The sequence below is a fragment of the Panthera leo genome, chromosome A3, assembly GCF_018350215.1.
Source record: "Panthera leo isolate Ple1 chromosome A3, P.leo_Ple1_pat1.1, whole genome shotgun sequence".
Lineage (NCBI taxonomy): Eukaryota > Metazoa > Chordata > Mammalia > Carnivora > Felidae > Panthera > Panthera leo.
In genome coordinates this window covers 110,057,556-110,201,734 of record NC_056681.1, presented here as the reverse complement: position 1 = coordinate 110,201,734, position 144,179 = coordinate 110,057,556, and the positions used below count along the sequence as shown (strand labels likewise).

General features: G+C 44.4%; 1 protein-coding gene across 3 annotated transcripts; it reads left to right on the top strand.

Annotated features, from left to right (window-relative positions):
* The first annotated feature begins 29,791 nt into the window (after nt 1-29,791).
* On the top strand, nt 29,792-139,255 carry VIT (vitrin). 3 transcript variants are annotated; one of them, XM_042933261.1, is made up of 16 exons: nt 29,792-29,821; nt 52,422-52,491; nt 59,673-59,738; nt 73,010-73,166; nt 79,354-79,487; nt 84,553-84,630; nt 91,300-91,491; nt 96,287-96,343; nt 103,112-103,156; nt 104,618-104,680; nt 109,142-109,289; nt 122,377-122,480; nt 125,879-126,105; nt 128,593-129,106; nt 133,039-133,228; nt 138,899-139,255. In XM_042933261.1, the coding sequence occupies exons 2-15, from the start codon at nt 52,440-52,442 to the stop codon at nt 133,215-133,217; spliced, it is 2,016 nt and encodes a 671-aa protein (XP_042789195.1). In that variant the 5' UTR covers nt 29,792-29,821; nt 52,422-52,439; the 3' UTR covers nt 133,218-133,228; nt 138,899-139,255. The 3 variants fall into 3 exon arrangements, with proteins under 3 accessions (XP_042789195.1, XP_042789194.1, XP_042789196.1); XM_042933260.1 differs by lacking the exon at nt 138,899-139,255 and having other exon boundaries at nt 133,039-134,363; XM_042933262.1 differs by lacking the exons at nt 103,112-103,156; nt 138,899-139,255 and having other exon boundaries at nt 133,039-134,361.
* The last annotated feature ends 4,924 nt before the right edge of the window (nt 139,256-144,179 follow it).

The window sequence follows — 144,179 nt, the reverse complement described above, 5'->3', positions numbered from 1 at the left end:
CTAAAATGCATCACTCAGTTGTCATTCACAACAATTAACTGGGGATCCACTGTGAGCTTAGCTTTGTTTATATGCAGTTGGTGCCTTGCATTGTTAGGCATAGAGTTACATTTGTTTGTGTTCATTCCTTATTGCAGCAATGATGTAAATAGAGGTCTGAAAATCAAGCCATCGCTGAAAGATTAGTGTTCTACATAACTTAGCTCTAAATAGCGTTCCATCATCTCTTCCGATATTAAAGGAAGCACTGCCTCATGAACTCATCCTAATTTATAGCCAGGACTCTTTATTAGTGATCATAATATAGCACTGTCTAGATTTTGAGATATAAGTAAACCATAATAAATCCTCGTTTAATTAGCCTGTTTTCCATTGAAAGAGACCTTGACTACCAATGCCCATCCTGGGATAGACCATTAGGTGGTACTGGATTCCTCCAGGATTAGAAATACAATTAAAGCAAACCTACTTCATGTGTGCTGAGCCACATGAAAACAGTTACATTTCCTACCTTCAGCCTGTCCAACCACTGTCCTCTCTCACCTGCACAGTCACAATAACCTCGCACCTGGTGTCCCTGCTCCCACTCTTGCCCTCTGTCTGTTCTCTACACAGCAGCTGGAGTGGTCCTTTTAAAACCTAAGTCTGATCAAAACCCTTCTTTGCTCAAAACCCTCCCAAGGCTTCCCATATCTCACTCAAAATAAAACCCACAGGACAATATCCTGTGCTATCTGACTTCATTAGCCCTCTGACCTTCTGTATAACACCCTGCCTTCCACTCTCCCCAGACAGCTGGCCCCTTCCTGGTCCTGAGCACTCATGAGCACTTTTGCACTTGGTCCCTTGGAATCTGTATAACTTGCTCCTGACTGCATTCTTGACTTAGTTCAACTCTCATCTCATTTTGGCGATTCCTGACCACTCTAAGATAGCTCCTTCAAACATTATCTATATCCTTACCTCCATACTTTATATTTCTTCATAGCACTTGTCAGCATCCTGCATGTTTAATGAATGTGCTTATTTGTTTGTTGCCTGTCTCTAGAATGTGAGCTCCCCCTGCTGGAGAGTAGGGACTTTATCTGTTCACTGTTGCATTCCCAGAGTCTAGTACAGCGCCTACTATATGATAGCGGTTCGAGAAATACTTGTTGATTAATCGTATTATGAATGGCTTCATGTACATTCAGAGAGAATGCAATCTGTAAGCATTTTAAGTTAGGAATTAGAAAATCGTTTCTAAGCTATATATTGCCAGCTATTAGGGTCTCATCGGCATCTTTCTATGAAAGATATGTATAGATGGGTTGACATTTATAACATTTAAAAAGGCACTGAGATATATATGACAAACTGTGACTTTCATCCTTGTGATGACATAAATAGAGCATAAAGCTTTATGATACTGACTATATCATAATTTTTGGCCAGTGTTTATTTAGCAGAAGACATACCTATGTCAGAGTTATAGTCATTGCCGACATAGCAAGATATTCCTTGTAGTTCCTTGATATATATCATCTAGTGCAGGAACACTAACTGCCACTCCCTCACTGTTTAAGGGAGACATACAGACACCCATTGTCATTCACTGTTGTACAAGAGGGGTCAGCAAACTATGGCATGTGTACCAAAAGCAGCCCAACCGTCTGTTTTTGTACAGTCTGAAAGCTAAGAATAATTGTACATTTCAAACAGTTATAAAACAAACAAAAATTTATGCACAGAGACTGTATGTGTCACCCACACAGCCTAAAACATTTGTTATCTGGTCCTTTACAGGAAATGTTTGCTGACCCTTGATCCTCAAAATCAGGTTAATGGACATGATTTGGGGAGAGGGAAAAGGATCTTGAAAACAAATAGCTGAACATAGATGTGCTGAAATATCTGGTTTGGCTTGCTGAATCAGTCCATATTTCAAGGACAATGGGTTCTTAACACAAGATGGAGTGGAAAACTTTTGCAGTGACTGGGGGAAATGACAATGGCCAGAAGAGCATAACCCTGTCTGTAACTTTGAAGCTGGAGTTTAAGAAAGGGGAAAATCCAGATAAAACTAATTGTAAAAACAAATATAAGGCAAAACACGAGAAGGAAAAAGTCAGTTTCGTGGTATTGTAGGTCAAGTGCCTCCTTGTGGCCAGAACTCCTAGGTATTCTCCCTGTCTTTCAGTAATGAAACTTCTGAATCGGAGCTTGGAAGAAGGCTGTCCACCTAAAGACTGCATATTCCAGTCTCCATGGTAGCTATGCATGACCAGGTTCCAGTAAGTGGAATGTGAACCCAAAGATGCATCCCATGTCCATGTAACTAACTCCTAGGTTGACCATAGAATAAAATAACCTGTATTTCCCTTTACCCTTCCTTCTTCCCATTGGCTGGGAGATGGGGGTGCAGGTCGAGACTATCGAGTCACCCCACCAACCTTGAACTGCTTATCTCGGTAACTTCTTTAAGGGCAAAATAAGCTGCTATCTTGATTAAGCCATTGCCTTTGGGGTGGGTCTCTGTTACAACAACTTACACTGAAAGACAAGGGACAATGATGTTGCTTCTAGGTTTAGATACATGAATGCAAAATATATTTTAACATAAGATAGAATAATGTTAAAATTTTAATGTAAGATAAAAGCATTTCTTTTTTCTTTTTTTTAATGTTTATTTATTTTTGAAAGAGAAAGAGAGACAGAATGCGAGTAAGGGAGGGGAACAGAGAGAGGGAGACACAGAATCTGAGGCAGGCTCCAGGCTCTGAGCTGTCAGCACAGAGCCCGATGCACAGCTTGAACTCACGGACCGAGATCATGACCTGAGCCGAAGTCTGGCACTTAACCAACTGAGCCACCCAGGCACCCCAAAAGCAATTTCTTAAACATCACCAGGATATCTCACATTCATGTATTCACCAAGAATCATACTTACGTATTAGCTCAAAATACATAAAAACATTCAGTTATGTTTTATTTATAAAATGTTATGGTTTTACAATTTAAATTTAAAACTTTGATCAACCTTAAATTTATGTTTATGTAAGAAAATAAAGAGTTCACGCTATTTCTGTTGTTGTTGTTCTAAAAGGCTATCCTGTTGCCCAAACTTCCTTTCTTCAATAGCCCACCGATTTTATTCATTTATGCATGTATTCCTTTTCTCACTCAGCAAATATCAATTGAAAGCCTACCATGCTAGATGCTGGAAGCAGGGTGACCAGCAAAGCACAGTCCCTGCCATGTACCGCCATATTGTGCAACATACAGTATGGGGGAGGAGACCATAACAAGCAGGCCAACGAGTAAGTACAACTTGCAAAGTGCTGAGAAGGAAGCGAACACAGTACAGAGAGAGAATGATGGGGTGGAGCTGAGGGCACCTTCCTCTTAAAGACTGCTTGAAGGAAGTTCCGTTGAATTTAAGCCAGAGCTCAAAGCATGAGATCAAGTCAGCCCCGAAAAGAGCCAGGGGACACGCACCCCTGACTCCCATGGAAGGAGCAGCGGGTGCATGGGCTCCAGGGAAAAAGATCTTGGCTCTTTAAAGAAAGCAGCCATTGTGGCTGAGACATGCTGAGCATGGAGAGGTGTGCTGCGAGATGAGGTTAGCAGGTCTGTTGGATCGAGAGATTCAGGGTAGGAATACGGATTCGATTCCAACCGCATGGAAACCCACTGAAAGCTGTTAAGTCAAGGCTTACATAACTTGATTATGCTCTTAGGTAATGACTCTGGATGTTCTGAGGAGAAAGGATAGAAAGAGGCTAATAAAAGAAGTAGGAAGACCGCAATAAGGAAAATTGGGAAATTACTGTAATACACTCGGGGAAACAAAACTCCCATACACTTTGGACTCTATTTCAGATCTCCATTCTGCTCCACTGATCTGACGTTTTATTCCCCCATCAGGAGCACAATTAAGACATTTCTAACGGCTCCATGATACGTTATAATTTGTGGTGGAGAACGTTTTCTCATCCCTCTCGACTCAGAATTGCCCAAATATTCCTGCATGTTTGTTCTTCCATCTGATCTTTGGGATCATATTGTCAAAATCCACAAATAATCCTGGCAGGATTTTGACTGGGAATGTATGAACTCTACAAAGCAATTTTGGGAGAATTAACATTTTTGTAATATTAAGTGTGTCTATCAAAAACAAAACATGTCTCTACATTTACTCCTATTTTCTTTCCTGACCTTCAGAAGGGTTATCTTTTTATTTGAGAGAGAGAGAGAGAGAGAGAGAGAGCGCGCGCATGCGCATGAGTGGAGGAGGGGCAGAAAGAGAGGGAGAGAGAGAATCCCAAGCAGGCTCCACACTCAGCACAGAGCCTGATATGGGGCATGATCCCATGACCCTAGGAACATGAACTGAGCTGAAACCAAGAGTTGGGCACTCAACCGACTGAGCCACCAAGGTACCCCTCAGTAGAGCTATTTTTATATTAATTTTCTGTATGTTAGTCCTGTACATTTCTTTTGAAGCTAATTTTTTTTACAATATTTTTTATGTTTACAGCTGGATTAACATCTTTCCTTTCTTATACTTCCTAACATAACTTTTGTCTTAGTTCCTCATATTTGTAGAGGGGGGGGGAAACGTATCGAGGAGAGTTCAGTTGATCACATATTTTTTTCCTGATCCATTGGTCTCAGAGCTGGATTATGGTTTTCAAAACTAAAAATAAAGAAATTATAGCCTTTGTTATCTGGTTCCACCATCGCAGCTTCCCTTGAAAGGAGGCTTCCTGTCACCTGACCCATCTGAGGAAAGGTAACAAGGGAAGCAGGAAGTACGGGGAGAAAAAATAAATCAATTATTGCTTCAAATTATCATTCCATTATATTAAGTATAGATCATAACATATTTACATGAAAACAGAACATTAAGTGGGACTTTTTTATGTTGCCTCACATTCTATGTCCCCCAAAGAAAGACAAAGGTCCACATATCCAAGAAGAGGTGCAAGGCATATTCTCAGGATTTACACACACACACGCACACACACACACTTTACAGACACTTCCACACAGGCATACATACAAGCAAAATGGAATCCTTTGAGGGATGCAAATACAGATCGTTTCTTTTGTTCTCTGTACTCTTCTGTATTTTACAAACATTTGTCAATGAACCAACTTTACTTTTGTGATCAGAAAAAAAAAATGAAGTAGCAAACATAAGATTTCTGGCTCTCTTTCTACCCACTAAATTAGCTCTAGTTGTTACATGCACGTGATAGGTGTTAAGGACCAGTTCCATTATGCTCAGGTGAGAAGAGTAATAACGCAATGGTGGAGAGGCTGGAGTCATAAGCCATCCAGTCCCCAGAAATACTAATGCAGCAATCAACATTTCTTCAATGGCTATAATTCTGCAGGCATTGTGATAAGGACAGGACAATGACTACAGTGCTGTCCTCTCTTACAGGAGGTCACATAACAGAAAAGAGACAGATGGTATGCGCTATTGCAACTATGAGGGCACTCAGAGGCCAGCGAATCTGAAATAACTTAACAATGACACAACCTTTCAAAGCCACAGGAACAAGACCTTTACAAATTCACCATTTGAAGAGATTGCCCTGGCAGGCAGAGTGCTGTCTTTCCCAGGATGTAGGTAAGTAAGCAAAAGCCAAATGTCTTTCTTTCTGGGATACTTAAGACCCCATTGGATGCAAGTGTGGATTGAGTATCTTCTGAAACTTCTCCCGTCTTTAAATACCATCCCCCTGACCACCCCTCTATAAGAGCAGCAAGGACTGGGAGGGTCAGAAGAGACATCTGAGAGGAAGTGAGACATACTGTCTCTCAGAACAGATTTCCATTCATTTTCTACTCCTACCTCAATGTGCCATGTATTTCTCCAAAGAGTTCAGCACTGAGCCAAGGATTTTAGCAACAGGCTTAGGTAAGGAGAGCAAGATGCCACCAGAGTACATGCCTCTCCTCTCTAAGTAACACATAGATATGAAACTTGGTTTATATACAGATTCATTTTCCCCCTTTCTTTTCATTTTTTTTTTACGTTTATTTATTTTTGACAGAGAGAGAGAGACAGAGCATGAGCAGGGGAGGGGCAGAGTGAGAGGGAGACACAGAATCTGCAACAGGCTCCAGGCTCTGAGCTGTCAGCACAGAGCCCGACGTGGGGCTCGAACTCACAGACCACGAGATCATGACCTGAGCCGAAGTCAGACGCTCAACCGACTGAGCCACCCAGGCGCCCCCCTCCCTTTCTTTTTAAAATTGTTCTTTTATACAAGAGCCATTTTATCCAAAATGAAACAAAAACATTAGTAAGAAAAATACATACCTACTTACATTCATTCATGATGACAAAAGAAAAATTTTAAACGAAAATAGAACCAATACATTAATTATTTGGTCTATGTATACAATGCCAAATAACCAGACTGTTATTTCAGTGATTCACCTACTGAGGAATTAAACTCACAGGTTATTTATATATCACACCACCTCAACCTAATATTAAGGTTTATTTTTGAAAAGACCAAAAGTTAATGGGGATTTAGGGACTTTGGAATACCTAAAAATAGTCTAATGACTGAAATAACTTTTTCCCTACTCACAAATGCAAAGTCTAGAAGAAAAAGTTCAATCTAGCACATCACTTGCAAATTTAAAAATCTCTCTACGCTTGTTCACATCTTCAAAGAATTCAGACCCAAACGATACCACTCAACAGGAGATGGTGGCACTTTTCAAGGAAAATTATACAAATATATACTCAGTTCTTTGGTGAGGACTTGTAATCCTCACTTAAGAAAAATACACATTACACAACTCATCATAGGAAACCAAAGCATTACCTTGTAAGTGATCATTTGTATCACGGTTCCCTTTCTGCCCATTAAAAGGGCAACTTGCAAAACTCAAGAGTGCCCCATTGTGGAACAATGGGACAATTGACTTCTCAGGGTTTTGCCATTTTTCTTTCTGCTTTATTTTGTTTTCTTACAAGTATTTCTCTTTAAAAGAGGAACTTTCTCTAGTTTAGAACCTATAACTAAATTTCCTTAGGAGTTGAAAAAAGCAAAGAGCCGATCATATCCATGAGTACATTAATATATGTAGTTTAGGTGACTTTGTATTTCTTTTTAATTTGTTTAAATGTTTATTTATTTTTGACAGAGAGAGAGAGACAGAGCATGAGTGGGCGAGGCGCAGAGAGAGAGGGAGACACAGAATCTGAAGCAGGCTCCGGGCTCTGAGGCATCAGCACAGAGCCTGATGCAGGGCTCAAACTCATGAACCGTGAGTACATGACCTGAGCTGAAGTCTGACGCTCAACCGACTGAGCCACCCAGGTGCCCCTATTTTATTTTTGAGAGAGAGAGAGAGAGAGAGAGAGAGAGAGCGAGCGAGCGAGCGCATGTGCGGGGAGGGTCAGAGAGAGAGGGAGACACAGAATCCGAAGCAGGCTCCAGGCTCTGAGCTGTCAGCACAGAGCCCGACGCGGGGCTCGAACTCATAGACTGCGAGATCATGACCTGAGCCGAAGTCGGATGCTCAACTGACGGAGCCACCCAGGTGCCCCTAGGTGACTTTATATTTCTTAGGCACAAAATACCCTTCATATTTCTTAACTTGTATACTTTAGTGACTATTCCAAAGAGTAAAGAGAAAATAAAAGCTACTTGTCCAAAGTGCTGTCTTATTTTTCTACACGATGCCCCAAGGGGAAGGACATTTAAATCATAAAAAGAATATTAGAGACATCACAAAATTCTCTTCCCCTGAAGGTAAGAGACAAAAAAAGGGTATAAAATATAATGACACCCTATTTCCAAGCTTCATCTCATAATTAAATCAATTAAATTTTAAGAGAACTGTGTATATAATTCACACAATTATTTTTTTCTTCCTACTATGGAATGTGTATTGTGTAAGCCTAAAAGGGAGTGAAGCCCTGGGTCCGGGCTTGAAGCTTATGCCTGATCCTTCAAACCCCACTAACAAAAACCACTCATCTGCAATGTCATCTATCTAGTTGTTGCCCAGTTCTGGTTAACATTTTCCTCTGCATAGTGAAACTACAGCTCCCTCCTGAATTATTCCTCCCTCGACCCATTATCCCAATATCTGGGGACCGTTTTATGACTTTCCTGGGTGTTCTGTGTTTAGGTGAATTATCTCTGTAAGCTTAAGCAGCTCCTCACAAGACATTTCGCTGCTTCTCCCAGTCCTCATTATAATCTACAGGGCCACTTGCATGGAGGACGCTTAAACTAAAACTTAAAATCATCTGAAAGAACAAAAACAAGAATATCCAGCCAGATGTGTTTCTAAAGCAATGAACACGTCTTCAAAAAAAAAAAAAAAAAGTTTCTGTTCAAATATGTTACATTGTCACTGAGGAAGTACGAGTCAGCAGAAACCTAGAGTGGAATATTCCAGAGTAGTGGTGGGATTGTTGTAACAATAATAATAATACCTTTTACAAGTCAGAAAGTAAATAGCACTAACTCCTTTAAAAGAATACTGATGGTAGGGTTGCCTGGGTGGCTCAGTCGGTTAAGCGTCCAGCTTCGACTCAGGTCATGATCTCACAGTTCGTAAGTTTGAGCCCCACATCAGGCTCTGTGCTGACAGCTCAGATTCTGTGTCTGCTTCAGCTCTGCTTCAGATTGTGTCTCCCTCTCTCTCTGCACCCCCCTCCCACGCTCTGTCTCTTTCTGTCTCAAAAATAAACATTAAAAATAAATAAATAAAAATAAAAGAATACTGATAGTTGAAGCAGGATGTTCACTGATACCTGAAGAACGTGCACCAGTTATAAATACTAAGGAGAAACTGAAAGCAGAGAGGGAGCTGGGATAAAGTTGAGTGAATGTTGCAAAGTATTGCAGATACACTGGTGAGCATTTACAATACAAAACCAAACTGCGGTGCAATGAATCAAGTAGATGACAACAGTTCAAAGAAGCTGATACAAAATATGCATACCTACAATTGCAAACAATGGCATAATCACAAAATGCCAACCACGAAGAAAGCATAAGCGAGGACATTTAAAAAGCAAAACAGAAAACTGTTTTCTGATCTGATGGACAATTTTGGCAGGCAATTATTCAGCAAATTAAAAGATCCCATTCAGTTCCACTCAGAAATCATCCTCACTGACATTAGCTTGTCACGATTTTACATTTTAACCAAGGCAGAATTTCCAGGCTGCCGGAAAGAAACGAGAAGGAACATTTAAAGATGAGAGTGATAAGAATTAGTGTGGATCTTCTTTTCAGACTTTTGAAAAATGAGGAATCTTGTAGGGGAAAAAAAAATCTGTGAAGTAGAAGAAACTGACCTTGAATTGTGGATTATGTGCTTTTTCTTCCTTGAACTTGATCTGCTGGTGACCTGTGCAATCTGCATTGCTGACATGTGTATTTCTCTTGTCTTCTGACAGGTACCCTAGGGCCCCTGCATAGAAGACATTTTTTTTTTTTTTAATTTCCTACCTTGGGATCCTCTTGAACTTAGGCAGTAAAATTTGGGTCCCAATCCTACATGAGTTACGGGTTCATGATTACAAAATTTCAAAATATATTTATTTTTTCTACCCAGAGACTAGCCAAGACAGACAAAATCCCATGTGACTTCTACGGCAGAGGAGAGTTTCCCCAAATCTCCCCCCTTCTCTGGTTGTAATCCTTCAAGGAGTCTGGCCTTATGCTGCACAGTCAGGTACCCTAGCTCTTGCCTCCTGTCCCCATGTGAATATCAAAACCCAAATCCCTAGGAACCTAAATCTAATAGCCCCTCCCCAGCCCCTTCTCCCCAAGTCTGCTGCAGGATCAGCTTTCCTGTTTACTGCTCTGGTTTTCCTTTCTGCCTTTTTTTTTCTGGTCCCTGGAGATTTCCCATACATTCTGCATGGTATATAACAAACATATTTGTAAATCATTTTAAATAAATGCATAATTACTGGGTGGATATGTCATAATCTATTTACCTACCTATCAAACTACTGGATTTTGTACAATTAGAAATAACACTCAGGCAAACATCACTATACCCAAACATTCGTGGAACTATACAATCATTTCCCTGGGATAGATTTCTAGTAGTGGATGGTTGAGTCAAGGGTAAGTATATTGGAAGGTTTTCATTTCAGTCATAGATAGCACACTTTGGTAGTTTTCTTATGAATTTACTTAATTCTTCCTTATTTTATACTTATTGATGGACTTACAGTTCTAGTAACTTTCAAGAGTTATAGTCACTAAGTGCATAATATTCAGTAGTTCGAACATAAATACCACCAAAGCACTTAATAAAAGTCTACTGGCTTCAATTAAACCAAATTTAGTAATTTCAATTGTCCAGAATCAATAGTAATGAACTTGTCTTGGAGTTTCCTTGAAAGATAGCTTCAGCAGAGAAAATACACGTCCTGCATATCCAGGTTTTTTGCCATATCTCCAGAGAAAGGACAGGACGGGAGATTGAGGGATAATAAATGAACATGTAGTAGCAAGGGAGACAGGAAGAATGGCTTATGACTGCACTAAAAAGTGCTCAGTTTCATTAGTCATAGAAATGCCAATCATAACCACAATAAGGTACCACTTCATACGCACTGAGATGACTAACATCAAAAGACAGACAATAACAAGTGATGACAAAGATGTGGAGGAATTGAAACTTTCACGCGATGCTGGTGGAAATGCAAAATAGAGCACTCACTTTGGAAAATGGTGTGGCAGTTCGCCAAAATGTTAAACCTAGAGATACCAATGACCTGGCAGTTTCATTCCTGGGTATCTACCCTGAAGAACCGAAGAAATATGTATACACAAAAACTTGTACATGATTGTTCGTAGCAGCATTATTCCTACTAGGCAAAAAGTGGAAACCCAAATGTGCATCAACTAATAACATTATAAACAAGATGTGGTATGTCCGTCCATACAATGGAATGTTATTTCTCCATGAAAGAAATGAAGAATTTACATATGTTACAGCATGAATAAACTTTGTAAATGTGAAGCCTAGTGAAAGAAGCCAGTCACAAAAGACCATATATTGTATGATTCCATTCATATGAAATTCTAGAATAGGGAAATCCATGGAGACAGAGGCTGGGGGGAAGAGAGAACAGAAGTGACTGCTAATGGATACTGGGGTTTCTTTGGAGGATGATAAAAATGTTCTAAAATTAGATTATGGTGATGATTGCACATTAACCATCAAATTATACACGTTAAGCAAGTGAACTTTCTGGCATGTAAATTATATCTCAATAAAGCTGTTCAAAAAAAAAAAGGAGAGGGGCGCTTGGGTGGCTCAGTCGGTTAAGCGTCCGACCAGCTCAGGTCACAATCTCGCGGTCCATGGGTTCGAGCCCCGCGTCGGGCTCTGGGCTGATGGCTCGGAGCCTGGAGCCTGCTTCGGATTCTGTGTCTCCCTCTCTCTCTCTGCCCCTCCCCTGTTCATGCTCTGTCTCTCTCTGTCTCCAAAATAAATAAAAAACGTTAAAAAAAAATTTTTTTTAAAAAAAGAGAAAAGAATCTGAACTTCAACTTACATGCCTCATCCTTCTTATCAGTTCCACCTTCCAGTCATTACCATTCTTAGGCATAGCCAAATTTCTCTCTGGCTCAATAATAGTTTGACACTTTCCCCCAAATTCCCACAGCTTATAAAGAATTCGATGCCTGCTAACTTTCCGCCAACCTCTTTTTTCCTTCCTGCTCTTGATGTCAGCATTGGTTTGCCCAGTTTCAATCTTATTCATTACCCTATTTTCTGATCGTGCGCTATTTGCTCTGCGGAAAAATTTACTATGTGCCCCTTAGACTTTCATTGTTTAACAACGTCTTTCTTTGTGCTGCCTGCCTCTTTGCAGACGTCTTTGAAAGCAGGAAGAAGGAGGTTTGTATCTTTCCATAATGTGTTCTTATGCCTTTGCCTATAGCTCAAAGGTTGTAACATCACAGATTACGGCTGTAAAATACAAAACATGAACAATAAACTTATAGGACCAGTTGTTTGAGAGACAATGAAATGCATATTGTATAATCTTACTTAAGAAAGACGCTTTCTTTCACTTCTTCACCCCCAAACTCCCCTCTGCAATTGAGAATAAGGCATAATGGAGACATTTTCTAGAAGACAGCATAAAAACAGCTCTTTGTCCCCATTAATAACTTCCACAGAAATATTCTTCCTTACTGCTCCTTCCTAAGCCTACTAGTAACCCCACACTGATTCGTAAATATAGCTTTTCTAAAGTTCATAGTTTCTATGTATGGACACTTCTGCAGGAATTTCCAGAGTATTGACTAGGCAATGGGATAGATGGGGTTGGGGGTGGGGACAGAAGATCTCCTTTGCTTCCGGGGCGGGGGGAGGGGTGGGCGCTGAGTGGGGATCATACAGTGGTGAGTAAAGGGAATTTTTGCCGAAGGAGTAAGTTCTCTAGATAGGAGGACCGGATTAGGGATTGAACCAATTGTCCAAAAAAGATGGAGAGTAAATAGCAACCTGAATTCAGCAGAGACTGGGAAGCTTGATGGAGAAAGCCCATCTTTTATTCTTACCAACCTATTCATAGAGATGCTAAAAATTCAGCTGGCATGAGCATTAAATAATCAGTTTACTGTTTTTTAAAGTAAGCTCTCACACAGCCGTCTCTTCTATTTTTATGATGTTATGCATGTGCTTTGATATTTTTTCTATTTCTTTCCCCCATTTTCTCTCAAGAGCCTACTCCTGACCACGAAATGTAATGATGGGAAACATACATTTCTTCAAGATAGCATAAGATGCGGTTTACATTTTTGTTCCACTTTGCCCAAAGGGGGGGTTATTTTCCCTTTTAAGGTGTTTCCAACTACAAAATTAGGGGAAGAGGGAAGGCAGGCCACACACGGAAAATTTGCACCCTGGTTGACTTGAGTTCACTTTTATATTTAGAGCCAGGAAGAAGCTTGAATAAAAACAAATTGCAATGTGTTTGGCTATTGTGGTAAGAAATAAGCTTTCCTCTGCTGAAATAATAAAATAATTTACCATTAAAGAAGTTTTCTTTAATGATAATAGTCTTTCCAAATCATACATTTTACTTTTTTTTTTTTTTTTTTTTTTTTTTTTGTCTCAAGACGTATCTTAATTTGCTAACCAGGCAGGATAGCCATTGCTGTGGAAAAAAAAGAGACACACTCCATGCCTACCATGTGTCTGATGCGCTATCAGAAGTCTAGAGCTTGGGGTCAGAGACCCTCATGTGCAGAAAAGAGGTTATTGGCATATGGGAGAAGAGAAAACCATGGGAACCAATGGTTCACCTAGGAGGGGTGTAAAATAGAGAAAAGGGCCCAGGACTGAGCCCTGGGGACACCAACAAATACAGGGAAAGCAAAGAAGGAAATGCCAGCGAAGGAGATGGAGAAGGAGTAGTCAGGGGGGACTGTGGTGAGGTGTAATAGTGAAGTGGGACAAAACCAGAAAGGATGCCACCATGCTATCAGGGTAGCTGCAAGAATAGGAATATTTCCCGAAGGAAGTCATGTCGAATACGCTGAAAGGTCAAGGTAGAGGTGGACCAGAAAGTGGTCATTGCAGTTGACCTTGTGGAGGTAACAGGTGGCCTTGGGAGGAGCAGTTTCAGAAGACTAGCAGGGACCACAGGGTGGGGAAGAGAATAAGAAAGTGGGCACGATAAGGGCACCTGGGTGGCTCAGTCGGTTAAGCGTCTGACTCTTGGTTTCAGCTCAGGTCATGATCTCACAGTTTTGTGAATTCAAGCCCCGCGCTGAAGTCAGGCCCTGCGCTGGCAACACGAAGCCTGCTTGGGATTCTCTCTCTCTTCCTCCCTCTCTACCCCTCCCTCACTCACGCTGTCTCTGTCTCTCTCAAAAGAATAATCTTTAAAAAAAAGAAAGTGGGCACTGTAAAGACGGACAACTTTCGAGAAGTTTGCATGTGAAGGGGAGCAAAGCTTTGAGGCAGTAGCTAGGTGGGAATATTGAGTCATGAAAGAAAGATATCTTTTTTGGCTATTTTTCCAGATAGAAGTTTTAGAGCATGTTAGTATGCTAATGAGAATGTCTCAGAAAAAAGAGAAATTGATATAGTAAGACAGAGAGTACCATACAGAATAGTTTCACTGCCCTAAAAGTCTTCTGTGCTTCCCCTGTTCATCTTTCCTCCCTAACTCCTGACAACACTGATCTTTTTACTGTCTCCATAACTTCACCTTCTCCAGAATGTCAGATTGTTGGAATTATACAGCATGTTGACTTTCTCATTTCTTTTTAGCGCTGAATAACATTCCATTGTCTGGATGTACCAAAGTTTATTTATCCATTTACCTACTACTATAGGCCATCTTGGTTGCTTTCAAGTTTTGGCACTTATAAATAAATCTTCCATAAGTCTCTGTGTGCAGGCTTTTGTGTGGAGATTACTTTTCAACTCAGCCGAGTGAATGCCAAGGAATACCACTGCTGAGTCATTTGTGAGAGTATTTTTGATTTTGTAAGAAACTATCAACCTGTTTACTAAGTGACCATACCAATTTTCATTCCCACCGCGATGTATAAGAGTTCCTGTTGCTCTACATTTTTACCAGCATTCGTTGTTGTCAGTGTTTTGGATTTTAGCCACGCTAACAGGTATGCAATAGTATCTCATTGTTGCTATAATGTGCAACGCTCTTATGACATATGACGGGGAGCATCTTTTCATATGCTTGTACGATATTCATATATCTTGTTTGGTGAAATGTCTGAAATGTCTTCTGCCCATTTGTTTTTTTAATCAGGTTGTCCACTTTCTTGTTGTTAAGTTTTAAGTGTTCTTTCTATAGTTAGCATAGTAGTCCTTTATCAGGTATGTCTTCTGCAAACATACTCTCTCAGTCTGTGGCTAATCTCATTTTCCTGACACTGTCTCTCCAGAGTAGGTGTTTTTAGTTTTAATGAAGTTCGACTTATCAAGTCTTTCTTCCATGAGTCATGCCTTGGGTTGTATTTCAAGGTCACTGCCTTACCCAAGGACATCCAGATTTTTTTCCCTGTGTTACCTCCTAGTTTTACAGTTTTGCATTTTACCTTTAGATCTAGGATTCCTTTTGAGTTGATTTTTGTGAAAGGTGTAAAGTCTGTGTTCAGATTTTTTTTTTTTTTTTTGCATGTGGATGTCCAATTGTAGCACCATTGTGCCTTTTCTCCATTGTATTGTCCTTACTCTTTTGCCTAAGATCAAAGTTGGATCTTTATGTGGGTCTATTTCTGTTCCATTGATCTATTTGTCTATTCTTTTGCCAACAGCACACTGATTTGATTATTGCAGTTTTATCTTAAATCTTGAAGTCAGGTAGTTGGTCCTCCAACCTTGTTCTTGAGAACACTGCTTCACTTAGACTTCTTATGCTCTGGCACACAAAGGCCATAATCTGCCTTTGAATGTTACATACCTGTGACTCTGTTTGCCAAGTCAATTAACTTTTTACAATTTCATCATCAACTGAGAATTCCGCAAGTACATTCTCATACTGTTGCTATGAATTAAAGACAGCGAGAACTCTACAAAACTGAAGTCTTTTTTAAATCCTCAAAAATACCAGACACAAACCAAGGAATTAACTTCCGTAGCAGAACAACATGTAGTAGACTGCTGGTCGATTCAGTGAGTCCGTCGCTCACTTCACGAAATAGAAGAAATTCTAGTTTGGCTTCTTAGGTTTCGCATGTAGAAACAAATACCTACATTTAGTGATCATGCCTTCAGTTACTACAAGAATTTCACAATCAAAATCCATGGCTTATGGGTGAAAGGCCCTTTGCAGATTCAAATTCAAAAACCGATTCTTTATACAAACTGGTTATTTACTGAGATCCTCGAGCTAATCGAGCTAATCATTTCAGAGTAAAAGGAAGCGGTCAGCAATTGTCTAGTGAATCTCTGATAAGTAAATTAAGCCATTCCCAGGCAATAAAATTTCTATTCTGTTTAATGGTAGCTTTGCTGTTGCTGCTGCTTCTTTTTCTTCTTCTTTTTGCACAACAGTCTGGTGTTTAGTAAACCCCACTTATTACACATGTGCTCAGACAAAAATATTAACGTTGTTTATTATTTGGTAAGCTACAAACAGGAACATTAAAATATGATATCTCTATCTCCAAGAATTTATTTATTTAACAAACATTTATCAATTTCTGCCTGTATTTCAGGTTCTGTACCAGGCCCCAAGATTAGAGAGAGGAGCAAAACCTAGCTCCTGGATTCAAGTTCATGATATTCACAAATAATTATAGCAAGCGACACATACCCTAATGTCTTCTAGAACCTATGGAAACACGAGCAGGAAATGATACAGAAATAGAGTAGGATGAGCAGGCATGCGCTGGGCAGAGTCTGGGAGGAAGGACATTCCTGGCAGAAAGGCTACACCTACAAACACAGGAAGGGGTCATCTCACACAAAACAAATGGAGCAGATAGTCCTGTCCAGGCTGCACCCAGGGAACAGGAGGAGAGGGCGGGAAACAAGCTGAGTAGGTCAATGGAAGCATCCTAGAACTCACATGCCATGCCCAGGGGTTCAGGCCTCCTCAAGGAGTGGGGAGCCACCCAAAGATTTTAAACAGGACGTCATCAAATTTATGCTTGCAGATTCCTCTGGAAACAACGCAGAGAATGGATAGGGGAGATGAATAAGCCTGGAAGCAAAAGAACAAGTTAGGAATTTATGTAATTGTCCAGAGAAAAAATAATGGGCACAATGGAATATTCTCTAGCCCATAAAAAGAAACAGAGTACCAGGATTTGCTACAACATGGGTGAGCCTCAAAAACATTATGGTAAATGGCAGGAGCCGATCACAACAGGCCACATACTCCATAATTCCATTCATGAGAAATGTCCAGAGCTGGCAAATACATAGAAGTAGAGAGTAGGTTCGGTGTCAGGAGGCAGAGGGATGGGGAGAAGGGTGAAGGGGTGCTCTTTGTGAGGTGGGATGATGAAAATGTTCTAGAATTGATTGTGGTAATAGATGCACAAGTCTGTAAATCTACTAAAAGCCATTGGATTTGTACACTTTGAAGGGTGAATTTATGACATGTGAATTGCACCTCAATAAAAAAAAATGTGTATCTCTTTAGGAAAAAGAATGAGGCTGGAATGAGAGTGGTAACGATTCCCTGATTCTGTCCTATGGAGCTGGGTGGATGGGGCCACCACAAATAAGGACAGGAGATTCAGAAGGATGACAAGCCCCTGTCTGGACATTTTGGCTTGAGGTTCCGGTGAAGTATCAAGATGGTGATGAACCATAGCTAGGGGAAGTCATGAGAGAGAGTCCGGAGATAAGGATTTGAAAGAATTCAGCCTATATTTTGTACTTAGATCTGTGGAAGTGAACACCACAAACTAAGATGGGCACATGGGCCAAGAGAGCAGAGGCTGGGGGTAGGCCTCTGAAGGGAAGTCGTGTTGAAGGAATGGACAGAAGAGGTGCCCTCCAAGGAGGGTGAGAAGAAGGTGTCAGAAAGAAAAAGGTAAATAGGTACCCTAACACCCACGGAGTCCAGTCATATCAGTAACTCAAGTGTTTCAAAATACTGGGAGCATCTCTAAACACCTGACTTTGTTAAATCAGGGAATGTGGTGGTCAGGTGTGTCCACCCCGGACTTGGGAAGACTGTGGTGGCCCTGGGGCTCAGAGCCTGAGCTGGACATGCCCCTCCCCCACTTCTGCCCGGTGCTCCCCCTCCACCTGGTTGGGAACGTCATAACCTCTTCACCTTGCCATCTGCATTTTCCCTGTTCTGCTAATGAAGTGGTAATGTTCGACTTTCATCATAATGAGAATCCATTTAGTTCAAGTGCTTTGTAATTAATCTTTTATGCTAATTAATCTTTTCCTACACTGGTATCTCACAAAACATGGGAAAACAAAACATTTCTCTTACAAGTCCATCGAATTAAGCTTCTTCTATCTAAAAGGAGGGGGGGGAATACAGCCAGACAAATCAGGCCACAGAAAACCTCCCTTTGCTGAAAAACAGACTCTCCAGTCTGCATTAAATTTTGCATTCAGAAAACTGGAAAAGAAAGTTCCTCCGAACCCTACCTCCCCCCTCAGTTAGCAAGGGAACCCATGTCAACTAGCTTACGGTCTAAGAAAATAAAAAGGGTTTTCAATACTCATTTTTATATCTAGTCGGGATTTCTTTATTTGAATTTTTTTTTAATTTTTTTTTAAACGTTTTTATTTATTTTTGAGACAGAGAGAGACAGAGCATGAACGGGGGAGGGTCACAGAGAGAGGGAGACACAGAATCTGAAACAGGCTCCAGGCTCTGAGCTGTCAGCACAGAGCCCGACGCGGGGCTTGAACTCACGGACTGTGAGATCATGACCTGAGCCGAAGTCGGACACTCAACCGACCGAGCCACCCAAGCACCCCTCTTTATTTGAATTTTAAATGTGGAATTATCAGCAAATGCTGCCAAGGAAAGTGCTCCACAGTATCTCCTTTATTATTATCTTTCAGGCAGTAAATAGGCCTTACATGTAAGCCCTGCTTTATGATTTTAAACAATCTCTTTTACATATTTTTCTGTTCTGATCCTCACAGCAATGTAGGTAGAAACAGCACAGTCAGGGGAGAGGCTGCTGACCCTGTTTCTTCATCTATTTGGCCCTGGGTATGTCACTCTCTCTACCTGGGTTTTCTCATTTCAAAAATGATTGCTACTCACTGGGGTGGCTTGAAGATTAACCAAATTCGTATCTGCAAAGTGCTTAGAACTCTACCTGGTATTGGGGCACCTGGGTGGCTCCATTGGTTAAGCGTCCAACTTTAGCTCAGGTCATGATCTCACAGTCCGTGAGTTCGAGCCCCGCATCGGGCTCTGTGCTGACAGCTCAGAGCCTGGAGCCTGCTTCAGATTCTGTGTCTCCCTCTCTCTCTGACCCTCCCCCGTTCATGCTCTGTCTCTGTCTCAAAAATAAACAAACATTAAAAAAAAAAAAAAAAAAGAACTCTACCTGGTATACAGTAAATGCTCACTAAATATTTTTTTTTCCAATATATGAAATCTATTGTCAAATTGGTTTCCATACAACACCCAGTGCTCATCCCAAAAGGTGCCCTCCTCAATACCCATCACCCACCCTGCCCTCCCTCCCACCCCCCATCAACCCTCAGTTTGTTCTCAGTTTTTAACAGTCTCTTATGCTTTGGCTCTCTCCCACTCTAACCTCTTTTTTTTTTTTCCTTCCCCTCCCCCATGGGTTTCTGTTAAGTTTCTCAGGATCCACATAAGAGTGAAACCATATGGTATCTGTCTTTCTCTGTATGGCTTATTTCACTTAGCATAACACTCTCCAGTTCCATCCATGTTGCTACAAAGGGCCATATTTCATTCTTTCTCATTGCCATGTAGTACTCCATTGTGTATATAAACCACAATTTCTTTATCCATTCATCATTTGATGGACAAATATTATTAATATTGTAGTTACCATCATTATCAGTGTTTCCCAAGACCAGAGGCACAGAAGGGCAAAGCTTCTCAAATAATACATAATAACTAGGATTAGAAGTTCTGATGCTTTGGGGCACCTGGGTGGCTCAGTCGGTTGAGCGTCTGACTTCAGCTCAGGTCATGATCTCGTTGTCCGTAAGTTCAAGCCCCTTGTTGGGCTCTGTGCTAACAGCTTGGAGCCTGGGGCCTGTTTAAGATTCTGTGTCTCCCTCTCTCTCTGCCCTCCCCCTTTCATTCTCTCTCTCTCTCTCTCTCTCTCTGTGTGCGTCAAAAATAAACATTTTAAAAAAATTAAAAAAAGAAGTTCTGAAACTTTCCACTGGGCCACTGAGCCAATGCCAAACAAGGTTTGGGGCACAACCCAGGACCTTAGTGAACACTGGGGAGGATGCTGGGTGGTACCAAATCAAGAATGTGCTTTTTGCCAGGAGTGCTGGCAAAGCCCTGCCCATCTCCCTACCCTAGTGAGAGCCAAGTTCTTTGCAGGGAAAGCAGCTTCAGCAGCTCAGGGAAGCAGCATAAATTATGCTGTTTATTTGCCTTGCTCCTAGATGTGACCAACACATCTCTAGTTTTCCCTTTAGGATACACTCATAGATGGGGAGTTCTTGAGTCAAAGATTACACACGTTTTTCCGCTTCATGGAATAGCTTGCCAAATCGCTTTCTGAAATTAGTACAACAAATTTGGTTGTACCTATTCTGCTGTTTGCTCTGAGTAGCAATACCCATATGAATGTCGAATATTTAACACATCTGTGCCAAGTCGACAGGCTGAAAATGGTGTTTCGGTATCACTTTAATTTGTATTTATTGAATGTCCAGATAAGGTTAAATGGGTGTTTATTGTCCATTTACAGTGTGTGTGTGTGTGTGTGTGTGTGTGTGTGTGTGTGTGTGTGTCTTTATGTCATTGGCCTCTCTTTCCATTTGGTGGTTCTTTTGAGGTTTACTTAGTGATTTCAGCTATTTTAAAATTTTTAACATTTATTTATTATTGAGAGACAGATAGAGACAGAGCATGAGCAGGGGAAGGGTAGAGAGAGGGGGAGACCCAGAATGAGAAGCAGGCTCCAGGCTCTGAGCTGTCAGCACAGAGCCTGACGTGGGGCTCGAGCTCACGAACTGTGAGACCATGACCTGAGCCAAAGTCGTACGCGTAACCTACTGAGCCACCCAGGTGCCCCCGATTTTAAGTATTTTTATGTTTTATGAATATTAGCCATTTGTTGTATTTCTTACCAATATGTTCTCCCACCCATTTGGTCATTGGTCTTTTAATTCCTTTACAGTGTGCATGTGGATTTTTTAAAACCATATCATAGTTTTATTGGTAATGCTGTTAAACCTACCAATCTTTTCTTTTGTGATATCTTCCATGGCTTTCATGCCATTTCAGTCCCGTCCTGTCACATCTCAGACTTGGCTCTTTCAAACAGAAGCTCTATTCATTATACTGCTGATGGAAATGTCCGGGGCCACCTTCCCATAGCATAACTACCACCACTTAGGCCACCTCCATCCAGATGCAGATCACCTGTATACGCTTTTCCAAGTGGTAATCTGCCATCTTTTTCTACATTAAGACCCAAACATTACGACAAATACATTTTTAAAATATATTTATTTATTTGAGAGAGAGAGAGAGAGCACAAGCAGGGAAGAAGCTGTCAGCACAGAGCCTGATGCAGGGATCAAACGCACAAACCATGAGATCATGACCTGAGCTGAAGTTAGAGGCTTAACCAACTGAGCCACCCAAGCGCCCCATGACAAGCATATTGATTTGTGTGACCTGGGCTTTGTGCAGGCATTCTTGGAGTCCCTTCCATAAAGAGACCCAGGTCCTTTTTCTCTACTGTTTTAAGGCACTCTGAGCCTGTCCTTTCTGCTTGTGGCAGGAGTTTGGTTCATCTCCAGGTGCTGCCCCTTGCATTGCGCCCCACCAAGGCCTGGCTTCCTCCTGCTTCACATCCACATCGATTCACAAGCTGGCACAATTGGGGGTCATTGGAAAACCTTAATGTTTGCGATGCACTTTTTCTCCAGAGCAGTTATAAATATTACTGAAAGGATCTGATTCCTGAATACTGTCTCTGATCTTGTCCAGAACAAGGCCATATCATTGTTATTATTAATAACAATTTGTGCAGCAATTCAGAGATTATGGGGTATTTTCTCAATCAACTTTACCCCCTTGATATAGTGATCATGCAAATTATCTTCCTCATTTTACAGAATGAAGAATCTGCCCAAGTAACTCATTTGAGGATAAGGAGCCAAAAGATACAAATACGGATCTCCTGGCACAAATCTGATGTTATTTCTACTAAAACTTGTTATCCAATTTTAATCCAATTTTCCATTCATACGGTACCTTTTTTCCTTTTAAAATATTTATCTCTTCATATTAAAATAATTTCAGATTTACAAAAATGTTGTAAAAATAGTACAAAGAATTTCTGTATACTCTCTACCCAGCTTCCCCAAATACTAATATTTCACATACTTACAATTATCCAAATCAAAAAATTAACATTAGTACAACATCATTAGCTAATCTTTGGACTTCGTTTAAATTCCACCAATTTTCCCATTAATATCCTTTTTCTGGTCCAAGAGCAAATCTGCACTCACATGTTGCTTTCACTGTCCCATCTTTTTCTCTTTTAATGACATTTCATGACTGTGACACTTTTGAGAAGTACTAGCCAGTTCGTTTGTAGACCGTTCCTCTATTTGGGTTTGTCTGATGCGTCCTCATGATTAATGTCAGTTACACATTTTTGGCAAGGATCCCACAGAAGTAATGTTGTGTTCTCAGGACATCCTGTTAGGAGCACGTAGTATCATTTGTCTAAACCCTGATGATGTCAATTGGGATCACTGGGTTAAGTGGCATCTTCCAGGTTTCTCCACTGTAAAGATATTATTTCCCCCTACTTAATTAATAAATATCTTCTGGGGAGATACTTTGAGGCTCTGCAAATATCCTGTTTCTCATCATCTTTTCACCGACTTCTGTGCTATTTGCTGAATGGTTTTCTATTTCCATCGTTCTTCCGTCATTAGTTAGAATTCTTTTGTACAAAGAAGCTGTTCCTCTCCTGCATTTATTTTTTTAATTATTTATATTAGTACAAATCCCCAAATTGTGATTTTATTTAATGTGTTAGTTCATTAATACCATTATTTGGTCTGTTGTCCAAACTGTCCCGGATCTGGCTATTGAGGGTTCCTCCAGTCACCTCCTGCATCCTTTGACATGTCGCCATCATTTTTCTCACTTACCGGCTCCCAAATGTTCCAGGCACATCTTGTACTTTCCCATCCTGAGCCCGAGAATCAAGTATTTTCTAAGGATATTTGATTCTGTTTATTGAAGAATGATATTTAGAAACCAAGCTTTTGTTCTACATATGCTCATGGGTAATGAGGTTTTATTGCTTCTACGCATTCTCGGGAGGCAAAGATATATGTGCATACACACACACACACTCTCTCTCTCTCACGTAAATTTCTATATTGGTAAATAGAGACAGTGCTACTCTTTCGTTGCTAGTTTTTCTTTCTTTTAATAGACTTCTCTGGTTGAATTGCATTAGCTAACATCTCTAGTACAGTGGAATAGTAGTAGAGATAGTAGGCATCCTTGCTGATCTTAGTGGGAATGCCTCTACAGTTTCCCCGTTAAAGGAGAGAATGGATTCTAGGACTAAGGCAGGTATATTTTATCACGTTAAAGTATCTACCAATTCTTCTTTTCTTCAAAACTTTTATCAGCGAGAAGAAACCTGAATCCAGAAAGAAGGCATGGGAAGAAAGACACAGAGGCAAACATGGACACTGATAAAGAGTGCCAGTGTATCAACTATGAAAATCTCCACGCCTCTCTTCATTCACACCCTTGCCACAGCCTCTTTATGGGTAGAGTCTTGTATCCTGACCCCAGACTTTGGGCTGGCTCGTGAAACTTGTTCTGGCCAGTGGGATGGGCCAGACATGACAGTGTGCCAGTTCTGAGACCAGGCCTTAAGACTCCTCACACATTTCCTGTTGCCCTCTTATGACTCTGCCATTGCCGTGAGAAGCTCCTCCCCTGTATAGCTGCTGCCCTGCAGCATAGGCACCAAAATGCATACCCGTAGAACGGAGGCCCGCCAGCCCACCCCCAGACCTGCAGTGAGAAGAGAGCTACATAGCACACCGCGACCAGCTTAGATCAGCAGAGCCCCAGCTGGCCAGTGTTCAATGAACCAGTCCTTTATTTCAGACCCCATTTGCTTACGTGGCATAAAAGGGAGATATAGGGCCTATGATCTCCTGCCAAACATTTCGAGCCCTTGTTTTGAATAAGGTACTTTTGTATTTTGCGAATCTGCCAGACCAGCAGCCTTTTTTAATGCTAGGATCTACATTACAGCCTCCTGTTCCAAATATCATCATGTAGGTCTTTGAATCTCTTGTCTGCTATTGCACACACAGTGATTTATCTGCATTTATTTTTTTGTCAATTTGGCCTAGAATATTGTGGGGGTTGTCCAATATTTGATACAGTGACTTCAGCTCATTTCTTTCAGGGAAGCATTTGGGAGTAGTAATCTTTCTAACATCCTTAAACAAACAAACAAAAAAAGGCTGAGGAAGATGAGTCCTATTGGTTCACTATCGCCTTTGCACCACTAAGTTTATCTTTTGTATCATAATCAATAACTCCTGTCCAATCTCTAATCAATTTTTCCCTCTGATATACTCCAAACAAACCTTCCTTCCAGTTTCAGAGGCTCTTTTATGTTCTGTGGCAAAAATCTCTTTTGGCTACCCATAGTCTATAAGTTATTCACGCTCTCAGTTTGGTTCCTTCCATTTTTTAAAAGATATGTTTCTCTTGTAATAACCCCTTTGCTTCTGAAAGACGGCGGTAGCATAAATTTAACACAAGTTAATTATGGTAGCAAATTGCCCATGTCGCACTGACAGTACACAGAACAGGTGCACTTAAGCAGCAATGTTCAAAAGTGCCCAGGAAACAGAAATAACACCTGATCATGGCAGTAAGCTTCTACCAAAGGGGAAAAAAGTCCCAAAACTATTGTAGAGGAGTTCAAGGCAAATCATATTCCTATGAAAAATTGATGGAGCATCAAACACGACACGGCCTTAGACACTTCAGAGAGCTTGTGTTATGAAAGGTGTAACTCTTGCGTTTTATACCTGTTCACAGTAAAAGTATCAGGAGTATCTGAAAAGGCTACCTCATTACTTCCTCTTAAATTGCCACCCTGCATTTTTAAAAGACACATAAAATAATGGACTTGTGATATGAAGAGGGCATTGATTTCCCTGAGTTCTATCTCTGGAGTGGAAAAAAAAATGAGGTAGTATTTTAAAGAGCCATCAAATTCAATGTTTACAACAATAATAAAAAACTTTTAATAGAAAATGTTCTAAAAGAGGTTTGAGTTTTTGTGCTGGGTACAGTAAAGACTGGGACACTAAGTTTACGTAGTGACAAACAGTTATTTAGGAAACAGCCGATGCTTTCAAGCAACCACAGGTGATTTATAAGCCAAACAGAATTTCAAGAAGTAATGCAGGAAAAAACTGAACGCCACAAATTTTGTTCTCAACTAGAAACAATCGAAAAGTTCCGTTTATGTCAAGTAGCAAGCTCAAGGCCACTTACCAGGAAGCTGTGACCTTGTTTTTGTTGAAGTCAAAAGATTTCCCTGAGGCTCCCAGCTTGAGGGTTGAGCTGGTACTATTGCGGCCAGCCTTTAGGTGTGGAAGGTCCAGGCAATTCCCGGCACCCTCCTCACTGGTCCACACAAGACTCTGGGACCTTCTGCTATCATGTGTTTTATTCCACTTATCCCAATTCTCCAGTCGCATTCCCTTTCCCTACAGGCAAGCATTCTAATGTGTTTGTAATCATGTAGTTAGGACTTACTGTATATCTGGGTGCCTGGGTGGCTCCCACGGTCAAGCGTCCAACTTTAGCTCAGGTCATGATCTCACAGTTCGTGAGTTCGAGCCCCGCGTTGGCTTGCTGCTGTCAGCACAGAGCCTGCTTGGGATCCTCTGCCTCCCTCCCTCTCTCTCTCTCTGTCTCTGCCCCTCCCCCAGAGAGTGCGCTCACTCTCTCTCTCTTTCTGACCCCAAAATAAATAAACATTAAAAAAAAAAAAACTTTAAAAGGAAAGACTTACTGTATATCTATCATATGTCAATTCAAAGAACTAAGAATATGTCAGAGACCAGAACAGAGAAAGACCTCTGCCTTCCCAAAGCCTACATGCTAGTGGAGGATGCACAATGAAAAGACAAATAGTAAATATTGTTAAAATGCAATAAGCACTATGAGAAAAACAGAGGGAGTGCTGGGGGGAGAGGCGAGTGCCATTTTAAATCAGGGTGTCCAAGCAGGGCCTCACTCACATCTTGATATTTGAGCAAAGATGAGCATGTGACCACACAGGGATCCGAGAGAAGCCGTCAGCAACAGCAAGCACGAGGCTCAGAAGCACCAGGCGTCTGCTGAGTATATATTCATTGACTGATAAGTGTTCTTGCAAAATGAATATTGCAGTTTTATGTGCATCGTTTTAATCTTCATAATTGCATTTGTAGTCGTGGGTGCTCCCCAAAGCAGCAGAACCAAAGGGAGAGAGAGAGAGATTTGCTGAGAAATTGGATCACATGGTGACTGAGAAATCTGGGGTCTGCAGTCAGCAAGCTAGACACATAGATTGACACAAACAATGAACCATTCCAATGTTGTATTGTTTCTCATTCTGCTTCTTTCTTTCCCTCAAAGTAATGTTGTTGAGATGAATAGCAGCCGGTAGGCAGGCTTCTAAGATGATCTTTGCCCCTGGGGCATGATTATGTCACAGTTAAGCGGCAAAGCAACATTGCAGATGTAATTATAGTCACTAATCAGTCAACATTAAGATATTATCCCAGTGGGCCTAAACTAATCACAACAACCCTTTATAGGCAGTTTTCTCTGGTTTGTTGTAGAAGAGAAAGTCAGAATCCATGCATGAAAAGGATGCAACATGTCATGGCTGGCTTAAAGATGGGGGGGCATGTGGGGAGAAGTGGGGTGACCTCTAGAGTTCAGAGCAGCCCGTGGTTGACAGCCAACAAGAAAATGGGCACCTGAGTGGCTCAGTCAGTTAAGTGTCTGACTCTTGATTTCCGCTCAGGTCATGAACTCACAATTCGTGAGCTCAAGCCCTGCATCAGGCTCCACACAGATAGGGATTCTCTCTCTCCCTGTCTCTCTGCCCCTCCCCTGCTCACACACACTCTCTTTCTCTCTCTCAAAATAAATAAACTTAAAGAAAGAAAGAAAGAAAGAAAGAAAGAAAGAAAGAAAGAAAGAAAGAAAGAAAGAAAATAAATGAGGACTTCAATCCTACTACTACAAAGGACTGAATTCAGCCAACAACCTGAACAAACTTAAGGTAGATTCTTTCTAGAGCGTCCAGATAAGAGCTCGGTCCAGCTGATACTTTGATTTCAGCCTTGTGAGACCCTGAGCAGAAAACCCAGTCATGCCCCACCTGGACTTCCAACCCACACAACTGGGAGACAGGAAACGGGCATTGTTTTAAGACACTGACTGTATGGTCATTTGTGACCCAGCAATAGAAAATGATCGCAGTAGTGCTGATGTACATTTTACTCATTTTAAAAACACTAATATCATATTTTCCTCACATAGGTAAGATTCCAAGAACTTTACAAATATTAATTTCTTTGTCATAATGTTATTATATAGGTTTTATTATTTTTCCCAAAAGGGAATTTGTTTTATTATGAAACGTATATAACAAGACACTTGCTAGTCTAACCATTTTAAGTTCATTAATGCATTAGCATTAATTACATTCATAATGTACAACCATCAGTATCTACAGTAGTCTCCCTTACCTGTGGTTTCTCTTACCCATGGTCAACCTGGTCTAGAAACAGATGGTTCTTCCGACAAATTGCCAGAGGGTCAATAGTAGCCTAATGCTGCGTCACAATGTGCCTGTCTGTCACCTTACTCTGTTACATTATCTTGTGCCATCACAAGAATACAATACAATGAGATATTTTGAGAGAGTGATCACATTATATAACTTTTATTATAGTATATTGTTATAATTGTTCTATTTTATTATTAGTTATTGTTGCTAATCTCTTACTGTGCCTAATTTCTAAGTTGCACTTTATCGTAGGTAGGTATGCACGCAGAGGAAGAAACATACTATAGATAAGGTTCAGAGGAAGAAACATAGTATAGATAAGGTTCGGTACTATAGTCAGTGTTGGGCATCCACTACAGGTCTTGGAATATGTCCTCCAAGGATATGGGGTGACCACAGTATTTTTCATCACCACAAATATAGTTGCTTTGAATTTGCATTTCTCTTTGAGCATCTCTTCACATGTTTCTCAGTACCTTTACATCTGATTCTGCCTTATTCACCAAAAGAAAACAAATTAGGGAAAGAGAAGAAGCTCCAGACTAACATTAGAAGCTAACACAGCACACTTGCCTCTGAATGAGATGGCCTTGAATTTGAATCCCCGTTCTTGCCTCTCTGTCTGGGTTACTTAATCTCTTTGAGCCTTAGTTCTCTTATCTGAGGAATGGGAATAATGGTACCAGCCTCTCTAGATTCTTTTAAGTTTTAATGAGATGATCTATGATCTATGATCTATCTAATGGCTATCACCATTCCTAGCGAAAGTATTTGATAAACAGCAGTTATTCAGGTTGGAATGTCATTTATTTCTTTTTTTAAGTTTATTTATTTTGAGGGGGTGGAGAGGGGTGGAGAGAAGGAGAGACAGAATCCCAAGCAGGCTCTGTGCTATCAGCATATAGCCTGATGCAGGGATTGAACTCACAAACCATGTGCTCATGACCTGAGCCGAGATCAAGACTCAGAAGCTTAACTGACTGAGCCACCCAGGTGCCCTGGGCAGCCATTTCATCTGAACCTCGCCTAACCCTGATGGTGGGACAAGCCATCCTTATGATGATGGCAGCCGCATTCTTACTACCAATGGTTTTGGCTCAGGGGTTGGTGGAAGAAGAAACAGGACTAAGAAATAATTTACACGCAGAACCAAAGGGAGGGGGGAGAAAGTTCAATAGCATTCCAACCGTAATCTTAAATAAGGGGCAACCTCAGAGCAACAGATAGGGTGGAAAGGCTGCTGGGGAAAGGCTGCGTGAGTGCACATTCCCCAGCAGGAGGAGAAATGGTTCTATGCTACCTCCTGCCCTGCTGGAGAGAAGATGCTCGTCATATTGACACACACTTGAATCTCAAGGAGTGCCAGATGGACTCACGGTGTGCTGTTTAAAATGCTGTGATATGCTAATGCCTGTGCATGTTTTGGGTCTGAATTCCTTTCATGTAACTGATGACACCAATAATAACTAAAATCGGCAGATTTCACTGATGATGTGAGCTCGCCACCATCAGTTTTTCGAAACATGAGTCAGGTTTGGCTTCCCACTATTATTATCTTGTGTCCTGTTACTAGCAGCATAGACTACAGTCATTTCATTAAGCCTGCCAAAATGCAGAAAGGACCACAGTGAGCTAAAAAATAAAAATTAAAAAAAAAATAAATACATAGCATTACCATGTAGGAAAAGTGCTTTTGACTCCAGGAGTGAGAGTCCGGTAGAATCAGGTTGGTCGTGTTGGCACAGTAGTCTTTCCTTATGCAGTTTAACCAGCTGTTTCGTAGCATTTGAAAAAGAAAGAGAAAATCTAATCGCCCCGTGTACAACCTTTTTAAAGGATACTTTTTGTTTCCCATTTTATCTAGCCTCCTCTCTTCTACTTTTTAGAATTTCTAATTATAGAATTTGCTTACTGAAAATGTGTGCTTTAGGCTAGAGAAGAATATTTAGAAATCCTTACCCCAAAGAAAAGCAAGTGGGAGTGGAAATTTGAAAGAGGACCGCCTAATTCAGCACTAAAACCAGTGTGAGAAGCAGTGTGTGAGGGTGTGTGTGTGTGTGTGTGTGTGTGCGTGAGCATGTACGTGTGTGGATGTGTGTGTGTGTGGCTAAAATGTGCTTTTCAAAGTGCTGAGAGGTTGATGGGAATGTTTGATTAGCTCCTCTGAGAAAAGAGGAAAGTTGCTTGGACCTCTCCTTGTTTCTTCTTTAGAATAATTTGGATGGGATTTGTGATGCAGAAAAGCTTAAAGAAAAAAGGATATCCATTCTGTGTGGTGGAAAATTTTTGAAAAAAAATTGCTTTCTTCAAACAAGGTATGTCTGATGAATTACTAAGCTATGTAGATAGTTTGCTTTCCATACCTTATTATAAAAATGTTAAAATGTATTTCTCATTAAGAAACTATAATACACACCCTGACCAAGTAATCAGTCTGGACAAATTTCAGTCTCAGGAGAATTGGGAGGGAGTGGGGGTAGTTGACATCCTTGTAAACGACTAATATTATGTATATCAACTATAAATAAATTGTGCTGAGATAAGATTAGAACAAGATTTTCACTGTATTTTTAAACCAATTTAATTATGGTAAAAAAAAAAAAGTTGAAAAGTAGGACATTTGTGTAGAACTTTGAAGTAGCTTTAAGTCTCTTTATTACCCTGCCCTTTTTAAACCTTGCTTCCTATACTGAATGTAACAGAATTGTAACAAGTTGCTTCCAACCATGTATGAAAAGCAGTATGAGAAACGGACACATTGATGCTAAATGAAGAGAAGTTTTTTAGTGCAGATCTACACTTCTTTCTGCTCACACAAATCTCGGCGGAATGTGGCTAGATGTTCAATTGTGTATCCTGTTTCCACTGGAAGCGTTTTCTTAGGCTGAATGCTTCTTTAACTGATAAGCCCAAGAAAGGGCTGGCATTGTTAAGTCTACTATTGTAGCCCAACTTTGCAGAGGGAGACAGGGTATGAAATCTCTTTTAAGCATGATTTGTGTCAAACTAGTATAAACATGAAATAAATGCCTCAAGCACAGGTTAAACAGAGAGGATAAGATCGAATAACTAGACTCAATGGTTTGCTCTGAAAAACCCAGGCATCTCTGCCATCCCCAAATCGAGAGTAGAATTCCAGATTTTCTTTGGGTGTATTGTAAAAATAAAACCAGGCATTCTTGGCCATGGTGGTTATTCAAAAAATCTGAGCGCTAAGAAAATAGCATTTTGCCATTACGTTGTGTTGCAATAAATTTGGAAGCTTTGGTGGTTAAAGTTCTGAGGTTGTTTTTCCCTCCTCTTTTGAAAGATGAAAACGCCCTGCAGCAAAGCAAGATCAAATGCTATTTGTTTGTGTGTTTCCTCTGTTATGTGTGTTAGTTGCAAGTGGTAGCTAAGCTTCCTCCTCCCCCTCCTCCTCCTCCTCCTCCTCCTTCTCCAGTAGGAAAGCTGGAAGTGCCTTTTATTTATTGAATTAAAATACCCTCTTTTGTAAAAGGGCTTTAGACAAAGAATTGCAAGACTAAAGGGCTGCATTTTTAATTGCAATGTGCTGGTTTCCCAGACTAAGCTTCATTTAAATATATCTTATACCTCACCACTGAAAGGAAACACCTAAGGAACACTGGAAACGCTTACTGTCTATCTTCATAGCATTTACTGTATGAATATCGTTTAGAAGATCTAGTTATCTTTTTTGCCAGGTTACTGATTACATGAGGAATAGTTTCTTTCAGACAAAAAAAAAACTGGATTTAAAATGGTTTATGAATAGCATCAGGAAAACAAAAATGCTTGTGCTCTCTCTGTAATTCCTGTAGGACGTATCGCACGCAGAAAAGCAGCGGCGTTCAGCACAACGGTCTAAGCCAGGAGTCCTAAATTACAGTAACAGTTCTGCCACTACCTGGCTGTGTTACCTTGGGAGAGGTGTGCAACATTTCTTGACTTCTGTTTACCCATCTGAAAAACAGAAGTAGCAATGCCTGCGCACACACCCTCCCAGGGTGGTCACAAGGTCCACTGCTGATTCTCAGCTCCAAATGGGTTTTGAAATGTGCAAAGTCCCATGGAAATGTAATCTTTTTTCCCACCATATTCAAAAACAGATTACACTGGAGGGAGTCACTGGCCTCGAAATAAATGTTACACGGCTTCCAGAATGTTACTTGTGCCCATACGCATAACCTCTCCTTGCTTATTTGGAAGCATGAACCAGGTAGCAACAGCTACAGCAGCAGCAGTCGGTGCAGGACAGAGCACATCGGTCTGTCAGTAGAAGGGCCTTCTAGCTGTGTAACCTTGGGGAGGTTACTCGACATCTCTGTGTCTCCATGTCCTCACGTATGAAATGAAAAGTTGGACAAGATAGTTAGTCTCTAAGTTTCCCTCCTAATGCTACGGTTCTGTGCACTGGGACCTCTCCCGTGTCAAGACATGGCCAGGCCTCTGTATATTACAAAGTGAAAGAAGTATGGAACCTATGATATATTTAAAATATTTATGTTTACCTAAGACTTTAACACACACAAAAATGAAATGTACCGTAATTGCATATTACAGAAATGTAACACAACTGTGTATACATGTGTATGTGTATATACTATTATATATTACATAATTATATGTATGTAAACGTGTGTGTGTATATATATAATATATAACAGTTTTATTATGAGGACAGTGTGGTCCAAATTGTATGCCAGACCGACTTCAGTTTTCTAGTGCATTTCTATGACTGTGTGACCTCATATGGAGATAATGTCAAATACCTAAATTTAAGGCCTTGCATGCAAGGCCAAGTTCAAGTGGACCTCTTGTGCTGCATGGATCCTGTGGGAGTTTGTCTGGCAGGAGGATCTGCCTCTTTTTAAACGTGTTAACCTTGGCAAGTTACTTCAACTTTTTGGGCCTCGGTTTTCTCATCTGTAAAAGGCATCTATCATTCGTGTCTATTAGGATTGTGACAAAAAGCTTCCATTGGTGCTTGATATATCATCAGCACCCAAATGTCAGCAAAAATTTTTTTTTTAATTTCTTCTAACGTTCATTTATCTTTGAGAGACAGAGAGAGACACAGTGCAAGCCGGGGAGGGGCAGAGAGAGAGAGGGAGACACAGAATGCAAAGCAGGCTCCAGGCTCTGAGCTGTCAGCACAGAGCCCGACGTGGGGCTCGAACCCACGAACTGTGAGATCATGACTTGAGCTGCAGCCAGACACTTACCTGAGCCACCCAGATGCCCCCAAATTCTCTTTATTGTATGTGACTAGAACGAAGAAATCAGATCAGCTGTGAGACACATTGATGGTGATACTCTTCAAACTTTTAGCCATTAACACTTGTGGATGTCCTAAGTAATTAGACTTAGGAAATTATGTGATATGAGTATAATTATGAGAAATGTGTTGCCATTTCTTCATCCAGAGGATATGAGCTAATTAATCAGTCAGCAAATGATAAGCAAGAGAGGCAACTTCTGTGATGTCTGTAATTTGAGAAACCCCAAAGGCCCTCTCTCGTTGCCTAAGAATGTGTCTCTCTGGTTTGCAGAAGGGCATGGAATTCCTGGCCCTCTGAACATACATGGTGTGAGCTAGAGAGCTGCAAAGGGGGCCTGCGACATGTGACACATACGAAAGGTCCTTGTACACATGGCAGTGAGCAGCTTACGTAGTTAGTGCAGAGAAGAGGGAAAGGAAGGAGCGACAGACCGGGGCGAATTTAGGTGAGGCATCAGAAATGACCGTTTGATATAGTGCTGGCTGTTAATTTTAAAACGTTCATTTATTTTGAGAGAGAGAGAGAGAGAGAGAGAGAATGGAGACAGGGGAGAGAATTCGAAGCAGGCTCCACACCATAAGCACAGAGCCCGTCAACAGGGGTTCGATCCCACACACCATGAGATCATGACCTGATCTGAAATCAAGGGTCGGATGCTTAACCAACTGAGCCACCCGGGTGCTCCCGGTTGTTAATTTTAATTAAGTGGCAGGAGAGCATGCCAACGGCCAGGGCCCGCACAGCAGCTTGTCAGCTCAGATCCAGCCCTAACTCCTATTACTTGCCTGCACCCCTGGGCTCACCTGCAGCTAAGCCACTCCAGTTGTGCACCTGTACCCTGCTGGCCCAACTCCCATCACTGGCTCCACTGCTGTGCACAGCCCATGGTGAGGCCCCGAGGCCACAAGAGAGCATAATGACAATCAGGGGCCAGGCACCTACTAGTGCACCAGCAGTTGGGCCTGCCCCCACCCCCGCCCCGGCCACCAAAGGCGCGCCCGCAACCGGCCCCTGCCTCCACACAGGCACCTGCAGCTGACCACGGCAGCCCCTGCATGCACGACGCCAGCTCCAGCCATCACCACTGCCTGCCCTCCCTGGTCTCTAGCCTCTGGACCCTGAGGCATCACCAAGGACCCAAAGAGCCCTTGCAGATACACCAAAGTTCTCACCAAGGACTACACGGTTGTCAATGTTATGGACCCCAGCAGCCTGAGCTGTCGAGACATCATATATCCTTGGACCCAGAGCCACCACAAGCTGCTACACTTGGTTCCCTGTACCACTAGACCCAGGGTTGCAGTCTGCCCCATCATGCCTCGACCCACAGGTGAAGTCATCTTACCAAAGTCACCTTTCCTTACTGAAGTCAGGCCATGAAGTCCAAAAGAGGTAACTGGACACTGGACAAGGGTATAAGGATCATGAAGCAACAGGGAAACAACATCACCAAAGAAGCACAGTGAATCTCCAAAAACTGACCCTCAAGAAATGGAGATACATGAACTACCTGACAAAGAATTCAAAATAATTGTTCTAAAGCTACAATGCAGCTACATAATAACACCAGGAAAACAACACAAAAACAAAATAGGTTCAACAAAGTCCTAGACGACATAAAACAGAACCAAAAAGAAATTCCACAATGAAGAAGAAAATTTTAATTCTCTCTCTCTCTCTCACACACACACACACACACACACACACACTTAAGTCAGTCTGTGATCCTCTAGGTGAGTTCCTGTTTGCAGAACAGGAGAGGAAGGACCAAAATCCAGCAAGATTCCCAGAGCCCCACGTTCACAATGGAGCAAAGACTATTTCAGTTTTGTTTATTGCATTTTTCTACGGTTACCTCATCCGTTAAACAAACAGTCGTGGATACTAGATTTAGAATTTGTTTTTAATCAGCTAGAAAACTTTCCGCTTCACCAGACTGCAAAGCTTGAAGAGATCCTTAGAGACTGCCCATGTGAAATGCTCGGGGCTGCCTGGGAAGCGTACAAAGCAGGTACCAGGTGATGCTCTGAGTTGAGACCTATAAACGCGGCACATCATGTGGCAACCTGCAAAAGGCAAATCCCCCATGCAGATGTTGTGACTCGGCTGAAATCCGCTGCCACATTCCAGTGCTAATATCCTGAGGGAGAAAGGTGAACTAAGATAGTGGATGCCAAAATCCTTTCCTCAAATCTACAAGCCATGGTCTTGGAACAAAAGAAACACTAGTTTGGTTTAGATCCAGTTTGGAGAATATTTTGGTATTTGTGTTTTATTTTGGTGATACAGTTAAAAAAAATGTTTAGGCTCACTTCTACTTCCCATTTCTTGACTAGAGGCTTTCTTCAATTCTTTTTAAAAAGCTAGGTATCATTCCTCAGCCATCTGATTGGTTCGATTGCCCTACAGTCATGTAGAAAATTTTCATGAGAATGGGGTGATGATCCTTATAAATCTGAGAGAGTAGGAAAGAACACAAGTGTAGAATCACTCCCTTTCTGGAGCCCTAGAAGAACAGAACTCAATGGGGGTCACAAACCCGTGTGGTTCCTTCACCAACAAGTCGAAAAAAATGAAGCCATGATTAATCTGAGCAGCATCTTGTTGAGAGAGATTCAGCTGGCTGCTTTTCCTCTCGTAAGTCCTCAACTAGAGTCTAAATGGACCCCATTTGAATGCAAACTGGTGCAGCCACTTTGGAAAACAGTATGGAGATTCCTCAAAAAAACTAAAAATAGAACTACCCTATGACCCAGCAATTGAACTACTAGGCATTTATCCATGGGATACAGGTGTGCTGTTTCGAAGGGACACATGCACCCCCATGTTTATAGCAGCACTATCAACAATGGCCAAAGTACAGAAAGAGCCCAAATGTCCATCAACGGATGAATGGATAAAGAAGATGTGGTATATATATATACAATGGAGTATTACTCGGCAATCAAAAAGAATGAAATCTTGCCATTTGCAACTACATGGATGGAACTGGAGGGTATTATGCTAAGTGAAATTAGTCAGAGAAAGACAAAAATCACATGACTTCACTCATATGAGGACTTTAAGAGACAAAACAGACGAACATAAGGGAAGGGAAGCAAAAATAATATAAAAGCAGGGAGGGGGACAAAACCTAAGAGACTCTTAAATATGGAGAACAGACAGAGGGTTGCTGGAGCGGTTGTAGGAGGGGGGATGGGCTAAATGGGTAAGGGGAATTAAGGAATCTACTCCTGAATCATTGTTGCACTATACGCTAACTTAGATGTAAAATAAATAAATAAATGGGCCCCATTTGCAGGAGGATGGAGATAAAACAATGGGGATAATGATGATAAGCACGATTGACCACCACTGAACAAAAATAATATTTGCCGACACCTACACAGCTATTCTTATGTGCCCAGACACTGTTTTAAGCCCTCCTCCTATATCCACTCATTTAATCCTAACAACAACCATATGTGGTAGGTTGTTACTATTCCTATTCTGCAGATGAGAAAACTGAGGCACTGAGAAGTTAAGTACATTGTCCGAGGTCACACGGCTAGTAAGTGATAGAGCTCAACCTCAAACCCACGCGGTCTATTTCCAAAGCTCACATTCTTAATCCGCCAGGCAGCAAGTACACAGGGTCCTGGTTTCCCTGTCACTGCACCAAATTAATCTTTGCCATCCCTGAAAACATCATTTTCAAGCCAACTAAATTTCAGAGAGATTGCAGAGAAAATTCCTTCCTGCAAGTGTAGACACAGGGGTAATAATGATGGAGGGGAGCAGACGTAAGGATCTCACCGGAGAAGCTCTGTCAGGAAGGGAGGTTTTTATTTCTGTCATTCTTAGATGAGCTCCTGATTTAAGAACACTTGTCAGGTGTGCTGGGAAGACCTGATTCTCAGGGGGAAGGCCAAGGAGCAGACCTCATTATCAAGCCCTGTGAGTAGCCAGTCCCCAAAAGGAGTCCTTTGTCTTCGCTCGAGGGCTAAGTTAGCTGTGAGTCAGAGAAAGAAACCTATTTCCTAATGACTCAGGCCACTTCAGAAAATCACTTTCCCTGATAAGGGTCTCTACACGGACAAGACTCTAGTAAAAATTTCTCACATTCTTTCCTTCAGTGAGAGAAAGGCTAAAGTTTTGTGTGGACATGTGGTAAAAATTCATAAAAAACACCCTTCGGGCTATAGTGAGAAGGGACTCATTCTGCATTCTTTCTTCTCAGATTTAAAAAGAAAAAGAGAGAGAGAGAGAGAGAGAGAGAGAGAAACTATTCCTTCAGGGGAACCCAATGTATCGTTTCCAAGAGATCAGGTCACTGGCATCTCAATGCTAAATGAATTCCCTCCTCCGGGTTCCTTTGTGTCCCAGACAGAGAAAACAGGCTTTGGAAGTAAAGGTGTGAGTCAGCTTGCCCAGACTGGCTTTGCTTGTATAATAGAGTGAATGAATCTACAGTCCGAAAGGTAAAAGGAATTTGGGGAAGCAGAGATAACACTGAACAACAGAAACAACAAATATTTATTGGGCCACAATCATGTGCTATCCATAATTCTATGCATTTGGGAAGAAGAGTGAAGAAAATAGTCTCTGTTCTCCTAGAGCTTGCTCTGGGGAGCACACAATAAACAGATCCACATGAGAGGTCTGGTGGTATTATGGGCTGTGGAAAACCTAAGAATGTATAATAAGGGGACTGGACAGAGCAGTGAGATGTGGATGACGATTTGCACTGCATGGTTAGATAAAATGTCTGATAAAGGGACATTTAAACAGAGAGAGAGGTGAAGAAAACCAGGGAGCAATCTATGTGGACACTTGGAGGAAGAACATTCCAGGCAGAGAAAAGAGCAAATGCAAAGGCCCTGAGGTAGCACCATGCCTGCAAGGACCACACGGTCTGGAGCCAAAGAGTGAGGGGGAAAAGTAATGTCGTGGCATTTGGACAAGCAGAATGGAGGGCACTATCCTAATGCTTCTCAAGCTCCCCTAGGTGCACCACCCCCCACCCCACCCCTCCGCCGATTCACATACTCTGCCGCAGTTCTTGCCTCTGCCCTGGATGAAATCAAAGTAGGTCCCTTAATATCTCAGGCCACATGCAGGATTTTTAAAAAGATCTTACCCACGCTACACCTCCAGACAATCAGTTTAGTCATTAATATGAATGTAATACTAAGTAATGCTTAAGTTTAAAGTTTCACCCCCCACCCCAGGCCTAACTGCTGCAACGGAGAAGGAGGCATGACTAGATTCTCTCTTTCTCTGCCTTGTGTCTCTACCCACCTTCCACTTAGCTGCCAATGACAGTACCTTCAGATCCAGAGTTGAAGTGGGTACAGAGAGGAAAGGTAAGAGGACAGAAGGGCCTTACAGCGGATTCTGTTGTAAGTTGGCATCCAGGTTCCTTGGGTTTGGCAGGCATGTGCAGGTGTTTCTTGTTTGCAGGGGGCACTTCTGTGGGTTCTTGGGAGATGCTACCAGTTTGTTGGGAACGCCTCAGCCGCGGTGCCCCAGATGCCACTGCATACGGATCTGCTCTGGCCAGGGGCGGGCGGGGGAGGGGGTTGTGTTACAGCTCCTTGCTCAGCCTCTGAAAAAACGGCAGTCTATCTCCTATGATTTCCCCTGTGGCCTCCTCAGCCCTCCGTGTACCTGGCTTGGGCAGGACCTGAAGTGACCCCAGGCTGACTCTGGTACAGGGTCTGCTTTGCCACAAGCTATTCTCTCTCCGGTAGATGTAGATGTCTCAATCATGAGCCAGACACCCGTCCACTGCACCCCCAAGACCAGTCGGTCATTTTAAATGGGGCTACAGGACATCCAAGATGGACTTCCAAAGGAGGTGACCAAGAGCCGGGATGTGTGGCCGACTGCCTCCCTCCAGACTACTACCAGAGTTATAGGAGCCGAGTGGGAAGCTGGAGACCAGAGAGCAGGAACGGCTGTAGGAGAAGTTATTGGCATTTCCTCCCCTCCTCCCCGTCTCCAGATGCAGGAGGGGAGCAGGGCGTGTCCCCACCCCCATCACTTCAGACAGCAGGAAGAGGACCGTCAGGGAGACCACTTTGGAACATGCAATGAGTTCTCATGTAGTCTCCAGTCTCCGCTGAAGCTAAGACAAAGGGTCATCCGATTTTAACATCTCATTACACAGTCAATTACAATACACTCAAATGTTTATTTAGATGGGTGTGTTATGCCTGGTTAAACTTAAAAATATGCCTGGTGCATCACTTTACCCTAAATAGCGTTTGTGAGAGAGAGAAAGCTCTGTGTGAGTTCAGGCCCAGATAGGACTCAGAAAAAAAAAAAAATCCCTTGACCTCACAACCAAGACAATTTTATTACACAATGTATGCGTTTTACAGTGTGCATCTTAACTACTGTCAACAGAATATTTCAAAAAACCTGGGACATTACGTGTCAAGGTGAAGAGGAACGTGAAACCCTCCTGCAGGGGTAGAATGAGGCAGTAAGCGGGGATAAAGTGAGGCCTGGGGCGGAATTCTGGTGCTGCCACCTATTCATTCCAACCTTGGACAGCTCCCTAAATTCTCTAAACCTCAATTTCCTACTCTAAAGAGTGGGCATAGTAGGACTTACCTCGTAGGACCGCCACGATAATTAAAGAAGACGGTATGTGTGCGGTGTGGAGCATTCGGTAGGGATTCAACAAATGAAGTTGTTATGATCCCAGTGGGCTCTCAGGTTCGAAAACGTCCCATGAAGAACAACAAAGAAATGAATCCCATCTCATGTAACAGGGCACTAGACAGCTGGGCCAAAATTGTCGGGATGGACACGAAGGACGGTTGGAAGGCTCCATCAGAGCTGAGAATGGTCTGGAGAGGGCCCCTGGAGGGGGACGCCACATGGCTTTGGAGACCTGGGTCTCCTGCTTCAGAATGCCTCCTTCTGCTGGTTCCGCCGATGTCTGGGACTTAAGCCTCCATCACCTCAAATGCCCAGCCGCAGCGACTGCCCTCCTCCACGACCTGCCCTCCCCCCACCTCGAGGAGCCTCTGGTTGCTGGGATTCAAGAATGCGCTTTAACCCACAGCCCCGTGCTTGCCTCTCTGCAGCATGGGAAGACCCAGGACCCTGTTCATCTGAGAGGAACCCACGCGTTACCAGGAGGCCAACGGGAAGATGCTATGGATCTTACAGAATCACCCTCATCTTCCTTCCTACCCCAGCTGGGAGGCGAGGCAAGACCTGAAAATGTTTTTCTGTGCCTCAGAATTGAAGGCAGACCAGAAAGCACAGAGCGTTCAGGCCAGTCGAGGCTCCGGGGATCACAGCTGGACGGATCCAAGCACACAGCTCCACATTCAGAGTGGACAGCCCTTGGCAACCACAAACCTCAGAGCCCAAAGGAGAAAACCCACTGGGAGGAGGCAGCGCTAATCCACAGTGTCAAACACATTAAGTAAAGAAGCTTCTGATGAGAGAAGCTCATCTTCCAAAGCTCCATGAGAATCTTTTAACCGCACACAGTTGCCAGAGTAACTGAAAGGAGCGGTCATGGTCCACCTCGCCTTTCACTGAGGTCCTCAGCCCTTCCCCCAGATTTACTGCCCTTCCATTACGGAAGATAAATAACTCTTGGAAGGAGTTCTTTAGAGCTCATTTGGGGGCATGCCTGCAAACTAGTATTTTTTTCCTACTGGCAATAGAAGATCTAAACTACCACTTTAGAAACGTAATTACTGTTTGCAACCTTACTAGAAATCACTATTGGTCGAAGCCTTTGTGGATGTGGTAAGCATTACCATATGTCAGGTTCTTAACGAGGTACAAAATGATGGTCCGAAACACGCACACCAAAAAAGGCTTTCCCTTTTTGCTTTCCTGACACGCAGAAACACGCCACATGGATCAATGAGCCTAATGGCAGAGGCCTATCTCCGTCATCGAACACAGGGATGACCTCTCTAGTCCCCCACTGCCCACCAGTAAATCTCTCTGCTTCGGGATTTGACCTGACTGTACGTGGTGATCAGAAGCGGTCCTGGGGAAAGTGAGCCTGAGTTGTACACACCTTGGTTATAAAAAATATTTACCTATAATATTTATGGAAAATTCCTAGACTGGAACATCAGTAAACATAACCCTCTTATAAAAAAATCTCAGAAATCACAGTTGCTCAACCCTGGCACTACTGGTATGTCAGGCTAGATAATTCACGGTTGTGAGGCTGTCCCACGTGCTAGAGGGCGTTCAGCAGCATCCCTCGCCCCCACCCTTCTACCCACTAGAAGCAGAGGCCCCACCCCAAGCTGTGACAACCAAAAATGTCTTCAAACACTACCATACCTTTTTGGGGAGGGGGCAAAATCCTCTTGGTTGTGAACCATGGTCTTTTTTTTTTTTTTTAATAGTTATTTATTTTTGAAGGAGAGAGACAGAACATGACCAGGGGAGGGATAGAGAGAGAGACAGAGAGGGAGACATAGATCCGAAGCAGGCTCCAGGCTCCAAGCTCTGTCCAGCACAGAGCCCGACGTGGGGCTCGAGCTCATGAGCCTTGAGATCATGACCTGAGCCAACGCTTAACTGACTGAGCCACCCAGTTGCCCCGTGAACCATGGTCTTAAACATATCGGAAACTCCACAGTGACATTCTCACAGCATCAGCTCAAGGTCACCCACTCCCAGAGCACCCCAGGTGTGCAGGCTGTGTTCTTCCTCCTCAGGTGCTGCCACAGCTTGTGAGATTCTTTGTCACACTTGTTCCCAGAGCCTCCCTCCAGACTGGGATATAGCCTCTCAAACCCCTGCTTGAGGCTACCACAAGACTGGCACCAGAGCCCTTTTCATCTTAAGTGTTTTCATTTTTTACTACTAATCATGTCAGGGAAAGAGATAACTAAAACGAGATGAAAAGGGTTTGGGGGCGCCTAGGTGGCTCAGCTGGCTAAGCATCCAACTCCAGATTTCGGCTCAGGTCATGATTTCACAGTTTGGGAGATGGAGCCCGGCATCGGGCTCTGTGCTAACAGCATAGAGCCTGCCTAGGGTCTCTCTCTCTCTCTGTGCCCCTCCCCACCTCTCTCTCTCCCTCTCTCAAAGTAAATAAACAAACTAAAGAAGGGGAAGTTCGAATCAAAGCTTCAAGAAATAGAAACCAACTCCAACTGACTGGAGTAAAAGGGCCCAGAAACATCTATGTCATGAGCAGGAGACCCAGTCCAGCTGGACCTCCATCACACTGGAAATGGGACCTAGAAAGTGGCCAGAAACCAAGGTGTCTTCTCCCCCTGCTTCTCTCGGGGCCATAGGCTTTCTCTTCTCCTCTCTTTGGCCTTCATCTCTGCATCTTATTCAGGGTCCCAACTCCAAATTCCAAGGGGGATCTTGATTGGCATAGGTTATCTTTTCCTGCCAGACCAGCCGCGTCACTTAATTTTAGCATGTATTATTTCTGTGTCTGACTGTAACATCTGAGACATTCATTTCAGGCGTCTTTTGAGATTAAAGCCCTAGATGTAACCAGGCATTTAAATGTGCAAAGAACTATAGAAATGAGTGGAGTTTTTATTTTATAATAATATATAATAAATCATGGGATTTATTTACAGTAACAGTTACGTGAGAGGTTTGATATAGTCAAAAGAGCATGGGACTAAAATAGAGACCTGGCCTTAGACAAGTCACTACACTGCTCTGAATTATAGGGATAATAATGGTCATTCTACATCAAGAGGTTCTTAGGTGATTCAGATGACAGAATTGTTGAGAAAGCTTCTTACAGACTCTGTCATTGTTATAGTCTTCTGTAGTTACAAAGACAGGTACTTTGAGTTAGGAAAGAATCGGGAATCATTTCTCAGCTACAAGCCCAACTGAAAAGGAAACACATTATCTCAATTGTCAGGTGGTCCAGAGGTGGGCCCCACCTCCAGGCATAAGACAGAGTTCCAGCTCCATTTCTCTGTGATTCACTTGGCTGTCCTCCTCCTTTTTTTTGTGTTGACTTTTTCCTCACACTGACTTGTCTCGTGGTCACAAGATGGCTGCCAGCAGACCAACAAGGGAGGCAACCTCTCTCCCTGAAAAACACAGACTTAAGTCTTTCCATTCTGTGTGTCTGACACAACTCAGGACACAGCCCGCCCTTGAACTAGGCGCTATCGCTTGGAGTGGGCCCCGTGTTGATAGGCTCAAGGCTGGGGTTCTGAAGCAATCGCCAGCAAGGGGGAGAAAGTATATATAACAATCCTTGGCTTAGACTTGGAATCAGGATCCACCCCAGGAGCAGGGATAGAGCAGCTTCCTCTAAGTCACCTGTATGCATTTATTCTTTTTATCAAATTGGGGTTGTGTTAGGAAAGAGGAAGTGGAGAAGAGGTCGCTCTGCTTAGGCAACCATCAGCGTCCTGTCCGCAAAGCCTGCCTCAGAGCACATCTTCAAGTAGCCTGGTATATTCTTAGCAGCCAACATGGAGAAAAGGGAAACTCTCCCCTGCCTCCCATGCCTATTTGGCTTGTACTTTTCTGTTGGTATTTCTTTAAGATAGAAGAAGGGATTGGAAAGAGAAGGAAAATAAGGAAAGGGAGGAAAACTACCATGCTTTCTGGCTCGCTCCTGTGTTCTCTCCCTCCCTCCCTCCCTCTCCCTCTCCTTCACAGAATCCTGGGGGATTGTAATAGTGACTGCTGGTGTCATGGCAACAGGAAATGCAGTGTTTCAGGCCCAGCCCAGAGGAATAGGATCTATGTAAAGGTTTATATGCAGATCGAGGCCACCTCCACATTGAAAAGACCCCTCCTAGGACCAGTCTTCCTTCTTCCAACCTCACTAGATCAACCCACATCCACTGACAAACAGCTGAGGCTTTACATCAGGCAGAGATGGGGAAAGCAAAAGCCTGCACATGTAGCCTCTCCCCATTCAGAGATGTCTGCCCTCGGGGGATTTTTGGCATTTTGGAAATACAGCACAAGCCTCTCATAATTATTAAGCGTTTCCAGATGGACACTGGCTCTTTCTGCCTTGTGGACAAAGAGTACTGTTAGGTGCTCCCCCTTGTAGCATCATAGATCAGACAAACACCAGCACTGCATAAATCTTACACGCCCACTAGGGCAGATTTTCTGCAAGTGAGGGGCTCCAGTAAGCCTCTAGGGGGCTTATTAAAAATGATGAATGCAAAAATAATTTTTAAGTCTTCCATGTCTCCCTGTTGCCTAAAGGATCAATTGCACATTCTTTAGGCATGACATTCAAGGCCAACATGGCCCCTTCTTTCCTCTCTAACAGTCTGATCTCTCGCCCAGCCTCTCAGAGCAGCTCCCAGTTCCTGAAGCTACTCAGTCCCCTGTGTCCTGTCCTCCCCTCGTCACTCATTGTGTTCCGACCTGCCAGTTAAACGAGTTCAAGCCCCTTCCAATCCCCATGCCCCAGGCCTATGTGACCATCCACACTTTTTGCCATCACCGTATCCTTGACAGCAGAGATTCTCACTTCTGGCTGCACAGGGGAGTCACCGGGGGAGCTTTAAAACAATATTGATACCAACTCAGAGCAATTACATCAGAACAGATGAAGGAAGCATACTTATTACAAAACAGTGATTTGCAAATGCAGGGCTCTGGGCTCAGAATGCCTGCTGTGAATTCCAGCTCTTCTTCCGCAGCCTTGTGACCTTGGGCAGAGGACCTCTACAATTAAGGCGGGAAGGAGCCCCCACCTCATGGGGTTGTTGCAAAGATTAAGTGAGCCATTATGGACACTTAGTATGTGCTCAGTCTGTGTTAGTTATGGTGAGGGCACATCAGTCTCCTTCTAGAAGACCCTAGGCAACTTGATGATGGGACCTGCATCTCGCTCCTCTCCGCCTAGCATGGAGCACACAATTTTTTTGGATGATTAAATGGATGCACGAATGAAGATGAATTTTGACTTGAGGAGGTCACAAAGATTTACAAGAAAAGGTGGCCCATGAGCTGAACCTTGAGAGATGGAGAGGCTTGTGTAAGGCAGATGAGGAGCTATTCCAGACAGAGGAATAGCAAGCTCACGGGACGAGACGCTGAGGTGTCGCGTGTAGAGAAAAACCCTCCTCTGACTCCCAGGTGTGCTGGGGTCCGAGGAGAGGGCTACAGACAAGAACTGCAGTGTGATGGCTTGAAATCCCTCACTGAGGAAGCCAGGCTTTTATTCCACAGAGGATGAGGGGACTGTGAAGGAGGATTCTGAGAGGGTGAATGTACACTCGGGGCCCATGCTTCAGGAAGCTGATCCTCCCCAGCTGGGGGGAAGGATGACCCAGAGCAGAAAGCAGAGAGCAAGGAATGGGTTGGGAGATGACGGCAGCTTCTCGTTAAATATCAATGTTATCTATGTTCAATCTTCCAAACAGCCTGTTTCACTAATTTCTGCCTTATTTACATAGGGGCATAGGGTAAGGATTTCAACAGAACAAAACTGTCACACTCACTTCTGTCTCTCATCACCACTTACCGGGTTTTCTTTCAACGTTATTGAAATAAAAAAATATATAGGAAAGTTCTATGGACAATTGTATGCCAACAAATTGGATCACTTAGCTGACGTGGACAAATTCTAGACGCGCAAGGCCTACCAAGACTATGAAGAAATAGTAAATCTGAATAGACCTGTAACTAGTATAGAGATTTAATCAGTAATCAAAAATCGCCTGACAACAAAAAGCCCTGGGTCTGATGGCTTCTCTGGTGAATTCCACCAAACATTTAAAGAAGAACCAATATCAAACCTTCTCAAACTTTTCCCAAAAACTAAAGATAAGGGAATGCTTCTTAAATCATCCTGTAAGGCCAGCGTTACCCAGAGCCCAAATTAGACAAAGGCACCACAGGAGAAGAAAACTACAGTGTCGCCTAACAATACAATATCCCGTATAAATGTGGATGCAAAACTCTTCCACAGAATATTAGGAAATTGAATTCAGAAGCAGATTAAAAGTAATTATACAACATGACCAAGTGGGATTTACTCCTGGAATGGAAAAATGGTTGAACATGCAAAAATCGACTAATGTAATATACCATGTTAATTAAAGGGAGGAAAAAACAAACATCATCTCAAGTGATGCAGAAAAATCATTTGGCAAAATTTAGCACCCTTTCATGATAAAAAATACTCAGCAAACTAGGAATAGAAGGAAACTACCTGAACATAATAAAAACCATATATGAAATCTTATAGCAAACCTCCTGCTCAATGGTGAAAGACTGAAAGTTTCTCCTTAGGGTCAGAAACAAGACAAGGATGCCCATCTGTTTTTACCACTTCTATTCAGCATAGTACTGGAAGTTCTAGCCAGAGGAATTAGGCAAGGAAGGTAAATAAAATTCATCTAAAATGGAAGGAAGAAGTAAAATTATCTGTTTGCAGATTGTATGCTCTTATACGTAGAAAATCCTAAAGATTACACAACCAAATTGTTAGAATGAAAAAATGAATTCAGCCAAATAGGATACAAAGTCAACAGGCAAAAATCACTTGCATCTTTATACATGAACAACGTACAGTCTAAAGAGGAAATTAAGAAAAAAAAAATAAAGAGGAAATTAAGAAAACAATTCCATTTATAATAGCATCAAAAAGAATAAAATACTTGGGAATTAATTTAATCAAGGAGGCTAAAGACTTATACAATGAAAACTACAGAATATTGCTGAAAGAAACTGAAGGAGGCATAAATAAGTAGAAACGTATTCCATATTGATAAACTGGAAGACTTAGTATTTTTTTCATTTTATTATATACATATATATAATACACACACACACACACACACACACATATATATGGGGGGGGGGGGGGTAGAGAGAGGGACAGAGAGAGAGAGAGAATCCCAAGGAGACTGCACACTTAGCACAGAGGCTGATACATAGCTGGATCCCATGACCCTGGGTCATTACCTGAGCCGAAATCAAGAGTCAGATGCTCAACCGACTGAGCCACCCAGGTGCCTCTGGAAGACTTAATACTTTTACAATGTCAATACCAGGGCACCTGGGTGGCTCAGTTAAAAGTCAGTTAAAAGTCAGACACTTGATTTCGGCTCAGGTCACGGTCTCATGGTGGAGCCTACTTAAGATTCTCTCTTTCCCTCTCTTTGCCCCTCCCCCACTTGCATGCATTCGCATGCTCACTCTCTCTCTCTCTCTCTTTCAAAAATAAATAAGTAAAATAAAGTCTATTTTTAAAAAGATCTCAATACTACCTAAAGCAATCTATAGATTCAATACAATACCTATCAAAATTCCAATGATGTTCTTTGCAGAAATTGAAAAACACATCCAAAAATGTATGTGAAATCTCAAGGGACACCAAATAGCGAAAACAGTCTTGAAAAAGAAGAGGAGAGCTGGAGGACACACAGTTCCTGATCTAAAAGTAAAAAAACAAATTACTACAAAGCTGTAGTAATCAAAATAGTGTGGAATTGGCAGAGAAACATACATCGACAGAAACATACATGGAACAGAATAGAGTGCCCAGAAATGAACCCTTACATATATGGTCAAATCATTTTTGACCACGGTGCCAAGACCATTCAATAGGGAAAAGACAGACTCTTAAACAAATGGTGCTGGGAGAAGAGCATATCCACATGCAAAAGAACAAAGCTGTACCCTCACCTAACACCATAAACAAAATTTAACTCGAATGGACCAAAGATCTAAATGTGAGACCTAAAACTGTAAAACTCTAAGGGAAAAACATACGACAAAACCTGCATAACATTGGATTTGGCAATGATTTCTTGGATATGACACCCAAAGGCACAGACAACAAAAGAAAAATAGACAAATTAGTCTTCATGAATATTTAAAAATCTTGTGCATCAAAGGCACTGTCAACAAAGTACAAAAAAATGGGATAAAATATTTGCAAATCATAGCTGATAAGAGATTAATATCCAGAAAGTATACGTGACTCCAAGAATGCAACAAGAAAACAACCTGCTAAAAAGCCAGGCACAGGACTTGAATAGACATTTCTTCACAGAAGATCTCCAAGTGGCCAACAAGCACACAAGCAGTTGGGTCAACATCCCTAACCATTAGGGAAACGCAAATCAAAGCTGCAACGAGATGCCACTTCACACCCATTAGAACGGGTACCATCTAAAGAAACTGAAAATAACAAGGTTGGTGACAACATGCAGATGCTGGACCCCTTGAGCGCTGTTAATGGCCACGTAAAATGGTGCAGCCATTCCAAAAACAGTATGGTGGTTCCTCAAAACACAAGACCATAAAACTACCATATGATCCAGTGATTTCCCTTGGAGGTATAAACAAAAGAACTGAAAGCAGGGTCTCTAAGAGATACCTGTACATCCACGATCATGGCAGCATTTTTCACGATAACCAAAGTGTAGAAGCAACCCAAGAGTTCACGAACAGGTGAAAGGATAAGTAAAATGTGGTTTATACATACAATGCAATATCACCCAGCACCAAAAAGAAAGAAATTCTGAGACAGGCTACAACGTGGATGAACCCTGAAAACATCATACTATTTGAAATGAGCCGGTCACAAAAAGACAAATACCGTATGATTCACTTAAATGAAGTACTTAGTCAAAATCCTTGAGGCAGAATGCTGGTTGCCAGGGACTTGGGAGTAGGGGGAGATGGGGAGTTTTTGTTTAATGGGCGTAGAATTTCAGTTTTACAAGACAAAGAGAGTTCTGGAAATCGATGGCGGTGATGATTGTACGTTATGAATGTGTCAACACTAACCTCTTACAAAACAGTTAAGATAGTAAATTTTACATTTGTGCATTTTAGCACAATTTTTAAATTGGAGGAAAAAAACCTGAAGAACCGTATAAATATAAGGTGATGTTATTATTTATTACCAACGCACTCTTTTCTAAATCCAGGCAACGAGAGGTCTAATTAAGTTGGCTGGCTACTCCACTTACGTTAGTGTGTATTTTTATTTCACAATCCAGCTTCATTTGCCTCACCAGAACTTCATGTTCAGGACCCCATATTCCATCTCATGGCACAATCCATAAATTCATGAATCAGTAACACATTCTTTTGGAAACTCCAGTTGTCTGGGTTTTGTTCAAACCCTGGTGAGCACATGAGGATTCAGGGCTCCAACATTACTGTGCACCACACAGTTTCGTGGCACTGGACACTCTACAAGTATTGCTTAACAGCGGTGGCAGCCATCCTCACTTCCGGCCTCTGGAATGGCTAAGAGAGGGTTAGAGATTTTTCAACACACATTTCAAAAAGGCACATTTATACTTTCAGTATATGAGTGAATGGGCCAAACAAGGAGAGAAATTGAAGTGGTAAGAAAGAGGCCTCAAAACATTGATTCCAAGAGACCAGAGTGATTCTAGTCCATGATGAATGAGTCAGCATTTGGGTGATAACTCCTACAGGATTAGAGTGTTTCCTGGAATCCTGTTTGTTTTCATCCACCCGTCCCAGCACGTAAAGGTCAGGTCCATCATGTCTCCTCAAGTTGTAAGACACAGATCTGAGAGCATTTCTCTCTGCAATCCATCTTCAGTTTGCTGACGATCAATAATGCTTATTGAGATATAAATCACATGCCATAAGATAACCCTTGAAAGTGTACAATTCACTAGTTTTTCGTGTATTCACAAGATTGTTGGTTTTCTTTTTTTATTTCCCAGGGAAAGGAGAAAGCCCCAGCTACTCACTCATTAATCCAACATGTATTTATCAGGCACATAAAAAAAAAATCGAGTAAAAAATCCTTGCCCTCATGGAGCTTGCATTCTAGTGGAGAACACAAACAGTAAACAAGTAAAATAAATAAAGTATGTCAGTGGCAATAGTAACATGAAAAAAAAAAATAGTGGGAAAAGGATAGGGTGTACCAGTTGGTGGTGGGTGGCAGAGGTTATGTTGGGTGGTAAGGGGATGTCCCAAGAGAAGGTAACATTTAAGCAAAGACTTGAAAGAAATGAGGCAGTAAATCATGTTCTGATCTTGGGGGAGGGGCATCCAGGTAGAGGAAACAGACCATAAGATGAGAAGTGTGTGCTAGAAACAGCCAGGAGGCCATTGTACTCAGAGCTTAACGACTAAGGGAGAAAACGGGGAGCAATGAGGTCAGGGGGGGCCAATGGTGCAAAATCACATAGGGTTGTAAGCCACTTGTCAAGACTTGGGCTTTGATTCGGAGTAACATGGGGAGCCACTTCAGAGTTCTGATTGCTGTGAGGATTGTGGAGTCAGAGGAAGAAGGAACTAGCTCAGTAAGGAGGCTGATTGCGATAACCAGGTGACAGGAGGCATGGCCTGGAGCAGATGGCAGTAGTAAAGGTGATAAGACATGGTCAGATTCTGGATACATTACGAATATAGAGCCAACAGCCTTGGCTGATAGGTAAGATGTGGAGAAAGAGAAGCAGAAATCAAGGGTGACCTGATAAAATCTGCAAAGCTGAACAGTAACAGCCAACTGGTGGGGCTGGGTTAGGTCGGTACAGTAGGGTAGCTTGATATACTGCATTTATTCCATAAAAAGTTAACGGTTTCGTCCTGAAAACATACATGTTAAGTGGCTCCGGAGCTTCTCAGAGTCAAAATAGTAAAAGACGAAAAAAATTTTTTAATTGCTATCACCCTATTTCCAAAACATAACCCAGCTATTTAAGCATCAAATTGCCAAACTGACTGTATGTATGATTTTATTTCTATTTTGAAGCTAAGAGCCGTTATCTGCCTATTATGTAAACAGTAGTCAACAACTTTTACTGGGAAATTTAACACATTGCAATTGTTGCTGGAAATTAGCAAAATAATCCGTTCTGTTTGAGGTTACTCTTGCTGCCTAATTTAATTGTCTGTAATAAAATCTTTCATATACTAAAAAGTTTTATTTAAGTTAATTGCATCAGGTACTTGTATTACCACCTCAACCATAATTTGATAATTGCTTTTTGTTAATAAAATCTGCATAGTACTGAATCTAAATATTGGGTATAAGCTTGCACTGGACCTAGCTAGTACCAGATGGTGTTTCCAATTCCCTACTTTGGTGGCTTCGTCATCAGCCATGGAATTTTTACAGAGAAATCAACAAACGCTACAAGTCAGGGGCTTTCCCTGTCTCCCTGCCCCAGAGAATAACACCACTGGGGATAGCAGAGTGCAGGGTATGAATGCCAGATTTAGGCCACACAGCAATAGCACTGGGCAGAGAGCCATGCACCCCAGAAGACAGGGGTGCTTTATCATTGACATTGCTTAGAATTGCTAGCTTATAAAGGTAATAAAAAGCAGACCAACCTTAAGCCTTTAAACTCTTTCAGACAATGTTCTTCCTCACTGCCTGTGCCCAGGGCAGATCCATCCTACCTACTCTACCTCCATTCCGGTCCTACTGACCACCCTGGTCACCAGGGATGTGACATTTAACCTTTCTAAGCCTTACTTTCCTGAAGGCATCATAAAATCTGCCACACTGGCTTATCGTGAAGATTTGAGGCAACAGAGTATGTGCTCCATGTGATGAGTAATGGTAGTATGAACAAACCTTTTAGAGTTTCCTCATAGCCTCAAGAGCTGGAGGAAACCCCATACAGATCGATAGCATCACTATGCTAACCTCTGAGCTCCTGTCAGTGCTGTTCCTCCCCCAAGTGACCTTGGGGTCACTTCTCCCTATTTCTGCATGTCCAAACTGTTTGTCTTTCAAAGTTGATCAAATGCTACCACCTCTAGGAGGCTTTCGCTTATCCCCATGGCTGTCATTATCTCTCCTTTCTCTAAAATTCCCTGGCCTCCTGGGGAATCTCTGACAGTATCCCAGACCTACTGGATTAGAATCTGCGTCTTAACAAAATCTCAGGTAATTCCTATGCATGTAAGATTTAGCAAGTCTTGCTCTAAACCACGGGTCCTCAAATTTGTCAGCACATTGAAATTACCTGGGGAGTTCTTAAAAACACAATGCTAGATCCCACCTTAAGAGATTTTGATTCAATTAGTCTGAGGTGCAGCCCGGACATCAGGGCCTCTTAAAACTCGCAGACGATACTAATATGCAGCAAAGTTTGAGAGCCACTGGTCTACACACGCCTCTTCTATTCCCTTATGGAGCCTGGCACACTTACTAATGTTATGGTTATTTATATCTACACGTGTCTTCCCACTTCTTTTAAAATATAAGTCTTTTAAGAACAAGAAACCTTTATTAGCTCCATTTCCATCACTTCCTCCCTAATAATACCTAGCCATATAATGGGAATTTAATCAATATTTATTGAATGAGGAATGCATTGTTTACTTGTAATCCAAAAATGTTCTCTCAATATCATAAGTGTAGCTTTTGTCCTAATTTAAAGGCTGGTTGAGCACCTTCCCAAAATTATGGAGTTACTTTGTCTTCGGTTCTAAGTAGAGACCAAACCTGTGAAGAATAGGGACTAGTGGCCAGCATGGGTTCTGGGGACCAGTGAGGCTGGCCACTGCCATCTCTGTGGGCTCCTTAGAGCAAGCTGCCACTTAGAATCCTGAGACTCCAGGGAGCGATGCAAAACGAGGCAGCCCTCCCCACCCCGCTCCCCCACTCCATGCGTCCAATTTCAGAACTCTTGGCTGAAATGTGACGGTGTTATTGTTTCTTCCTCTCCAGGGTGCCATTTTGATTTTTATGGGGATTGTTGTCCTCACTATGAAGGCATCTGTTATTGAAATGTTCCTTGGTAAGTACTTTTATATGTGTATCTGGATACACTTTTAACATTTTCCTAAAGTCCAAAGAATCTTGCCAAGAAAAGGTTTAAACCAAGACAGTGCGTGTAAACAGTACAGTGTATCTTTTTATGATACATAGTTTGGAGGGAAGTTTCAGTGAGAATGTTAACTGTGGATGGAATTCAGGATGTAAGTGTGTATATATTTTTGTATAAGGCAAATGTATGTATTACATGTTTGTACATATTACGCACATCTATATGCACATATCTGTGCATTCTTCAGCAACTAGCCAACATTGCAGATAGAGCACATTTACGGATTCTGAATTTGGGAACATTCTTGTTTCTTATTCCTCAAAAAAAAAAAAAAAATTATTATCACTGACATGACCTTACTTGTAACCACTGGTGACCCATACTTTTAGAGATGAAACCCTTACCCATTATCAGCAGGGAACACAATTTTGGGCAGGCTCTGTAGGAGCAGCAGCTCGCCCAGAAGAGAGAAGAGGGTTGACGGGTTTAGCTTTAAGCCCAAGGGTAATCTTCTAGTAATTTCAACCCCACTGCACCCCAACCATGTTGGATAGAGTGACCCCCACGGATGGCTGTGATACTAATGCCAGGGAAGTGTGCAAAGCCCTTTCAGGCAGTCTATCTGTTCACTAGGGCTGCACAACACAATACCACAAACCGGGGGTGGGAGTGGGGGTGGGGGTGGGGGGTGCTTCAAATGGCAAGATTTTATTCGCTCACTGTCCTGAAAGCTAGAAGTCCAAACTCAGAGTGTCAGCAGGCTTGGTTTCTTCAGAGGGCTGTGGTGGAGAGTCTGTTCCGTGCCTCTCTCTCAGCTTCTGGTTGTTTGCGGGCCATCTTTGGCACTTCTTAACGTCACACCCCTCTGTGTGTGCATCTGTGTGTGCGCCCAAATTTCCCCCTTCTTATAACACTTATAATCCAACATATTGGATTAGAGGCCCAACCTAGTCCAGTAGGACCGCATCAGAACTTAAATCATTACATCTGCAAGCAGCCTATTTCAAAATGAGGTCATATTCGGTATTGGGGGCTGGGACTTCAACATATGAATCTAGGATGGACAAAATTAAACCCATAACATCGTCTCAATGTTCAAGGTCTGTGCAGAGGGCGTCTACGCAGCAGAGCTGGTAAATGGAAGAGAAAGAGGTAACACAGCTGAGAAGGCAAGAGGGCTTTCACCTGGTGGAAGGAGACTAGACTGGGAGTCGGAGGGTTCACATGGGTTCTGGTCCAGACTCCCCCACCAACCTGCTGAAGGATAGTCACCTGGGAAACTCGGGCTCCTTCACTTGGACCTTGTCCTTTGAGAGGCTGCCCCCTCCCACAATCACTCGCCTGTTAGCAGGTTTCTTATTTAGGGCAGGTAGAGAGTCAGAAATAAGAAGGCTTTAGTGACTGTAAAACAAACAAAACAAGCAAACCCTGAGGCCATTTCATACTCAGCATGTCCCCTGCATCACAGAACCAAGAAGGAAGACTTGACTGTCCTTCCTGGTCCCAGCCTGACTCAGCCTGCCTTTCTGCAAAACTCTCTCCCCTCAGGGCTACTCATTCAGAAAGTGACAAATCGAAGTAGACAAAGGAGACTCCTGTCACAAAATCCTCTCTCTGTGTCCTCACACGTCTGCCTCCCTGGCATCTCTCTTGTTCATCTGCTGGTCTCCATCCCAGGACCATTTCCCTGTCATGCTCCTTGGTACCCATGACAGCCTCCCTGCCCCAAATCCTGACCCCTCTAACTCCTTCTCGACCATACCCCAATCTCTCTAAAGCCCATGTCTGATCACCACTCTTGAGTTAAACTCCTCAGTATTTCCCCCTTTGTCTTTGAGATGGGGTCCATATCAATTAAAGTGCCTTGCTTGTTGGGCACTTTGTTGTCTTCTGTGCTCCTTGCTCCCCACGGAGTCCACTCTGGGTTCCAGGGACCTGAAAAGTACTGACTTTCTCATTCCCCTGAGACTCACATCATTTCTCCCCTCCAGGCCTTTGACCATGCTGTTCCCCTTCCTGGAATGTTCTTCCTCTTGCCTCCATACCTCCCCAAGCCCTACTGGTCCTCAGAAAGCTTCCCTCAGCCCCTCATCTGATCAGGCCATCTTTCTAAGTGTCCCACTGCACCCTGTATTGATTCTCATCATAGCTGCGTGGCATTTGCCTTGCCACTGGCCCAGGTCCCCCAAAGCTGTGAACTCATTGAGGGCAAGAGCTGGTGCATTGCCAGTGCTTGACACATCCCACAGGCACTCAAGAATAACCGTGAAATAAATTGTTCTCCTTAGGGAGGCTGGATTTCTAAGGTATCAGAGTCCAACTCTGTACCCAATTCTGATGTGTGGGTTTTTTCACCACACGAAGTGATTCCCCAACACCAGCTGAATGTCCTGTAATTTAACTCAATTCTGACTCTACCTACCTGAAGACGGCGTCAAACTCAACAACGGCACCTATGGGGAGCAAGTGGTATACATGGGCTAAGACAGTAGCCACCAAACTTGCGTTCCGGTTCCAACTTCTGCCCCCAAATAACTGCCGCTTTAGCCAAGGTGTTAACCCTGAACTTTGTTTCTTTTTTTATAAAATAAAAGGATAACCTGCAAAGCTCCTCCCAGCTTTAATATTCGTGATCTGAAGCATAACTGTATGATTTATATGATTGTAGAGAGTAAGTTGTCCTGTCTTTGCTATGAAGCTCTGATTTATTTAATGCCAGATGTTTCATTGAGAACATAATCCCAAATTAAAGCATGGGGGAAATTTGAACTGCTTTCAAATGACCTGCCTCGTAAATCAGTTTTCAGGAAGGCATTGTGGACACTTAAAGAGAACCAGAGCTGGATAGTGTTTAAAGAGGTAAAAACAGATTGTAATCAGGAACTATTGCAGTAGAGGACACCGCACTATAGAACTGGGCTCAAATCCAAATACAACAAGGAACATGGAGATTTCTATCCAAGCAGCAAGTCGCATGGGTCAGTGGATGGAAATTACTGAGTGAAGACATCAAGGGTGGGGGGTTCTTGCTAAAGGCAGACCAGGGCGATCAGGTATCAAGGGTGGAGAATTCTCTCTAAACAGGATTCTTGCTAAAACCGAGTGATGCAGAATCAACAAGGAGAGACAATGAAGCCCACACTCAAAGGCCAGCTGGGAAGAGGGTCTGGAGGAGTTGAATTAAAGTTTGGTCAAGGAGAGAGTTTTTGTCAACACCACCGGAGTTAGTGTCTTCAGGGGTCCTGAAGGGATCTATCAAAAAGTTTATGGGCTAATACGAGGCACTTCCATAAAAGTTCTGGGCACATAATAAGTTTTCAGTAAGTACTTCCTGATTTGGTCATTGATTAGATGTTCTGGCCCTTCATGTCTTTTCTTGAAAGTAAGTGAATTCTGATTATAATTCATTATTGATAGGGAGAACTGGGACACAAGTGCCTATTAATCATACCAATGATTTTGGAATGGACTTTGCATTATCATAAGCCTATATGATTTCACCATGACCCAATTATAAAATATTTTGTCTTTTTCTAATTGTAAAAGAAACATATCCTATATAAAATATGGAATACATATATGGAATACACTATAAAATGGGGAAAATATAGAAAACAGAAATGATAATTCCATCATTAACATTTTGCTATGTTATTTCTCTCTGCATATATTCTAACTTTGTCAGAATCATTCTGAAGTTTAGAACTGAGCACTTGCCGTTTAATATTCTTTAACACATCATTTGTAATAAATGCTCAGGATACCCCCAATGTTGGGATATTTCCAACATTTCATTATTTCCAGATTGCCATTATATATAATGCTGTAATGGACATTTGTTTACCTCCCTTTTTATCTTCATCTCTCATTATAACTTGGGATATATTCCTAGGGGCATATTTTCTAGGACAAAGAATAGAAATATTTTTAAGGCTACTGACATATATTGCCAAATGGCTTTCCAGAATGACTGTACCTGCTTAGACTTCACCAGCAGTGTACCTAAATGCCATCATCTCAAATCCATGCCAAGATTAAGTATAATCTTGTATTCAATATTTACTGACATGATAAGAGAAACTATCATGTTTGGCTTTACCTTGCATTTCTTGTCATTAATGAGACCGAACATCGTTTTAAGCCAACTCATTTGTATTTATCTATAAGCTATCTGGATGATAATGTATTTAAATTGAATTTTAAAACAATCACACCTCAGCCCTCTCAACTGTACTCATGGCTACTCTAAAGAGGAAGAGAGTGAGAAGTGGGGGGAAATCTTTTCTTTGAAAAAGTAATATCAACAGTTCGTTGGTTTGGTAATTTCAAGCACTACTATCAAAAGGTGAGAACCGTATTCCCTTTATTCAACGTTACTCAAAACTAGAATATTGAATTTTCAACAATTGAAAATTGCAACAAATTTCATAAACCATGATTGCCTTGGAACTTTGGCCTCTAGATTTAACATCCTCGGGTCTTCTAGACACTAATGGCCTCCATAGCCTGGTGACTAGCTACTCCTACAGAAGGGATTGGCTTTCAGACCTGTGGTCCACTTTGTCCTCGGAAGTGAGCATTGGCCATCCATCCCTTATTGGTCATCCATCCCCGTGCTCTGCCTGACTTCCTAAGAAAGGCAACACAAGAGTGATTTTTCTCTTTCCCAAATTCAACAGTCAATTCACCATTTCCAGTGCAGGGAGGGAAGCCTTATATATGAGGAATGAAGACTTGCTCCAGGGCACAAGCACATTTGCAGCCTTATTGACCAGCCCTCCCCTTGAGGAGCGGTTTCTGGAGAGTTTTAATTAACAAGCGTCTAAGCCAAGGAGAGGGCCTCTGCGTTCCATTGAAAATAATGACTTTATTAACCACTGTGGTCAAACTGAGCCCAGTTATGCATGTTTTCAGCCTGGAGGGTCATGGGGGAGCAAATGCGAGTGATGGGGTGGTCTTACCGAAGTATTTATAGTCCTAATGATACAGAGACTTGTAAACCACTCGCCACAGGCACACAGACCTGGGAGGACAGTATTTGGTTTTCCACAAATATTGATACCCAAATGTATTACTTACTATTTCATTTACTCCTTCTACTTGCTTAATTTTCTTCTATATACTTATTTAGTACTTGCTTTTTTTTTTTTTTAAATATTCTAGGGCTCGTTGTTTTCGTGGATAAAATGAAGATGTGTCTTTGCACAGAGTTAAATGACACAGAGACTACTATAAAAATTAGACCTCCAGGACACTCACACCCACCCAAACCCCAGAAGTAAATAACACGTAAAAAATGTCTGCCTTCATTCCACCTGGCTCGACTTCTGGGTCTCATTCAGTTCTCTTTCATGTGTCTGTTCTTGCAGGATATGGTATGTCAACTGTGCAGGCCTCCGCTTAACATTAAAGGTCGAAACTGGGGATAATTCAAGGGCTGTACCATTGGTGCAGACTAGCTAATCACAAGATAAATACAAAGTTTTCTTAATGAGTGCTGGTGACATTTTCCTTCAAAGGTAGTTGCCAATTCAAGAATTCCTAAGTCCATGTATGCTTACATTGAGCATCTGAGTTGTGTTACACACACACACACACACACACACACACACACACACACACACGGCAGGAAGTAGAATGACTATTTTGATTACTCTATCTCTCCACGTTTACCTCTGGAGTCCCAAACCCATCCACAAAGTGAGCTTCTCAAAAACGTGGCTAAAATAGAGACACGTGAAACAGTACCAGCTTTGGGTGGGTAGAGTAGAAGGGAGGCCTAGAGAGGAAGGAAGGAGAATGGAGAATTGACCAGCCTTTTGAAGGGAAAACACTGCTTTTCTATCTGCAGGTAGAATTTGCATTGGTAGAGACATGAGCGTTTTCAGACATTGCTAATAAAAAAAATGCTATGAGAAATATTCACAATACATATTGAAATTTTAAGTGGGCATGTCTCTCAGACAAGAAATCCTGTTTGGAAATTTATTTAAAGGAAATAACAAAGGATCCGTGTGGAGATGAAGCAATTTATATTAAATCAGATGTTAGCTAAATTCTGATACATCCATACAGTGCAATACCTTGCCCACACTTAAAATTATTGTGAGAGGCACATTTAATGTGACATGAAAAAGTGTTTGTATATATCCTCAAGTAGAAATAAGTTATAAAACATTGTAAACGGTGTGAGCATGATCAAAGGTTTCTTTGAGCACCTGCATGAATAAGTACACATACAGAAAAAAAAAACCAAAAATATTATACTCTTGTGTTCATCTATATTTATATTTTCCTTACTGTTCTTTGTGTTTTTTACATCCTTCAGTGAGGAACGTGTACTATTTTGGAAATAAGAAAAACTGGCCAATGTTATTTTTTAAAAACACAAGGCTCAAACTGGTAACGTGACTTCAAATTAAAAAGGAGAGAGTTCCCCCTCCTTCCTCTGGTGTTACACCTCCTGAAGACAGCCGTCTCCAAAAGCTGTTCTATTCCTGTTTCTAAGGGGAAAGGTCACCTACCTGCAGTTGGCCTTGATGGGGCACAGAACCAGGTGCTGCACCAACAGGGGACACCTAGGTCACACCTAAGACCCTGCGACCAGTCCCCCTCTCTTCTCCCCAGCCCCCCTCCTCCTAGTTTACCTTTCCCTGCCAGCCCTCCCTTTGTCACTCGCATGCACATGCGCAGACATGCACAAAAGCACACAGGCATGCGCATGCGCATGGAGTTCTCCGACTAGCGGGGAATTAGCCATTTGGAAACTGAGTGTGGACCGGAGGAAAGAGCGCCAGAAGAGCTCGGTGCTCATCCTTCCTCCATCATTTATTTCTGCACCAAGCAAAGAGTAGGCTTCTCCAGGCCCACATTTCCTCCTTTGGAAATTGGAGAGAGGGGAGTTGATGCGGTGAAATGTGAAGAAAAGCAAAGGGCAGGTATCCAAGAGATGTTTTTGAAAGGCCTGTTTCCGCGGAAGACAAAAACACAAACTAATCGTCTTATTTCCCCGACCTTCATTTAAGGGAAAATTAGTTCCATCAACGAGAATATTTTAACATGGGATTGAAGCAAAGATAAGAGTCAAAGGAAAGTGTTTAGGTAAAATGATATTGATTAGGTTTTCTTCAATTTTTTTTTTTTTCATGTAGTTTTGCTGGCGACTGGAATACACTCAAATAAAGACGTGACAAAGAAGATTAAAAGGCCCAAGTTCAGTAAGTAAAACTGCAGTTCCTTACTAGCATTAAGACTTGTATCTCCCGTGTATTGGGCTGTTATGCTTGTTTCAGATAATTTGGAAGGTTTGGGGTTTCTTGGTCTTCCTTCAGTTACTTTGCATTCAGACTAATTAGTAGTAATTATTATTTACCACCTACTTCATTCCACAAAAGCATCTGAAATAGGAGCGCTGATTTTAGGGTAAAAGATATGTGGTCCCATCACATTGGAAAACTTCAAAATGCACATACAAACATACAAAGGCCGGGCAACACTAAGTCTCTATGGCTAAGCTGGAGTAGGTAGTTTCTTGCCATTGAAATGGTGTCTCAATTCTCCATACCAGAAAATTCAGTCTGGCTAATGCAAACATGTTCACCTTCCAGCATGCTCTGGGATAAGAAGGTAAATCTCACAGAAAAGTGCATAAGGTTTCACACCTAATCAGTGGAAAGAGGAAAAATAAATTTCATTTTTGGATAATAGATCAGTTAAAATTAGATGACAGAAAACCCAGAATAACAATTGCTTAAATAGGAGCAAAGCTTCTTTCTCCTGTAAACATAGTCAGTTTGGGCTTTTATGGAAGGTTTACAGTCTCCAGGGACCTGGACCCCTTCTGTCTTGTCATTCTGCTCTCCTCAACATGGCTCTCAACTCATTGCCCAGAATGGGTGCCCCAGCTCCATCCATCACATCCACATTCCTGTCAGCAGGAAGAGATGAAGAAGGACACATACCCACCCCTTTAAAGATAAGTCCAGCAAGTTAAATACACCACTTCTACTTAAATGTCATTGGCCAGCTTTAAGGAAGAATGGGAAATGTCTTGATTTCAAGCATCCACATGCCTAGCTAAAAGTAAGGGGTTGTATTACAGGAAAGAAGGAAGAATGGATATTGGGAAATCACTAGCAGGACAGGACATAGATGGAAAATCTCACACTCCAATACTGTAAACACGCTCAGATATCTGGATCTAAATTTGTGCATTTGATGGAGGCTTAAGTGAAGGTATATTTATAAAGGACCATGAAAGAAATGCTGTAGATATAGTCAATGTTCTGCGCTTCCCACAACTGAAACTTCTTCATAGGCATTAAATTTAGATGCTGGCAATCAGCAACATTAATAATTTGAAATAAAAGAAAGATATTTGCTTCACACACCATTCTTTTTCCCTTCTGTTCCTTTAAACCCTCCATGTGGGATTTCCTGTTGAAATGAGACCAAAAGAGCAGCCATCCACAGCCTCCAAGCCTAAAATCCTAAAAAGGAATCAGTTGTTTATTTATTCCTGTCGGTACCAAGAGCCAAGAGAATCAGCCCAGGGGCAGATGTGTGTTCAAAACAATGATTGGGTTAATATGGAGACAAACGCATACCCAAGTATGAATTCCTTTGGGCTGTTTCCAGTATCTTCATTAACTCATCTACAAAAATCATGAAAGGCTCCATGATTACCATGACAACAGTTGTCAGTGACTATGAAAGCCTGTGCTAAATGACCCAAAGGCAAACCTCTTTGAGAGATCTCAAATGGATTAGATTTCTGATATGCTAAATTCTAACCTTATACTCGAAATCTCCCTGGTGATGCAGCACATTTGAATCAATACACGCAAGAGGCCTTTTCTCTAGTTAGAAACCCTGGCACAATGATGAAATAAGGGGGGTAGGGAGATGGGGATACAGTGAAGGTAATAAGATATTCCCAAACCATGGCAATGTCTGATTCTTTACCTCAGGAGTATTTCCAAATGACAGTCTATATAGCTTGAGGCCAAAGTCATTTTCATGTTTTCTTTTCGCTGTTGTCAGTCTGCCACTGGGGTAGGTGACTGATGGCAAAGAGGCACTCCATTCATTTTATCAGTATTTATTGAGTGCCCACCAAGTACCGGTTTCTATGTTAGACACCCAGATACAACAGCGATTGAGACTCAGTCTTTGCCCTCACAGAGCTCAAAATCTAGGGAGAAAGAAAGGCAAGTCACCAGGCAGCTAAAGGTACTCCAAGAATGTGGAGAAGAGCTGTATATCTGGGAGGGCTTCCTGGAGGAAGCACCACACCTACACTGATAGTGGAGACCGACTAGGTATAGACCAGGCAAAGGTGAGAAGAGAGGAATGCAAGCAGAGAGAAAACAGCACGCTTAAGGCCTGAAGAGTGGAAAGAGCTAAAAAGTAGTTTGATGTGACTGAAACATAGAGTAGGAAGTGAAGGTGTTGAGATAGGAGGTGAAGGACTAAACAGGCGTGGGATCGTGGAGAGCTTTGTTACCGTGCCCGGGAATCTGGACTTCCTTATGAGGGCTATGGGAATATCTCAGCGCACATTATTTTGGTTGCAATCAGCATAACTCCAAAAGGGATTTTGGCAGAATGTGGGTGGGGGGTTGGTAGCTGGAACTCGCTGGAACCGCACCCCAGACGAAAGGCCCCAAGAATGAGTACCTCTGCTTCTCTATGCATGTCTGCCTCACTGTCTCCCTCTCCCTCTCTCTCCCTGGTCCTCCCCCTCCCCCTCCCTTTACCCACTCTGTGCACAAGGTGTCTGTCAATACTGACTCCACATTCCTGGGAGAGAGAACCTAATTGCATCATCCCAGGCGGCAGGGTGGTTCTCAGAGAAGAATAAAGTAGTTAGGGTTGTGCTGGGGAAATAAGACCATCCTGCCAAGAAAAAAAAAAAAATTTGAAAAAACACAAAACTCTTTCTGCCGACAAATGGAGAGAGAGGAGAGAGCATGCAGTTTGTTGGTGAGGGCACGGATTTACACGCATGTACGGGTACAGTGAAAGCGTCTACTGAGTCTGCCCAGCACTTCACACGAAGGTCTACAGTGAAGTAGGAGGCACGACAATTACATCTTCTCTCATCTCCTTGAGAGATGAATGCATGGACTCCGTGGTTGTCTCCCCTATACCTGGACAGCCCCGAGCTCCTTCTAGAAGTAAGTATTTACGGATCCACAGGTCAGAAGGCTGAAGACCTTGCATCATAAGATCAAAAGGTGGGCCTTTTTGGAGCCCATATTCCCAGGAGACGCTCAAAAAGGAGGAGGTGGGGAGGAGGTGGTCTCCTTCCTCTTCCCCAAGGAAGATGTTGTTTCATTTCCAGCTCAGCTGACACCCCAAAATGTATCTTGTAGGGAGCTACTAAAGGATTTTAGGCAGAAAAGGGAAATCATAAAAGCAAGACTTTAAACCAGTCACTTTGGCCTCGGTGTGAGAACGAACTGGGTCAGTGATGCTCACAGTGTGCTCCTGGACCAGCCGCACCAGCCGCACCAGCAGCACCTGGGGCCTTCTGCCCCACCCCGCCCAGGCTGCTGACATCAGACATGCGAGCGCCGGGGCCCAGCCATCCATGTTTTAGCAAGCCCTCCTGTAATCCCAGTGCCTGGTGAAATTTGAGAACCCATGAAGTAGACAGACATCCCAGATCAGGGGTACTTTCAGACATGATTGTAAAACCATGGGTACTCATCAGTGCCCGCTGGGCCCTCTTCGGGCCAGCCCTCCGCTGGCACCAGTGCCCATTCAAGGCTAACAAGAAGAAAGTAATCTGAGAGTTTTGGTGAGTGGACACTGACCCCTACGACCCATGCAGCACTGCTCTTGACTCAGTGCCCACGACTTGGTGCCACAGGCTGGCAGAGCCAGATTGGAAATGCAGGTCTGTGTGAGGTTCAACCCCAGATGCTTTCTTAGTGCCTTCTGCCAAGCCAGCCAGGGCTTAGGAACGAAGTATCTGTTGCCTGGAGACAGATGAGGGGTGTGGGATGACTACGGGCTGACCAAATAGGAAATAAAGTAGAAGCGATGTGGAGAGAACAGGAAAAGGAGGAACCAGCGTGGGTGTCTTCCTTTGGTCTGGCCAGAAGCCATGTGCCATACAAGTCCATCTACTCTGTCTACATGTAGACTTTGCTTTCTCTCCTTCGTCTTCTTTATCATTTCTTTTTCTTCTCATCTCCTTTTCCTTTTTCCATTTCTTTGGTCTTCCTATGGCTCCCCAGAGGCCCTCATGGATATCACTTATCTCCGTTGGGGGCCCTTCAGACCAAGAAGGTATTACATGTTGAAAATAATCTGGCATGGGAGTCTTACAAAAGGGAAAGCAAAGGTTAAAAAAAAAAGAAAGAAATGGGAGAAGTTCTTACAAACTTACTCCTCGCTCTTATGCATGACCATTCATTTCAAGCTAATATTTTGCTTTCATGTACACAATTGTATTGGGCACAATGTAATTCCAGCACGCTTGGCTTATCACATCACTTCATTTTCTAATCAAATCAAGTCTGACTCCAAACTGCCAATTTCCAGGGGCTGAGAAATTAAAATTTCATCATTACAGGGGCTTCCTCCCTCCCCGCTCCAGTCCCTGGAAGGCTTATGCAATCTACAGTATTCAGGGAGTTCCCCTGCCCTGCTCAGTGTCCAAGCCCATGTTATCTGTAGAAGTTGGGCACTCCATTGTTTTCTGAAATGTGGGATCTTGGGAAAGATGGCGGCAGTCCCAGGACTAAGGATTCACCGTGAGGGGCACCACACCAGGTATTGCTCCCAGATGATTTTCCTCCAAGGCAGCTATTAGGGAACAGAGACATTTCCCCCACCGAGACCTACCTGCCCACTCCCACCTTCCCAGTCTTGGAAGATCATTTCCTCTCCATCACTCTTTGGGCTGACCAAACTCAGTGCTCTCAAACAAGGGGGATTTGGAGAAATGAATTCCCAATGCATGAGGGAGAGCTGTCTTTGGGCAACTCTGCCCTCTCTCTTGCAACCTTGAATTCCAGAGGTGGGAGAAGACAAAGGCCTGACTACCTTCTTAGAATAGTAAGGGGGGGGGGGGGGGGGCGCGGGGGGAATACAATCAGAATAAACCTAAGTTAATGTCTCAATAAATCAACCCACTATATAGTCCATGGTAAAGCTTACCACACTATATGCAATGAGAGTTTCACCAAGTTTATTTTTAAAGGTGATTTCTCAAGGTTCTCATTTTCCTGATATGTTTTGGAGCCATGGGTCTGACCTTACTTAGAGGCACCTCAGTGGTAGACATAGTCAGTACAAACCTATTCAAACAGTTGCTAACAAATGACTAAAATGTGGGGGCATTTTTCTCGATTGTTGTAAGCTACAAATAATTGTTGAAGGGTTCGGGTATATTCATAAGACTCTTCTCCTAAGGCAGTCACTGTACTTTATGAATTTTAATTGTTAACTTCATCTATGTGTAGATTCCACATTCACAAAGAGCCTAGTCTTCAACTCATGAACATTTCAGGCCACACTGTAACAAACGCATCATATGTTACCCCTTAAATTATGTCCACCAGCATCTCTGGAACAATCCCTGCCAGGCAGTGTCTATAAAGGAGGGAAAAAATCTTTCAAGTTACAAAGTCTCCTCCATAGCTTTTCTACATGTAAGGAAGCCTCAGAAGAGCCTCAGAAGCAATGGCTTCCGTTAAAAGTGGGTTCAGGCGAGATGGCATCACACAGGTGAGAGCCATGATCAGCTCCATGCAACATGTTACCAGCCATCCATCCTGCAGAGTCCCTGACTTCAGTGAGCACCCAATCTTGTAGAAGATAAAATTAAATTATGCAAAGGTGAGACCTCCTGGACCTAATTCCCACTGCCACACACACACTAAACGAGTTTATATGGCTCCTATGTGCACTACACGTCTCTGCTCTGTACTTATCCCACATTCTTAGAAGAGCTTTTTTATAGAGTCTGTCTTGCCATCTAGATCAAAAGCAACATGAAGACTCATTGAGTGCTCATTGAGTATTTGTTGAATGGATGGACAAATCAACAACAAAAACAACATCCAAAACCCACTATAAAATAAAGCAAAATGTGGCAAATGATTACATAAGAATAACAAGGGATGTATGAATAAGATTCATACTGGGACGCCTGGGTGGCTCAGTCGGTTAAGCGTCCGACTTCGGCTCAGGTCATGATCTCACGGTCCGTGAGTTCAGGCCCTGAGTCGGGCTCCGTGCTGACAGCTTGGAGCCTGGAGCCTGTTTCAGATTCTGGGTCTCCCTCTCTCTCTCAGACCCTCCCCCGTTCATGCTCTGTCTCTGTCTCAAAAATAAATAAACGTTAAAAAAAATTTAAAAAAAGATTCATACTGCTTTGATGAAGAAGCATTCGAGGTAGGACACGAACTGAAAGTAGGGCAGAGGTATGTGGGAGGATTTTCTAGGTAGACTAAGCCCAGACATCCTGGGGAAAAAGTGGAAGATGATGTCAGGAAACAGTGAGTGATGCGGTCGGTTTAAGTGTGGGGGAGTCATGGGAGATGCAGCTGGGAAATGGGTTAGGACTAGACAAGACCAGGTGGAGAAGCTTTGTTCTTTGCCATTCATTAGATGATGGGGACCCTCAGAGTTTCCTGAGCTGTCTACACAATGAAGATAACAATCAGTAGGATAAGTAACAGTGAGATATTCTCCAGGGCAGTAAAGCTACATTCTGAAATATTTCCATTACGTTGAGTCTGTTAAAATAGTCTTAACTTGCAGTGAAATGTACAACCTTTAATCCACATGGTTCCTTCCAATAAGTTAACCTTAATACCTTGTAAGGCATGGAAAGATTTTTGCAATCAACCTTGAAAGGTTGATGATTCCCAGAGGTACTGCCTTGGGCATGAAGAGGTAATTGTTCTGGGACTTGGTTATTTAGTGCATTGGACACTGATGAAGAGACAGCTCTGGGTGGTTGTCGGATTTGGGCAGAACACACACACAGCTTCCCGAGTAGGCTCACGTGTTGTTAGCTGTAGCAACTTGTGAGTAACCTTCAGTGCTTGCTTGCTTCTTAGACACCTGGTACCAACACCAGTGTGTTCTCCACACAGAATGGTGTGTGTGCCCTTTCTCAGACCACGAAACAGGAAGAGGATTCACTTTCTAGCCCTCCTTCTGAGGTGGGAGTGAGAAGGGAGGTGCACTCTCTGTGTTGCAGATTTTTAGTTGAGCAAACTCTACCATGGCACTTGTCAGAAATAACAGGAAAGCAATGGGATAAATGCACAGATGAGTGCACGCGCGCGCACACACACACAAATTTTCAAGAAATATTCACCCACTGGTGGTTGTCAGTGACCTCTGAGTTCAGGAAAACCCTTAGGATTAGATTAGGGAAGAGTAATTTAATTCTTTCTCTCAGTTACAGAAGAAGTAAACAGGTGGAAGCGGCAAAACTTTGGCTTTAGAGCCAGAGACCTGAGTGCGGGTCCTACCTCTGCCACTTACTTAGTACTTGGGCTTGGGCAAGTCAACTCACTTCTCTGAAATGTAGAAATAATATACCTCTCAAGGTTTTGTAGGGTTCAAGTGAAAGAAAAAATGTGTATTAGAGTCCTTTGAAAACTAAAAATAGGTTATTTTTAGAGACACAAACTTTTGCAGCTGCCCAAAAGCTGTGTTGCCACAGATAGATTAACCTCTGTTCTCCAGTCACTCCTTCATCGCTGTCCTTCCATAGCATATGGAAGCCTGGTTAGAAGGACCAACCTTTACAGAGTTTTTAAGAAGTGCTTAAAGCTTGAGCTTGGAGTTACCTGTTGAGGCACATGCTCTCTACTGGGTTTGCCTTTGTAAACAATTTCCATCACATGTCTTATGTTTCCCTCCAATGTCGCTTGATAAAGTCTTCTTAAGGAATCTTTTATGACCAAAGGAAAATATTTTTAACCCCAAGCCTTCACATCTTGGCAAAAGCTTGTCTCAGGGAAAATGTGGTATAGTGTTAGAATCAGACATGTTAGAGTTCAAATCCAGCCCCACCTCTAACTAATGCTGTCATTCCATCATCTAGAGTGATGTCGTCCCAGTGTTAGCTTGGCCACCATGGAACCTCAGATGCCAGATTAAACCTGTATAAATACCAGTTCTGTAATCTTTTAAAAAGTCTGGAGCATTCCCCATGATTTCTGGAGAATCTGCAATGAACTTCATGATTTCTCTACCTAGGCACTCCTGTGTTGCAATGGCCTTCCTGTTCCATCCTGTCCTGTGATTCAGCTACTTTACTAACTTGTACAAGAAACTTCCCTGTATCTGATGTTTTATCATATTTTGGAGCTTTTACTATGGACTTTCCAGGATCAACAGAAGAGGTCATCTTGTAGAGCATAAAATTTTCTGCTAGCACCTCATTTCACCCTCGCTCTCTCTCCCTTACCATCTCATGCCCCTACCTCCCTCTCAAGCCCCTTTTACACATAGATGCTTCTCCTTGCCTCTCTGAAGAGTTCAGCCCACACACAGGTCCTGGGAAGCTCAGCCTCTATCCCGAGTAGGCTTATCAATAAATTTCTTCTGAAAAAAAACCTATTGTACAGTCCTGGAAAGAGGGCTAGCAAAAACAATTTCTGACATCTTGGTTATTGCAGGATTATTAATTCATCTAGTCCCCATGTGATTTGACCCCTGCTGACCTCCCAGTCTGTATCAGAGATCTCTCTCTCCCTCCTCCACTGTTCTCTACGCACACTGGCCTCCTTTATATTCTTCAAACCACCAAGCCCATTCCCACATCAGAGTTTTTGCACTGGCTCTTCTTTCTGTCTGAAGGCTCCTTCTTCTAGGCTTTTGTTGCCTAGCACCTTCTCATCACCAAGTAACAGTGGTAGGAGAGTAAGTAGACAGGAGTACAGTGACCAAGTCCTTTGGGCCTTGTAGACCATCTCAAGGAGCTTGGACATTATCCTAAGGGCAATAAGAAGCCAGTGAGGGTTTTAATCAGGAAACTGATGAAATGTGATTACATTTTTTTTAAGAATCACCCTGACTCTCCAATGGGGAAAGCTTGGGGCAAAGGGTGGGCAACATGGAAGGAAGAAGACAAGATAGGTGGCTATTATGTTAATAGTCCAGACAGGAAATGTTGGTGACTTGGACCAAGATGGAGGTAGAGAGAAATAGCAGATTTGGAAATAAAACTAATAAGATTTGCTAATGGACCAGTTCATTCATTCATCCATTCATTCATTCAGCAGACATTTTTGATCAGCAGTAAACAAAGCAGACAACAATCCCTACTTTTGTGGAATATATATTCCAGGAGGTAGATGAAGATCTGACTGAAACTGGGGCCTTGACAAGTAGTAACATTTACACAGATATAAGAAAGGGTTCCAGGTGTGGGAAATGCTACAAGCCAAGTGTGCAAGATGACATGCATTTGAAAAGTGCCAGGAGCAATATTGGCGAGCCCAGAAGTCCTGTGGAGGGGATTGGGAAAGGCCTTAAGGATTCTGAAATTTTTCCACGGGCAGCAAAATAGTATTGATGGTTTTTGCCCAAAGATTCAAGGTGGTCAAGGACCGTTTAAGAAAAATGGGCAAGAATGCTTTGCAAAAGAAGTCACTACCAAGGAAGAATTCACATGATCTGGTCACTGGGCATGAGGATCAAGGAGACAGTTCATCTTCAAATTTTATTTAAAGGTCATTTTTATTTCATTAATGTTTTTGCATAATTATCTTAAAAATTGGACTTTGCTTGAGTTCAATAGCACAGTCTAACAAATTTCATATTCAGTTTCAAATTTCTAACAAATCAAATTTCACATCAAAACTGTTTATACATAAGTGCTTTTATGTTATAATAATTCCTCCTCATAAGCTGCCAGGAGGCAACCTTACAAAGGGCTTCTCTTAACTGATTAGGAAACCTATCTGTTTTCCAGAAGCAATGTAGCTCACCTGGGATCAGTGAAAAGATGAATAGAAAACAAGTATATTCTGTTTGATTTGGTCTGCTATGTGATTGGTGTATTGTATGCGACATTACCCAGTCTGATAACCCATCACCTGATCCGTTGTTAGATCAGGCAGAAGACCTACCTCTAGTATTCCTGTGTTGTATGAAATAGTGACTCAGACAGTACTAGTTTTGCCCAGGGACCTGCTGAGATCCATACAGCAAACACAGGACCTCAGTGAGCAGCAACTAAAGTTCATCTCTCAGTTCTAATCATCTGGGTTGTAAGCGGTTCCCTATTGCCTATGGCTGGTGCCAAGGACCTCCAGGAAGAAATCTTGGCGGATTCTGCAATGCTCTCATGTGAGCTCTGTCATGAAAGTGATAGTGACCATGAGAAAGCAAGGTAACCTAAAGGCATCCTACTAGGGAGAAGAAGAGTACATGGCCAAGGAACAGGTCTGTTCCTCCTCCCCTCAGACCTGAGGATGATACTTCCTGAGCTGCCTTAATTTTGTCTTGTCCTCTTAAGGAAGTCTTAGTTCTGCACGGTTGAGATAAAACCCAGAGAAGGGTGAAGGGAGATACGAAAATGAACCTGAACAACAAAAGAGAAAGAAAAAGGAAAGGAAAACCTAAGCTGTAAGATCAGAGTGGTTCAAAAGTATTCAGAGGAAATGCAAAGAGAAATCACTTCCTTTGGGCTATAAGTGGATGGATGAAAGATTCTTCGAGGTTACAAGAAAACAGACTACTTCACAAATAACTGGGGGAATACTTTAAAGAACCAAACTGTGGTTTCTATACTCAAAGAAAAGTGGCCCCCAAAATGCAAATGGCTGCTTCTTCCTGAGGCTGGATTCAGACATTACACTTTCCAGTGATTTGGGCAATTACTTTTAATTAGCTCACTCTCTCCAGCTTAATTTTCTGTACAGATTTAACAAATATTTGACCTTTAGCCACACTTTGCCATTGCATTCTGTTTTTCCAAAGTACATGAGCATATGTGCTTGATTTCATCTTTCCCTGCTATGGGTTGAGTTAATTCACTGATTTTGCTAATCCAATTGGGTGCAGTTAAAACAGAGCTTATTTAGGGCACTTCCAGGCCTTTGTAAAAAATGAAACAAACACCCCTTGAGGGAAAGGGGAACTTGATTAGCAGGAAGCAAAATATTCCCGTGTGACAGTCCTCCCCCCCCCCCTTGTCTTTTTGAAGCAACTATTTCATGGAAAATCCTTTGCGTGTGTTGTGTATACCTTAAAGTCTTTCAATAGCGTTGATCACTGTGTAATACTCAGGCAATAAGCTTCCAGATATACCCCCATTTATTCCACTCCAGAAGATTTGGGTTGGCCTCCAGGAGAGCCAAAGTCACATCCACATTAAATCCCAGTTCGCAGAGCTGGTCACCTCCTAGTTCAAATCCCTAAGAACCAAGAAGGCATGCTTCCGTTTTGTGTCCATGTAAAGGAGCAGATGCATTTGGGGGTGGGGAAGTGGTGTGCGGAAGGGAGGAGAGCCGAACACGTCCACTTACGCCCAGGGATCAATTAACTAATTTAAGGAGACACTACACTGGCGTCTTCAGCCCCCAAATTGCTTACAAAAGAAAAAAAAAAAAAGATATTCTGAGACTCAAAATAGTAAATGCAGACTTGAGTATCGGGATTTAAGAGAATGAAAGATAAAAGGAAAATAGCTTTGGAGAGGAGGCAACCTGTGGTAGGGAGAAGAAAACCACAGGCTGTTCTGAGCACAGCACTCCGCTTCTTAACCTAGACCACAAATTGTTTTAGCCTGTGATCAGACTCAGCACCCCCCCCACCCCCCGGGGGAGGAGGGCTTCCGATATCGTCTGGGAGGAGTTTAGGAAAAGAGCAGAAGTTCTAACATCAGTTTTCTCTGCAGTCTGAGGGAAATGCAACTCTGCTCCATTCAAGTACATAAGGGTTAAAAGAGAGAGAGAGTGGGGGGTGGGTGGGGAGAGTTTTGGGTACAGCTGGAAGCCATTAACAACTCTGAGACCATCTCAGTAACCCAGGGAGAGGGTGGGTGGCCTGGCAGAGATCCTGGCTCCATGCATGTCCTCACCGACTCTTAGCCCTGGGCGGGGCTTGATTCTACCTCCCACCCAATGGAGAAATCTCGTCTTCAACTCTTCAGTCCCTGCTTGCGTACTTCAGCTCACTCACCGCTTCACAAGGCAGCCCATTCCTTCAAGGACAACCTCAATCACTGGAAAGTTCTTCTTTGCAAAATTTGCCTCTATGGAAAGTCGCTCCTTCAGTTCTAGCTTGTTCCTCTGGTGTCCTAGCACACACCAGCCCTACGTGTGAAGACGGCAATCACTTGTCGCCTCCGAATTCTCGCCTCCTTGTGGCAAGACAACTCGTTCTGCCAGCCAGCCCTCCCACCTGATGGTTTACAGACACCTCCTGAGCCTCTGCCTATTTTTTGAACTGTGCTCATGTTTCAGAATCACTTCTGGAGAACAGGGCCCTGAACAGAATACATTTCCCAGCTGCAAGGGCACCAGTATAGTATCGTCCAGGAGACCTGGTCCTTCAGAGTTTCTGAGGGAAATTTCTCCAAGGAAGATACAGCTACATCCCCTTTTAGTTGCTGCCCCTGGAGAACCTGCCTCACCTCGTTCCCAGACAAGCTTTCGGCTCTAGAACACTTGCCTGATGGATGGTGCTAGTCTGGCAATGGCCGTCACAAAGCCAAAGAACGACAAAGGAGACAGGAAAGACTGAGCTTCCCCTGGCTGCTCTGCAGAGGGGATGGGGGGGGGGGGAGGGTCCTAGTTTTCCATCATGTGTTGAGGCAGATGAGTAAATATTACTATCATCTTGAGTCCAGACCTAGGACCCCTGTCTAGGACCATGACCTAAGATCTCTTCCATTATCTGTCTCCCCTGCCCAGAAACCTTCCACTGTGTCCCACCTCCTGTGCAGAACACAAGCCCTCAAGCCTCCTGACCCGGCCCAGCCCGCCCCACAATCACCACCTTCCCACCCGGCTCCAGTACAGAGCCTCTGATGCATCAGGCCGCCTGGCCCCAGCCCGTGCTCCCTCATCTACCCTCCCTGAAATACCTTCCCTGTGGCCCGAAAGGTCGTCTGAGAGTTCCCTCTTTTCCCGAACTAGCTCCAGAGCATCTGAAAAGCCAGTGTTCCCCAGTCATAGACCCACAGTGACATTGCTGACCCCCCCCCCCCGGAGGTGGGTCTTTTCCCAGAGTTCTCCTCTTCAATTGTCTGAATAAGCACAAGAATCCACCTCTGTTTTTGCTCTCAGCAGGTTAAATGCGGTGGATGGTCACTGTTGTTCTTTTGGCCTGAGGAATGTCCTAATTATATCTTTGCTTTCATTATATGGAGAGGACCCAGGGTCGGCCCAGGCCCTGGCTTTTAGAGATTAAGTAAATGATCATGTATGACCTGACAGAGCCACCCAGTGTATAAGCTGATACCCCTAGGTGTAATTTTGGCCTCATTTTGCTTTCCCAGCTGTGCCTCAGATCAACTGTGATGTCAAAGCCGGAAAGATCATCAATCCTGAGTTCGTTGTGAAATGTCCAGCAGGGTGCCAAGACCCCAAATACCACGTTTATGGCACGGACATCTACGCGTCTTACTCAAGCGTGTGCGGTGCTGCGATTCACAGGTGGGTAGCTCCACGGGGCTTAACAACCAGCACCCAGGCTGCGGGTAGGGCTCCCCCCCACCCCCCACCCCTCCCACCCCCTGCCATGCAGGGCTGCCTGCTTCAGCAAACGAGACTCTACAAATGTAACCGAGCATCCTGTATTTCGTGTGGCAACCCTATCCCCTGGGATTAGGCAGAGGCCAAGCATGGCCCCGAGTCTCCTTTCACAGCCCTCCAGGGAAAGGACTGACTTCATGGGAAGGGGAGAATTCTACTCTCTCATGTTCGTGACAAGGGAGCCTCAGTTCTCGGTGACGTGAAGCATGTTTTTTCTACCTGTACGTGCTGAACAAGGCAATAATCAGGATGTGACTAAGCAAGGCACAGAAGTGTAGAGAAGAAGTGTCACAGCCGTGGCGATGGCCTGGAGACAAGTAGAACAGGACACGTGAGAAGGAGGGTGGCAGGTGGCACTGCTTGGTCAGCTGTCCTCCAGGAAGGAGGACAGGAAGCATGACATGTTTTGAACTAAGTCACTGCCTAAATGAGGAGAGGCAAGAGTGACCTTCACAGAATCCTCATCCTTCTTTCTTTTTTTAAGTTTGTTTATTTATTTTGAGTGAGAGCGCGCGCGCAAGCAGGGGAAGAGCAGAGAGAGTGGGAAAGAGACTCCCCAGCAGGCTCCGTGCTGTCAGCGCAGAGCCCCGCGTGGGGCTGGAACTCACCAACTGTGAGATCATGACCTGAGCCGAAACCGAGAGTCAGCCACGTGACCGAGTGAGCCACCCAGGCGCCCCGAAACGCTCGTAACCTCTTTTGCTCAGGCTGCGAGTCCTAACACAGGGGAATGCGTGTCCACGCAGCGCCTTTGACAAAAAGGCCAATGGGTCTGGGTCAAGCGCCTCACCTGTGTCACCTTATTTAATCCTCACAGTTCCCAACGCTGTGGCTGCTACTACCGTCCACATCTTGAGAGAGAGAGAGAGAGAGGCAGGCTAGATTTTCTAAAGCCGCACTGTTAGAAAGTACCCGAGTGGGGACTGGCACCTAAGTCCAGCTCTTAACTACCACTCTGAGACTGCTTTGAGATGCGGCCCCTGAGTCAGTGCTCGGCCCCTGGATGCCGGATGAAGTTTCTGAATCAGTCAGGCTTCTGTATCTTTTTCCTTCCTGCACACCGGTCAGGTGATAGTGCCGTCGTATCTCTGCCAGACAGAGGGGCAAAGATGTAAAATTCACTCCCTTTGAAGGTGTGTCGTCAGCAGCTTTTCAGAAATTTGGGGAAGCAGCAAAAGCAAAGTCTATGTGTAAAATAAGATTTAAGAATTACTGGAAGAGTCTGTTGGCTGGCCTCTTTTCCCCGCCACTGCGGGGGGATGATGAGCTGATTTTCCGATGGGAAAAGGACTACAAACGCTCTATTACGGAGAACTAGTGAAACATTCAAGAGAAACAATACCAAGGGCGCGTGGGGGGCTCAGTTGGTTGAGTGTCTGACTCTTGATTTCAGCTCAGGTCATGATCTCGCAGTTCGTGAGATCAAGCCCCGCGTGGGGCTCCTTCTGCTGACAGCACGGAGCCTGCTTGGGATTCTCTCTCTCCCTCTCTCTCTGTCCCTCCCCCACTCATGCTGCTCTCTCTCTCAAAATGGGTAAATAAACTTAAAAAAAAAGGGACAGAAACTACACCAAACACTATTTCTTAATGCCAGACTATGAAAAAAAATATTTCGCTTTCACTCTGAAATAAATCTGCAAAAAGGAAAGAGGCACACAAATCTACACACACGTGCATATGCACGAATGCACACATGCGTGCTCCCACACGTGTGCTTGCACGTATGTGCATGCACACCCACATCCCCATACACATGCATGCCCAGTCAGCTCCAGCGCCATTGGCCCTCTCCAGGCTGCGTCTGTGTGGACACAGGGTCCGCTGCAGAGGCTGAGCCTGTCTTCGGGTTGCCTGTATTTTCCCATCTGTGATCCAGATGGTTGGCACTCTGCTCCCCCTGGCATTTGCTGGATCTCTCTTGCCTTTCCATGCTTCCCATGCAGGACAGAGTCACACGAGTTCATTCAACCTCACAAAGATGTCATCATAATCACAGTAATCCCTTGCGCTATGATTCCCTCCTTCCAGCATCATCTCGACCCTGAGGCTGCGGTTAACATCCCCATTTGCTACAAGAGGAGCTGAGAAATAGGGAAGCTAATTAAGTTGCTAGTTAGTTGCAAATTCAGGATTAGACCTCATGTCCCCTGACTTCCAGTCCAGAGCCCAGGTGACATATGTACATAAGAACAGGGGCAGGGGTCCCAGCACTGCTTAATATACAAGTGAGGATGTGAGGTAGATGTAGACTTTGGACCAGTAAGAGTTGAGAATGGCTTTATGATGGATGGAGACCCCACTGGGGAGAAAATAAGAAGGGTTTTGACAAGGACCAGGACTCAGCAATCCCAATGTTGGGGGTTGGAGAGTAGGAAAGAACATGGGGAGAGAATACAGAGGAGGGTAGAGGGGCGGAGGAGAAGAGCTTGAATGTTTCAGAACACAAGATTTGCTACTTGAACAACCGAGTGCCATTGTAGTTTTCTGGACCAGTGTCTGATCTAGTGCGAAACTAGTCAGAAACTATTCAGAAACTGTCCCTGGGGAGGATGAATGGAGACCTTAAGGGAGAACAGATAGGAGTTTTTTGATACTCTCAGTTTTGTTTTTCACAAACATAATGAGTCTGTCTTCATAAGGCAGGATTTAAGACCTAGAACATGAGTAGAAAGTACACACGGGTCCTCCCATATTGTCCCTTCAGAGTCCCCACGGTCAGAACTGGGAAGCTGGAGAGAGCATACTTTGGTTTAGAAATTCAGATTTAGCTTTAGAATTTAATATTAATACAATATATTATAATCAGATGTCTTATTACGAATGGTTCCCTTGATTCTGTCAACCCAAAGGGATAATGAACACATTGGAGGCATCATATTTCAGCTCAATCTTGTCCCGATCTAACCTCTATACATAGAGTAGGACCAAGTGCCAGGGAGGGGGAAGATTTCTGCCCAATGGGGTGATGAGGAGGCCATCCATCCCCATGCAGAGTACTCTTCATGCTGATTTTTTTTAATGTTTATTTTTGAGAGAGACAAGAGCATGAGTGGGGAGGGGCCAAAGAGAGAAGGAGACACAGAATGTGAGGCAGGCTCCAGGCTCTGAGCACAGAGCCGGACACGAAGATTGAACTTGTGAACCATGAGATCATGACCCGAGCTGACGTCAGACGCTTGGCTGACTGAGCCACCCAGGCACCCGTCTTCATGCTGATTTCTGACCAGAGGCCCACCCTGAGAATGGCAGCTGTTCAAAACGGCCCTTTTCTCTGAACCACGCAGCTGACCCTCAGCGTAGCCCAATCCCTGGATACCAGGGATAGGGAGGAGGAGAAGGCCATGCCCAGTACCATGCAGGGCATCTAAGGAATGCAAAGAAGTAAAACTGTTTGGCTCTTTTGGAGAATATTTATGAGGTGCCTATCTCTGAGTGAGGATAGAAATGAGGGCACATGTACTTAAATTCTCCAAAGTACCATGACTCCCATCTGCTTCATAAGCAAAACCACAGCCTCTTTCGGGCTGTCTCTCTTCTCTAGTGTCTCCTACAGTGGGCAAGTCTCTAGTGCATTCCATCTCCATGGCCTACTAGCACCTGTAGTTCACAGACCATTGACCTCTCCAGTATCCACTCTTCTCTAGAATATCTGGGAAGATCCACATCCTCCAGTTAAGTCCACCGCCAGGTCAGGCATCAGTCTGGTCTGCAACAGGGAAATCTCAGGAGCACACCCTAGCTGGGTATCACATCTTCCCCAAAGTCTAGGTTTTCAGCCTTATCTCACCCTCACAAGGGATATCAGCAGACCTGTCCAGCTTGAGACCACCCCCGCCCCCACCCTTCCCATCTCCTTGAACAGCCTGAGGGAAGCTCAACACAGACCCCCCCTTCACTTGCTTCCCTTCCTTCTAGGTGGCAGCTACTGTTCTTCTCCTTTTTTTTAATTTTTTGTTTTTTACATTTATTTATTTTTGAGAAACCGAGACAAAGTGTGAGCGAGGGAGGGGCAGAGAGAGGAGGAGACACAGAATCTAAAGCAGGCTCTAGGCTCTGAGCTGTCAGCACAGAGCCTGACGCGGGGCTCGAACCCGCAAACTGTGAGATCATGACCTGAGCCGAAGTCCAATGCTCAGTCGACGGAGGCGCCCAGGTGCCCCTGTTCTTCTGACTCTTAAACAGGAGCAAATGCACGCACACACACATTTCCTGAATACACTGGAGTATGAAACCAAGGGCAGAATAATTTCTTGGGAAGAAAATAAAAACATAAGTGTTATTGTGATTTCTAATTCCCTCATTAATTATAAGTAAAAGGAGCATGGGATAATTTTTTTTAATAACTAGAATTTTCAGCCGCACCAGAGCTGTGCTTGTAAATGTTTAACAACCAGCTCCTCAAACGCAGGGGTAATTCTGATTTTACCAGCTTCTGTGGCATAAATACTCCCACTGTGGCTGAGTCAAGCTACGGTGGGAAGCGAACCAACTCCCACGATCCTGAAAAGTTAACAACTGGCTTTCCTAAGCCAGCGTGAGTGGCACAACACACCACTGACAGGCCTTCCAGCACAGAAGCCTAAAACACTGCCTTTTCCATACGAACATTTCTAATCTGGTTGGGAGACAAAAGCAACTCGAGAAATTTTTAGAAGATGGCACAAGACCAAATACGATCAGAGTCTCGGTTGGGAGACAACATTCTAAGGCATCGTTAGGAAGGGATGCCGCAAAGTCTTCCCAGAATCTCTGTAGAGAAGAAAGGGTTGGGCACTGAGCAACACAGGCCTTGTCAGGCGGAAGTGGGAGCTGGTTTTCCAGAGCAAAAGAACAGCAGGAGCAGACACGGGAGTGGGAACCATGTGCTCTGTCCGGGGAGCCGAGATCAGCCTAGCCGCAGCTGGAATTGGTGAGGTGACAGATCCTGAGCCCCCGAGAGAAAGGAGGGCAGGGTTGCAAAGATTTGGAAAGATGAGGAGTTTGGTGCCTGTGCTTTTGGACTCTCAGAGGCAACTGTGACCAAGGGGGACCGACCCGGGATTCCAGGTCAGCGAGACCTGGGTTCAAATCCCTGCCTTGCCAATTTACTAGTTACAAAATCTGGCCTGAGTCACTCCGCTGGTCCAAGCCCAATTCTGTGAAATGGGAACAACAGCACTGCCTCTACGCCACAAGTCGGGGGTTTGCTGGGTGGACCCGGTGAGATACCACACATGGGAATGATTTTAAATCAATTAAGCGCTCCACATGTCAAGTACTATTATCACTATCTTTCCTTCTGGGTCATTGAGCAGGTGAGTCTTGAAACTTGTTGGCTCATGAAGGTGGGAGGGCAGGAAATGGCAACTCTCACTCCTGGAGGGAAGGGAGGGTGTTGATGAGAACAAATCTAAGTGCTTTTTTAGTTCCCTCTGTGCCATAAATCACAGATACCCACAGGAGCCATTTTTGGCTCCGGGGCAAGGAAATGACAATGTGAAGTGATTCTGAGGAAGCAGAATGGGACCCCTGCTTCACATACAAGCAAAGAGGTGTATATGTCAGTCACCGTTACATCAGGATCTAAAACCTTCAAAATCCTAGAAATTAAAGAAACAATTTCTAGTCCTTCAGGACTCTTTTTAATGAGTTCAGTATAGCCACGCACCTTCCTTCCCTTGCTCAAAATAAAAGGAATAACTTGCTTTGTAAAAGTTCATGGCCACCCTCCGAAATAACTGGAGTCATTCTGTGATGTCACAAAACCAAACTGGAAATTGTCAGAAGTATTACTCAAAAGATCTAGTTAGAATGAGCAAACCAAGGAAGAGAAATTTGAGGCATGGTGGCAAACAGAAATTGCTGCCCAATGGAACAAGCAGGTTCTGTAATAAGAAAGAGAAGCATATCTGACCTGGGAGGTCAGATGCTGGGCCATGGGATGAAGGCACCCTTCTTGGGGGATGGACTGAAGGTCAGGATAAACCTTTTCTTAATCTCGCTCTTTCTTTCATATCTTCAAATAAAGATGGAGGCTACTTTGATATCAGTCTGTTGACTGTGTCAAAGAATATTTTTCTGTTCTTCAATTTTTTTTTTCTCTTCATAGTGGTGTGCTTGATAATTCAGGAGGGAAAATACTTGTTCGGAAAGTTGCTGGGCAATCTGGCTATAAGGGGAGTTATTCCAATGGTGTCCAGTCATTGTCCCTGCCACGCTGGAGAGAGTCCTTCATCGTCTCAGGTACGCCCACACACTGGAGAAACACAGCCCTACCCAGGCGCTTGGCTTAAGTGACCTCATGGGATGAAATGTATTCTTTTCAATGTTCTATTGGTTTTAGTTTATGGCCCAACTCATTTCATAAAAGTCTGAAGCATTAGCTCTTCTGATAATTAGGATCATGAAACAATAAATTATAATTACAGTGATAAATCACTACAAAGTCTGGAAATATTAAAAGGCTCCAATTGCTCATTTTAAACACACTGCAGCTATCCATAAATCCAAACTTTTAATGAAATGAATTACATTTAATAACTTCGGTTTTTGAACTACTCCTTTAGTTAGGCCAAATATGTCTCATATCTACAACCTCATTCCTTGATATTTCTGGTAAATGGAAAGGGATATAGGCTCTTATAGAACTGAGCTGCAATTTTGAGATTTCTTTTTATTTAATTGATTGTTTCACTCGTTGGTCCTTGCTATCTAGCTCCTTAGGATTTTTGTAGATAACATTTTCACTCTTTTCCTCCCTCTTCCAATGAGGTAATGTCAGTGAGCTAATGACAAGTGTGATTTCACGGGAAAAAAGGTGACCTAGTATCTGTATTATCATGACCCTCCCTTTCCTATTGTGAATTCCGCAACCTTTTGTTTTGAAACTTTTTTAATTGAAAGAATACTACAATGAATATCCACATTTCCTTCACCTACCAACATTTGCTTTATTAACCTACTTATCATTTATCTACATTTTGCTCTAAACCATGTGAAAATAAGCTGCAGGCATCATGACACTTTATCCCTCAATACTTCTGCACACATCTGGTAAAAACAAGATTTTCCTAATAACCACAATACCAATACCACACCTAAAACATTAACATTGGTACAATTATGTTATCTAACAAATAGTTCTTCCTCAATAGTATCCAGTTATCTTAGTCTTCATAGTAATTTCTTCCTCCTCCTACTTTTCTCTCCTTCCCTCCTCTCTCCCTCCCTGTCTCCCTGTCTCCCTCCCTCCCTCCCTTCCTTCCAGATCCACAGTCTAATAAATAATAAAAATCATCCATTGCCTTTAGTTGTCATGTCTATTAACTCTCCAATAATCTAAAACTATCTACCACCACACTACCTTTTTTTTTGTCATGAATGACAATGACATTTTTGAAGTCCCAGCCAGTTGTCCAGTACTGTGTCTCCCAGTCTGGACCACAAACATGTCCAGCCATGTCCTCATGATTGGATTCAGGTTACATATTTCGCCAAGGTTACTACATAGGTAGTATCATAGCATATGCATGGTGCTTTATCACAGTGGTCATATCAGAAGACACAATAATGTCAGTTTATCCAGTTGTCGGTGATGCTAAACTGGACTGCTTGGGTACTTTATAGTATCTCTCCATGGTAGAGATACTTTGTAATGAATAAGCAGTCTGTAGGGAGATACTTCAAATCAGCATGACTAGCTCATTCCCCAACAAATTCATCCAATGGTTTAACATCCATTGATGATCCTTGCACTAGCAAGAATTACACTAGAATTTGCAAAATTATAATTGTTCTAATTCTGTCATTCCTTCCACATTTGTTAGCAAGTTTTTTTACATAAAGAAGAGGGGTTTTTCCCCTCTCTGCACACCTGTTTTTTCAAGTACCACTAGGGAGTCATGGATTGTTTTTGAAAATATGTTGTAATCCATTATCACCATTATTCTTTTCTTAATTTAACATACAGTGTTGTCGTGGCTTCAGGAGTAGAACCCAGTGTTTCATCTCTTACATATGACACCCAGTGCTCATCTCAAAAAGTGCCCTCCTTCATGCCTGTCACCCATTTAATCTATTCCCCTACCCACCACCCTTCAAGCAACCCTCAGTTTGTTCTCTGTATTTAAGAGTCTCTTATGGTTTGCCTCCTGTGTTTTTATCTAATTTTTCCTTCCTTTTCACTATGTTTATCTGTCGTGTTTCTCAAATTCCACATATGAGTGAAATCATCTGATATCTGTCTTTCTCTGGATTATTTCACTTAGCATAATACCCTCTAGTTCCATCACATTGCTGCAAATGGCAAGATTTCATCCTTTTTCGTCGCTGAGTAGTATTCCGTTGTATGTATATGTGTATGTATATGTGTATGTATGTGTGTGTCCATTCATCAATTGATGGAAATGTGCACTCTTTCCATAATTTGGCTATCATTATTCTTTTTGATGCTCAAGTTTTCCAAATTCAGCCAGTGGGAGCCCTTTGGGCTTTTTTGGCACGTCCTCATTGGTGTTTGAGCACAACATAGTGTTCTATCCTTGTGTTATACTTGGCCTTATTCTGGGCCTTGCATATCCCATTTTCTTCAAAGAGGTTTCACATGATTTTAAACTATATTCTAGCAAAGCTTCTGGCATGCCAGCAAGATTAGGAATCTTGAAACTCTCCTGAGGAGCCACCTGTGGAAGACCACCCAAAGCAAGGAAAAGAAAAATGTTTCATAATATAGTAGGTCTTCTCATCTGGATGGTGTTCTGGTACCTTTATGCATCCCATGCCCCAACTCCTACTATCCTCCATTGATCAGAGTTGGTTTTTTTCAGTTTTAATAGAACTACAAACAGACCTTTTAGGATTCTTCACAACTTGAGCAATTCCTATTTCCTCTTGCCTGCAGAATTCTGCAGCCTAGGGTTCAAATTAAACTGGTTTCTATGTCAGGTAGTGGAAAGTCATCAACCACAGTGCCGTGAGAATTCAGAACAGGGGCCATATGAAAATGCTAATAGCTAGACTACAAATTTGTCAAGTATATAGAGAAATGTAATCCCCACATAGGTGTTTACCAAGTAGCTCCTGGCTAAATAAGAGTGTTTCCATCTTAAATGCATAGCCTGCAATTCAAGAATCCCCAACAGAGGTTTAAAGGAAAAATTAACTCCAAGAGAGTAGAGATGTTTTGGGTTTTTTAAATGAAAATCAGTCTACTGAGATTATTCCCTATAAACTCAACTTCCATGTCCCCTCATTTCACCTAGTGACATTTAACCAAAACACTTTTTGCCAATTATAATAAACATTGGTGCTTCTGCAATGAGTAGGGATCTCTTTTGAATGGGTGACTTGGGGGGGCAACACTGGCCAGCAGCCAAGCCACGCTCCCCACTATCTGGGAGCTCAAGGCCACCAACTTCAGCGGGATGGTGTCAGAATCCTCCTCTGAAGGCTCCGGTGCCTCCATGACCTTTTTATTTTTAATTTTCACGCATCACTGTGCTCCTTTAGTTAATTCACTTTGGTGGGCTGGGATGGAAGCAGAGGATATGCCTTTTTGGTCAGCACAATCTTTTGGCAGTCCGTGGATAGGAATGGTCAGAGAGGGACTTCCTAATACTGCCCATTTGTTCTTTGATCCACACTTCAGAAAACTGAGCTCATGCTCCTTTTCCTTCTGAATAGAAGCAGGAAAAGCCATAGGATTTTAAATGTGAGAACAGTAAACAGATGAAGACCATGTCTCTGCAGTCCCCTCTGTTGATCAAGTGAGGCCAATGGCCATAGGGCCCTCCCTGGGCCCGAAATAACCTCAATCACAATTTGGAAGAGGCCCAGTCAAGGGCAGGGGACCTGGAAAACTGTTCCCAGGTGACTTTAATGGGATAAAATAACTCAGTCAGCCCAAACATTTTGCCTCATCCCCACTTTGAGTGATATTTATAGACCATACCAGCAGAGAATCTTTGCATCTCTCTGGTAATACATAGTTCCAAAACATTTTAACTTCTTTTTTTCATTAGACCCCTACCACTTAATATATAGTAAGTTGGTCCATATCATTGTCCATATTTTCTGAATGAGAAAAACGAGAGTCTCAGAGGTTGAGGCAGAGAATACATGGCAAATACAAACAGAAACGTAGATGTTCTCATTCCCAGTTCCAGGTCCTTTCTGAGACCCCATCATTCTGGCTGCTTCATGGCTCTACAACCTTTCGTGTCAGTAGGGCTTTTGGCAAGAATCGTGCACTAGATTCTGTTCTACCGCTCGGGGTCTCCATTCAATACTCCTCCCCATCTCGTCCCCAAGCCCATCCTATAAAACTATTTCCTTAGATTGAGATTTAAAAATCTTTCACTGTCAGATGCAAATATTAGATACCAGGTAGGACCCCTCCTAAGGGTATTTGAAATTGTAACAGAGATCTAAGCATGAAGATATTCCTCCTTCAAATAAATACTAACTGATCATCTCCTACCTACCAGCCACCGCTTGAGGCAGTGTCTCAACGGTTACCAAGGGAGACAAATCCCCAGTCTCCAGGGAGATTCCACATTCCAAGTGACACTGTCCACCTCATTGCGGAGCAAAACTCCTGTGTGGAATTGTAGGCATCATTTCCTGGCGGAGGAAGGCTTTAGACGCAACAGCCTTTCCCGGGCAATTTCCAGTCCTATCAGGCTTGGTACTTGCTTACCCAGCTCCGATCACCTCATCGTTTTTCTTTTTTATGCCTCCTTTGTTTTCCCTGATACATATTAACATTCCTTCTCCTCACCTGGCCTCTAAACTTTCTTTCCCTAGGTGGGCAACAAATGCTTATTTTGAAACCTACTTCTACGTTTCTTTAGTGCCATGGAATTCAAATGGATCCCACAGGGTCCGTGAAAGGGGGAAAGAGCCATTCATGCACAGCCAGCTTGTGACCAGAGCTCTGGAGCATCCAGAAGGAGAGCACGGGGAGTGCTTTTACAGTCATCTACTGACCTAATTAAACATTCAGCACCACACATATGAAAACCTTAGCTCACATGTCACATCTTCATGGGCAGAACGAGGGTTGCTAATGTTAACTCTGAGTCACAGAGATATTATTGCTTCCTTTCTAATATTAATAAAACACAGGCTATACAGGAAAACAAAACCTCACTTGCCTTTCTTATTGTAATCAGCAATTCAGCTTGGTGGGGGAGACCACGGATTTATTGAACTCAAGAGAGATCAATAGGAAAGAGGGAATCAGCATACCAGAATAGAACCATCTAAAACTTCTAGCTCTACAAATAAATTATTTGTTTCTTTTTTGCAGAAGGTAAACCCCAAAAGGGTGTAACCTACCCATCGGCGCTCACATATTCATCATCTAAAAGCCCTGCTGCGAAGACAGGCAAGTGTTCGTATGTGATTTCATCTAAATATTCTGAGTTTGTAAACACGTGTTTTAGGAGGTAGTGTAGAAATTAACATCTGGGCAAGCTCCACTGATGCCAGCAATATTTTCACCAATGCCAGAAACGTGGCCCCAGAAATCAAGGGGATCAGATGGCTGGGGCTGAGGAGTAAGGCTTCAGTTTTTGGTTGCGGTTTTCGAGTTCCAAGATGATCTCTATGTTTTGTAATTTTCATTCACAATGGTTGTTGCCTTGAATTGTATTGTTACTTTAGAAGATGACAGGACATTCTGTCTAGAAATGTTCCCTGGCAGATGAAAGGGGAAAAGCTGTCTCTTACTAGGTATGAAATGAAGGGAAGCAAAAAGGATGGTGTTAACAGAAAACAACTAACAGAAATAACCCAAGCCAAAGATACAGTGTTTATGAGGTTGTGCGTCATGTGAACCACAAAGGGAGCACAGATAGACTTCAGGTCAGGAAAATACCTTTTTCTAGGTTTTTGTGTCAAGGGAGAACTGGGCTATGAGTTATTGTGTCTTTGGGGGCACTTTGATTTCCCACACAAAGAGAAGGGATAAACATCCCTTTCCAACATAAACACAAAAGGGACACTTGGGGTCTTGCCCAGCTTCTAGAGGAGCCACTCTTTAAAGTTATAGTCTCTGGGCACCTGGGTGGCTCAGTCAGTTGAGTGTCTGACTCGTGGTTCCAGCTCAGGTCGTGATCTCACGGTTTGTGGGTTCGAGCCCGACATCAGGCTCTGCACTGACAGCATGGAGCCTGCTTGAGATTCTCTGTCTCCCTCTCTGTGCCCCTCCCCCACTGGCTCCCTCTCTTTCTCTCTCAAAATAAATTTTAAAAATAATAAAAAGCATTGGGGCGCCTGGGTGGCTCAGTCGATTAAACATCCGACTTTGGATCAGATCATGATCTCATGGTTTGTGAGTTCCAGCCCCATGTTGGGCTCTCTGCTGTCAGTGCAGAGCCTGCTTTGAGATCCTCTGTCCCCCCTCCCCACCCCCCGTCCTTCCCCTACTCGTGGACGCTCTTAGGCTTTCTCTCAAAAATAAGTAAGTATTAAAAAAAATTCCAGTGAGAACCATAAAAGGGGGGTCCCCTTTTTTCCTATCCCGATGACAAAATTCCTATAGAAATGGGGGGAAGCAGATGAGATGAAGATATGGGGGCCAGCAGTTACTTGCTCTGGTCTTGGCATGTGCGGATAACAAGCTTCCTAATCCCTCCACGATGGTGAGTTAACAGGTAAATCAGGTCAGGATGACCCCCTCACAGCAAAGCAGCCTTCTTCCATGGGAAAAGAGCTCACTCAACAAATAGGAAACATCTTAAAAAAAAAAAAACAACTACAAAGCACCTTGATTTGCCAGGGGCAGCTCCTTCTGATTTAAATGCTGTTTCCCCAGGCAGGCAGCAACCATCAGGCAGGCAGCTGGTATTGGGCTCGAGTCTCAAGCTACTCTGAACTAAGTAAAAACAGGTAAGTGTTGGTTCGGAGAAGCTCACCAAACCCGAGAAGGCGCATCGCTGGCACTACAGCGAGAGAAAGGGAAGGAAATGCTTCTCAGTGGGTTCTGAGCGAAAGTGGCAGGAGAGCCCCCTCCTGCGTCCCCTTGGCCACCTGCCCCGGCCCCTCCCACCCCCCAGAGGAAAATCAAGCTGACGTTTCCGTTACACTTGACTTCGCAGAGCCTCCTGCCCTCACAGCCTGTACCCACCAAGGCCACCCCGGCCCCCCCGTCTTGGGAATAAGACAGGCTCCGCCACCACTGTAGAGAGACCTTGGGCCACCCTCTGGTGGGAACCGCATTCAGGAATCTCGAGGCTCTTGATGACTTGCCTTCCACCGTGTTCCCCTTTGGAGGAAAGACATACGGAATTTGGAATCAAACCAATAGGGGTCCGAATCCTGGCTCTGCCACCTGTTGTCTGTGAGACCTCTTCTTGGCTTGGCTTCCAGGACTGTGACTGGTATCAAATGTGAATGCTGCTGTCAAAGAGGCCTTCACAGCGTCTGGCACGTAGTAGATGCTTAGTGAATAGATTTCCTGCCCTTGTGTATAATCCTGACTCAGTGGCGGGAAGAGCAAACCCTCCCTCGTCACCCTGACCTCCAGACACTGCTGTTAACTGGGCTTCAGTGTCTGCACTGTCCTCCACTGGGGGAAGGGGAGGGGTGACACAACACGATGATAAGTGCCAGCTACTGCCACTTGCCGAGTGCCCACCATGTGCCAGGCACTGTGCGGGCCCCTGACAGACATGGTGTCTAGTTAGGACCCGGCCTCGTCAGGTCGGTCTGACCATCCCCATTTTACAGCAAAGGAACGGTAGTGGCCGAGCTGCTGAGGCCTGAAGTCAGGAGTCCAGCCTGATCTTGCTGACGGTTCTCAAATCAGATTTCCAGGGTCCGTCCCAGATGCGGCGCATCAGAATCTATGTGATTAGGGCCCTGGAGTCTGCATTTTAACACCGTCGCTATGATTCAATGATGAGTGAGGTGTAGGGAGCTCTGAGGACCTCCTGCTGCTGCTGAGCAGGTTGTTCAGAACTGTTCATGACCTGGGGCGCCTGGGTGGGCTCCATTCGTTGAGCGTCCAACTCTGGATTTTGGCTCAGGTCACGATCTCACAGTTTGTGGGTTTGGGCCCCACATCGGGCTCTGTGTCGACGGTGTGGAGCCTGCTTGGGGTTCTCTCTCTCTCTCTCTCTCTCTCTCTCTCTGTCTTGCTGCCCTTCCCCCTCTCATGCTCACTTGCTTTCTCTCTCAAAATAAATAACTAAACTTAAAAAATTTAGAAAAAAGAAAGAACACTACATGACCTTGTCCATAGAGTAATATGTTAAGAGCCTAAAGGAAATTTTCACGTTTTCCCATGAAAATCTTTGAAAAGATTTCCGTGAGGCTTCTGTGTATCTGACATTGTATGAAGAAACCATTTTGATGGTTTCGTTTCTAACTGCTCAAAAGGAACCTGGTGCAATGAAGAATTCACTTTGGGTCACATCAGGCGTTATGTTCCGTAAGGAATTGGGAGCAACTGGGGAAGGGTTCTTTCTCTGTCTTCATCTTAAAGACAGTTCTGTTCCAGGCAGGAGAGCAGGTGGAAATAACAGCCCATGGAAGACCATGGAAAACCAGACACATGGATCTCTTGGTTGAATTTATGACTCGCTTGAAAGTATCTGTGTCCTAAGCAGCTAACACGACTGGCTGTCATCAGGATATTTAATCTGCTCTCCAGCAATCAAAGTTAGCAAAGGAAGACTGGGGGTACTTGGAAACCTCACATTAGCCAACGGTGTGAGAAAAAGACATTTCATGTTTTCAGTATCTCATGAGTATAAGGTGACAAAAGTCATTACTGCTAGAAGTTTTATTTTTAATTGTGGCTTAATTAACAATTTCCAAGTAAAATGTACTGTAGGTTTTATATCTTTCTTTCCAAATTAATACTTTTATCCTATTTCATAATATATATATGTTATTCTATTAAATGGCTCTTCCCTGTATGAAGTGGGTCCTACCTGGGCCCACATGCCCCTAACAAGACGCTAATGCTTTGGAGCATTTACCAGAGAGTAAGACAGAAGACTACTCCGGAGAAATCAGAAACTTCCCTAGGACTTGTCATGAAGGCTCAGTTCCTTTGAAGTCATGGAAATGTCATAAACCACGCAGGTTTGGTTTTGCCCAAGGACGGCGTGAAGACTGGCTGACCCCCCAAAGCTGCCGCCAGCTCTTTAGCGATCGTCTGCCACTGTCTCCAGGCAGATTTGAGGGTGACCAACTGTTAGCGACAACAGGGAAAAGGAGAGCCCGGATGGCCTACGAGAGCAGACTGAACGGCCAAACTCCAACCTGTGTCTGGGGCACTGTGTGCTGATATGCTCTCCCGAGTCAGTGCTCACAGGTGACAGCGGCAGGGTGGGAAACGAGCAGATGCCAGTGCTGGGTGATGGGTCTAAATGCCCCGGCACACGTGTGCCTGCGTGACCGGTCCAAGTCATGGTGCTGACACTGTTTTCCCAGCATGCTGTACAATGTCAAAGAGGAAGTTGGATGGTTCACAGGAACAGCACGGCACCTAATCTCAGATGCTGTCCCTTCAGCCTGCTGTTCTATGTATCGAAGATGCATATCCCTAAGCAGAGTTAAAAGCTAGAGCTGGGGGCGGGGAGCACCTGGGTGCCTCAGTTGGTTAAGCATCTAACTCTTAATTTCAGCTCAGGTCATCATCTCACAGTTCATGAGATTGAGCCCCATGTCGGGCTCCATGCTGAGAGCATGGAGTCTGCTTGGGATTCTCTCTCTCCCTCTCTCTCTGCCCCTCCCCGGCTCCTGCTCTGTCACTTGTCTCTCTCTCAAAATAAATAAACTTAATAATAATAAAAAAAAAAAAAGCTACGGCTACGATGCTGTGGTAAGCTGAAAAATGCCCCTGCACCACCAAAGATACCCACGTCCTCGTCCCTGGTATCTGTGAATTCTTCCATATACGGCAAAACGAGAAAGGGGAGGGGTGCTTGGCCAATGGGACTAGGTTAAGATCTTTGGATGGGGAGACTATCCTGAATTATCTGGGGCAGGGGGAGACAGAGGGAGATTTGATACACATGGAGGAGAGGGTCATGTGAAGACAGAGCAGAGAGAAACTCAGGATGTTGGCCTTGAGGACTGGAGGGGTGTGGCCACAAGCCAAGTAATGCCAGCAGCCACCAGACAATGGAAGAGGCAGAAAGTAGGTTCCGCTCACACCTTGACTGCTGACACCTTGAGGTCAGCCCCAGTGACACTGAGTTCCAACTTTTGGCCTTCAGAGCTGTGAGAGAATAGATTTTTGTTGTTTTAAGCCAGTTTGTGCGTTTGTGACAATTTATGACAGCAGCACTAGGACACTAATACAGAGGAGCAGGCATAGGAGTTAATGTCCCTGCTGGGGGGCTCAGGTGACACATGTCACTGGTCCCTCCCAGGACTGGGGTGCTGTTCAGTTTGGGGACCATTTTGTGTCCCCTTCTGACACAGACCATGGCTGTCAATACAATATCCAATGCCCAGAGGATAGCCACTGGTCCCCATGCCCTAAACCTTCAGAGAAACTGTCAGGGCCCCCAGAGAACTAACACATTAAGACTTGTTTAAAATTGTGGAGGGGTGCCTGGGTGGCTCAGTCGGTTAAGTGGCCAACTTCAGCTCAGGTCATGATCTCACGGTCCGTGAGTTCAAGCCCCGCGTCGGGCTCTGTGCTGACAGCTCAGAGCCTGGAGCCTGTTTCAAATTCTGTGTCTCCCTCTCTCTGACCCTCCCCCATTGATGCTCTGTCTCTCTCTGTCTCAAAAATAAATAAACGTTAAAAAAATTTAAAAAAAAACAAATGGAATTATAAAATTGTGGAGGGGTGCCTGGGTGGCTCAGTCGGTTAAGTGTCTGATTTCAGCTTAGGTCATGATCTCACGGTTCAAGCCCCACATCGGGCGCAGAGCCTGCTTGGGATTCTCTCTCTCCCTCCTTCTCTGCCTCTTCCCCACTCACACTGTCTCTGTCTTCCTCAAACTAAATAAATAAAACTTAAAAATTTTTTTTTTAATTTTTTTTAATGTTTATTTGAGAGAGAGAGAGAGAGAGAGAGAGAGAGAGAGAGAGAGAGAATGAGCGGGGGAGGGGAAGAAAGAGAGGGAGACACAGAATCCAAAGCAGGCTGCAGGCTCTGTGCTGTCAGCACAGAGCCCGACCCAGGGCTTGAACCCACGAACCGTGAGATCATGACCTGAGCTGAAGTTGGGTGCTCAACTGACTGAGCCATCCAAGTGCCCCAACTAAAAAAATTTATTTAAATCATGGAAACAATGTAAATCACTACACATGAATGAAGAGCGCAATTTAGTAGAATCTAGGTGATCCTTACCATGTAATTATTTCCATTACCCCATTTTACAGATGAGAAAACTGGGGCCCAGAGGAGTGAGTTGACTAGTCATGAACCAGTCTAGGCTAGAACATCTAGAATGCATTCTCTGAGAGTAAGTCACAGTGAAAGCCCCAAAGTTCCTTCCATCCCTAGGTCAATGCTGACACAGCAAAAAAAAACAAAAAACAAAAAGAAAAGAAAAAGGTTCATAAACCATTGCTTCTGGTGTCTGGCAAATTAATTTGGCAGTAAATCATGTTCTGCCTTCTCAGTGTTGCTGTAGGATTTAACTGTTTAAATATTTTATTGTTATGGGGCACCTGGGTGGCTCAGTTAAGCATCCAACTTCGGCTCAGGTCATGATCTCACATTGTGAGTTCGAGCCCTGCATCGGGCTCCGTGCTGTCATTTCAGAACCTGGAGTCTGCTTCGGATTCTGTGTCTCCTTCTCTCTCTGCCACTCCCCTGCTCGCGCTCTGTCTCTCTTTCTCTCTCAAAAAATGAATCAATGTAAAAAAAATTAAATATTTTATTGTTATTTAGTCTTTGGTTTGTTTATCGGCTCATTGTTCCCTTCAGATTGTACATTCCTTTCGGGCAGGTGGATTTTCTCCTCCGCAGCAGCTAGCAGAGATCTTTGCCCAAAGCTAGTGTTCAATAAGCATTCGTTTCTGTCCTGACAGGCCCACCAGCCAATTGGTAGGCCTCAGTATAATTTCGTCTTTTTTACAGATGAGGCCACGAAAGCCTACCAGAAGCCACCAGTTCCAGAAACAACCGCACAGCCAGTCACCCTGACGCAGGTAACGGGAGCCACTGCGACCGGAGCCGCCCACGCCAGCCTGCCAAAGCCGTCCCCATCTGCCGGCTCCACCAGCAGCAGCCTCAGACCCCAGCCCGTGGGCCTCAGGAGCGGGGAGCTGGGTCAGTAGGTAGACTGTGTGTTGTCATGCTCTAGGAAAGTAGGAGACGGGGCTTCTGGGGTAACAGCTCTGTCCGAATGCTTGTGCGGAGTGCCGCCTTTTGGGCTGGCTGAGGAGTAGCGCCGAGACCTGGGCCGGAAGTACGTGGTTGTGTCCTTCCGGACTCCAGGGGTAAATCTGAGCCTGATACTACATTAGGACCAAGCTAAGAGCTAAGCCAACCAAGTGGAAGGGGCTTAAGACAGATTCGGAAGTGTGACTGCTGTTACCATACTTAGGAAGGTAGGACGTTACGTGAAACTTTCCCATTGCAAAAGCCGAGTCGAAGGGATAGTAGGTTTCAAGGTAAATGCTGTTGCGTTTTGTTTTAAGGGACAAACGTATGCTCCTGGAAGTCTTCAAATATTAGAAGCAAACAAAACCAAAAAAAAAAAAAAAAAAAAACTATAGGAAAAGCCAGACAGCTAAAGTTTTTATTCCCTTTCTGATTGCTATTTATGTATCCATTTCTTAAATAGTGTTTTAGATTTAACCAATCTTGGTATTACATAACCAATCTTGGTATTACCTCAAGAGCTCATCTGATAACTCAGTCTCTAGTTTCTATGCAGGTTTTTATGCAAGCCATCCTAGGCTAATAAGACCGTCTCATTTCTAAAGGTCTTCTGGAAAGAGTCCAGAACATTCCACAGCAGGAGTGACAGCAGGTTTTTCTAAATATTTCCCACCCAGGGCCATTTTCTCCTTCTAGGAGGACGTGCCCAGGACTTGTTCCTTCAGCCTCACCTCCAGCCACACAGCAGGGCCCTTGCCTGTTCCATGTCAGAGTCCGGCCATCCATTCATCCTTTTATCTAACAAATAACGTCAGCACTTGCAACATGCTGGACACTTCGAAGCACCTTACAATTAGCCTATGAGATCCTCATAACCGAGCTACATAATTAGATCTACGACTTCTGATTTCACTAATTCCTTGCATTGATGAGGAAACCAGAGAGAAGGGCAGTGAGGAAACCGGCCCAGGTCACACGGCTGGGAAACAGCAGAGCCACGATGGCACCCCAGCAGCCGGGGTCCCCCCTGTCCTGCAGGAGGCATCCCTGCCATAAACGAACACCCCAGGCACGAATGAAGCCATCCCAGAAGGAGGGGCCTGACCTGCCCTTGCCACGGATGGGGCAGCGAGGCCAGAGGATGTTAGGCACCCCCAACGCCCACTGTGTGAAGAATAACAACAATGGAGCACACAGTCCCTGCTTCCCTGTGCTGGGCACCCTGTGTGCACTATTTTACTCAATGTTCCTAACTACTCTATGAAACAAGGGGTATTATCATTCCATGGGATGAACGACCCCTGGAAGGATCAATGATGGAAAGTACCCAAATAAAAATACCATAAAAATAATTGCTGGGATACACAGGACATGACCCCATCCCCACCCCCGCCATCCTGTTCCTGTGGAACCCCGACTAACACGAGCACAGGCACATGATGCCTGACAGCAAGAGAAATATCAGGAAGCAAGGATCCTGGGTGAGAGAGGCACTCAAGCCACAAGCTTTCCTTCTTCATAACTTCAGGCTCTTGACTTTAGGGGCCCTTGATTCTTTCAGAGACTTTTGACCACGTGGTTGAGTAAGTTGTTTGCTCCTGGTGTCTCCTCGGAGGAGGTCAGTTTTTACATAACACGTATAATTAAACATGTGGCATATTTATCTGGCTACACTGGGAGCTTGGAAATCCTGTGACAGGCTGGGCCTGTGCTGGTAGAAACCTCAAGGAACTTGATGTAGTGGCTCCTGACCTGGCAAAGCCTCATTATTCCTGGCTGGGGGACAGGGGCCGTTGGACAGCAGCCTCCCAGCCCGGCAGCCTCCCTCTTCAACCTCGGCCAGCGCCCACGCCGCCCCACAGCCTGCCAGGCAAACACTCAGAACGAGCGCTCCATGCCGCCTCCACGGTAACTGCCAAGAAATGGGCCAGACTGGAAAGGGAGGAAGGGAGAGGGGGCATGAAGAAACCATGTTGCCCGCTCAAAGGATTTGCTGTAGGAATGAAGAGAAGTGAAAATGGATGTTTGAAGGCCTCTGTCTTTTTCTTTTTTTAAGAAGAGTTTGTTGAAATACTTTCCACATATCATACAATTCACCCATTGAAATCGTACAATTCAGTTGTTCTTAGTATATCTGCAGAGTTAGGCAACCATCCCCACGATGGATTCTAGAACATTTGCATCATCCCCAAAAGAAACCTGTACCCATTAACTGATCCCTCCGTCCCCCAGCCCCAGGTAACCGTAAGTCTACTTTCACGAATGCCTATATTCATGTATGGCTATAGGTAGCTTGCTGTGATCTTTTAGCCCAACTATATTAAATCATAATCAGTACACAGATAATTCCTTTTTTTCTTCAAATCAACTGAGAATGTTCTGCCAGCTATAACAGAGCAACTCTCTTATTGCTGATAGACAAGTGAGTTGTTGTTACTGCCTTTATTAAGGGTTTTCTCCTCTTTTGTATTGACGAGAGTCAAAAGATTGTAGAAGTGTGTTGTAGATGGGGTGTCCAGGTAAAACATAATTTATTTGTTTATTCAACAAATATTTATTGAGAGCCTACTATGTGTCAGGCACTGCCCTGAGATCTTGGGCTACACCTGTGAACACACCCTACCAAGATCCCTGCAACGGGTCCCTTCAGCTTAGGACACCTAGAAGTGTGTAGCCAGAACAGGAGCAATCTGCCTCTGGGATCAACGAGTATCTTTGCTCTACAATAAGATAAAAGGCTGCCTCTCAGACAGAACATAGGAACTTGGAGGGAGTCTTGCGGAAGGTGGAAACTTTGTAGCAGGAAAAGACAGGGGCTCTCCCAGCCCAAGAAGAGGAGCTGATACAGATGGAAGAAAAAGGATGGGTCTGGACACCCCTTAACTGACCCGTGAATAGGCAAACCTAACAAGACAGTGAGGAACAAATCAAGGCTGGGGGTAAGGGAGCCAAGAGCCAGAGCAATAGAGACTTCTCAGAGGGACAGGAGTGAGGCCGTCCGTCATGAGAGAAGCCAGACTACACGGGCACCCACAGAGCCACATCCCACAACCAGAGAGGGCAGCCAGTAGAACCAGATCCGTAGATATGCTGGGGAAGGAGTTCTAGAAAAGATGGAAAATCCCTCCAGGCCTGCTCTGCAGGGTCAGCTGAATCTACCGCAGGCTTACAAGGGTGGGGTGGTTCTGCTGGGCATGATTTTCCTAGTCGGGTTCCTTTCAAGAAGTGCCACAGGTGACGCAGGAGACCTAACAGATTACATGTGCCCACGAAGAAGGGTAAACCAAGGAAGGGAGCAGAGTGCCGCCTGGTGGCAAGACATGCGGGCGGCTGTGGTCATTCACCTCGCCGTTTATCTCCTCTCTGAAAGCTTATCTGTCTTTAAGTTTATCTGGAAAACTTAGGTCTTCAAGTCCAGTCTTACAAATAGTAAGAAAAAGATGAACATTCCCATGGAAAAATAGGTGAAGGTCATGACCAGGCAAGCCACAGTGGAAGAACTGTAAATGACCAATAAATAGAGCAGAAGATGTTCAACCTCCCCAGGAATCAAAGCAATGCAAATTAAGCTATATCACATCCTTCTTCACCAATTCACATGAGAAACTGAGGATACGTGGTTTGGGCAAAAGTGTAGAGAAACGACCCAGAATTTGCACTTACTGGAATGTATCCTGAGGTAACGTCATCTGAGGGGGACCAGGAGCCTGGACACAGATGTTGTTCCTAACAGAAAAAGAAGTACAAGCGATTTAATTGTCCACCATCAGAATGGTTAAAGCAATTAGCACACAGCTATTATCATTTTGATGAATATGTGCACCTCCTGGCAGGAGACTGGCCTGTGGTGGGTTGTTAACTCAAGGAAGGAGTCGACAAAACAGCACGGGTGCTGATCTCACTTGTGTACCAGCAACTGGAGGATAGAGGGATTGCATGTGGGTTCTTGCTATACACGGCGTATATTTTCACAGTGAGCACATGTTATCGTTACAATGAGAGAGAAAACAAAGCTATTTAGAGTTTGTATTCAGACAGATGGAACAGAGTCAAAGGGAGGGAAACGTTGACTTGTGGACAGTTTGGGTTTTAAGAGAAATTGATATTGTTCCATGGCCTTTTTTTTCTCTCCCCCTCCCTGAAACTTGGTTCCTTCTCTCAGCTCATTTTCCATGGTTCCCTCTTTATAAAATCCCCCTCCTTCCTTTTAAAGCCTTGCTTCAGAGCAACTGCCCAATAATGAACACCGAAGTTGCATTTGATTTTCTCATAAAGTAATTAAGGATAACCCTTCGTGTGCCTTTAAAATGACTGAAAGCTAATGCTATTTGTGTCAATACCCTGTTAACGCCATTTAAGCAAATTGTTAAATGTTAAGTGACATTGCTATTGAAGGATTACTTTAGCCTCCTCAGGAGTGGCACCGTTGAGAATTATTGTAAGAATAACGAAGTATAAAAAAAAATATGGCACTTTAGTAAAAGATACTTACTTTGACAATTGTGAAATACAAGGGTGATTATTATGTGGAATTTTCAGTCAGTATTTTGAGTTAAATCCCTGCTCCCCCCCCCCCCTTTCTTTTTCCATTTCAATGCCTCCTCGGGGTAGGTTCAGACCGCCCAAGGACAAAGCTTTACCTTAGCTCTGACCTTGGAAATGTCTTGCTAGGTTGGATCATGGAAAGAATGAGAACAGTTCAATGAAAATTCATGCTCTGACCGGTCAAATGTTATTACAGATCTCTGGGCCACCAGCACCTACACAAGCGGCCAAAACAGCCCCCGCGCGGATCCAGGTAAGAACCTGAACTCACCTTTCCAGGTACTGATGGAAGTTAAGCGTGTTTACATGAGCTTTGTCATTCCAGATCCTTGCCATTTGATTTAGATTTGGACAGAGGGCATTAAACCAGTGATGCCAACAGGAGATACTGCTCAGGGGCCCAGCTTGTGAAGAAACTTGAAAGGAATGCAAAGCTTTCACCCATGGCTGTTCCCTCGAGGCACTTTTGTGCAGGTTATGATGGAAATTCCTAAGGATTCAGTAACTAGGCTCTTGTAAACCTGAAAAGGGATACTCTCTGGGGTTTATGCTTGAGGAACTAGGGTAAAAGAAAGAGAAAATTTTGTGGCTTTGTCTAGGGAAGGGCAGAGCCGATCTTGCTGGGGTAATTCTATGATAGGAGAATAGAAGCCCATTCTCTCTCCTCCAGGAATTCTGTGACTTATGACACTCCCAGCAACCCTTTGTTCACGTCTGTGTGGATCCCTTAAAGTTTGGCCCAAGCCCTGGGATGGCAGAGGGACGAGGCAAGTAATTCTCTTCTCTGTGATGCCCTGGAGGCCTGCAGAGATTAGAAAGGAAAATCCAGCAGGGCCGGGTGCTTTCTACAAACTGTGCTCAGGGCCTGGGCCACAAGCTGATCCACTTGATACAGGGACACAAAGCCTTTTGCAGCCACAGGGCACTGCCATGTGGGGCCTGGGTCTCCCAAGGAAAAGAGTCCAGGTTTTACTCTTGCTGGGGGATACCAGTCTGTCCTCCGCATGTTAAAAGATTCCTAGAGACTGTAGGTTCTGTTTTGCTTTGATACTGGATCAGAGCAGGGGCTCCATGTGGTCCCCCATCTAGTTGCTGCCCAACTGTACCTTTGCCAAAGCACACGCTGTTGTCCTGGACAAAGGGTTTTAAGAATCAGATCTCTGGGCAAGGCAAGGATTCCAAGGCCATCCTAGCCTTCAGTAGGCCCCCGGGACCCTTCAGGCAGCCAGGCACGGGGCACTCCCGTACCCTGTCCCCTTGGCTAGGATCTCTGCCTCCTCCACCACCCCCAGAAGGAGAACCAAGCTCAGCTGGCTTGGCTGACCTCCAAGGAAGACCTGAACTGGGGGCACTTATACCAGGGGGCAAATTAAGGGAGGAGAGCAGACTGCTGGTTGCACCTGAATCAGCTGATGCCGTGTGATCCCATCAGGTATCCAAAGTTGGGATTCTCCCAGAGCTGCTTTCCAGAAGCCTGCTGGAGCACAGGTCAGCCCGGGTAAGCTGCCCGCTGCTCACCAGCTGTGCTCCAGCACCCTTGCAAATACCTTACTCCCCATGCACTGGCTGTTGGCCCCCGCAGCTCATCCTGCCACATGGTCAGAGTTTGTGGGCATGCCAAGGTGTTTTACCTTCTAGAAAACGTCTCTTTGCTTTGTCTGTTCTTGGCGTGTCAAAGAGAAAAATCTCCAGCCGTGCAGACATCCAGTAGCACTCGTGGGTTGGGTCTGCTTGAGAGGCCCCCACCTGGGTGGCCTATGCCCCCACCTTGCACACCCCAGGACCCGCCTCTGGGATTGATTGAGCTCACATACACCACAAATCAGACACGGCTCAGGGGGTGGTTGGTAATGAGGCATATTACCTGATCTCCAAGCTCCTACTTTTGACTCCCAAGAACCCAAGGTTACTTTCAGTGATTGACCCCATTCTCTTTTTCTAATGCTACCTCTCTAGTTCTCTAGCTCTGAGCCCTCATTCCTTTCCCTTTCTCTTTCATGCTCCCAGCCATTATGCTTGATCTTCCTAAACTTTCCAGATGCTCCCAGCTGCCTTTGTATCCTCAAATCCTACCCATTTCTGCATCTCCTTCCCTCCCCGTCATCCCTAGAACTTTGCTCTGAGCCTCCCACCCACCCCCAGAGAGCCCTGGCCTCGGAGTGTCTCCTAGCCCACGGGCACCCAGGCCTCACCGGTCCCGCAGCCTCGTTAGGGCTCCTGCCTGTGGGCAGAAGCCACTCGCACACCGTGAGCAAAGGCAGGTCAGAACATTTGGGGCTCTTAGATACCCTCTGTCAGGCTCTCACCTCAGAGGTAATCAGGCCTATCAGGCAAGTTGCCCAGTTCTTCAGCTAGAAAATCACTGAGACATGGAATTGGGATGAATTGCATAAACTGCCTCCGGTCTGATTCCCCACCGAATATGCCAGAGAAAGGCTTTTGCCCCACGTCAGATACCTTTGAGTGAGCGGTCAGGAGGGGTCCCAGCCCCCTCACTGTTAGACGTAACTATCTAGAACTTAGGCCCATTGATCCTAATTTGGCTAAACTAGTGTGTCTCAGAGTGAAGCCTGAGGACCCTGCTCATGGGGATCCTGGGATGTCCTCCCTGCGCCCACCGCACAACTGAGTGAGGCCAGACTTTCTTCTCGTCCTTCAACCGAAACAACATGTCCCAACAGACTGAGCAACAGATATCAGATTCCCACAGTCTTCTGTTATGCCAGGCATTGAAGAAATTTGTCACCCTTGTCACTGAATTATTTTGGAAAATAGCTATTTCTCGTGTTAAAAAAAAAAAAGCGTATTAAATGGTGAAATAGTTAACATTCTGTTTCAAATGACCGAGCATTTTGATTTTTAGTAGGATAACACACAAACAAGAACCCCTTGGGGTCTTCGATCATTTTTTTTAACATTTATTTATTTATTTATTTATTGAGAAACAGAGAGAGAGACACAGAGCACGAGAGGTGGAGGGGCAGAGAGAAAGGGAGACACAGGCTCCAGGCTCCGAGCTGTCAGCAGAGAGCCCAACGCAGGGCTTGAACTCATGAACCGTGAGATCATGAGCTGAGCCAAAGCTGGATGCTTAACTGTCTGAGCCACCCAGGCACCCCTTCAGTCATTTTTAAGAGTATGAATTTGAGAGCCTTTCAAATATACAAAAGGAGCCTTCACATCCACCTTACGTCTCATCTTTTCTAGGATAAATTTCTCCAGTTCCTCCCACAGGTCTTTCTGTGACCTGGCAGATTGTGACCACAGTCCTCGAAGGACTCACACAGAGCACTCAGACCAGAACACGATGCCACCCACGAGGGGTGTGTGCCAGGGCACTGCCTCTCGCTGCCTAAATATTCTGCTTCCATCATGGCAATAACTCAGTAACTCAAGTCACCAGGGTGTTTTTCTCTTGCACTTCTACAGAAGCAGGTCACATCAGTCCTGTCTTTGTGCCATTGAGTCTTTGAACCCAACTTAGAATATCATGCTTATCGCTGTGAAATTCCTCAGTTTTGTCTCTTGCCATCTTCCTGAATCTTAATTCTGTCATTTAGTGTATTAACTATCCTTCCGACTTTTCTGTCATCCGCATAATTGATTAATGTGCCACCTGCCTCTTTTCTCATCACTGATACAAATCTATACCACATGGGACCAAATCTCAGAGCCCCACTAAATACCTGTGTTTAAGGCCACCCACTAACAGACGCGGACAGCTATACATGGACCTCATGAGATTGTCGGTGGCCTCAGTAGTTCATCCTCTCCTCCACAGGACGCCAGACTTGAAACCCACCTCCCACCATGCCTTCTGCCCAACGTCCCCAATTTAAGCCACCACCCCCACTGCAGAGGAACTGTTCTTTAATTAAAAGAAAGTCTATTTCCTGAGCATGCTAGATGTCAGACACTGTGCTTTGCATTAGGACTACAAAGACAACTAAGATATTTTCAGGTTCTGGAATTCTGCCTCCACAGGTAGAAGGCCCCACACCCCGGTCCTTCAGAGTCATCCGTAAGGCCACTGCCGCCTCTGGCCTCCACTGCCAGTCCCTGCCCCTCCTTCCAGCACCCTCTGAGTGGGGGCAGGAGCCACCTTGCTAGCATGGCCAGCTGTATTTCCAGGGGAAGGAGGGTGCTTCTGATGATTTCAGTTAGAACTCGGTGACTTTGCCTCAGAACCATTCTGCTTCTGCTGTCCAGCTTCAGGCTACATGTTCAACCCAATAGGCTTCACCTGCCTGGAAACCCAACCATGGAATTAATGTTGTCTGCGCGCGAAAAGGCTGCCAGGTCCCAAACCAATACCCCACACCAAGCTGGGAGGGCAACCCGTCTGTAAACCCAGCATTGTGGATGTGTCGGTGACAGATCAAGTGCCTAGAACCTTGGACTGTCCTCAGCCTGCTCTGATAGCCCTTGTGCTCTCGCTGGCCCAGCCAGCGGCTCTGCGAGTGCCTGCCGTTTCACTACAGCAAGAGGGAGCTGTCCACGGGGACCGTGCGGCTCCAGGCAGGGAGCCGGGCCAAGGGAAGGAGGGTACGGGGGTGCCCCAGCTCCGGAGGCCTGCTGCCTCTCAGACCGCCACCTCCTAACACTCACACTCCAGGGGATTCTCTGGGGAGAACCCGGTGGGGGGGCGAAGGGCCAACTGTGCTTCTGCCCCATAAAACTTTACAGCCCTAAGGGCCGTGTCTTACAGCTCCCGCTTGGGTCCTGTGCTTGTCACCTCCAGATGTGCAGGGAACGGAAGCTGTCACCAGTGCAGAGGTCATCACCAGGGTCTCAGAGCAGGGATAATGGGGGTCCCCCACATTTAGCGTGAGTCACGGGGAGTGTGCCAGGTAGTGTGTCCTTCAGTGGCGTAAGATGACCCTGAGATGCCAGCGTGACAGTGGCTTCTCACGTGTGATGAACAGGGGGTGATTAAGTGCAGGCTCTGGAGCCTGAGCTTGAAGTTCAGCTCGACCTCTCCCTGTGCCTCAGCTTCCTCACCTGTAACGTGAGGTCGCAGCCGTAACCCAGCTCACGGGGCCGTTGTGACTTAAACTTGCAAAGGGCTTGGCCAGTGCCTGCCGCCAAGCGCGCTCTCAGTAAACGTTAACGGATCTACATTTTTTCCACGGAAATCCTTCAGAGCCAGTTCTTCTCTTAGACGCTGACTATATCTATGAGATGACCAAGCGAGTATCGTCCCAAAAAATAAGTCCTTGTTTTTTAAGACTGGCTTACTCTTTGCGATGTGATTTTGTACACAGTAACCTCTGTGGGAAGCAGGTCAAGGCAGGTGTTCATGACCTCAGCTTTACACAGGAGAAAACTTGAGGTCAGAGAAGGTAGGCAAGTCCCCCAAACCCCCGGCCAAGGTTGGGTAGACAGAGGATGGGTCTTCCAGTGCCTTTTATCCTCACATCACCTGGTTACTCTTCAACACCAGAATGTCAGTGTTCTCACAGACTTCCTTCCCATCACCACCAAGTCCAAAAAACACCAAGTCTCAGCTGTCCAAATATTTTTCAGCCTCCGGCTTTTGGATAAGTGATTTGGTTCATGCTTGTCCCAAACAAATATAAGTGGCACCAACAGAAAGACAGGCTCCCAGGGCAGGAGGAAGGGCTTGGTTCCCTGCTGTCAGGGAACTGTTTCTCTCTTGCTAAAGTATGCCCAGAATTCTAATTCGTTGTAGCAGTCAAGGGTGCTGAAAGCCTTGGGCAAAAACTGAGATGCTACCAGACTCGTTCTTCAAGGAAAGGGTGAAGTGCGTGTGTTTACCAGTAGGTGGCAATAGAGAAATGAGGCGAGCCGACCGTTTAAACTTCTAAGTCATAAATATTTGAACAGGGAGATCATCTCACCCAACCTGCTAATGTGATTCGCAGAGAAATTAAGGTTCACAGAGGGTAGGAGACTCGTTTAAGGTGTACGCCTGGTTAATGGCTGAGCCAGATTAAATTCAGTTCTCACCACTAAATCAGAATGTACACAAACGCAGATGGCCTTTCAAAATAGCCGGGCACCTTCATCCTATGAAGGAAAACATCACTTCTTTTGGGTGTGTTACTCATTTCGGCCTGCCGCAAAGCTGATGGGCTGATTACGCTTTCTGAGCTGGGGAGGTGGGGGCAGAAGGAAGGGACAGAGGAAGAGAAACAGCTATTTTGGTGTCCTTATGAGGCTTCATAACACGTTTGTGCTGCCTCTGAGCCCCTCCTGGCCATGATTCTCCAAGAGACGTCAGGGACTATTGGGTAAGAATCCCCCTCCCTTCCCGACCACCCTTTCCACCTTATCAACCCCAGTTTGTAGTGGGGCATTAAACATTTTACTGCACATAGAAATGCCCGGTGAGTCTGCTTTATTCTGCATGAGGCACACAATGAGCAGCCGAGCCCCAGGAAATGAGTGGACTGCCCACTCCCTGACGGGGCCAGATTTGTTCTGTGTGGTTCTAAGGAAGAGAACATAAAATAGATGGGTGAGTCAAATGTACCTGAAATGATATTGGGTATATGCTGGGCGCTTAGTAAGTGTGGATGGAGGGATGGATTAAGATTTCCAATCAATACGATGAAAAATTTTCTAACAGTCTCAATGGTCCGAGAAGAAATGTACTGTCTTGGTTGGGTATGTCATGAGTTCCCTGTCTCTGGCGGTATCCAAGCACCAGCCATCCACTCACTTGGTAGTGATGTTGTGGAAGCATGCTGGGGAGGTTGGTCTGGATTGGACGAGCTTTTAGGTCCCCTTGAATCCCGGGATTTTTACAGTCCATGATTCTTGGTGCACAGTAAAAGAAAGGAAAGGGCAAAGATGTGTTTGTCTTTGGTTTTCAGAGCTTCCCAGGAGAAAAAACGCTGTAGGTTTTAGGTGGTCTCCTCCTAACGTCTGGTCCCGTGTTCTTTTATTGAACTCTCTGCCACAAGTGGAAAATGTTATCATCCGGGCAGTTCACTTGAAAGTTTCTGCTGGTTTCACCTAAATAACAAGTTTGCTTCTTTTTAATTTTGAAAATCAGGGGAAATGGACTTGTGGAAACCTGGATCGGTCCTTTTAGATGCAGGTAATTATACAGCCCAACCTCCTGGCCACGACTAGATGGAGACATAGGATTACAGAATCACGAGAGTCTGATAATCCAGCTGGTGGCACAGAGGCCACTGTTGTCCAGCAGATAACGAAAGGGAAGTGAGAGTCATGAAGACCCGAATGTACAAGGGAGTGAGTTCCTCACCCCAAAATTAGGTTTAGAGGCTCACTCCATCTCGAAGCACACTCTGACTTCCTTCTATTGCCCTGTCCTTCTTTGCAAAGTGGTATTCAGCTTGGCCCGTGACATGAATGAGTGTTGCTCGCTGTTTACTGTTTACTGAATTAAGGGTCTGAAACTCCAACAGCAAACACAGCCTTCTGGCTCTCGGTCTGAGGGTAGATTTTACTGGTAGGGAACGACGGGGTGGAGGAGAGGCCTCTGGCCTCACGTTTCTTCCCCCCTCCCTCCAACCTGGAGCCTTGGACAGTTTCCCTGAGAGGCTCCTGGCTGAGAAATGCCGTTAGACACCCAAAGCGAATTTTCAAAATGATGTGAGGAAGTGGGATGAGCAGACTGACCTTTCATGGAAAGATGAAATCATGTGCTTGGCAAATTGGAAAAACTAACAAGCCTGGAGAAAGCTCACCACAGCCAAGAGCAGAGCCCCCCGCACTTCCCTCCTCTGACAGAGCCTCTGGGAGGGCACCCCACACTCCAGGCATGCTGAAAATAGGAAGACCAACTTCCCAGGCCATCTTATTGATGGTCTTTATTCCCTTAAATGATACATGTGTGAACTTGGCTTCCATGTAAATGGCTCTAAAGCAAATTCCCAAGGCTGAAATTCAACACACACACACACACACACACACTAAAAGGACAAAACCCTTTTGTAGCTTCCCCTCTAATCTCAGCCTGTGGAGGGGAGGGGTTGCGTTCTAGACCCTCTCACTTGTTGGAGTTGCTGGTATCTTATCTCCCGCCCTGCAGCTTACATCTGCCCCCCACCCCCCCGTTAGACTGGCCATGTGTCTCACCCATCTTTGTGCATTGACTCAGTCACCAAATGTTGACCGAGGACCTATGGTGATAGGCACCATGAAGGTTTATACGATGGGTAAGACACATGCCCTGACCTTGAGATTTTCAGAGTTTTACAGAGGGATAATTCACACTGGCAAAGTGCTTACTGCTTGCAGGTAAGGAAACTAAGGCTCAGACAGACTCAGTTAACAGGCAGTAGGGAACAGAACTCAAGTCTTCTGACTTCAGACCCCTGAGCACCCATAAGCTGCCATGTCTTTTGTAGCCTGTCAGTAATTCAGTCTTCTCTCTCAAGGTGGGGGTGGTGTGGAGAAGAACACAGTCAGCCTGTAGCCAAGCCCCTCGCCCTGCAGCTGGGTGTGAATATCCATTATGTCCCCATCCCTGGGGTAAGGCCAGATGCTTCCTGTTCTTGTAAGTCACCAAAAGTTTTACTGCTCTTTCCAGGATTTGTTCCAAAAGAAGAATTAAGCACACAAGCTTTGGAGCCGCTATCTCAGGGAGATCCAAGTAAGTTAACTGACAACTAGAAACCCATAGTGGCCGTGACATCCAATCTGCTTCCCTCTCTCCCCGCTTACTCCCACCCAAACCCACCTCTTTCCCACCCTGGATCTATTGATCTCCTCTCTTCTGTCACTTTGTTCTAAGGGGAAAGGGAAGCTTATGGAGGATTTAAACTGTGTACACGAAGGGGAGAGGATCGGATTTTTTAAACATCACTATGGCAACAGGGTGGGATGGAAAAGGGAGACAAAGGAGGGGGGTAGAGGAGGAGACTGGCTTGCCAGCAGGGCCAGGGGCTTACTGGGCATGAGGGCAGACAGAGCTCCAAGCTGGAACTGGAAATGGAGAGAAACAGGAAACAGAGAGGAAGAATCTAGAGGCTTGGAGGGGGAGGTATGAGAGAGGAAGCAGCTGGGATAATGGTACTGCCATGAGGTCCACAGGGGTAGGGCAGGGAGATGGTTTTTGTCTTCCATCTTCTGAAAGACATTCGGTCCAGTAGGTGCCTGACTCCCCAGATATGACTTGAGAAGGAGGAGCCCCCTGGGAATTCAGAGTTGGAAGATGATGAGCTGGGGTTTAAAACCAAGGTCATGAGAACAGGAAAGGTGACCTAGGGAAACCAGAGGGCTTAATCGTGAAGAACTTCCGGGGTGCCTGAGAGCCTTAGTCAGTTAAGCATACGACTCTCGAGTTCGGCTCCAGTCATGATCTCATGGTTTGCAAGATTGAGCCCTGTGTTGGGCTCTGTGCTGACACAGTGGAGCCTGCTTGGAATTCTCTCTCTTTCTCTCTCTCTCTCTGCCCCTCCCCCACTCTCTCTCAAAATAAATAAATACATTTTTAAAAAGTGAAAAAACTTGAAGAACTTCAGCACTAAATAGGTGGAGAAGCCACCTGAGGATACCAGACAGGAGGGATCCAGGCGGGGTTGGGGGGAAAAGAGGAAAACCGAGATGCAGGTGAGTGCTACAGGCCCAAGGGAGCACCCGCAGATTCCCCTAGAAAGTCGCTGCAAGTCAGCTACCAGGGGGCTGTGAGTCCCAACCCAGCTGTGTGTGAGAATCACCTGAAGACTCAAGATGTCCAGTTCCTGCTCATACCTACTGAATCCCACTCACCCTAGATCTTGCTACTCAGTGTATGGTCTGGCCACATCAGCATCACCTGGAGGCCTGGTAGGAGGGCAGAATCCCACGCTCTACCCCAGACCTACTGAGTCAAGTGATTTCTTTGCACATCAAACCTTAAGAAGCACAGCCCGGAGAGATTCCCAGGCATTCTTATTTGTTGAAGCTGCATAAGCGACTCTGATATATATCCAGGGTTAAGAAGCACTGGCCTAATGTATGAGACAACACAAAGCATTAATCTATAAAAATTGTATCATGTTGGAGAAAACCAAAGCAATTAAGAAAATTGGTAGATTGATTCCCGTAGACACTGTATCTTACCTTTTCTTCCTCGTCTTCCAACCTCTGCCCTCTGTGACCGTAATAAATTGTTCATGCTGGACATTTAGTAACTCAGTTCTGTCCTATAGTAGAGATGCCATTTTCATATCGGCATGTTTTCCTCTCAGTACGAGAAAGCCGCTGTGTCTCAGTGAGCACATGCGCAGAGCTGAAAGCCAGATCATTAAAGCATTCTGGGCAATGGGGAGCACAGGTGATTCCAGTGTCAGCCATCAGGTAGTAGTAAAGAGACCTAAGCAAATAGAGAGCATCTCAACTTCTTTAAAGCCTAGCTATGAAGTGAACACTTGAATCCTGAACGAGGTTCAAGTTGTAAGAAATGAGAAAAAATTGTCCATGAAGAAGAGGCTCATTGCTTTATTTAAGCTCCACACCCAACATGGGACTTGAACTCATGACCCTGAGATCAAGAGTCAAAGTTCTACAAACGGAGCCAGCCACGCCCCCCGTGGGCTTTATTTATTTAAAAAGAAAAAACCGCCTTCGGAGTGCCTGGGTGGCTCAGTCGGTTAAGCGTCCAATTTCGGCTCAGGTCATGACCTCCCGGTTCCTGAGTTCAAGCCCTGCATCAGGCTCCTTGCTGTCTTCGAGGAGCCTACTTAGGATCCTCTGTGTCCCTCCCAGGCTCAAAAATAAACATTCTTTTAAAAGAAAGAAAGTCACTTCGGGGACTTATTCTAATTAAGTTATTAAAAAAAAGAGTTTTCATTTTAAAAGGCATATTGAACTAATCTACTGACATCTAGAAGAAAAAGCCCTGTTCAGGAGTGCTTCTCAAACTTTAATGTGCACACAGGTCACCTGGAGTTCTTGCTGAAACGGGGATCTGATTCTGTAGATCTGGGTGGAGCCTGGGAGTCCTCATTTCTAGCAAACCACAGGTGCCTGCCTGGTGAGCGGCAAGCCCTGAAGAACACCACTGCCACCTGCTGGCAACAATTCTCATTGCAAGCTCGGACATAGGAAAGAATGGGCTGGCCCTGTGTGGGGTACATCAGTAGCCCTAGAACTGTTCTGCTTCTCTTCTGCTTTTTCCCAGGCTTCTGTGACATCTTTAAGCTTCACTTCTTGATTTTCTTTGATTCCTGTAATCTTCATCTCAAGGATCATGCTTGGGTATAGGCAGTTTAGGGGCAGCAAAGGACAAGGGAAGCCAGCAGAAAAAGAAGAGTTGGCCAGCACTGAATGTCCAGGCAGACAGGAAGTAAAAGTTTGCAAGATCCACTAATGAGCCAAGGCACTGATTCCAGATGGAGCAGAGTCAGCCAGGTCCAGAGAGGTCGCTGTCATCGCCTACTTCTCCCCTCGCTTTCATTGCCATGCACCAGTGCAAGATAATGAAGCACGTTCTCAGATATAACTTTTTTCCCTTAATCTGCCAATTCCGTAGTATCACTCTTTAATAAATATTTCTCATCACATCTGCTTAAAACTGTGTCAATTAATGTCCATTTCTTGTTCTCATTATATATATATACACACATATATGTGTGTGTGTGTATATATATATATATATTTTTTTGATTGATTGATAGGTAGATAGATATCCCTCCCTGCCCACCGACCTCCTTCTGGGGAAGGGAAGACCCCAGTCGCATGGAAGCAATACAACATGCATTGGAGAGAAGAGAAGGCTGAGAGTGGCCTCATGGGCGATCCTATGGCAGCTTAAAGAAATCCAGGCTGTTCAGGCAGCTGTGACCACCAAGCACAAAGGGCATCACTGGTCCTTGTGTCCTCATGGATGCTCCAGCCCAGAAATTCCCAATTTTACTGTCCCCCTCTCTTTTTCTCCACGTGGAACTGTGCTTTGAAATATTTTTGTCTCCCAAATTGCAGTTGTTAAACAATTCATGCCCCACTTTTTTAAATGTTTCTTTATTTTTGAGAGAGAAAGAGAGCGCTAGCAGGGGAGGGGCAGAGAGAGAGACACACACACAGAATCCGAAGCAGGCTCCAGGCTCTGAGATGTCAGTGCAAAGCCTGACGTGGGGCTTGAACCCACAAACCATGAGATCGTGACCTGAGCTGAAGTCAGACGTTTAACCAGCTAAGCCAGCCAGGCACCCCTCCCCGTCTTTGTTTCTGTTTTTTTTTTTTTTTATTGATCAAAGGGATACATACCTCCCAATAAGAACTTCTGATCAGATTTGAATAATCAGTTTTATCATACTAAGGTGATGCAATTTCAGTCGAGAGCAAAGAAGACACTATTAGCCTATGTGGCTTTCCACCTATTTCTACAGCATTTGAGAGGCCGAGAATAGCTCTTCGCCCCCACCTCCAACATAACCTCCATATATTCATGGAAGTCCAGGGATCCTAGCCAGAAAAATGTCCCAGTCTTTATCACAACTAAAAGAAAGGGAAAAATTCAAAGACTGCTACAAACAAGTACTGATAGATGTAGATAATTCTATGGTTAATTCTATGGTTGCCTTACCCAGGGACATGACGAGAAGATTGGTATTAATTTCTCATTCTACCATTCCTGCCCTCCCCTCCAGACTGGCCTTGCTGATTTTTTCTTGCCTTTATAAAGACCCAACACATAATTCTACAAAATTAAGATGAGAGTTAGAGAGCACAAGCTCCTGAGACTCAGGCTTCGTGAATTCTACATCTAGGGGTCTGAACCTATGTGGTCTGAGCCGAGGAAACCATCCTCAGGATTTCCCCAAACTTGAATGGGAGGTCATTGCTCCTGAAGTCTATCAGTGTGGCTGGGGCAGAGAATTCTAAAACATTTACAGAAATAAGTACTAGTCCAAGTGTCCCGGACCTTGGGGCCCAGTGAAAATCTGTCAGGAATATAAATAAGTGAATATACTCTGCATCTTGCCACTTCTTTTTATTTTCTTTTCATTGGATTCTCGGGTGGGGGTGGGGGGTGGGGGGAGGGGTCTGGTGGGAAAGAGGGAGGGGGAGAATGCCCAGGTTAATGCAATGAGAGATCATCAGAATAACAGACCCCTTTTCCATTCCTCAGATTGCAAAATTGACTTGGCATTTGTAATTGACGGGAGCTCAAGCATTGGCAAACGTCGGTTCCGAATCCAAAAGCAGTTCCTGGCTGATGTTGCCCAAGCTCTTGACATTGGCCCTGCCGGTCCACTGATGGGCATCGTTCAGTATGGGTAAGTGCTGTGAAACCAAGTGGCGTCGCATACTTAATCTTGTGCCACAAATAATACCAACGCATCCTAGAGCATAAATTCATGTCTTCCCTAAATACAAATGTAAGTGAAAGAAACTGAAGCAATTCAGGTGCCATTTAAGAAATCTGATTCTTCCAGAAGGGAAGCACGGGTTAATGAACATTTGGAAGTAAATGGCATTTGCACTTCCGATTGGTAGAGAGGATATTTATCTGGGAATGAGGAGAGCTGGAATCCAGTGTTCGCTCTGCCCACAAGCACGTGGCCTCAGGCTAGGCCTTCGCCTCTCTCTCGTCCTCAGTTTTGTCATCTGTAGATGAGGAAGGTGGACCGTACCATGTGCTCACTCCTGCACACCGACAGGTAAGATGCCCAGAAGATATGGTGCTCTAGGTTGACCTTCCTCTTTTCTCCATATGACCTTAGGCCTCTGCACTGGTACCAGAAGAGCTCACCAGGCAATGGGGAAGAATGGGCGGGGAGGGGAGTGGTCTCTGTCAGTCAGCTGAGCACCAGGTGCCTGTCCCCATTCCGTTCTATTATTTTAGCTGGGGTAGAAATCGAGCATTCATACTGACATCCAATCTCAACCCCTTTCGCTTCTTTGGGATAATAAGCCCATCTTATTTCATTATAATACGAGAAACCTACTTCTCCCTGAAGCAGATATACAGATATTGACAGGTAATAAGCAAACGATCAGAAGAGCAAACAAGCACAAATCTCAAATAATAGATGGACTTTTGACCAGAAACCATTAAGGGCAGGATAGTTATCTCCCTTTCCACAAAGGACTCTCAGACACAAGATGACCCCTTCTTCCCCGCAGACCCACAGCTTAACCTTAGCAGCGGAAACTAACACAGACCTCTGTGCCTGTAGCTCAGAAGCTTCAGTCAACGACTTAATTTCTCTGCACCTAAAAAGTAAAAACATGTGTACCTGACAACCAGAGGGTCTCCAGATCCTTTGGAATTCCCCAAGGATCTCCAGGAGCTGTATTTTAATCAAGGCTGTTATCTCAAAGACCCTAGAATATTTATTTTTCAATTGTCAAAAGAAATAATCACAAATCCTTTGTTTTCATAAATTTATAGCATTTGTACCTTTAACATTGAATTCCAATGACACGTTTAGTACTATCTTGTATTCCTCTGAAGAAAAATTAGTAGATGAGCTACCTGGCCCTTGTATATAGTCAGAGTCAAATAAATGAAAATAACCAATTGCGTCAAATGTCAACTCTCAAAGGATCTATCTTGAAGACTTTAACTTGAAATAGAAAAATGAGATTTTTTTGGTCATTGTTTTGTTTTCGAAATGTCAACCTATTTTCATTCCTACGTTACTTTTTAAAGATAGCAAACGGAGAGCAGACTTCTCTAGGGAGGAAGTGTAAGCATTTTAGTGCCAGATGTCCCCGGTCAATTTTATTGGGGGGTTCAAAGCTTGGCGCGTCATCTTGCATTAAAAATAGCTGCTTTAAAAGCTGTGTATACCAAGGGTTATAGTATAATATGAAAATAAGGTAATAAATATGTCAGGGGGAAGAAAAATGGGCGGAAGAATAGTGTTGTGTGCCAGTTGGAAGGCGGATAAACGAGCAAATGTAGCAGGGAGGGAAAACCAATTCAATAAAGGCTCCTTCCCCCCAGAAAACTATTTCCCCCCACGTTTTCCTAATGTGATCACCATTTGCAGAAGAAGAGTTACCTCCATGCTTTCCAATTTCGCTTTCTAAAAATGCCTTTGCTATTCATCTTTTTCTGTATCCTGGGTCCTTATTAATTTGGAGCACTTAAGAGAAATTGCATGTTTTCCTTCACTTTATGTACTCATAGAAGCGAATCAATCATCTGCACCTTCCTTCAGCCATAGGGTGGGCTAGAAAGCACAACGAACTGGTGACAGGATGTCTTGAATTCTGGCCTGAGCTCTGCTGTGTGACCTTAAGCAGGTGCTTTAACCTCTCCGTGTGAGTGCTGCCATCTGTGAAGTCCTGGGGGCGGACGGGATGATTTATTAGGGCGCCACCAGCCCTGACGTCCTGTGATTCAGTGACTGGCTCTGTACTCGGAAGACACCCAATAAATGAAGGTTGGGCTAACAGACTAAATGAGCCGCCTCTCCCTTCCTTCCAGCCTTGGTTCCAGTTAGGTGGCGTAGTCAGTAATGACATGATGTGTTGCACGGAGGTGATGCGTCCTTCAGTGGAATGTGGGGAACACAATAAATTGGAGGGCGGTATAAGAAGTGTGTGTGAGGTGGAAGGGAAATCCGTGTGCCCAGCTGAAATTGCTTCTGATTTCAGCCCCCTGGCTTCCTTCCTGAGGGGGCTCCCTTCAATCCTTTCTTTACCAAAAGGTCTTAGTGCATCTAGAAGGAGGGAGTGGGGCAGGAAAGGGGAGGAAGCAGAAGTAGAGGCAGATGTGGGGCCTGTGTTTCTGGAAGATGAAAAGCAGGAAGGGCCAGTGCTTGGCTGATTTGGTATCTGATCCCTCTCCTGGAGTCTTGGGTCCCCAGTGGATTCCAGTGCCCACCTTAGGATCACTGGGATCGCCTTGCTTTCTCAGGATCACAGAGCCTTGGGGCCATAGAAAGTCCCGCATATTATAGAGAGGAAATGAGGCTCTACAGGAAGTGCCCAGCCTACCAACAATGAGCACTCTGAGGAGAGGTGTGGTCTGGGAAGAAGTTGGCCAGGCAGGAGTCCCTGAAATCTGGAAACTCTGCTCATACGTGCCAGGCTCAGAAGATTCCTTCCCCGCGTTTCCTTAGGAGGGCTGCGTCAGAATTTAGACTTTCACGTCTAGATTTAGACTTTTAAATTTAGAATTTAAGAGACTCATACTATTAACAGGAAACAAAAGGCAAATATGAGATAAAAATACCGGAAGTATTAAAAATGATCTGATTTACAGGATGCAGTGCTCATTCCGAATCCTGATTCCCAAGCATCCTACACAAAGATCTTTTTGGGTGCAAGAAACAGAAAATCAGTCTAGGTAGCCCAAGGGAAGGGGGGTTGATGTCACGGGACTGACAAGTGGTTGGTCCTTCCCTCTTTGCCTCTCTGCATCTCTCTGTCCCCTCGATTCCCCATTCAGCCGAGCAGCGGGCTCGCGGTCTCTGCTCCTCCGCACCTTCACCTTGCACTTCCTGGGCTTCTGCTCCTGATCCAGACCAGGGGAGGCCTCAACCACTGTGGTACCAGCATGCTCCCACGTCCCCCCTCCCTGCACATGAAGAAGCCTCTAACCCCCAACCGCACCAGCCTTCCGGCAACCACAGAGTTCATTCCCCAATCATCACACACCTGCTGTAAGAGAGGCGGTGCTGCCCTCAGAGAGGTTGAGTGACTTGCCCAAGAGCACACAGCTAAATGCATGACCACTGGGGAGAGGGCAGGTATTAAATCTTGGGTTAATCCCTACAATGTCAACCAAAATTGACTTCAAAGCAAAGATTTTGCTCATCTGCCAAGAAATCTTCTGATGATTGAAGCTTTCCACCAAGCTGAAGACTGAAACGCTGTGCTTGAGCAAAAAGCCCAGGACCAAGCCCTTGTTTTGCAGCTGAGCTCTGGTTTAGAAGTGCACAGCCAACAGGCTCGTGACTGCACTTAATACCAACAGGCACACAGAAGGGCTAAACGCAAGGACAGCCGGAGCAAGTGGCTAGTAGGTGAACTCGAGCCGGCAGAACGAAGGAAACCAACACACTGGTGTTTTCACTGCAGCCTGGATCCGCGTGTGCCTCGTGTCCCCCGACCTTCGACGTGATTTTGTTTTAGCCCCCAGTTTCGTTACAAATGGAACAGAATTGCACCTGTGCTTCTGAACTCTGTAATCAACCCTAGGATATCAACATTCGAAAACAGTTACAGAACAAAGCCACATGTTGGCTTTTCTTCATTTCAAAATGAAATAAGACTTTTCTCTGCTCATTGCTCTGTACCAGTCGTCCAGTATGGTAGAAAGAGGGCTGTACTTTCTTACCCTTCTTACCTATCAGCCCTGGACTGAAGACCCTCAGTCGTACACTCAGCGGCTCCCCTCCCTCCTTCCCTCCCTCCCCTCCCCCCCCCCCCCCCCCCCCCCCGCAAAGAAAGGATGCCCAGAGACTCCTGTGGATCAGCTGAGCCCCCGTGCACGGGACAGTCAGAGCAGAGGGAAGAACCAGTGTCAGGCCTGGTGTGGCAGGCAGAACAGTGGCCCCCAAACTCGTCCACATCCAAATCCCTGGAACCTATAATTATGTTACCTCACAGGGCAAAAGGGACTTTGCAGATGTGATTAAAGTTAAGGACCCTGAGATGGGGAGATTATCCTGGATTATCCAGTGCCCCAATCTAATCACATGAGGCCTTAAAGCAGAGAATCTTCCCCAGCTGTTATCAGTCAGAGGAACATATGCCTATGGAAAGATGGTCAGAGGTGTGAGTGTTGACTTTGAAGATGGAGGAAAGGGGCCACGAGTAAGGAATGCAAGTGGCCTCTAGAAGATAGAAAAGACAAAGAGATGGACCCACCCCACCCCTGCCCCCAAGCCTCCGGAAGGGAACGCAGCCCTGCCAGGGAGACCCGTGTCAGACTTCTGACCTCCAGAACCGTAAGCTACTGAGCGTTTAAGCCCCTAGGTTTATAGCCATTTGTTACAGCGGAAAGAGAAAACGAATATGCCTGGCAAGGAGGACCATTCTGTCACATTCTCTTGAGTCTGCAGCAAAGGAGGAGTGGGCAGGGCTGGAGCACGAGACATGGCTCCAGGGGGCTCAGAGCAAGAAGCTGCGGCCCAGGCCCCGACTGCACGCTAGTGTCACCTAGGAGGCTTCACAGATGCCGCTGCCCAGGTCCCATTCCAGACTCAGTAAGTCAGAATCTGGTAAAAACCCAGAAGCTGATATTTTAGTCTGTAATTTCAGTCTGTTGTTGAGAGAGTCAGGCACAGCTCGGCTTCCCAGGAGCAGCAGAACTCAGATCTCTCCCATGCCCACCCCATTCTCCTCGTGCCCTAGTCTATATTGCCTTTACAGAAACCAACGGGGCCCCCGAGCAGCCTCTCCAAGGGCCTAATGCAACTTGGAAAGACTGCCTCTGTCTTCCTCACAGGACCCTTCTCACAGGATCACAGGTGAGCCTGTGTGCCACACTCCTCAGGGACACAGTCTCAAAGCTGAATGAGCTATGAATAAAATCTACACAAAGAACCCTATGCTTTTTCTATTCCTCACCATTCAGTTCTCCCAGAGGTACAGATAAAACACAGAGTGCACTTGACTTCTACCACTTCCCTTTCAGCGGTCCCCCTTCAGCCCCCACCGCACGTTGGCTGGGTTTATCCCAGGGCCCCCCCTGAGATCATTCTCCCTACATCCCTAGATCCCTAGATCATTCTGCTAGAGAAGCAGATGGCCACCCCCATGCAATTAGAACCACTTGGGGAGCTTTTGAAAATCCCAATTCCCCGACCAAACCTCAGATCGATTAAATCAGAATTTCTGAGTGTGGGACCCAGGCATCATTGATTTTTAGAGCTCCCCAGGTGATTATATTGTGCAACCAGAGAGCTCAGGCACAGATAGCCCCACAGGCTTGTGCTGTCATCTGGTGAATCCTCTCCCAGCTCTGTGCCTACAGAGCTGCCTCCGCTCCGTCCTCCTCCTCCTTTTCTCTGCCTTTCTCATGCTTCCTCTAGACTCCTCAGCTGTTCTCCTCCCTTCCCCTTATCACTGGCAGCCCACTGCTGATTTTCTTGATGGCGCAGCATCCTCTAAGACATTGCTTCTCAACACGGGATCCACAGTATCATCTGGGAGAAAGGCAGAACCTCAGACCTCACTCTAGACCTATAGAATCAGACAGGATCCCCAGGAGATCGGGTGCACGTCTGAGCCCAGGGGGTGCCAACAAGTGTGTCTGTTGCCAAGACATTCCACGTTGTAGTGCTTCTAAGCCCTGTGATGTGGTCACAGACGAGCCAGCCTGAAAGTCCGTTGGTTCCAGAGTGACTCTCAGATCAGCAGATTGCATATCTGCTTTTCCCCCATAAGGAAGAGGTACTCAGGTCAATTCTCCACTTTTTGGTGGGTGGATTGAATTTGTTGTCATTAATGACAAAAAAACACTCATCTAAAGACAAAATTTGATTCTGAGACCCTGCTTCCCATCTCTGATCCTCGGAAGTGTAAGGCCAGTGTCCTTTCAGAAGGGGCTAGTTGTACAAAGTTCCTCAGCAGATTGGCCCAGGCCACCGGGTGGACCATAGCTCTCGGTCCTTTGAGGGGATGGGGGCAAAATCATTTCTGTTCTGAGCCAGGTAATGCACTAAAGGAACAAGTTTGCCACCCAATCTGCAGCCACCAGCATGTCCTTGGGTGGCCAGGGTCACCCTAGAACATCCTCCTGATTTCACATGGTACATCTCAGTGACTAAGCCCATGAATCATCACATTTTAGCATTAGTAACCTTAAGGTGATGCCTTGTTGGAGGAACGCGTTTTGAAAGGTTCTTGCTATATGATCAGTTAATATGTCTCTACTGGCGTAAAAATTCATTTGAGGGGCTCACGCAGTGTGACTGAAAGTATTATGGGGGTAAAGCAGTAGCCTCTGGGACTAGAACTGCATGGACCTTAGGACTGAAAGGGCTTCAGACCCCAGGCCTTCCCAAACTTTCCTAAGGATAGGATTCGCCTGGATCCCTAGTTTAAAACAAACAAACAAATAAAAATTCCCACTTCCAGCCCAGATCTACTGAATTGAGTTTCTGCCAGCAGGAGATCTGGTACCTATGTAGTTTAACAAGTGCCTCAGGTGAGTTGCACCAGCAGGAAAGCTGGAAACACTGATATCCATCCCAATTCCCTACCCCCTGGTCCCATGCCTTCCTAGGAATTGATCACCTGGGGCCATTTCTGACAGGTATTCTTTTTTCTTAAACATTCACAGACTCATCATTTCCTGTCACATAAATTATTCCTTTCCATGCACAAATTCTGGCTCCCTATAATTTCTCGTCATTAGCTTCTTTTCCAAACAGAACAATTTGTTATTTTCTCCTTGAGCTATAAACCTTTTTTTATTTTCTTCTCTTATTTTCAAAGGAAAGCTTTGAAATCGCTGAGGGAAAAAAAATTGTTTTCCTTTAATGAGATCTTGTAATAAAATTACTTAGATGGAAATGTAGTGGCATACCTCTTTGAACTTTTTAACTAGTCTGTCTCTGAAAAGTAACCTGGCTCGGGTGTCAGGCCACCAGCCCGTATATCCTGAAAAAGGATACATACACCCATGTGTTCTAGTACCAAGAGCTGCTACAGTTTGCAGATTTAAGACTTATCGCTCATCCCTCTGATTTAATTACATTTCAATTTAATAAAGATTTATTGAATGTTTACCATGAACTAAGCTCTATGCCATTTGTAGGAGATGCTAATGTAAAATTCTTCTAAGTGGTTTGATTACATTTGCCTATAAGTCTCTTGATGGATGGCTCAGTTGCTTTGCTCCTAATCATAATTTTAGCATTTGGAGAGTTTCAGAGGTCCTCTGATCCAAACTTTCAATCTGCTAAAAATAAATCAATAAATGTGATAGAGATTGTGTTCTTCAGGACTTCACCATCTAGTAAGGGAGGCAATATTTTTAAAAGAAATAACATTAAATAAAATTAAAAGCATCCATTCACTGGGTATGTGAATAGCTCATCTGTCTGCCTCTGTAGATGGATTCATCCACCTCTATGGTATCATAAAGGAAGAGAAGGATCAGTGTGGAGCCCAGAAGCAGAGTGTTCAACTCCACCAGGGATGATCTGAGAGAGGAAAGGTCATTTGAGCTTTCTTCCTTTCATTTATTTATTCCACAATCACCTATTATCACTTGTATGCTAAGCACTAGGGATAGGAAATACCGGGACATAGCGCCTGTTCTCAAATAGGTAACAGTCGATCTTCCTGACTTGTGGCTTCCATATTTGACAGCAAACTCTCATGGTACTTTTACAGTCATCTGCAGACTAGCACAGCATAGGGGTGGGATTTGAGTTGCTTGACACACATCCCCAGCCCAGGTCAAACAAGGCAATGTTGTGCCTTGTTTCAGCCGCCATGCTATAAACAAGTCTCCTTGTCACAATCTATCTAGTGCCACAGTCTTCATATTTTTGTGCTTGTCATTGGTTATGTTCACTATTTTAAATGCCCCCCAAATGTGGTGCTGAAAATGCTATCTGGGGTTCAAAGCACAGGAAGGCTGTGATGCACTTACCGAGACGCTACAACTGTTTGATAAGTTTCCTTCAGGCATGCGTGACAGTGCGTTGGTCATGAGCTCAATGTTAATGAACCAATAATTCAGTACTTTCAGAAAAAGAAAGAGGAACGTCGCTGATATGCGTGTGCTTCTGCTCTGGAAAGTTCTAAAGTAATATCTATAATGTCTGATGAAGCTATGAAAAAGATGGAAAAGTAGCTGAACTTATGAATTCATGAAGTGAAGACTGATTTGCAAAAAAAAAAAAAAAAAAAAAAAATGGTGGACAGCATTGTGAGGCTAAAAGCCAAAGAAATTTATGGTAACATTACTCAGGGTCAGGAAACCGTTAAACCCTTCTCAGCTGGTGTTTTATTAGACAGAAATATTGCATGTAATTAATTATTTGTAAGAAACATATATTAAATTAGGTGTCTTCCAACAGAAACGTACATAAAACAAGTTTATATATCGATCTGCTGATGAAAATGTGACCAGAGGCCCACAGGAACCTAAGCCAGTATTTCCCCTAGGAGCAAGGGCTCAGTATTTGCTAATGTGATGCTCACAGCAACTTTATAGAACGTAGCTACTGCAAATAAGGAGACTTGGCTGTATATGTAGAATGGGAAAGAGACAGGTAATCGATTGCTCTGCGAAGTGATGAATATCAAGACAGCTTCCTGAGCAGCATTCCAGGGAATGCTGTGGACGAGACTAAGTGACTAGGTTCTACATTTAAATACATTTTTTTCTGGAAAAACTTTCAAAAGAAAATTTTATATTTTTGCTTTTTAAGTTATGTGTGTATGAGGAATACTTTATGATTAGCTATGATTTCTACACGATCATCTCACATACGCAGGAAATCCTGTAGAGGGAGAAAATCTAGCCCACAAATCAGTTTCAAATGTAATTAAAATTTGGTGAGTTTAAAATTGTACAACTGTGGAAGTGTAAGTTGTGTTATGTTTGGTAGACAATTTACATACTTACCATTGACAATATCCATTTTGCAATTTTTAATTTTATAGCCCATAATATTTTGTTTTGGTTCAACTCGTATTTTATTTTTTAGGCCTTGAGAAAGTTCCTAGTCCTTGGTAACCAAGGGAAGATCAAGACTGGGAACTCTGAAGCTTATGCAGCTCAAGGGTCCTGTGAAGAAAAAGAACACAAAATTACAAATACAAAATTAGGCCCCTTGGAAGAAGCATTATTAGCTCCCAGGTTAATTTGCCTCTGATCAGCATGTATAGCCTATTGAATAAAAGGTCCTCTGCAGAGAGGTGCCTGGGTGGCTCAGTCGGTTAAACATCCAGTTCTTGATCTCAGCTCAGGTCTTGATCTTGGAGTCATGAGTTCAAGCCCCACATTGGCCTCCACACTGGGTGTGAAGCCTGCTTAAAAAAAAAAAAAAAGGTCCTCTTCAGAGGCCACCCTGGGTACAGGAAGACCAGGTAGGAAATTCTAGCAGTAGTTCAAGAAAGGAAAGATCAAAGTACAAACATGAGGATGGAAAGGAAGGGAGAGATACAAGAGGTATTTATGAGGTTGGTCTGATAGGAAATGTCATTTGATGAAGGAGGTGTCAGAACATGTCCAGCATGTTTTCTGCTGAGATGACAATGAGTCAGAAGAGGGAACACAGAAGGGGATATGAGTGGTTGGATGGAGCAGATTTAGAAGATAAATGACTTCAGTTTTGGAAATATCAAACCTGAGGTGGCTGTGGACCGCCCCCAGGCACCACACAGTGCATTCTGGACAGAGATGGATGGAAGTCATTTTATGTCTATCTGGGGCTCAAGACAGAGCACCCACCAGTGTGTGCCAGACAGCTGTTGGCATGTGAATGGTCTCTGAACCCCTAGTGACTGAAGTTGATGAACTCTCCCAGGGAAGTGCATAAAATGAGGAGGGAGATGTGAAGGAGATACACTCTGGGCAACACCATCATTTAGAGGTAGAGATGCACAGAAAAAGAGGAAATGTTTGTTTCTTCAATACTGTTCATTGAGAACCTGCAGGGACTAAATACTGTGTATGGTGTTGAGTTAGAGGAGAGCAGAGTCAGGTATGGGGAGGTTGTCAGCACCGGGCAGGGTGACAGGGAGCTAGAGGTAGAGGGTGAGCACAATTTGGGTTTTCCAGATGAGGGAGTTAATGAGCAAAGTCACAAAGCTCAAAAACCAGGAAACAGTGAGCAGCTCTTTCCAACTGGGATATAGGTTATCCTGAGACAGAGACAGAGAGCATGATATGAACATTGTACATTGGCATTAAATTATGGATGGGCTTTTGAAAGCCAAAATATGAAGTTTAACCATGGGAGCCTCTGATGATTTTTGAGCAGAGGAATTTTACTCTCAGAGCTGAACATGAGGAAGAGGTTTTTAGAAGATGTGCATACAATTGGCTTTGCACAGACCAAATAGAAACTCTTATAATAGACGCAGCAAGAAGCAGGGTGCCTGAACTCAGAGGGTCACTGCAGACATATGGAGGAGGGATGAAAGCAAGTGATGGTGTATAGAGGAACTTGAAGGGTTTTACCGATTGGACTCACAGGCCCTATGATGAGCAAATAGCGATGGGAGTCCAGGTTTTGAGTCTTGATGGCCAGGAGGCAAGTTCAGCATTCACTGACATTGATCTGCAAAGCATATAAGCCCAAAAACCCTTGAGCCAGGAGGGAGAGAGAAATCTAACCATGGAAACCATAGAGCTCTTTCTCTGTGTGATACCTCCTCCCCATCCCGCACAGGGCTTGTGTTACTGCAGCCCATTTGTGAGGACCCACACCATACTTAGGTTGAGAGTAAGGTCGGGCTCGGCTAAAATGCCCACATTTCCCCATTCTGCAGTTTGCTTTGTTGTTGTTTGTTCTTGTTGAATCCTAAACTAGAACTTGGTTTTCACCTGGTGGCATTTCTCTGGTTGGGTTTGGCCCCAACACTCACGTCACTGAGCTGCTTTTAAGCCTCCCTCATCTTCCCTGAATGGAGCCTGTCCTGCCTCTCACCGAGACAAGCATGCCTTCTGGGCACTTTGGTTTGGTCTGAGAACCAGCCCATGTCCCTCATGTTTACTAATAAAATGGAGGACAGAGGGTCACACTGCCAGTCTCCCAAGAGTTCTCCTCCGACATAGATCACCTTGAGATACCTAGAAAAGTGGGAATCATGGGCAGAGTAGGGGAGGGAAGCAGGGAGAGAGACAGAAGATGTCTCCTCTCAGTCCTAGGGAACTGGCTTCCTGGTGACCACACTGCCAGGTCTCCTAGAGGACTTGCTAAGAATCCACTGTAAGTCCCCTTGGAATTCCCGCCTAAACCCGCCTAAACCGCCTAAAGCTGCTTCTCCTGGGACCTACTCCAGGTGCTTGTGGAAAGGCTGCTTTTTAAAGTCTTCTCCTGGAACGTCTGGGTGGCTCAGTTAGTTAGGCCCCTGACTCTGGGTTTCAGCTCAGGTCATGATCTCACAGTTTCGTGAGTTCGAGCTCTGCGTAGGGCTCCACGCTATTAGTGCTTGGGATTCTCTGCCCCCCTCTCTTTCTGCCCCTTCCCCACTTGCACTGGCCCTCTCTCTCAAAATAAATAAATAAACAGAAAAAAGTCTTCTCCCTCCCCTTGAAGGCTTAGTAAACTGCAGGCATGACCTGTTACATGATTTGCTGGGCCCTGTTTTAAAAACTAAGGATTTCAAGATGGCAGCATCAGAGCACTGAACCGAGCACTGGCTTTTCTGGAGTGGGGGGCCCACGTGACCTTAGAGGTCACACTCACATGAAGCCGTGCCAATGGCTCTGAGTCAGTGCATCGTGAGATGTGCTCATACTGTGCTTCCCCACTTCATCGCGGGTGTGGGTGCAAACACCCACCCGATAGACCCCCTCTCCCCAACCTGGTCATAAAAGGTATCCACACCCTCTGCTCAGCTGCTCCCATGCCTGTACGCCCAGCTTACCCACAGAGACTCGTCTCTAGAGAAGGATTCTCCTTCTCTTTCTCCATTTAATTCACTCCACCTCATCTCCAGCTGACCTTTTGGTTAATAGATTAACCTTTTGCGTAAGATTTGAATATTCTCACCCAGTCACAGGCACCACAAAATGAAAAAATAAAGGGATGTCCTCTCCTGGACAACACTGTTAAGGCGCAATTCCAGTGGAGGGGTGACCCAGGCAGTGGCTGCCAGCTGGGATTGTCTCCCTGGAGAGGAGGGTCTGGGGCAACCTGGGGACACCTACACATTTGCAGAATCCCACTTGACTATCATCCTGGTTTTTTTAGAAATCTGAATGTCACAATCTTTGCTTTTACCTAGATGAGGAAGTTGAAGCCGAGAAAAGTTAAACAACTTCCCAAGGTCACACAGCTAGGAAATAGCACACTCAAAACTAGAACCCTGAGTCCTAAAACAGACCACTTTTCTCTACACACACTGAAGAGGACCCCAGTCCCCCCATCTCATTGTTCCTTCTGTCCACAGTGGGGCATTTTATGAAATCCAGCTCAAGGCTTTGAAGCGGCTTCATTCTATTCATATATAAAAGAATAGACTGATTTCTGCTTTCCTCCAAAGGATTTTAGAGTTGGATTTTAGAGTTGATTTCTGATTTGTTTTCAATTGAATACTTAGATCAATCACATTGCAGTAATGTAATCATGGAGTACAACTTTAAAACTTCAGAAGACACCCTATATCCTTGATGGGATTAGAGTGGTGTCTTAATAAAACCATATACCTTTTCAGCACATAACATGTTCTCTTTCCAGCTAATTTTTATTTCTTGTTCTCACTCTCCAGAGACAACCCTTCTGCCCAGTTTAACCTCAGAACTCACATGAATTCCCGGGATCTGAGAACTGCCATAGAGAAAATCACCCAGAGAGGAGGGCTTTCCAATGCAGGTATGTGACCGAATTCAGATCATTCTAGCTTGCTTCCATGGTTCTCCCTCTGTGTGATTGTCTTCTAACATCCTATATAGGAGGAGGAAAAATAATAATAATAATCCATCAAGAAATGACACACATATACAAATGAATTGTATCTTTTCTAAGGTATCATCATGGATTCAGGGGTAAGAATCATCACCACACATATGCTGAAGAGTTCCAGCATGCCTGGTTCCTCAGGTTGGCAGTTTTCTTCAGGACAAGCAGGACTGCTATTGTAACTGTTTCCTAATTGACTGACAAGCCATAAACTATTTAACATTAAATGTTATAACCAGTTCCACTCAGAAAGCTCCACAGTGCCCCTTGGGAATCTTCTTCCAATGAGCTCCCCTGTTCTAGTGTTGACTCTGGAAACAGAGACAGGTTCCTTGTTTCAAGCTGAGTCTCCTGAGATGTCTGCACCTTGGTGGTTAGGGGTGGGGGGGTTACCAGAAGTCCAAGTCTAGCCTTCAATGTGTCCAGAAACCATTTTGCCAGTTCACCAGGAGCTATCCAGGCATTGGGGAACCCTTTCATACTAACCAAACTCAAAGGTTGCCAGTAAGCCTATGCCAGCGTTTCAATTCATAAATGGTAGTCTGGCTTTGGGGGCACTGGGAGGGCTGTCTACTTCTCAGGGAACCTCTTTGTATCATTGAAACCCAAAGAAATGGAGAAGTGAGCCACAGTTGCTTGGCATGGAGCACACAGAGAATAGAACTGACTCTGAAGGAACTTCTTTGAAGTTACTATAAGTCTGATTATTTTGTTCTCTGCTTCATTGTACATCTCTGTGGACCGGTATGTTAGTATCTGGCAAATGAAAAAGCCCTTGATCTTTGAAAAATGCTAAATAAACATTAGCCAAGTCACTGCTCTCCGGGACCCCAAATCAGTATTACCACATTGCAAACATAATAGACTTAATTTCTTTTTTAAAAAAAGTTTATTTATTTATTTTGAAAGAGAGACAGCATGTGAGCAGGGGAGGAGCAGAGAGAGAGGGAGAGAGAGAGAATCCCAAGCAGCCTCTGCCCTGCCAGAGCAGAGCCCGACATGGGGCTCGAACCCATGAGCTATGAGATCATGACCTGAGCCGAAGTCAAGAGTCAGATGCTTAACTGACTGAGCCACCCAGGTGCCCCGATAGAGTTTATTTCTGATTTGTTTTCAATTGAATACTTATATCAGTCATATTGCAGTAATGTATCATGAAGCAAAACTTTAAAACTTCTGAAGACACCCTATGTTCTTGATGGGATTAGAGTGGTGTCTTAATAAAATCATATACCTTTTTCAGCAGATAACATGTTCTATCCCTGCCCTGTACTGATCAGAGTTTGGGTTCAGAGAACAGGACCCATTTCAACTGGTTTAAGCAGAAAGGGGTTTATTCCTAGGTATTAAATGGTTTTGAAGATAATCAAAAGGACTGAAGAAATGAACTCTAGGTTGAACTTTGAGAGATGTTTTCTAAAGTCTTCCTGCAGAACTTGGACCTCCAAGGAGCTGCTGCCTCTTCCAAGATCAGGAAATCACATTCTCAATTCTGCCAACATAGCCTCTTCAGGAACCTGATTTAGCCAGGAAGCCACCACAGTCAGGAAGTTCCTGCTACGGTGGTCAGCCCCCCAACCAGGCCTTGCCTGCTCCATTCACATGCACAGAAAGAATGTTCTGCACCCTGCCACCTCAATGGCAACAAAGCTAGACAGCAGACATAAGTTCCTCTGGCACCACCCAAGAAGTCAAGTACCCTACAGATGCTCATAAGCAGAAAGAGCAGAGTCCAAAATACAGTCTCTGCCTCTCTTCAATCTTCTAAATTTCATGTATGCACATCGATTCATGAAACTAGAACAAATCCAGGGCTGTAGTTGCAAGGGAGTCTCAACAACGTAGTTTTCAGATTTCCAGCTTCTGCTTCCAAGATGTGCTAGAAGGTGGATGCAATGTGGGTTGAGCAGTAATGGACCGTGGCCTCCAAATTTAAGACTGGGTGAGGCCAGGGGTGTGCTCTGTTTACAGGCATCTAACATTAAGCCAGAGGGGACTGCCAGGTGCCTTGGGCCTTGAGGGACATGTCCCTTGGCTGTGAAGGCAGTTCTCAGCAGCCAGGTTTTCCCTTAGCAACTGTGCTCCCTGCAGCCAGATCACATGGGTTTTCCAAGACTTTTCTCCAGCAACTGAATGTGTGATCATTTGATCCCTCCTTTGACAGGTTAAGATTAACCCGTGGAGCCAGGATATTGGCCAAAACCAAAAAGCATTGAGTGAAATGATGTTAATCCTAAAGTCTTAAGATGGTTGTTCTTAACTTTTATTTAGATTGAAGACTCCTTTGAGTATCTCCTGAAAGCTACTCCTCTACCCAAATAAATACTTTTATACACACAATGTTGTGTATAATTTCAGGGAATTTGTGGATACCCATGCCCATTGCCCCCAGGGGTCCACAGAGCCCGGGTTAAGAGCACCACCTTACTGTATGCAGTTATGCTAACTCTAGGGTGACCTGGTCATCCCAATCTGCCCAGGAACATATGGGGCTTTCAGCACTTAAACTGGGAAAGTCCCAGCAAACGGAGACAATTGTCACCCTGCTTGACTGAAAAATCCCTGAGGTCCTATGTGGTGTGAAACATGTGCTTTGGAAAGGCAGGCTGGGAGGCTCCATTACGTCTTACAACTGTGGCTTTCAGCTGAAATGGAAATCCAGGCCCAGAGGCCCGGAGTGACCCACCTGGGCCCACACAGCCAGTAGGCAGCACAGCCAGGGCTAGAACACAGTCCCTCAGTTCTTAGCAGGTGCAGTGCTTCCCTCGCCAGCCAGACCTGTGCCCCTAACTGGACAAAAGACACCACTCAACCTCGAATGTAGCCTTCCACACCCAGCAGCCCCTAGAGCACCAGGCTGGCTGACCCCCAGTGACAGGAGGTGGAGAAAAGGCTCCTGTCTCTCCAGGTCAACCCCTCCCACCCCATGTTCCCAGAAAGAGCATAGCATGGTTCCAGCATGCAGGCAAAGAGGGGACCCTTTTATTCCCATGAAAGTCTTTCTCATCTGTTTGCTGGTCCCTAACACTTTTTTTTTAAATAAAAGACAATTAGAAGTTAAAGGCTTAAAGTGACATGGGGGAGGGAAATGGTTAGTGGTCGTGGTTTTACAACATTGTGAATGTACTTAATACCACTGAATTGTACACCTCAAAATAGTTAATGTGGTTTTAAAAAAAAAAGCTGGTGGGGGTGGGGGGAACCAACAAACAAAAGAAGAGAATGAATGGGTTTTTCTGGCTCTCTTTACACCACTGGGATCTTGCGTGCATTTCTAAGCACTCCAAGCATGAGGTTTCTTTTTCTTCCAGGCCGGGCCATCTCCTTTGTGACCAAGAACTTCTTTTCCAAAGCTAATGGGAACAGAGGCAGTGCTCCCAACGTGGCCGTGGTGATTGTGGATGGCTGGCCCACCGACAAGGTGGAGGAGGCTTCGAGGTTTGCAAGGGAGTCAGGAATCAATATTTTCTTCATCACCATCGAAGGCGCCACTGAAAACGAGAAGCAGTATGTGGTGGAGCCCAACTTCTCTCATAAGGTACGTAACTGCCCAAGGGACCCACCCACCGTCAGGATCTGCTGCACTTTGCAAAGCTGTAACTGCCATCAAGGCTGTTCTCCTACTTTTGAAGAAGGATTGAGCTCTCTTCTAGGTAGGGGAGCCTCTAGTGAGGGGCTAGTAAGTCTGGAACCCAGACTTACCCTCTCAGAGCAAGACCCCACACCCACCTGGTGAACTGAGGCCAACAACAGCCCCTCGGGAGAAGCAGTGTCCCCAAGTCTCCAATAGAGGCTTCCCCAGGCTCTTTCCATGGCCACAGAGGACCTCCACCAGGCCACCTGGTGAGGCCTCATGTGAGCACACACACAGCCACATGTGTCCACTTGCTCACACACATGTGCATGCACACATACACACACACTGCAGATTAACCAACCCAATAAACAAGAAAAGAAAGGCATTGAATCAGGTCAGGCAGATCAGGTTTCCAAACTCTGCTCATGGTTTCTGTGGAGATGGCTGGCAGCAGACAGGAGCAGGATAGACGGGGAGCCAGGCCTCTGCGCCCACTCCCCTGGAGAAGCTCACCTTTTGTATGTTTTACACAGTGGGACTCCACATAAACCTGCCTCCAAGGAAAAGGCCCCAGCTTGAAACGGAAAAGAAAGGAGGGAGGAATACGTTGTACTGGTTTGTCTTTGACGCCCTTCTAGCTTTGATGGTCTGTGTCTCCAGATCTCACAGGGCTCAACCTCCTGCACCAATCTGCTGACCACTTCATCGTCCTTGAAATTCTCATCTCCCTTGACTTCCAGGACACAGCGTGGCTCTTATCTCCTTTGCTCTCTCTACCCTTTCCTGTCTTGCACCCGACTTGCCCGGACTCAGCGCTTGGCCCTCTCCTCCCCTCTCATTGGGCTTTCTCCCCACAGAGTCCTCCCAGGCCACAGCCGCCACCCTCACTCACAAGTCACAAGCAACAATACCCTCATCTGTCCCCAACCCCGGTCTCTCCTGAGCTCTGTTTCCGTTTCCAGCCAATTGACTTCCCTCCACCTGATGTCATGAAGAGCTTTGAAACTTACATGTAAAAAGCTTGAGTGCCATCTTTCCCACCAAATTTATTCCTCCTCTGGACTTCACATGAATGGCCCCACAGCTGTCCCAGAGGCCTCGATAACTCCCAATGCCACCTCCCTGGGTCACGCTAGCACTCTGCATCTGGTCTGTCTCCCCCCTTAGGGCTCCCCAGTCTAGTTTAGATTCCACAATGAAGCCCAACTCCTGTTTATGGAGAGCTCTTCCAGTCCGGGGGGGTCCTTGCTCCAAACCCTTCATTGTCCCCCATACTCTTGAGGCCTTCTGGAGTGTGGTCCCGACCCATCTCCTGCCCACGCCAAGCACCACTGCCCTCTCCCTCCATGACCTCAGCCAGTGCCTGGTGGGTCTCCCTCCTTTCCCTCCACTGGCTAGAACTCAGCTCAACCTGGACACTCATCTCAAATACCACCTAGTTCATGGAAAGTTTTATAAACCCCTTTTAGGTTTTTGCAAACCAATTAAAAACATTTCCTAGGATATTTTAAAGCCATTTCTTGTTTTAAAATAAATTGTTAATCTTACTGCTTCATCTGTAGTCACCAGGTCTGTGACTCTCTCTGTGACCCCCGGACAGACAGCGGCAAGGAGGAAACACTTCACTTTAGGAACACAAGCCTGGTCCCTTCCAGGAGCACACCAGTCAGGTTGCTCAATGTTTATTTGTAGCTACCTTAAATTTTTTCTGGAACGCGCTTGGGCACAAGTCAATAAATACTCATTTGTCTGGAGGCAGGGTCATCTGGAGGACAGAATTTGGGTTTTGCAGGCAGAGAGACTTGTGTTCCCATCTTAGGGACTCAGGGATGTCCCTTCATAGCCGGCCCCCAGTTTGTTCCTTCACGAAGAGGGGTTATATCCTCCTTTTAGGATGAGGGCAGGGGGTTATGAGAGAATCTCTCCGAGAACTTCTAGCATGACTCCTTACATATGTATGGGACCCCTTGTTGCTGGGTGCAAGGCTGCTCCAGAAACATTTCTTCAGCTATTTCTCCTGTATCTCGTTTTCCCCATCAGAACAAAAACTTTCTTTAATCCTCTCATATGTTGGCGCCATATGTTGGTGTGCCAATCTCATGGCCGGCTGCCAGTACAAATGAACTGAGGGGCCCAGGGAGGCACAGGTACAAAGCTGAAATGAGTGATTCACCTCTCTCTAAGGATTTGCTTAAGTGATAGCTCTCCCCTAAAGCGGAGAGCCAGCTGAGGGAGTAAGGCTGAGTCCAGAGATAACTTGAGGGATCTTTGCCCCAGTGAGCACCTGACTGGGGGAACCGTGGTGCAGAAAGAGCATTAGGAAGAAGAGTGCAGAAAACAAGAGTCTGTTCGCTTCTTTCTTCACCTGCCTTGCTGGTCGGGGTAGTGACAACAGCCTGGAGAATGTGACACCTGACGTGGCGAGTGTCCCTTCCCTCTGTCTTCCAGGCTGTGTGCAGAACAAATGGCTTCTACTCGCTCAATGTGCAGAGCTGGTTCAGCCTCCACAAGACAGTGCAAGCCCTGGTGAAGCGGGTCTGCGACACCGACAGACTGGCCTGTAGCAAGACCTGCTTGAACTCGGCCGACATTGGCTTCGTCATCGACGGCTCCAGCAGCGTGGGGACAGGCAACTTCCGCACGGTTCTCCAGTTTGTGGCCAACCTCAGCAAAGAGTTTGAGATTTCGGACATAGACACGCGAATCGGGGCTGTGCAGTACACCTACGAGCAGCGGCTGGAATTTGGATTTGACGATTACAACACCAAGTCTGACATCCTCAATGCCATCAAGAGGGTGGGATACTGGAGTGGTGGGACCAGCACGGGGGCCGCCATCAACTATGCCCTGGAACAGCTCTTCAAGAAGTCCAAACCCAACAAGAGGAAGTTAATGATCCTCATCACTGATGGGAGATCCTATGATGACGTCCGAATACCGGCCATGGTTGCCCATCACAAGGGTAAGCTGGTCTTGCTGACCAGTCCCAGTGAGGGACAAGGAGGGGGCTGTCTTTTTATTTTGTTTTATTTTATTTATTTATTTTAAATACGTTTTATTTAAATATTTTATTTATTTATTTGTATTTTTATATATTTATATGCATTTATAAATATGTTATTTATTTATATTTATATATATTTATAAACATTTTATTTATTTATTTATTTATTTATTTATTTATTTATTTATTTATTTATTTATATTTGAGAGAGAGATAGAGAGAGAGCGCAAGCAGGGGAGGAGCAGAGGGAGAGGGGAACAGAGGATCCAAAGTAGGCTCTCTGCCGTCAGCACAGCACAGCTGTGGCTGTTTGCATGGCTCAAACTCATGAACCATGAGATCATAACCTGAGCAGAAATCAAGAGTCAGTAGCTTAACCAACTGAGCCACCAGGCACCCCGGGGCTGTCTTTTTATGCACTGGTTTTGTCCACCATTTAATAAAATGCCCAAAACCATGGGGAATGTATTTGAGGTGCTGGTAAGCACTACAGGCCTCTATGAGCAGCAAAGAAGGAACAAGGTGGGGAGTACCACGATGGTTTACAAAGTGTCATGGCAAACCCAAGGCCTGCAGATGACTGGGAACATTAACCTTCTCCTTTGCATCCAACACTCTGAGGCATTACACGCGAAGTTGTAATGCATTAAAAAGGAATTTGACTCATTATTTTAGTCTCTATTGAAGGCCACCAAATTGTGTTAGAAATTTGAAGAAAACTAGTGTTTTAAATTTTTTTTTTTAACATTTATTTTTGAGACAGAGAGAGACAGAGCATGAACAGGAGAGGGTCAGAGAGAGGGAGACACAGAATCTGAAACAGGCTCCAGGCTCTGAGCTGTCAGCACAGAGCCTGACGCGGGGCTCAAACTCACGGATGTGAGATCATGACCTGAGCTGAAGTCGGCCGCTTAACCGACTGAGCCACCCAGGCGCCCCGAAAACTAGTGTTTTAAAAGAAAAGTACTAATTTTTGTAAGTAGCTGCTAGCCAGATGTTGGGGGTTTTGAGGAAACCTCAAAGAAATTTTCATCCAAAATACTTAAAGAGATATTTCTGAATAAAAATTTGTAAGAAGGCAACAGAAAGTTTAAAACTATGAAAAATGAGGGGCGCCTGGGTGGTTCAGCCAGTTTAAACGTTTGCCTCTTGATTTCAGCTCAAGTCATGCTCTGATGGTTTGTGAGTTTGAGCCCCACATTGGGCTGTGCGCTGACGTGCGGAGCCTGCTTGGGATTCTCTCTTCCCCACCCTCTCAGCCCCTCCCCTGTTCACTTTCTCTGTCTCTCTTTCTCTCTTGCTCTCGCTCTCGCTCTTTCTCAAAAAATAAACTAAAAAAATTAAAACTATGAAAATTGAGCTGTTTAGAAAATCAGTCCCATTAAATGCCTTTTTCACAGAATCAAGTTGAATCACCATTTTGAAAAGTACCATAAAACATCACAAAAATACAAACAACTGGCAAAAACCCAAGTGCTAGTAATAATAGTAAGGATAACCAAAGTAAACTGAGTTGTCCGTGAACACCAAAGACTGGACAGATACATACTAGGGTAGAAGACTCACTCAGGGCCAGGGTTGTCCCCTTCTTCTGCGCCTGCATTTGATTTCCGTTAGTTTGCAAGATTTTCAGTATTCTTTAAAGCTGCTTTAATCCTTCCCTAAACGAGGGGGAAAAATAAACAAGCCTTCATGAACCAGCAGTTCTGCCTTCTGGGAACCAAAGTAACCAGACACCAGGTTCAGGCAGAGTCTTCCCAGTGATTTGCCCTTGTAGAGCCTACGGGGGGTATTCAACAGCAAAATGGTAGATGGCCTGCATGTCGGCCAGCAGTCACAGCCTCCCTCGGGCTCATGTCAGCGGAGTGAAGATAAACAGCTGAGACGCAGCCTTCTCAAAGTTCCAAAGTGAGTGGGCAGAGCCAGATGGGCCAGCTTTTGTCTGAAAGCCCAGGGCTCTCCTGCTATCTCCAAACATCTGTCTCCAGTTCATGTTTAGCTCCACTCTTACTCATTTTCCTAAATGGACATCCTTTGGGCCTCACCCAGAGGATATCCTCGGCCTCCTCATTAGAAGCAGCGAAGACTGAGAGAGACGTTCTGGGAAACTTTACAATAGAAGCAAATTATGTGGAGGCAATGAGCGTTGTGTCCCCAGGAGTGTCCAAGCCAAGGCTGGCTGACCATTGGTCAGAATTGCCAGTGGAAGGTTCTCTACAAGGGTGGACTCAAGGATCTGAAAAGCTAAATTTCTAATACTGTTTGTGTTGCCTTTATTGGGGGGCAGCCTTTCAATCTTTGTGCAAAACGAGGGCTTAGCCGATCTAAGCCACGTTGTGCAGCAAATCTGTTCCCACTGCCACTTGGCAGCATTCTTAAGCCTAATGCTAGTGTTTGTAGACAACAACATAGACAACATCCAGAGAAAAGACACTGGAGAGGTAAGACAAGGGACTGGCAGCTTAAATGCAGCTTTTCGAGCCACAGTTGAAAAGCAGCTTAGGCCACAGCCATGTGAGGTGTGGATGACTCTCCAATCAGCACAACAGGGCGCTTGGAAGATGGTGACATGGGCTGCCATGGGTGGCTGGGTAGGAGAGCCACACCCAGGCTCTCCCCTCTGCTTCATGGCCAAGTAGCTGACCCCACTCTGCCAGCCTGCAGGTGGCATGGGAACAGGCTTTTGCAGAGTAACCTCAAGCTCCTGCTGACCAGCTGCCCCCAACCCCAATCAGGAACCATCCAGCAGCGAGTCTTCCAGGTTTCCCACTGAGGACAGATGCCTAGTCTCTGAGTCTGTCCTCTCCTCCCTAGGGACTCTTTTTCCTCACTCCAGAACCTTTAACCCCCCAGCACCCTTCCCCATTTGCATCTAGGCACACCGAGATCCCTCCCTAAAAAATAAAACCAAACTCTTTGACACCATGTTCTGCTCCACTTCCCACCTCCCTCCTTCTCTTTGCAGCCAAACTTTTGAAAAGGATCAGTTCTATGTGCTGTGTCCACATCTTCTGTTCTTTTTCACTCTCACCTCACAGCAATTCATCTGGGGTTTTTGGCATCTACTTACTTCCCTGAAACTGCTCTCACCACTCTACCTATGTCTTGTTTTCTAAATCCAATGTGCATTTTTGTTTGTTTGTCTTAATCCCACATGACCTCCCTGCAGCATCCAACACTGTTGGGCACTTCCTTGTCTTGAAAGCCTTTCTTCATACCAGTGATGGAGCAGACGCTGGGTCACCGTCTCTCCGGGTCTTTGTGCAAGGGCTCCTGCGCTGGGAATGACATTGCATTGTATGGCTTGCAAAGTCACCTTCAAGCCTAAAGTAATTCAGTTCCACGGTTTTCGTTAAGATCTCAAACTGACTTTTGATGCATTTAAGACTGAGGGGAGCCTGGCTGGCTCAGTCAGTGGAGCAAGTTGACGACTCTTGACCACAGGGTTGTGAGTTCAAGCCCCACGTTGGGTATGGAGATGATTTAAAAACAAATACAATCTTTGAAAAATCAATCAATCAATCAATCAGATTTTGTTTGGCTCTACACATAGGTAGAGCAGGCATGTACTGTGTGATGTCATCTACACGGCACCAAGTTTTACTTGTCCCAAAATACCCTCTACTGCCCTTGGACATGAACATCTTACTTATTTATTCCATTTTGTCTGGGTTTTTTCCTCCCAAAGATTCTAAACTCCTATGAGATGGCAGCTCTATCAATTTTGTTACTGTTGGCACATAGCAGGTGGTTATGCTTTGAGGAACACTTCTGATTTTGAATTTGTTTGCATTCAAACACAATAGCCAACAGAGCAACAGTAAGGCAAGGATTCATCAGCAGTACCTTTTCTTGGGCACTTTTGCTTCATCTAAACTTTGTCCCCACAGGAGTGATCACCTACGCAATAGGTGTCGCATGGGCTGCGCAGGACGAGCTGGAAGTCATTGCCACTCACCCCGCCAAGGACCATTCCTTCTTTGTCGACGAGTTTGACAACCTGTACAAATTTGTCCCCAAGGTCATCCAGAACATTTGTACAGAGTTCAACTCACAGCCTCGAAACTGAATTCAGAGCAGGTGAAGCACTGACAGATGCTGCTTTCCCGACTGGCTCTGGGACAACCCCAATGCATTATGGGGCAGTAAGGCGTGTAGGGCTTGGACAATGGATGTGCTGTGATTGTTTTCTGCCTGTGTGGTTTTTCATACTTTGAAACTTGGAGTGAGAAAGATGATCAGAAACTTATAGAATGAGGCAAAATGATACATCATTTTGAGGGTGCTGGGGATTTACATTTGGTGATTATTTTCAAAATAAATGTTCAGAATCGAGTGCACAACTTAAGACAGGCTTCACTAGAGCTTTTGTGAGATTTTTTCCATTTTTATTTCTAATTACGATTCTGTAACCCTCAACAAATTTCATTTTTATCATAGCAATAGAGGAGTAGCTTCATTAAATGTTTTAAAGGATTATATGCAATCATTCTGACCATATCATGGCTAATGTTCACAGGGTTTATGGCAGGACCACCCTCCGCTCTTCTCGTTTCTCAGAGCACCTGCTATGCACCCACCCCGGCCCATGGTAACAATACAACCATGGGGGTGCAGAGAAAGTGTGGCAGCAGCATAGCCACTCCTGATTTACCTCCCTCCTCTCTATTATCTGAATCACTGTGTACCTGCATCCTATAGCGTTAGGAGTTGAGGAACGGCCCTGGAGGACCACGGTGATCTGGCCTAACACCAGTGCGTGAGGCTGCTCTTGGCCTGAGCTGCACCTTAGACTCTCTTAGAGACTAAAATGCTGGTTCCCAGGCTCCATTCCAATAGCTATGGAATCTGGGTCTCGGGGGGTGGAGCCTGAACACCAGTATTGTTTGAAGAGCTCTCTGGCGATACTGCTATGCTGCCACTGATTGAGAACCATGAGCTGCCTCTGAGGGGTCAGCGTTATAGGTGTTTCCTGGGAGAGCCCCTGTTTGTGCCTGTTGCCTTGTGTCCTATTCAGTTTTAGCATTTGCGCTGCATTTGTCGTTAACCAGATATGATCATTAATAGTTGCATTCAGATAAGCCAGGATGGGGTTTGGTTGAGCTCCACTTTCTACTTCCAGCTCCTGCCAAGGACTCATCTGTTAGGATATGAAATCCGTGTGTAATGGGGGAGTGTTCCAAAGAATCCTTTGGATTAGATAAATAAATAATCCTTTGGATTAGATAAATAAAGATGACTTACCTGACAAATTGTGTTTCGTGAAAATGTGTGTTGAAGGCTGCTACCATGAATGGCGGCAAAAAGATTATACCTGTGTCAACACTTGGGACAAAATATTTAACATAAACAGTTTGAAGATATCTATTTAGCAGAATTTGTGTCAAGCTTACCAAATTTCTCGGTACCTGGAAAGACAGTATATTGTCAACTAAAAACATTGAAGTCTACAAGGAGAAATCAAGTCATTAATTGTCAGCAGTTTCAAATTCTTTAACCCTAAATTTTACTTCAAAAGCGATTACAAACAGATTTGTTCAAAAACCTCCAAATACAAAAACATTTTCAAAAAGGAAATTCTTTATAAAGATACCAGTGACACACACAATTAGTGAGAACTTCAGCTAAGAAACTAATTAAAGAAGTTAAAACAAGTACAAGGAAGTCTTATTCTGCCTATGTTTTTGAATATGCAGATAGTCAATACAAAAGAGTTTTGTTTAATGTCTCTTCAATGTACATACATAAAAATATGTACACATACAAGTGTTTTTAAATTTTTTGTCTTTTTTTAAAAAAATGTTTATTTTTGAGAGAGAGCGCACTTGCGCAAGAGAGCATGAGTGGGGGAGGGGCAGAGAGAGAGGAAGACAGAGGATCTGAAGCGGCCTCTGTGCTGAGAGCAGAGAGCCTGATGCAGGGCTGGAACTCACGAACCGTGAGATCATGACCCGAGCCGAAGTCAGACACTTAACCAACTGAGCCACCCAGGCGCCCAGTTATTTTTTAATTTTTGAAGAAAAACTTATTTTGGGAAAATAGTTTTTGAATATAATTATTTCATAGGGGCCTTAATATAAAAGCCAATTTGTCATCAATACGTAAATATTTGCAAAAATAATATAATCTAAATCACTTTGGTGTCCTCTTTCATTCACAATACTGTCCCAGTTTGGAAAATAAATTATATGATCACTCTAGTTTAGGTATCATAGTTTTCAAGATAAATGAAACTTCTCCAAGTGGGCCCATTGTCTACATGTGGCCAACAAATATTTGAGTGTATGTGCGTGGAGGAAGGGAGCATCAGAGGTGAGGTCGTCGAGGAACCTGGGGACTATGGAGTTGCCAGAATCAACTGAGTGGATGTTCAAATCGCCAAATTTGGTGGCGTGAGTCAGGATGGAGAGACCAGTAGTGAGCCAAGCTTCACCAGCTTCAGCGAATGAGAAGTGATCCAGTTGGGAGAAGACAGCAGTGATGAGGGTGGAGGCTGAGGTCAGATCTCCAAGGGAGCTGGAGACATTGCAGAAGGAAGGAGGGAGACTGGAAAGGCAAAGGAGGTGAGGAGCAGGCCTCTCCCCACTGTAGGCGTGAAGATCAAGGGATGAGAGAGCATGAAGAGCCTCCCCTTAGGGTGCAGATGAGCAGGGGCAAGAAAGCCCTGAGGCTTCTGGGAGCTTGCTGGCAACAGAGAGGAGTGGCCCCATGATGCAGTGGGCAGGCTGGCGTGGGAGTGGGCTGGGTCAAGTCAGGGTTGCACAGAGCAGTTTGGAGATAAGGGTCCTGGTGGTGATGGATGATGTGGGAAGCTTGGAAGTAAATGCTACCTTGCTCTACCCAGACTGTGCCCAACAATGCTGGGGCCAAGGCAGAATCTGAATACTGGGAACAGAACCTTACAGACAATTCACGTCAAACCCTCCAATGGCAAAAGAGAAAAACCAGTCTCGAGAAAGGTCATGCAGATACAAAGGGAATTCAGATCTCTGTCTTCCAACTGACTTATTTTACTGCCTTCCTGAGTGGGGGAGGGTTAGAAGTTAGAACCCCCACCCTCACCTCCATCTCTTTCTCTCTCTCTCGCTCTCTCACAAACACACACACACACACACACACACACACACACACACACACACACACACACAATCTGGGTCTGCCCTCTGGGCTATGGTCCAGCCTTTGCAGAGCTCCTGGGTCCTGCAGACTCAGAGCCAATCTCCTAAGGCAACTTTAACTTTCATTCCATGGTCTCAGCAGAAAAGCTTCTCGGTGCCCTTTCTCCTCCAAGGCAATCAAAACAAGCCGAGAAGGAGCATCAGGCCAGTTTCTCTGGGTGCATGTGATGTCTAAACTCCACTTAACTTAATTTTCCCACCTTTCAGGAGTTAGGGCCCTTTGAAAGAAGTTTCTTTGCTAAAAGTTTTATAACAAGGCTCTGCTAAAAATGTCCAGCCAAATGGACAAGGTTCAGGGTTCAGATATTTCTTATTTCTCTGGGCTCCTTAAACCCTTTTGAATAGGACAAAATCTCCATGAAGCAAGTTTTCCAGCAACAATCTCAAGGGGCTGGCCTGGGTTTATAAAGAAGACAATGCTTCTGTGTGCAAAGATTTTTCCCGCCTCGCAAAGGAGTTTCCAACTAAGAATGTTATTTCCCCCTCACAATCCTAAGGAAAGTTCTCCCCTTAGATTACCAACACGTAAATGTAGTAAGTAGGAAATACGCTTGAAAGCATGAATTCAATTACTTTGGAAAGAGACATTTATTCAACTAATGCCTTTGAGGAATTCACAGTCCAGCGGGAAACACCACCAAATGAACAACTAAAACCATGTAATTACTATCATGGGATCATGCACTAAGTGCAAGGTTGGTGATTGCAAACAACCTTATGAGAAATGAAATCATACTAGTGCCCGACAGTTCGTGAGTGTTTGCTGCGCACTGGGCACTATTCTGCGGGCTTCTCATGTATTAACTCACTCATCTTACCCCTATGACTTGCTGAGAGAGGTACTATTATGCTCGTTTTACAGACCATGCAACCAAGGCATGGAGGCGTCAAATAACTTGCCCAAGGTCACAGAGCTGGTAGAGGCAGATCTGGGAATTAAAGCCAGACAATCTGACTCCAGGGTCTATATACTTAACCACTTTGCTTCTTGTTAATGGTGGCTGCATAGAAGGTTCTCTACCAAGCTTGACAGTTTAAAGTATATGTATAATTCTGCAAAGTGTGCTCCCAGGGTCTATTAAATGTACAAAGTGAAGAGTCTGTTAAATGTCCAAGGTACACTGCACTTCCCCCCATTCCTACACCTGATTCTCTGGCGGGCCACCTTGCCCTCACTTAAGATGAGTGATTTTTTTTTTTTTTTTGAGAGAGAGAGAGAGAGAGAGAGAGAGAGAGAGAGAGAGAGAGGTGGGGGAGGTGCAGAGAGAGAGAGAGAGAGAGAAAGAGAGAATCTTAGGCAGTCTCCATGCTCAGCAAAAGCCCGACACAGGGCTCCATCCCACAACCCTGGGATTATGACCCGAGCAGAAAATCGAAAGTCAGATGTTCAACCAACTGAGCCACCCAGGAGACCTGAGATGAGTGATTTTAATCTATCATCCACAGTCCCTGTAGCTCCCTGAACACACTGGGCTCGCCATCCTCTTGTTAAACTCCTCATTATGCTTCAAGTCTCAGGCCAAATGCCACCTCTTCTTTGGAGCCCTCTCCGATTTGCTCAGATAGATTTAGACTCTCTGGATACAAAATCCTGACCCACCCATTTTCCAGCAACCTCCTGAGTCCCTCTCTTTAGGGGACACAATTCACACATGTCACTAGGGACATGGAACACAGGAAATGAGAACTTTGAATGTAAATCACCCAAACAGTGTCAACCCCTAATACAATGGCGCTGGTAGAATGGGAGGCAGAGATATTTCAGGAAGAGAGAAACATGATATGATGGCAAGAGAAAAAGAGGATCTAATTCCGTCCAATCTGCACCACTGTTTAGAACGCCCTTCTGACGTCTACTACTGTATGTTACAATCGCTCTTTTTCTAGGGCTAGGGCCAAAATCCTCTCCAGGGACCCACCCACAGGGTAACTCTTCTCCTCACCTTCTGCTCTCACTTCTGCAGAAACGGAAACCCTTTTTTTAGTTTACCCTCTTGAATCTCTTTCAACAAACATGTTTTCTTCCAATAAACACCTATCGTGTGCCAGGCATGGTAATAGACACCAGGGTACAGAGATGATGAATAAGATCTGGTCTCTGCCCAAGGAGCTTAGAGGCCAGTGTGGGAGACACAAAGATAAACAGCTAACATCTGACTGATAGGATAGTTGACAGGCACGCTTGGGGAGGCTTCCTGAGCTGGGTTTGTCTGTTTTAGCCAGACAAAGATGGAAAAGATATCCCAGCAGAGGGAATGACAGGAGCAAAGGCAAGGAGGCAGGAAGCAGCGATGCACAGAGAGAGTGACAGCATGAAATGTGAGGTGTCCAGGAACAGAGCTGGGGAGCAAGGCAGGGGCCAGGCCACAGGAGGCTGCATTGGTTAACACTCTCTCAGTTGCAAGTAACAGGAACTCAATTCACAGTAGCTCAAGCAAAGGGGCAGTTTTGGGAAGGAAACTGGAGTAACTCATGAAGTCCAGGGTTAGGGAGGCAGCAGTCTCAGAAAGGGGAGGAAGGTCAGGGGCAGAACAGGAGAACCTGGCAGCCCTCTCCCTCTGCTCTCCTCCAGAAAGATCTTCATCTGGAAAGTGTTGGGCAACCCTGGAGAGAGGGAACAGAGTGAAGCTTCCTGCCCATTAAGGATTGACCCCGTGCAGCAGCCTTCTTCAGCAAGGCCACTCAGGAAACCACACCGATGTGGCTGGTTGTGGACAAGCACCCCCACTGTTCTATCTGATCACCTCACAGGTAGTAACCTCTTGAATTTCCTTCATCAAGTTGTTTGGAATGCTAGTGACTGTGTGCCCACAAGTTCCTGCATTGGGAAAGAACCAACGACAGGCTGAATAAAAGTCTTCCAGCAATGCAGTCTCCCTCTGTCTTGTTTAGAAGTTTTACCCCAGAGGGGTGCCTGGGTGGCTCAGTTGGCTAAGCATCTGATTTCAGCTCAGGTTGTGATCTCACGGTTCCTGGGGTTAAGCCCCACGTCAGGTTCTGTGCTGACAGCTCAGAGCCTGGAGCCTGCTTCAGATTCTGTGTCTCCCTCTCTCTCTCCCCATCCCTTGCTCATGCTCTGCCTCTCTGTCTCTCTCTCTCAAAAATGAATAAACACTAAAAAAAATTAAAAATTAAAAAAAAAGAAGTTTCACCCCAGAAAACCAATGACTGTCTTGCTAGACTTTCACTTCCTTCTGCCTGGATGGCTACACTTACATTACTTGTTTACAGGCTGCAGCCTTTGAAGACTGTTAAGACTGTCAGAGAGGCACAGCACTGCTTCCGGGATCCACTTCTGTTTTCAGTAGGAAGGCCTGACCAAGAAGAAATGTGCTGTTTAAATAACCATCTACATGGAAAAGAAATCGGATTGAAAGACCACAGTTTCAGTGCAAGCTTTTCTTCCTTCTTGCCTTTCTTCTTTCTTTTCTTTTTTCTTTCTCTTTCTCCTTTCCTTCTTTCCTTCCTTCCCCCCTCCCTCCTTTCTTCCTTCCTCTCTTCTTTTCTTTTTTCTTTTGTTTTCTTTTTTCTTTTCTTTTCTTTCTCCTGTAATTGAAAAATACTGAGCTTAGCTTTATTCCTGCCATCCCTTTTACACAAACGGGGCCTGCAGGCTAGAGGCTGCCCAAGTAAGCAAATCCTAAACTCGGCTTGGCAGCTGAGGCTTTCTTATAAAAAGTACAATCCCAGCTGAATGGCTTCTTTCTGTGCCTCCTCTAGTTTCACACTCAGTTGAGGTGAGCAGGGTGTATTCAGGTTAATGGCAAATTTGAATCTGGGTTCTCAACAAAGAGCCTTTACATGGCTGCCCAGGGCACAGAAACAGGGAAGGTCTGGAAGCCATGGAAACTGCAAACACCAAAACCAGACCCCAAATCAATTTAATTGTTGTTAGCCTGACATCCCCAAGGCATCTGTAAACCTGTATCCTGATATTATAATATCGATTTTTTTTTCAATTACCCTAATAGTCTGCAAGTTTCTCCTTGAAACCCCAGTGAAAGGGAGTTTCTTTCCAACTTCAATAGGCGGGGGTGTGTGTGGCATTTGAAAGCCAAAGAGGGAACAGGGGCAAGTCGAAGGCTACAAACCACTGTGGTAATAACTGTCTAAGATATGCACCAAGCAAAATAAATGAGCAGACAGAAATTTCTAAAGGGCAAAGTGGCAGTACAGTTTGGTTCTCTCCTAAGAGAATACCCTCATTGAACCAGGAGACAACCAGAGTGTGGAAACCACAGGGGACCCTTCCAGCTCCTATGACCTACATGCAAGGCCTGGAACACCCACAGGCCTGTTTCTCTCTGCAAAGAGGGGGCATTCTCCTGAAGTGAAAAATCAACCTTTTCATCTGGGAGCTGCTCCCATCCTGGACATCAAATGCTGGTGGAGCTGTGGCAGCCTCAGTGGGGAGGGAGGGATGCCCACAGGGGCAGCGGCCAAGAGTGTCCTGGCTGGACCACAGGCTTGCTTATGAGAAGATCTGCGACAACCCTCAAGACCCCAGAAATGCTTGGTCCTGCAGTATGCCCATGAGGATAAGCCAGTACTACGGAGCAGTTATGTTCCTCTGCTTGCCTTCGTACCCACAGGCTGAGGAGGCCTAGGGAAATTCCGGCGACAGAAGGAAAACCAACCGTTAGACATCAATGACAAAGTCCCAACGTGCCACCAATTGTGCTAGCAGATTTATATTCACCGCATCATGCCTAGGACTTACTTTCCACCTGGGCCCTCCCTAGGGTTGAGCCATAGCTTATAAAGAGAATCCACTGCCCTCTGGTATTGGTGTCCTGCCATGCACGTTGATGTCCCGTGGGACAAGAGAGCCTATGTAGTAGGCTGCCTTAAGCCACTTGGGCCATTTGTGTCCTTACCTGCCAAACCTGTTGCAGTGTGGCAAGCCCACCTGGCCCTGGCAGTAATTGCGGCTGCCTGGGGCCTGCTGGCCACTTGACAGCTGCTGTTTTTTTCAAGTTGCCCTAGGAAGCCCTTCCTACCGCAGTATCACCCTCAAAGAGGTTTCTAGATGCCCCAGATCTTGCACACCCACAACAATGCCAAGGCCTACCCCAGTCACCTGTCCCAGTTGCAAATGCTCTGCCAGGGGTTGGGGAACTTTTTCTTCCTGAGAGCAAAGTACAGAACAAAGAGTTCTCTTTTCAGATATACACATGTTTGCAACCATACCACCTTCACCACACTGGGTTGATACCCTGAAAGCTTTGGGCTGGGATGGTACATAGGTTTCATCTGGGTGTCTGGTAGGAGTGACTGCCTAACGAAGCATATGAAGAGAGATTCTGAGGCCAAAGGGCCCTTAAAGAAAGAGACACTAAAATCAATTCGTGGTATCTGTCACGGCAGTGGGATGGGGGAGTTGGGATCTATCCATCTCCATAGTTTAAAGAGCAAAGCTGCATCTTGAAAAGCACGCTTGGGGAATTAAAAGGGAGCTGTTTTAGATTTTTGCTCCTAAATGTGGCATTGCCTATAAATTCTTTTGAATAAATCTCATCATTTTCTGGGGAAAATTAGGAATGGAGAAAATTAGTTTTATTTTAGTTTGACTCCTTTCCTAAGAAGGTTTCTAAATAAATCACCTGGAAAGATTCAGGTTACGAATGTTTTTAAACCAAGAGGTCTTTGTAATGTGTTGCTTTTGGTTACCAGGTCCAGAATTCTCCACAGCAAAGCTTCTTGCAGCAGGCTGGACACTGTGAGCAGCTACCCTAGGTTTGCTGGGGTGGGAATAGGAAAGCTGAGAACCTGGCCCTCCTGAGGGGCCTGCAGATGCCTGCTACTATCTTTGCAGGACTTAAGTGGGATAAGAGATGTGAAGCCACCATTTCTTAGAGGGAAAAATAGACTCTCAGAGAATCTCTTGTCTGGGCCCACATATTGGATAAATGGCTGGTTTAAATGCAAATCTGCCTCAAGAAAAAAAAAATCATTTCAGTAAATACAACATACTTTAAGTAAATGCAATAAAATTATGCACCGATGTTTTGGGGGGAAACAATTATTTAAGATTTGCTACCTATAGAAGAAAACAGAAAGCCAATAAGCTAAAAAGCCATGGAACAAAATAAAGTGAAGATACGAAGAAAGCTCAAAGTTATAAATTCTGAATAAGAGGGAGGATGAGAGAAAGATGTCTAACATGAAGTCGGAAATACAGAATTATTTGAAGAAATATTGTTTTCAAACTTTCAGGCATATATAGAAACTTCTCAAATGACTAGATAAGAACAAGTTTCCTGGATGAAAAAAGAAATCCTGTGTTTTTCCCTCACTGAAGAACACAGATCTTACTTGATTTTAGAAGATCAGCCACCTGCAGAGAGGGCAGTGGGTATTTCTCATCACCCAGAGACCTTTTTTGTCATCTTTCTTGGGTGTGAGAAGGCATCGCAAGTCCCTGCCTCCACCTATTCAGGTAGGAGCTCCCTGGAGAACCTGCCAGAATAACCATTTTATTCATCTCCTCAAAAATACAGCTTATGTTTTCATTGACTTTCTCTTCTGTTTTTCTGTTTTACATGTTACTGATTTCTGCTTTTATTTCCATCATTCCCTTTGTTCAACTAACTTTGGGTTTATTTTACTCCTCTTGGTCTAGTGTCTTAATGTGAAAGCTGAGGTCATTTAATTGAAAGCTTTCTTCTTTTCTCATATAGGAGTTCAGTGCTATAAATTTCCCTCTGAGTACTCTTTATTTTGTTTTGTTTTTTTTTTAATTTTTATTTTTTTTTTTAATTTTTTTTTTCAACGTTTTTTATTTATTTTTGGGACAGAGAGAGACAGAGCATGAACGGGGGAGGGGCAGAGAGAGAGGGAGACACAGAATCGGAAACAGGCTCCAGGCTCCGAGCCATCAGCCCAGAGCCTGACGCGGGGCTCGAACTCACGGATTGCGAGATTGTGACCTGGCTGAAGTCGGACGCTTAACCGACTGCGCCACCCAGGCGCCCCGAGTACTCTTTATTTTGTATCTCACAAATGTTGTTGCATTTTCATTTTCATTCAGATCAAAATATTTGTTCACAATATTTTTAATAGACTTTATTTTTTTTTAGAGCAGTTTTAGGCTCACAATAAAATTGAGCAGAAAGTATAGAAATTTCTTATATACTCCCTGTCCCCCACCCTCCACAGCCTCTCCCACTATCAAGATCTCACAGCCAGGTGGTACATTTATCAAAATAGATGAGCCTACTCTGACACATCGTTATTACCCAAAGCTCACAGTTTACATCAGAGTTCACACATGTATAATGACATATATCCACCATTATAGTATCATACAAATAGTTTCACTGTCCTAAAAATTTTCTGGGCTGTCTATTCATCTCTCCCTCTCCCAAGTCCCTGAAAAACACTGATATTTTTACTATCTCTATAGTTTCCAGATTATCATATAATTGGAATCATATAGTAGGTAGCCTTTTCAGGTTGCATTCTTTCACTTAGTAATATACATTTAAGTTTCCACCATGTCTTTTCATGGCTTGACAATTCTTTTCTTTTTTTAAAAAATAAATTTTTAATGTTTATTTTTTTATTTTCTAATAGAAAGAAAGAGAGAGCAAGCCAGGGAGGGGCAGACAGAGAGGGAGAGAGGGAGAGAGATAATCCCAAGCAGGCTTCTCACTGTCAGTACTGAGCCCAATGCGGGCCTCAAACTCACAAACCATGAGATCATGACCTGAGCTGAAACCAAGAGCTGGACGCTTAACTGATTGAGCCACTCAGGCACCCGAACAATTCATTTCTTTTTAGTGCTGAATAATATTCCATTTTCTGGATGTAACACTATTTATTTATCCATTCACTTACCAAAGGACATCTTG

Coding starts and splice junctions, on each gene's coding strand:
- VIT (XM_042933261.1), top strand. CDS start 52,440: ATGGGGATTGTTGTCCTCACTATGAAGGCATCTGTTATTGAAATGTTC. Junction 103,157..104,617: donor ATCGGTCCTTTTAGATGCAG/GTAATTATACAG, acceptor TGCTCTTTCCAG/GATTTGTTCCAAAAGAAGAA. Junction 129,107..133,038: donor CATGGTTGCCCATCACAAGG/GTAAGCTGGTCT, acceptor TTGTCCCCACAG/GAGTGATCACCTACGCAATA.